The 135,854-nt window shown below is 37.0% G+C and overlaps 21 protein-coding genes and 1 pseudogene across 51 annotated transcripts in view; 12 read left to right on the top strand and 10 right to left on the bottom strand.

Annotated features, from left to right (window-relative positions):
• Positions 1–10,449, bottom strand: part of LOC124406084 (dynein axonemal heavy chain 3-like) — a 13,703-nt gene extending 3,254 nt beyond the window's left edge. Inside the window, exons 1-9 of the mRNA XM_046881442.1 lie at positions 9,953–10,449; positions 9,657–9,886; positions 9,313–9,582; positions 8,870–9,232; positions 8,575–8,785; positions 8,025–8,252; positions 4,107–7,931; positions 3,719–4,024; positions 1–3,619 (exon numbers count right to left, since the gene is read on the bottom strand). The exon at positions 1–3,619 is cut by the window's left edge and continues 1,421 nt beyond it. Coding sequence (XP_046737398.1) covers positions 1–3,619; positions 3,719–4,024; positions 4,107–7,931; positions 8,025–8,252; positions 8,575–8,785; positions 8,870–9,232; positions 9,313–9,582; positions 9,657–9,886; positions 9,953–10,408 — 9,508 coding nt within the window. The 5' untranslated portion in view covers positions 10,409–10,449. The remainder of the gene's footprint in view (positions 3,620–3,718; positions 4,025–4,106; positions 7,932–8,024; positions 8,253–8,574; positions 8,786–8,869; positions 9,233–9,312; positions 9,583–9,656; positions 9,887–9,952) is intronic.
• A 1,033-nt stretch (positions 10,450–11,482) lies between these two features.
• On the bottom strand, positions 11,483–15,817 carry LOC124406085 (transmembrane channel-like protein 5). 2 transcript variants are annotated; one of them, XM_046881443.1, is made up of 10 exons: positions 15,328–15,817; positions 14,948–15,070; positions 14,517–14,851; positions 14,052–14,203; positions 13,898–13,982; positions 13,502–13,650; positions 12,952–13,342; positions 12,142–12,824; positions 11,921–12,054; positions 11,483–11,829 (listed from the first exon to the last, which is right to left on the bottom strand). In XM_046881443.1, the coding sequence occupies exons 1-10, from the start codon at positions 15,389–15,391 to the stop codon at positions 11,483–11,485; spliced, it is 2,463 nt and encodes an 820-aa protein (XP_046737399.1). In that variant the 5' UTR covers positions 15,392–15,817. The 2 variants fall into 2 exon arrangements, with proteins under 2 accessions (XP_046737399.1, XP_046737400.1); XM_046881444.1 differs by lacking the exon at positions 15,328–15,817 and adding an exon at positions 15,173–15,228.
• Positions 15,818–16,548: 731 nt separating this feature from the next.
• Positions 16,549–19,366, top strand: LOC124406086 (proteasome activator complex subunit 3). Of its 2 annotated transcripts, none has more exons than XM_046881446.1 (5): positions 16,549–16,672; positions 17,504–17,536; positions 17,666–17,992; positions 18,202–18,338; positions 18,422–19,366. In XM_046881446.1, the coding sequence occupies exons 1-5, from the start codon at positions 16,655–16,657 to the stop codon at positions 18,642–18,644; spliced, it is 738 nt and encodes a 245-aa protein (XP_046737402.1). In that variant the 5' UTR covers positions 16,549–16,654; the 3' UTR covers positions 18,645–19,366. The 2 variants fall into 2 exon arrangements, with proteins under 2 accessions (XP_046737402.1, XP_046737401.1); XM_046881445.1 differs by lacking the exon at positions 16,549–16,672 and adding an exon at positions 16,956–17,414.
• A 4,014-nt stretch (positions 19,367–23,380) lies between these two features.
• Positions 23,381–25,217, top strand: LOC124405793 (histone H3.3A). Of its 2 annotated transcripts, none has more exons than XM_046881000.1 (3): positions 23,381–23,532; positions 23,983–24,112; positions 24,235–25,217. In XM_046881000.1, exons 2-3 carry the CDS (start codon positions 23,985–23,987, stop codon positions 24,515–24,517), a joined length of 411 nt encoding a protein of 136 aa, XP_046736956.1. In that variant the 5' UTR covers positions 23,381–23,532; positions 23,983–23,984; the 3' UTR covers positions 24,518–25,217. The 2 variants fall into 2 exon arrangements, with proteins under 2 accessions (XP_046736956.1, XP_046736957.1); XM_046881001.1 differs by having other exon boundaries at positions 23,480–23,529; positions 23,984–24,112.
• Positions 25,218–25,734: 517 nt separating this feature from the next.
• Positions 25,735–27,863, top strand: LOC124405792 (histone H3.3A). The gene is made up of 3 exons (XM_046880999.1): positions 25,735–25,882; positions 26,587–26,723; positions 26,822–27,863. The coding sequence occupies exons 2-3, from the start codon at positions 26,596–26,598 to the stop codon at positions 27,102–27,104; spliced, it is 411 nt and encodes a 136-aa protein (XP_046736955.1). The 5' UTR covers positions 25,735–25,882; positions 26,587–26,595; the 3' UTR covers positions 27,105–27,863.
• Positions 27,864–28,923: 1,060 nt separating this feature from the next.
• On the bottom strand, positions 28,924–36,681 carry LOC124405783 (nuclear distribution protein nudE-like 1-B). 6 transcript variants are annotated; one of them, XR_006929138.1, is made up of 9 exons: positions 36,534–36,681; positions 35,679–35,895; positions 35,270–35,560; positions 34,662–34,798; positions 34,387–34,575; positions 33,059–33,180; positions 32,341–32,544; positions 31,827–31,897; positions 28,924–29,694 (listed from the first exon to the last, which is right to left on the bottom strand). XR_006929138.1 is itself a non-coding variant. In XM_046880984.1 (8 exons), exons 2-7 carry the CDS (start codon positions 35,762–35,764, stop codon positions 32,389–32,391), a joined length of 981 nt encoding a protein of 326 aa, XP_046736940.1. In that variant the 5' UTR covers positions 35,765–35,895; positions 36,534–36,681; the 3' UTR covers positions 28,924–31,897; positions 32,341–32,388. The 6 variants fall into 6 exon arrangements, 4 of the variants coding, with proteins under 4 accessions (XP_046736940.1, XP_046736942.1, XP_046736943.1 ...); XR_006929137.1 differs by lacking the exon at positions 28,924–29,694 and adding an exon at positions 30,060–30,129; XM_046880984.1 differs by having other exon boundaries at positions 28,924–31,897.
• Positions 36,682–37,497: 816 nt separating this feature from the next.
• LOC124405794 lies at positions 37,498–39,299 on the top strand (annotated as a pseudogene).
• Positions 39,300–39,595: 296 nt separating this feature from the next.
• On the bottom strand, positions 39,596–42,499 carry LOC124405791 (ras-related protein Rab-8A). Of its 2 annotated transcripts, XM_046880997.1 has the most exons (5): positions 41,946–42,499; positions 41,591–41,651; positions 41,039–41,384; positions 40,855–40,857; positions 39,596–40,572 (listed from the first exon to the last, which is right to left on the bottom strand). In XM_046880997.1, exons 1-5 carry the CDS (start codon positions 42,067–42,069, stop codon positions 40,474–40,476), a joined length of 633 nt encoding a protein of 210 aa, XP_046736953.1. In that variant the 5' UTR covers positions 42,070–42,499; the 3' UTR covers positions 39,596–40,473. The 2 variants fall into 2 exon arrangements, with proteins under 2 accessions (XP_046736953.1, XP_046736954.1); XM_046880998.1 differs by lacking the exon at positions 40,855–40,857 and having other exon boundaries at positions 41,946–42,498.
• Positions 42,500–42,781: 282 nt separating this feature from the next.
• LOC124405780 lies at positions 42,782–46,087 on the top strand. The gene is made up of 3 exons (XM_046880980.1): positions 42,782–42,956; positions 43,124–43,916; positions 44,583–46,087. The coding sequence occupies exons 1-3, from the start codon at positions 42,954–42,956 to the stop codon at positions 45,872–45,874; spliced, it is 2,088 nt and encodes a 695-aa protein (XP_046736936.1). The 5' UTR covers positions 42,782–42,953; the 3' UTR covers positions 45,875–46,087.
• LOC124405781 (protein CLP1 homolog) lies at positions 45,791–48,132 on the bottom strand. Its single transcript, XM_046880981.1, has 3 exons — positions 47,814–48,132; positions 46,397–47,454; positions 45,791–46,314 (listed from the first exon to the last, which is right to left on the bottom strand). Exons 1-3 carry the CDS (start codon positions 47,910–47,912, stop codon positions 46,203–46,205), a joined length of 1,269 nt encoding a protein of 422 aa, XP_046736937.1. The 5' UTR covers positions 47,913–48,132; the 3' UTR covers positions 45,791–46,202.
• Positions 48,133–48,457: 325 nt separating this feature from the next.
• LOC124405784 (nudC domain-containing protein 3) lies at positions 48,458–50,132 on the top strand. 2 transcript variants are annotated; one of them, XM_046880988.1, is made up of 4 exons: positions 48,458–48,667; positions 48,746–49,316; positions 49,474–49,662; positions 49,777–50,132. In XM_046880988.1, exons 1-4 carry the CDS (start codon positions 48,570–48,572, stop codon positions 49,867–49,869), a joined length of 951 nt encoding a protein of 316 aa, XP_046736944.1. In that variant the 5' UTR covers positions 48,458–48,569; the 3' UTR covers positions 49,870–50,132. The 2 variants fall into 2 exon arrangements, with proteins under 2 accessions (XP_046736944.1, XP_046736945.1); XM_046880989.1 differs by having other exon boundaries at positions 48,461–48,667; positions 48,761–49,316; positions 49,777–50,130.
• Positions 50,133–53,321: 3,189 nt separating this feature from the next.
• On the top strand, positions 53,322–73,358 carry LOC124405785. 2 transcript variants are annotated; one of them, XM_046880991.1, is made up of 7 exons: positions 53,322–53,540; positions 59,596–59,722; positions 67,397–67,507; positions 68,070–68,207; positions 68,328–68,425; positions 69,708–69,873; positions 73,155–73,358. In XM_046880991.1, the coding sequence occupies exons 1-7, from the start codon at positions 53,415–53,417 to the stop codon at positions 73,256–73,258; spliced, it is 870 nt and encodes a 289-aa protein (XP_046736947.1). In that variant the 5' UTR covers positions 53,322–53,414; the 3' UTR covers positions 73,259–73,358. The 2 variants fall into 2 exon arrangements, with proteins under 2 accessions (XP_046736947.1, XP_046736946.1); XM_046880990.1 differs by lacking the exon at positions 69,708–69,873 and adding an exon at positions 69,491–69,656.
• A 2,430-nt stretch (positions 73,359–75,788) lies between these two features.
• On the top strand, positions 75,789–78,156 carry LOC124405782 (glutaminyl-peptide cyclotransferase-like). Its single transcript, XM_046880982.1, has 6 exons — positions 75,789–75,975; positions 76,633–76,776; positions 76,922–77,191; positions 77,276–77,437; positions 77,564–77,789; positions 77,927–78,156. Exons 1-6 carry the CDS (start codon positions 75,886–75,888, stop codon positions 78,076–78,078), a joined length of 1,044 nt encoding a protein of 347 aa, XP_046736938.1. The 5' UTR covers positions 75,789–75,885; the 3' UTR covers positions 78,079–78,156.
• A 2,272-nt stretch (positions 78,157–80,428) lies between these two features.
• Positions 80,429–90,263, top strand: LOC124405778 (lethal(2) giant larvae protein homolog 1). Of its 8 annotated transcripts, none has more exons than XM_046880964.1 (17): positions 80,429–80,565; positions 80,866–80,953; positions 82,695–82,792; positions 83,148–83,238; positions 83,933–84,174; positions 84,342–84,480; positions 85,018–85,205; positions 85,328–85,616; positions 85,708–86,467; positions 86,566–86,722; positions 86,791–86,936; positions 87,022–87,538; positions 87,623–87,897; positions 88,290–88,422; positions 88,862–89,061; positions 89,329–89,411; positions 89,831–90,263. In XM_046880964.1, the coding sequence occupies exons 2-17, from the start codon at positions 80,870–80,872 to the stop codon at positions 89,930–89,932; spliced, it is 3,504 nt and encodes a 1,167-aa protein (XP_046736920.1). In that variant the 5' UTR covers positions 80,429–80,565; positions 80,866–80,869; the 3' UTR covers positions 89,933–90,263. The 8 variants fall into 8 exon arrangements, with proteins under 8 accessions (XP_046736920.1, XP_046736912.1, XP_046736915.1 ...); XM_046880956.1 differs by having other exon boundaries at positions 84,991–85,205; positions 88,844–89,061; XM_046880959.1 differs by having other exon boundaries at positions 80,455–80,565; positions 88,844–89,061.
• A 3,192-nt stretch (positions 90,264–93,455) lies between these two features.
• Positions 93,456–104,729, top strand: LOC124405779 (casein kinase I-like). Of its 13 annotated transcripts, none has more exons than XM_046880968.1 (9): positions 93,463–93,937; positions 94,176–94,286; positions 94,916–95,064; positions 96,276–96,472; positions 96,661–96,863; positions 97,026–97,287; positions 97,696–97,844; positions 102,787–102,877; positions 104,499–104,729. In XM_046880968.1, exons 1-9 carry the CDS (start codon positions 93,862–93,864, stop codon positions 104,632–104,634), a joined length of 1,374 nt encoding a protein of 457 aa, XP_046736924.1. In that variant the 5' UTR covers positions 93,463–93,861; the 3' UTR covers positions 104,635–104,729. The 13 variants fall into 13 exon arrangements, with proteins under 13 accessions (XP_046736921.1, XP_046736924.1, XP_046736923.1 ...); XM_046880967.1 differs by having other exon boundaries at positions 102,784–102,877; XM_046880970.1 differs by having other exon boundaries at positions 104,503–104,717.
• A 3,860-nt stretch (positions 104,730–108,589) lies between these two features.
• On the bottom strand, positions 108,590–110,455 carry LOC124405787 (L-xylulose reductase-like). Its single transcript, XM_046880992.1, has 4 exons — positions 110,112–110,455; positions 109,557–109,986; positions 109,010–109,158; positions 108,590–108,790 (listed from the first exon to the last, which is right to left on the bottom strand). Exons 1-4 carry the CDS (start codon positions 110,161–110,163, stop codon positions 108,687–108,689), a joined length of 735 nt encoding a protein of 244 aa, XP_046736948.1. The 5' UTR covers positions 110,164–110,455; the 3' UTR covers positions 108,590–108,686.
• Positions 110,456–113,625: 3,170 nt separating this feature from the next.
• Positions 113,626–115,102, bottom strand: LOC124405790 (L-xylulose reductase-like). Its single transcript, XM_046880996.1, has 4 exons — positions 115,051–115,102; positions 114,368–114,797; positions 113,969–114,117; positions 113,626–113,729 (listed from the first exon to the last, which is right to left on the bottom strand). The coding sequence occupies exons 1-4, from the start codon at positions 115,100–115,102 to the stop codon at positions 113,626–113,628; spliced, it is 735 nt and encodes a 244-aa protein (XP_046736952.1).
• Positions 115,103–116,808: 1,706 nt separating this feature from the next.
• Positions 116,809–118,007, bottom strand: LOC124405789 (L-xylulose reductase-like). The gene is made up of 4 exons (XM_046880994.1): positions 117,956–118,007; positions 117,465–117,894; positions 117,140–117,288; positions 116,809–117,020 (listed from the first exon to the last, which is right to left on the bottom strand). Exons 1-4 carry the CDS (start codon positions 118,005–118,007, stop codon positions 116,917–116,919), a joined length of 735 nt encoding a protein of 244 aa, XP_046736950.1. The 3' UTR covers positions 116,809–116,916.
• Positions 118,008–119,654: 1,647 nt separating this feature from the next.
• On the bottom strand, positions 119,655–121,292 carry LOC124405788 (L-xylulose reductase-like). The gene is made up of 4 exons (XM_046880993.1): positions 121,107–121,292; positions 120,425–120,854; positions 120,054–120,202; positions 119,655–119,852 (listed from the first exon to the last, which is right to left on the bottom strand). Exons 1-4 carry the CDS (start codon positions 121,156–121,158, stop codon positions 119,749–119,751), a joined length of 735 nt encoding a protein of 244 aa, XP_046736949.1. The 5' UTR covers positions 121,159–121,292; the 3' UTR covers positions 119,655–119,748.
• Positions 121,293–123,307: 2,015 nt separating this feature from the next.
• On the top strand, positions 123,308–124,660 carry LOC124405237. The gene is made up of 4 exons (XM_046879965.1): positions 123,308–123,543; positions 123,635–123,770; positions 123,948–124,016; positions 124,239–124,660. Coding segments are annotated over exons 1-4 (306 nt in total). The 5' UTR covers positions 123,308–123,541; the 3' UTR covers positions 124,338–124,660.
• Positions 124,661–125,340: 680 nt separating this feature from the next.
• Positions 125,341–128,089, top strand: LOC124405243 (UPF0764 protein C16orf89 homolog). The gene is made up of 7 exons (XM_046879977.1): positions 125,341–125,514; positions 125,589–125,687; positions 126,204–126,353; positions 126,464–126,762; positions 127,380–127,515; positions 127,671–127,773; positions 127,841–128,089. Exons 1-7 carry the CDS (start codon positions 125,370–125,372, stop codon positions 127,986–127,988), a joined length of 1,080 nt encoding a protein of 359 aa, XP_046735933.1. The 5' UTR covers positions 125,341–125,369; the 3' UTR covers positions 127,989–128,089.
• A 127-nt stretch (positions 128,090–128,216) lies between these two features.
• Positions 128,217–134,220, bottom strand: LOC124405987. The gene is made up of 5 exons (XM_046881269.1): positions 134,163–134,220; positions 130,291–130,363; positions 130,027–130,188; positions 128,885–129,038; positions 128,217–128,732 (listed from the first exon to the last, which is right to left on the bottom strand). Exons 2-5 carry the CDS (start codon positions 130,360–130,362, stop codon positions 128,617–128,619), a joined length of 504 nt encoding a protein of 167 aa, XP_046737225.1. The 5' UTR covers position 130,363; positions 134,163–134,220; the 3' UTR covers positions 128,217–128,616.
• Positions 134,221–135,854: the final 1,634 nt, after the last annotated feature.

Here is a 135,854-nt window from a genome sequence, read left to right as displayed (position 1 = left end):
CAATTTCTTTTAGAATCCGCTTATTATTAGCGCCTTCAATGATCAATTGATTCTTTTTTTCCTCCAGCACAGGTAGATCCTTGGCAACTACGATACCGAGCAGCTGATCTTGAAGTCCTTGTGGTGTTATCATAAAATTAAGAAGGCTCACTTTAACTGCTACTTCTGGCAAATAATGAGGATTACGAAGCCGGGTGGTTATGTAGAATCGAAAATCTGTATGATACTCGATAACGTTCTCTCCAAACTTCATGTACATTACTCCTTGTTGTTTGTAGATATTTCTCACTAGCACTGGCTCTAGAATGGCATCGATCTCTTCAAGTATATTTTCTAGTAATACTGGATTGCCATACTGAATAGCCAATTCCATAGTCCTAACGTAGTTTGGGTCTGTCAACTTGATAATGTTCAATTTATTCTGTTTTTCCATATTTTTTACCCACTTGTTAGCTTGACCTTGAGGATCAATCATGAGTGGCCACCGATTTGCGTTTTTTACAATAATAGCATTCTCTACAGAGAAGGTGTCTGCCGGTAAGCCATGGATCATCCAAGCCCTAATCTCCACTGGTTCACCGAGGATTTTAACCAGACCGAAATCTGAATCGCATGGAATTTGTAATTTGGAACAAGATTCATGCCATTGTTTGATTAAACTATTACGATACTCAATAGTAAAAGCTCCGAGGTAGGCAATTATTCCAGAAGCTAGTATGACATCGCCAATTACACTTCCAAGACTTTCACCAAGAGTAGCGGCTGTTTCACTCCATCTTGTTTTTTCCCCGCTAAGCCCACCTAACAGTTTTTCAGCTCTGTCTAATTTTTGCATACAATGGTCAATGAGGTCCTCTAACTTCTTCTTTTCCCGCATGCATTCGGCAAATTCATCGTTCAGGGATTGCAATTTGTCAGTCACTTCTTGCAGCAGTGCTCTCTTGGCATTCAAAGTTTCCAACTGTGCCAATAACTCTCCTTCGGCTTCAGCTAACATAGCTTTTTTTGGTGCTACCACCTTGATCACCCTGTCATACACTTCCATTGCTCGCACCCACTTGCATAATCCTTCACAAGCAGTGGAAGATTTTTTAATTACCTCCGGAACAAAAGCTCTGTCGTTCATGTATTTTTCTCGAATTTTCTTTATATTAGCTGGTGGTATATTGTCCTTATTAAACGTTTTCAAACTTTCAAGAAATTTCATGTCACCAAGCATTTTTATAGATGCTGCCCAGTAATCATCTACTATACCTCCAGTGGTTGGATCTTGCACCGGTATTGGTTTAACGCCCTTAAGCACACATACCGCTTCCATGACAAGCCTCACTCCAGCTGGCGGATTTTTCATAGACTTTACGATAACAATATCAGAAGGTTTTAATGTATTTAGGGCAGATAATGCTGCTTCCAGTGCTGGAGTCGCCTCTGCCAAATCACTTTCACAGTCATCTTTTATCGCTTGGGCAGCTGCTGCAGCTTCATTGGCCAAAGCTTCGTCAGCTGCGACTACTTCTTTCTTGGCTTCTACTGTGACAGTGTCTTGTTCAACTCTAATCATCAACTTATCACTGAGCTGTGATTGGGCTAAGAGTTTTGGTTGCAGAGCATGCAGTTCTTCCTGCATTACTCCAACTTGCGCAGCGGCGAAATCTAGCTTGTCCAAACCAACTTCGTACCTGTTTTGCTGCAACGTAATCTGTTCTATTTTTTGCCCATACAATTTGTAAATGGACTTGATAAGCTCGAGAAAACTAGTAGGAGTTACATAATTTTTTCTACGCTGGGTAACAAAGTAATCCTCGCTAGCAGTTTGCACACTAGTGTGAAACTGCTTACAAATGAGCACAGACTTTTCACGAAGCTCAGATGTGATATCAAGATCCTTAAGGAACATTTTAGCTACTTTTTCAAGAGCATCTTCAGGCCAAGCCGTGTACCAATCTATGGTACAGCAATTGATGAGCGACGGAAACATTCTCAACCTGTTTCGAAACGCATCTCCGATTGGTGACATGGTCAGAACGACGTGTAAATTATTTTTAACTCTTTCAATGAAGAAATTGTATAACGCCATTGGCGTGGTTTCCATTTTCTTACCAGTCCCTTCACGTGTTGTGTTCATCATTTTTTCAAGTATCTCAGCTTTTTCATCAGATGCGTACAAATTTGGGACATCACCCGTGTTGAGTATCATATTTATATCTTCTACGAAAGATTCATCTTTAATCTGGTTATCCCCAAAGAGAAAGACTGTCATTTTTCCATCACCTCCTGCGCTCAACAGAAGAGCTTTTAAATCATCCCTCCATTCGGATCGACCGTAAGTTCTGGTCATTTCAACTTGATAAAGTAAATATTCACACATAGATGTTGCTAGCCTGGCACATGAACTCCGACCAGAGCCACCAATGCCAACCAAAAGCGCGTGTCCATTATCTTGAAGCAATATACGAGATATTCTCGATATATGTTCAATAGCATATCTAAACAATACTAGAGACATTGGAGTTTTTGCCATGACATTGTACTCGGTCAAATAATATTCCATTTTCTCTTGCAAATCCTCTTCGCTTATAACTTCGTCATAAGTTTTTGAATCTACATCAGGCTCCATATAATTTCCGAAGAACAACTTGCGAATGTGTGAGTTTGTAATGATTTTTTCATCTCCTTCCAAGAAATGAGCAAGAACCTTATCGACTGGCTGTCGCAATTGCTGATAGCATGCATTTTTAACTAATTTGAATAATGTTTCACGGTCGTTGTCATCAATGAGCCGATCATAGAACACTCGGTAGGCTTCGTGGATCCATAGTCTCACCATCTTGTCTGGATCCTTCATTCGTGAGGATGGTACAAGCACAATCCCTCTGATCACTCGACTGAAGTCTCGCAAACTAAAAGTGTAATGACTCTTGGCTGGAGTTGGTAGAAAGTTCTCTATCGCATCATGAAAAAGATCGATTGTAGCAGCGACAACCATTTTGCCAAGTCTGGCAACATTCGAATCGAACCCCTTGGCAAGATGCCAGTCCAAAATTGAGGTAAATATCTTTGTCATTGTAGTATCATCGAATGAATCAATACCAATAATATGCATATGTCGAGTGAGACGTGAGGTAACTACATTAGATCCACCTCCTGGTGGAATCATAGCAGCTATCAGCAGAATATCAACTAAATAAAGTATGGTAGTGTCTTTCAGATCAAACCAATACCCATGATCAATCCATTGACGTAATAATTCTATAGGTGGTTGTGCACCATACACTTCCTTCTGCGGCATACTCAGATCATCCACAAATAAGACACACTGTTTGCCCATAGTTGGGCCGTACACTCCTTTTCTGCGTCTATCTAATTTGGACATAACTATTTCTTGAGTTTGAAATGCACTTGTTCTTGCGCTAAAGTTTATTGCATTTTGAATGAATTTTTCTTTGGCCAAAGATACCAGATAGTTTAACACTATTGCAGATTTTCCTGTTCCCGTAGGGCCAACAAATAAAAGCGGTATTTCTCGTGGAAGTAGGCATGATAAGAAAAAACGTTGCATACACATTTCGTTTGTTTGAATAATCAGTTCGCCAACCTTTGCATTTGGTGCCATTTGTACCTGTTCATTACAAGCAAGTATTATTATTATCAAATTATACAAATTGTTTGACAACATTAATATTCGATCACCAATTGAGTTGGGATAAATTTATGTTACCTGCGTCGTTGTATCCACCCACGAAATCCAAGTGCCATTATTTTTCTTATCATAGACCCAGTCAAAGACTGTTCCTTTATCCGGGAAAAGTTGCTGTTTTGTCAATTTGAAAGCTTTGGGTTTTGGATTCTCTTCGATACCACCATCCAGTAATTTACGTAAAAATGTATCAAACAGTTTACGACTGTCGTTGACAAGTGTGGGACACATACCCCATATCATGCTGAATAAAAGCGTGCATTGAAGCCACACTGTGCTAACTTGCCCCTCTCCTTCGAGCATTGTTGTTAGCATTCTTGTAAATGACTGAAATCCATACAATTTTCTATACACATTCAATTGTAACTCCCATGTAATAATATTGATGATAAACCAATGCAGTACTTACATGGAACATATGCAATTCTGATGTTTCAATAAATGTCTTACAGTTCAATCTCACGAAATCAAAGATTGACTGAGTCAACCATTCAACAAGTTCAACTAGCAAGCCGAATTGTTCAATCAGTAGTTTTTCCTTGAGGTGTTTTTTGTAGGATTCAAAAAATGGATGCCAACCAAGCTGGGAAGGCTCCATGTATATCATTCCACATCTACTGACTGTTGCTGGTGAGGCCTGTTCCAGGTCAGCTGGCTCAAATATCAAATTCATCCTATTAGACATTTGGATAATTTCGCCAGACATTAAACAAAGTTTCTTGTTGTCATCCAGTACAGTGTTCATATTTTCAATCCAGACAGCATCTACCGGTCCATCGAATAAAATCCATTTCCTTTCAATACTCAATGACTGAGCATATTCTCGAAACGTGTTAGCAAGAACACCGTCGCTCCACTCGTGTGATATGGGATCAAAACTGCCATACAATTGCCCCATTGTAATTGCCTTTGGGTTAATAATTCTGTATACAGTCCTAAACTCTCTCATTGTCGCTCGTCGCATTGTGGATAAATCACCCAACGAATCAGCTAGTGACTGATAACCCTGTGTTTTTCCACCCATAGGTTCCCCGACTATCATCAGACCGTGTCTTACAAGAATCATTTCATATATTTGAATAACTTTTTCAATAAACCAATCCGTTGCTTGTAGATTTCTTTTTTGACAATTGGCCTTTAGCAAGTCAATTAGTTCAACACGATCTGGCTGAGGTAAATCAATACCAGGAAACAAATCGGTGTAGATACCGTTGAACAGAGGCACATCCTGTGCAAGAAATTTTGGAAGATTCACATCTACAATAGCTCTTAATACTAATATGGATTCGTTTTGTGATGTGTACTTGAGTTTCAGATTTCCAGCAGCTAATAACACCGTTTTTACAGCACGCATTCCATAGTCATAATGACACTGCGAGCTTAACTGTTCTGAACATAACTTGTAAGTGTGAACTATCTTCTCAGCAAGACTTCTAGCATCAATAAATCCATATGAATACAAAGTGATTTCGCCAATCATACCATAGTCGGGTACCATCATGGCTACAGTACGGAAAAGAACTTTCAAGTTATCAGGAAGCTCTTGACGACCTGCATAGCCAGGATTCATGGTAATGAAAATGTTACACGTCGGATCCAGTTTTATTTCAGTGCCCTCGAAAATAAACTTCTCAAGATGCATACCAACTGCCATTTGAATTGTCAGAATTTGCTGCGCAATTACAGAGAGTACCTCAAGTTCAATTCGATTGAATTCATCAAAACAAGACCACGCACCAGACTGAGCAAGGCCTTTGAAGAATTTTCCCATTGCTTTGTAGTCAAGGCCATCTGAGCAATTGAACACGACGCATTGTTTAGCTACTGCTTTTGCAAGGTCTTTCGATGTCTCTGTCTTACCAGTACCGGCAGGACCTTCGGGCGCTCCCCCAAGATACAACTTGAGAGCACCCATCAAAGTACGGTAACATCTATCTGTCAAAGGTGTTATTACTAGGCGTGGTGAATTTCCTAGATACTCATATGCATAGGCTACTTCTGTTGTTATCATTGAAACAGTTATGCTATCGTCGATCCAGTAGTAGCGCAGCTGAGATATCCAATTGAAATCTGTTACAGAGGTGACCTGTTTCGCTACCAGCAATTTTACAACATCTCTGGCGTGAACATCAATGACAATCAAAGCATTTAGGGTAATTCTTGCACCAGGTTCTAATTTTCCACGAACCAAGGCTACAGTCTTATCAATTTGAGAACTGCATTGGGCAAGATATGCAGGAACGGAATTTGCCTCAAAGGATTCACAGACTTCACTCGTCCAGTGAACCTGGCTGCCGCATAGTACGATTTGTCCTGGCCAAGATAAGATCCAAACTTCTCTTACGGTATTAAAATAAGCAGCTATACTATCCTGGGAAACATCACGCAGAGATACTTTCATCAGTTTCTCTACTTGAGAAAGCCATTTTTCCACTAATCCCTTAGCATCGGCAGGAAAGATTTTTGTACTCATTGGAACGTACTCATCTTCGTCAGAAAGCATTCCAATGATCTCTTGCTCTTTTGTAAAGCGTAATTTAGAGATTCCTTCAAAGCATTTCTTCAAATGTGGTTGAACCCTTTGAGGGTCTTTCGTTTCTGATAAAATTTCAAGCAACTCGTCATTGGATAAGAAGAAGAATCTAGGGAAGAATAATCTCTTCTTTTCTAAGTAATCGTTTAAACGCTTCTGAATTTCGTCCAACAATGTGTTCCCCGACTTAAACTGCTTCAACATATCAGGCATGGATGTTGCTACAGTAACTTTTCTATTACTTGCAACATATGTCATTATTTGCCGCCATATTTTATCAACTACTCGGAAATTCTTTGCTTCCGTTGGCATTTGCCTCATTATATCCTCGCTGCTAAATATGGGTTCTAGGTACATCCATGTCGCTTGATAATACAACCATTGGTCGATGATATCCTGCATCGACATTAACTTTTCTTCCCAAGCTTGCATCGCATGTTCGAAGGCCTTGACATATGGAGAACCTCTCATTGTTTGAGCTTTGAGGATATGGTCGTCTAAAAGCATTTGTATATCATCAACGGCAGACAATATATGAACACCAGTTTCGCGATATGGAGTTAGGTCAAAGTAAACGTCAGACCACTCATCCTGCATCTTTTGCAAATTTTTTTCAAGCCCATACTCTTTTGTAGCAGACATAGATATTTCCTCTAAACGATTGATGTAAACAGGTAATCCGTAGTCTACCATTTCTCCGAGACTGCTTGATGCATTTGGAATTATTTTTATGTCCACAGCTTGGCTAATTTGCTCCCAGTGACGTTGTTGTAAGCCAGGATTACAAATTGTTTGCAGTAATGGAATAAATTGCTTAAATTTTTCCACCTTTCCTCTGACCATCTCGGCGATTCGTCTTGCCCCTGGTGTGTCGGTTAAAAGTCTCGACAATTTGTAGAGAGTGCGCCAAGAGTTTTCAGTTTCTTCTCGAACCTCTTCAGCATCAAGATCTTTAAATAGTCCATAGTACCATTTTTCATAATTTTTGTGGAAACTTGTAATGGTGTGCCATAATCTGTCAAAAACATCTACAGTAGAGCTCATTGTAGGAAGTATCATGTACGGACTGAGCTCCATATCGAGCAAGGCCTCTTCTCTGTTAATCTCTTCCACTTCTTTCCTAATCTCAGCCATCTGTTTTGAAATCTCCTCAATTTCTTCGGTTCCTGATTCCATTTCATCCATTGTCAACACAGGTGGGTCCTTTTTTTTAAACTGATCTATCGCGTTCTGGACATTGTGTATTCGTGTTTCAAAATTATCTCTTCGTATACGAAGGACACCTTCAACAAACTCCTTCCTAAGGTTCAATCTAGTGTTGGCTAATTCCATTACTGCTTCCATTTCCTTGGGCCACGTAAGAGTTCTTGTATTCAAAATAATTTCCTCATTTGTAGGAGGCTGATAGTCAATAAGAAATAATATTAACTCAACAGAATGGGCTGATTTGCTTCGGAGATTAAACATCGTACAGTCCCGACTCTCTGATAAGTAGTTAAATAAATCTATAACTTCTTGAGTAGTTTCAGGCATTTCTGAAACCTTGTCAGCTATTTCTTCAAAAACAGTACACAGTTCTTGATTGTTGGCACGTAATTCCGCATAAAAATGATTACATATTTTCGTTCGAAGACTGCGCAATACAGATCGAAGTGTTTCATTGAGTTCTGTACAATCGAGTTCTATGATATTTAATGGTATCTGAAAATGAGATTTCGATTGTAAACTTTAAGATTAATACTTAACTTGCATAATATTATTGAACATGTAATATGAACTGATTTTATAACTTACTTTATTCCTAAAAAAAAACACTTGTCGTATTAAATTATCGTAGCCTTCAATTCGGTGACCAAATTCGCGCAATGCCGGCAGTGGATCAAGAGCAAAGTAGCTCTCTAAGTCATGCTCTGCCTGACCATCAAGAATGTACAGAAAATTGTCGTACATTTTTAAATACTTGTGTGGCCCGTTTATATTTGCTTCGAAAGTATTTAAAGCTTCGTTAATTATTTCTTGTATCTAAAAATTTCAAGTAACTTATTTTCAGGCTCATCATAATGAGAACACACGGCCCGCGAAAACAAATAAATTCCAATACACAGGTGATGAGAGAAATTAATGTCAGTGTAGTCAGGGCGGCTTGGTGGTCTAGTGGAGTAATTCTACGGTAAAGCATCTCTAGATACCAGGTTTGATTCCTGGCTCCGTCGTTATTTTTCAAGTCACCAAAAAACTTTCAAATTTACATTTTTCCTACGTAATGAAAATGTGAATTTGAGCTAAAATCCATCGAATACATGATGCTCGTTAGTAATTTACAAATATCAATAAACACACTTACTGCTGGTTCTAAAAGATGAACAGGAGACATGAACGACTTAATGTGTATTTCAGGAAACAAAAGACCTTCAATCTTGGGAATAGCATCGCCGATCTTGATTATTCGCTCAAAGCAATAGTAGATGGATCGACATACCTCAGATGAATCGGGAATTACCTTTAATTCATCCGTACCCAATACAGGCTCGACGCGTACCGTCATACAAGGTTTCCTAGAACAAGGGTGAGCCTTATTCTTTGACTACCCACATAAGGAATAAAATGCCACGATCAGTCTGGGGCAATAATAAACATACCTAATAAATGTCATGTCCTGATATTCACCTGTGAAATCATTCCCTTCGCTGTATTCAACGAAAAAATCTTTGAGATGTATGAGCGTTTTTACAATCAAGTCACGCAAACTTTTCGATAGCAAGGTATTTACACATCGGAAGTAATTTTCAATGCCAACCGTCGACGCACCCGGTTTCATCGATAGATATGTTTTCCAAGCATGTTTCTTCTCTAAAAACATTTCAGCAACTTCTGACATCCATCCGTTCATTATTTTTTGATTAGCAGTTTCGCACAAAACATCTATTTTTGATCTAATTTCAGACGCTTGTACTGGAAAGACGCCGAAGTCAGAAGGTCTGACAATCAACAAGTGTCGATATCTGGATGAAGCAATTAGCTGTTATAAATATATCATTATAGTCCCAAAAATGAATGAGTCCATCACCAGTCGGACACTTACTTGATATACCACAAGTCACGAATGTCCTGTAGAATTTCATTTCCTATGAAGAAATTATATTCCATGAAATGTTCAGCGATGATTTTGGAAGAATGCCAAGGCACCGGAGCCCTCACATTGATAATGGGGTATTCTGCGGGTAAAGTGATTATCAGCAAACGTTTCCTTTCAACAGGATCTAACAGAGCATAAGCAACAATTGCTACTCTCAAACTTTCTTTATAATCCATAATGATCTCAGGCTCAAGCGACGCTAGTCTCTCATTGAAACTGAAAGAATAATACTCAATATTATTAGAAAGAATCTTACACGAATATATGTATAATATGAATTGTTCACGTACTCTCGGCGTTGGCGCAGCCTCCCTGTTATGCGAGCTCGAGCTTGTTCGATATTCCTATAGTCGTATGGTTCCAGATCTGAATCTTGAATACTGTAATGCCTCAGATAATGAATCCTACAAAAATCTTCAGGACGAACAAAAGCATTTTGTTCTTCATCGACTTGTGAATGCAACTCGTCTAGCTGATCTTCAATATCTCTAGGACATTCTGCTTGTTTTTGGGCCAGAATCTGAATTGGTTAAGAAAACTTAAGTAGCTTACTATCTCGTTTTTTCTGGGCTGTTAATAAACTTACCACAGATTCAGGAATTCTTTTAGCCCTGCGTTCTTGTCGTTTCTGCTGAATTTTTTTTTTGCGTGCCAAAATCTGAGCCTCAAATTTCTTCGCCTTCTGTCTCTCCCAAGTACCATCGGCTAAATCCTTCAAGTTTATTATGTTGTTTGGTGTAATCTTTAAACGTTTGGATTTCTTCAAATCAATATTTGCCACCTCTTCATAATGAGCTTTAACACAGTCTGCTGGTGGATATTTAAGCTTTCTATCAGGTCCAAAGGGATGCCACGGAGATACCAATTGGTTGGAAGTGACAGTTTTGATGCGAAATTTGCAGCTTGTTGGAGTAAAGAAACTACCCATACTCTCCATAGGCTTGACATATTCGTACCAATTCTTGTAAGGTTCTACAGAACTGTCTCCGGTACATGCACAATTACCAGGATTTCCTTCCGTCATATTTTTCAAATATTGCATGACATTGACCAAAGGATATTTTCTAGATGTTCATTATCCTGTAAAATCCCTTTAATTACACAACGTAACAGATATTACTAAGAGTACGGAAGAATACTTACGGAAGGATGCTAGGATCTGATAGTTTCAATCCTACATTTCGTAGGTGCCAATTATTGTTTTCTTGATACAAGTGGAAATACAAAAATTACGTCGTTACCCACAAAAGTTGTTATACTGAACGGAAGATACTGTTAGTACCGTGTCATAACCAAATTATTATCGATAGCACAAGTGTCATCACTGTTGTACGATGTTTATTTTCTTAACAACCGTTGTCAAGCCAGAACAAAGTAGGGCTACACATATGTATAACATGTATGTACGTGAATCATTATTCATTTCTGAAGGCATATTTGTGATTAAAACTAGAGATAAATTACAAAAATATCTAAAAATATCTTTTTACAATATAATATATTTATTTTTATGTATATATCTGTATATATATATATGTATTCAAGTCTATTATATTACCACTGAAATTGGCACATTGTCATTGCATTTGATTCTATTTTCAATGATAACAAATTTTTTGTTCAGTTCAACTTTATCACAAATTATTCCACTTACTATTTGGCATAGGCTTTCCATCCGTGGTACAATAATACAGGGTGTACATACTGAACCGATCTGCAAAACTTTATCGTTACTTAAAACTACACCTAATATTTGATTACGAATACCTCAGATGTCCTTCTTAATGTGAAAATTTTTATGAGAGAATTTGAAGCTCTCGTGAAATTTGTAATGCCTGTTATCGTGATTTCTATCATTTCCAAATATAGATTATTTGTCATATACATTGGTCCACTTTGTATCAAAGATACAAAATAATAATATGTAAATACCACAGCAAAACGGGTATGTGAAAATAATGTCATTAAAGCACAAAACCATCAAAGAACGATGCGTGAAAATGCTTGTATAGAAGTAATATTGTGCTACACCAGATAAAGAAAAATATTACTTGTAGTATTTGACTAAATTATCCATACTTGTTGAACAAACAAGCCTATACTGTAATCTTTTTGATTAAACGAAGTCGTATTGACGAGCAATGCCTTCATTTGCATCCTGACTTTTTATAGAATCATGAATACTACTAGTATCCGAAACAGTGCTTGACTTTTGAGTCAATTCCATGTACTGATCGTTTCTATTATCAATACTTTCATGATAAGAATCAGGAGACAGTGATTTGTACAATATACTATTTGATTCCTGATAATTTGTCGAGGATATACTTGGTTTTTGGGCATGATAGTTCAGTTTACTATAACGACGGTGACGAGCTGGACTTCCCAGAACATGCTCGTGCTGAGGATTGGTTAGCGAACTAGGTCGTTGTGTTAGAAGTGGATTCAGGTGATACAACCATTCTATGAAAAGTAAAATTTATAAATTAGAGAGATTATGCCTGTGTTGAAATGGAATACAGTGTTCAGTAAGGTAAATGCTCGAGATACTAACGTTCCTCTGTCACCTTAGATATTCCATTTAGAAGGAAATCCTTGTCCTGAGCTTCCAAAACCAACATGCCTCTTAAAATTTCAACCATCTCTTTTCTGGCATATGCCTTGGCACGCAAATAATAAACAGCAACGCTGAAATTTGTTGCATCAATATTATTTTTCAATATCTTAATGGTATATAGTTGAAGGTACACAATTATTAAAGTTCTAGCTACTCACCACATTGCAATTAGTATCGCAGCGCCAATACCAGGTTTTGCTAATCCAGTAACAACCACCCAGAATTGACTGTCATTTTTTAGCTGCAGCACGCCCAAAACAACCATTTGCCAGGTGTACTCGTAATCTTGAAACGGGCCACAATCCTGAGTTTCTATACTCGTCACGATGTATCCAAGAACTGTGAGTACACCAACCATTGACAGAAATGCTAGTGCCAAAAACAGAGTCTGCGTTTGCGCAGCTCTCCACGATCGTGATGGTGGTTCACAGTGATTCAAGACTCCGTATTTCTTGATATAAAAAGTCAGGATCAATTTTGCAAGAATAACGACTGACATTGGTGGACTAAAGTAGAAAGCTATCCAAAACAACGTTTGATTGTAAGTCAAATTCAAGGTGTTTCGAGCTATGTCAAATCTTGGTGCCCCAATTTTTTTCCATCCTACTATGTAAATCTTTGATCGTATCATTTGAGCCATGAATATCAGAACTATAGATATTATGAAGTCAAGAATAATTAGCCGATATATTTCCTGAGTAAATTCAGTCTGCCAACAACTTTTAGTTGAACGAAGCCAAAAGGCCAAGAGCACTCCAACAATCACAACTTCCATAATATAGGTTCTTATCATTGTCACGTAGAGAGTTGTGCGTTTACTCGCATAGCCTTCAAATTGAGCCTGCAAGTAATAATAACGACAATGATTAATGTGAGCAAACTTCGACAACTCATAAATGAACACCTACAATTTCCTCTTTCGACTTATAAAGCATGCATACCTATGTATTATTACATTGAGTACTAACCAGCCATGAGAAAAACGCTGGATACAGGTTCATGAAGATCGTAATACATAATGGTACAAGCAAAGTAAAGAAAGTTTGACTGTAGTCCAATGTGTACTCGGTCAATAATTTCCATAGTAATACTCCAGTGCTGGACATAATAGTAATTACTAATACCGTCACAGCTACTTGAATTAACAGCACATAAGTTTTTATGACACAGCCTTTGTGTGTTTTTTTCTGGTCTTCGCCCAATAACTCCTTCAGTTCTCCATAAATGGTAGCAGAGCGTAAGTTTGCTGCTTTGTAAGAAGCGATGCCAAAGTCCCAACCACAAAATATTTTGCTGGCATATAGGTTGGTTAAACCACCAGCAGTTTCAATAAAATTCTTACGATAAGAACGTGCAACTCTAGAACAACGAGTATTTGGATTTAACAACTTTGATTAATAAAGTATTAATAAGGTGCCAACAATGTTTACTTGTTTTTACTCCTTGTTTGAGTCAAACTGGAATAAAAAATTTGTTAAATGATAAGACTATGAACATCGTAAATAAATCCATACTAACTTGATTGAAAGAAGAAGAAAAGTGAAAATATAACAACATAACAACGTCATGAAATACGCTGATGGAATGCTGTATGTCAGACTAGATCCTTTTGAGACTGTTCCATTAGAATAAAATCCGTAATACATTATCGAATCCGTAAAAAAGCCCTATAATGTGAAATTGCTTGCATTATTAACTAACCAAAATTTTTTCGTTCAATGGAACTGGTTGTTGGCATCCATATTGATTCCATTCTTGTACTGAGATTCATGTTTGTGTTATGAAAATTACTGGTAAAAGTAACAGCTAAAGATATGCTTGATTTAGTCAACAACGTTGGATTAATTTCCTTACACCAGATCTTTCAAGTTTTCAATAAACTCTTATTACTCTTACATTAGTCAGCAGACTTACAGTTCCTGTTAAAAGATCCCATCCACTAAAAGCTGTATCTGAATATGCTTCCAGCAAAGACTGTGGTAGAACGATAAATCCCAAACTAAAAGTATAAATCTTGTTCAATCAAACTATGCGTTAGTATTATTTGTATAATTAAAGATACTAGTACCTTAAGACACAGCATATAGTGTTTGAAATGAATAACCAACGCAGGAATTTGAAATAAGTAGCTACCCCGCTTCCAAAATGACCCTCGATTGCCTTGATCGAATGATACCAAAGCTCCATAGTTGAAGCGACCTCACGCATTGCCATACCAATCTGTAATGAAAAGTGATTTTCAGGGGTCAGTATGTCTAATGAGTTGTTATCTATGAGTGACATTGCCTCTTATACCGAGAAATAGTGGCAGAATGTGTAATTCATTTTGAAATTCAACTATCTCCAGCTAAAAAGTTGCGGCCTCGCGAATTCTGACTTTGAAATAAATTATTCTTTAAAACATTTATACATGGTTCAGATAAAACTGTGTAACATGGTTGTCGGCAGAGCTTGAAAATATTTATTTTCAAGGTGCAAAATTTTCTTGAGTTAGTTTAAACAGTATGAAAAAATTCTTCATTTCAATTGTCACCTTGGTAAAACTCATACTGGTTTTGTATTTCAGTCGCTTCCAAAAGCTGATTGGTTTCCTTTTTTTTTTATTTTCGTTGACCGACGTTGTAAGCCTAGCCCTGATTGTCCTTTTCACAGTAAGACACTGTGGCATGTCTCGCAGTTTTTCTATCCTTAGAAGCTCTGATATCGGATCATCGTGCATTAATTCGTCGTCCAACTCCATGCGGCTCGCTATGTTCATTGCACGATCTTCTGTTGGTGAGACAGGCTCTCGATGAGCTCGCATGGTAGCATATAGAAGCGCAGTTGTCCGTCCATGCCGTTCGTGTTTTGCTTGCTCATCCAAACCAGCTGAAGTAATTGAAATATTTGAAAAACATAGGACAAGAAATGGATACTTTTTTTTTTATTGACAAACAAACGTGGAGGCTCGAAAATAATGTTCACCTAAGGTTCTGGACGGCATATAACGAGCATGCTGTGCATGTTTCCGTTGTATCGAGGGACGTCTCATGGTTAATCCCCAACGATTTTCTGCTCTTGATACATCTAATTCGCTGGATGAATTTGCTGTAACAATATATCAAGACTTCATTATGATGTTTTGAAAATGTATCGACAAATGTTAAATAAATGGATACGTTGAAGCAAGAGAAAGGTTTTATAGAATACCTTACACAATGCTATTTCTGTATTTTAACAGTGAACCAAAGTGACTCATTAGGTAGGTCCCGGTTAATGCTAGACAGAACGGATTTTCATGAGCTTGAAAATGATTGATTCTAAGGTACGACTGTACGTCTAGCAAGATATTGATAAACACTTACGAGGTATGCTTCCAAAATCATAAGGTGGATGATCATCTTTTGAGGTGCCAGCTTCGGTCGTCATCCTTAATTCAATCAAATCGGTTCTCAACGCTAACGCACTGTTATTTCCCGTCGCTAAAACGTGAATAGATCGTTATCTGAGGAAACGAATTATCTTATCAGCACGTATCCGTTCGACGAATGTCAAGTATATGCGGTCAGCCGTGAGATTGAAGTCAATAATTTCAGATTGTTTATCTTTGAGAGTTTATTCAGCGATTCGGATTCGGTTAGTCAGCTTCAAAGTATGCATTTGTTTATCATTCCTCGCACCTCTCAATTCTCATCTGTCACAATTCGAGGATTTTAAATCGAACCTAATAATCGAGGTGCTGTCGAGTGTCTTCGATTCTACCGGCGCGATTATACAAGAAAGGCGTATATCCGAAATTACACCTGATCGACGTTATACTGTATAATTGAGTCAATTTATCTTACCTAACTCAACGTTAATGAAGTTAAATATTTTTACCCCACCGCAATCTGCAACTTATTGATTGAAAAATTACAAACGCTTAAATAATATCCCCAATGCTACACTTTAAAAAGGATTAGCAATGCCGTGCGCCATACAAATTTTTCGTAATCATAGTTGAAAACCATGGCAGTGATTACATCTTCAACTCCACTGCGTGGATCGCTACAGATTTACAAATGTTGCTGACTTAATGTGTCAAAACAACTACGCATACCGTTTTGTATTATCAAGGCATAGTTGCTGCGTTTGGTTCGCAGCGTTTTTGTGAAATCGAAGATGAGTCAAATGACTTGCGGAATATCAGGATCAAATCGAGGTTTACCGTGTGAATGGAGAATATTTAACGTGCTTAGAATGATTTTAATATCACCTGAATAAGCCTAATAATTGAATGTTGACCGATTTTCAATGAATGAATGTGAATACAAATACGATTTTTGTTTGATGAAGACACTGAAATGGTTATTTGGTCATTGATTTGACTAGAGCATTCCAAAACTCATTGACAACTTCCTGTTTCAAGTACAGACCACTTATAGGTTTGAAGTTGCACGTTTCAACGAGGGAAAGAGTGTGGTTATATTTTATAAGTTATATTTTTTACTAAGTGATATAATGGCTGATTCAACGGTGCAGAAGGTAATTTCTATGTTAACAACACCCAAGCGATCCGTCTAACCGTTGCTGTGCAAAATTTTAGTCCCAAGTTCTCAGAAAGGTGAAATATAACTGGTTTTTAACTAGTGCCAACATCGACCGGTAGAGTTACAGGTTACAGCTCGGCTTAGTATTGTTTTGTGTTTCACGATGGCACCAACAAATGTGGTAATTGTCAAACTTTTCTTGCTCATCATCGATCATAGCAGGCGATCCTAAATTTTGTAAAATCATCATTCACGATTCACTTTCTACAACGCCGCTTAAACATCGCCGTTTACTCTGCTATTAACTTAACCTAACCTTAAACCGTGCACATTGCGGCGTAACGTAAAATATAAATTGGAAAGTTTGCCCCGCGTACTTTCCTGTTCTAGAAATATTTTACGTTTTTTTTCAAAGTATATTGTTTTTTATTGGTACATTCATAAGCCGTACTTGCGTTTTAGTTGCGGAAACTTTTCGCACTTTCTTCTGATTATGACGCGTATATATTTCAGCCATGATCTGCAGTCATAAAGCGTCGCTGACTTACGAAAAATAGTTTGTTATTTCTTAGAAATTCTCGTCATATATCACACAAGGTGGGAGATACAATTTTGTCTACATGTCCTTCTAATGATATACTACATACCTGCACGTATGAGATGTTGATAAAATTGAATTTTAACATATTCATTTGTTTGACGACAAAAAATTTTCAATAACCTGCCAAAATTCGTAAGTTATGTCACTGTTGGTAAAAAATGACAAATTAATTAAACACATACTGTATCCAGGCGTAGAAGTAGTGTAAAAAATTTATCGACATAAAAATCCCTTTAAATTAGCAGCAATGTTGCCATTATTTTTTCGCCCTGTTCCAAGCAATGAATCAAAAGGTTCAAAAGATGCTTTTACTGAAACTGAGGTACTTGATAATAAGTTGAGTAGAACACGCATGAAGGTAAAACTGCAACTGTATTTATACAAAATGTTAATTATTAGTTCTTCTTACAGGTCCAGGAATACAAAGATTCACTTAAAACGAAGGTAATCAATATCCACTTATGTCAAAACAGCAGTTAATGAGTTTAATAGCAATGTCGAATCTATTCTGATCGCTACATAGATCCCTTAATCATTAGCGATTAAGATGTTTTTTTTTCTTGCAAACATCAGGCGGAACAATTGATCATAAAAGGCTTCCCTGAGAAGATAATGAAGCTTAATGAGCTTTTGGAAACACCGAGCTTCTGCAACCGTGAACTCTCCGATGTACATCAGGATTTGAATGTCCCTATCCCAGATCCAATTTCACTTAATCATTCCGACGATGGACCAGCAACGAAAAAAGCGAAGCTGGAGAACAATTTGAACGATATTGAAACCAGCGGTACCAAAGTTATGGTTCTTCCCAGCGGTCCTGTACCATGTAACAAACCACTTTGTGAACTGATTCACATTGCCAAGCCGTACATCAGGCAACTTGTGGAAGATTCCAACCTTGTAAGTATATAATTGAGGGAATAGCTATAAAACAGCGATGCATGAAAAGAAAACTCTTGAGATAATTGAGAAAAAACATAGAATGTTGATTTAAAAATCTATATTTTATGTAATGCTAGTTTCCCCATATATGTTTAATCATTTATTATCTTCGTCGAGAAATATAGCTCCGTTTTGTTTATGTAATTTCCTTCGCATTGTTTTTACAGCTGAAAATGTGGATCTCGTTTATGATTCCAAAAATTGAAGACGGAAACAATTTTGGTGTCTCAATCCAGGAAGATACTTTAGCTGAAATCCAATCAGTTGAAAGCGAAGCTGCGGCATTCTTTGATCAAATTTCGAGGTAAGAAATATTACACACGTCTCGTTCTACGCGGAATAATTGAAACTGATAACGTCTAACAATAACGGAGTGCTTTTTTCTAGGTACTTCATATCAAGAGGTAAAATTGTAAGTAAAGTAGCAAAATATCCACACATCATTGACTACAGGCGCTCGGTTCAGGAATTGGACGAAAAGGAATATCTCAGCTTATGGCTGGTGATGTGTGAAGTTCGTAATCGTTACTGTTCGTTACACGACATAGTTATAAAAAATCTTGAGAAGATAAAGCGGCCTCGATCGACAAACGCCGAGTCCTTGTATTAATCGAAAATCAGCATCGCCCTCATATATGAGTGCAAACTTTATTCTAATTTGAACCTCAGAGAGTATGATGTGGTAAAAGATGATGAATGATAAACGAAGAAATCTAGCTTTTCGATAAAATCAGAATTACGTTACAAACATCTTACTGTTACCGCCGCTACTTGAACCTTTCCATTATTATAATGTGTTCTAAATCTAAAAAAAAAAAAAAAAAAAAAAAAAAAAAACTGTTCTCCATCTACCGGTTGTAGGATCTGAACATGTTTGAACTTGAATTAGGTTCCATGCACTGTTTGCAAAGATAAGTATATGAAACACACTTTTTGCTTACTTGTAAGAGATTACAGGTTGTTTTCTTTTAAACAAATAATTTCTGTTTATTGCGAAATCTATCTCTTCTTTTCTTCAATTATGGAAAAGGTTATCAAATGTCGTTTAACTTATCATTCCTATCGGGTTTGATATAAATTCGATATTTATGCTTTCTGCGTGTATGTGCATGCTATTAGCAATCGAAAATCCGCAAATGACTTTTCTAGAATGATTAGTACATAATGATCATCAACTTAATTTATACGAACTTTAGATTAATTAGACTCTCAAGAATAGACAGATTCCATTGAATAGTAATTATAAAATTACACCACAAATCATCATTAACAATCTTACTAAACTCCGGAAGAAAACTTCTTCAGCTCTAAAAAATATATCTATAATTCAAAATATCTTGATTTGAAGTACGTAATTTTTTACAACATACCCAAAAGACATAATATTTGTATTTATTAATATGGTGTGCTCTTGATGGAGATTTGGCAATTGAAGAAGACCTGGAGAAGATTTACAAAGTGATTATTCCTTCGATGTTCAGATTGATATATTTCTTGACAATTTACGGATCAGACATACTTTATTTATTTGCAACGTGAATTCAACCGTGTTAAAAGTAATAAAAGTACAGGGCGTAGAATAATTTTTGCCCTCTACTTTCATTTCATACTTTTTACCGTCAGTATTCAGTCTACAATTTTTTTTATATTCTGTCTAAAATCACGCAGCAAAAATATACCTAAATTTCTTTCTTTCGTTATATCGGTATGTATAACGATCGTAGATCTGGAAGGTGTTGTGATTGGTTTCCGTCATGGCTGATTATTTGGCTATAAATATATTATACCTATAGCATACATATAACTTTTGATTTACCCTTGTATTTTGAAACGTCAAACGAATAAATGAAAATAGAACAATGTAACAATAAACGTGGTGCTGATAGCTATAGTATTATAAACATCTGACTTCACAAACTCAGAGGTCAATTTTTGTTTTGGTTTTGTTTTACGAGCAATTTTTCATACGAAATTTAGCTGTCACAGTACAAACATCGCACTTCAGCCAAAAAAAAAATAGAAAAAAATGGTTTTATGAGTGAAAAGAAGAAAATTTTTATAGTTCAGTTGATACAGATATAATGGATTACAAAAGTGAAGCATCGTATTTGGACCGACTGCAACACGAGGTGAGTGATTCACAGTCTTCATTACAAAATAATTCGTTAAAACGAAAGTCTGGATTTTCTAACTTTTCCGATAAAAATTTTTAATGTTTATCTGAGTATAAATGCGGTAGAATGTGGCAACGTCTTTTTCAAAGAAAAGTATTTTTCCTGTAGGCTCTTACGTGTTTGAATGGATTTCCTAACAAAGTTAAAGCCTTAAATGATATCATTGCTGCTTATGCACCGGAAGTTGATGTTAAGAGAAATCCGGAAAATAAAGAAGCTCAAGTTCGCGTGCCTTGCATTTCGACTAATACATACGTTCCGAAGGAAACCAGTTTGGAAAATAACCATGTGAATTGTAAGAAAACAAAAAGATATACGTACATTTTTAATTACCCCCGTATAGATAATGTTGTTAATTATTCATTCATCTATCGTGCATATATTTTTTTCACGCAATATTCGGTAAACAATAGTGTTTGACTATGTAATGATAATTCAGCAGATGCATTATGCTCCGAATCAAACTCAAGCCGATCTATTCCACGTCATGGATTATCAAAGAGAAATCATCACCGTTCGCGAAGATCACATCAAATAAATTTTCGACGTCGTCCAGGACCTCTGGCACATATCCTGGCTTTTCTGTCGAGCAGTCTTGCAGCTTGTACAAAAACTACAGTAATCAGACCGACTAGATACATCGCAAATCACGCTCTCACCATGCTAAGGGATTAGTAAGACGCGGTATTTTGTCGAACTGCGAATTTTACATCCTGAACAACCGAATTAAGTTACCTTCTTAATTGCATATCTGTTCACATAGCTTGATGCAACGGGGAGATCTGGTAAGCGCTAAATGTGGTCTTTCGATAATTTGGTCGCTACCGGAAAGTAGAGCGTCAATGAAAATGCAGACTGATCTCGGTTCAACCCTCGACAATTGTATGAGAATAATGAAACCAGTCGTGGCTCAGCTTATTGCGGATACGACAAAAGTAATTTCAACAGTTTTTCTACCGTTTTTATTAAATCCAACATTGGAACAATATTATGTTCTATGTAATGTCACAGTTGAAGCGCTGGCTACAAGCACTTGCTCTGAATTTTGCGCCTCCGACGCCAACCTTGATCCATGCTATACAAGAAACCGAGGCCATTGACGGCTGGGCTTACGAGCTTTTCTTCCATTTGAAGTATCTTCAGGAAAATCATATCCACAATGTCGAAAAAGTATTTGAATCTGTCATTTCATTTTCTTCTGCTTTCACAACTTGACTCATAATATTGTTAATGACAATGTGAAGATCAATTTTCCTATCTGAATTGATACCTAATTTTAATTTGACCAAATTACTTTTAAGAATGCTGTCCCGAGATTGAAAATATGTGACAACTTGAGAAACGTGAATCTTTGGCATCGGCTGGTGCGGCTGCGAGATAATTACGTCTACCTTTACGAAAGTCTATTCAGCAATAGTCAATTTCATAAGTTATCCAGGAATTCGAAAGAAATGCTGGAGTGATTAGCCACAGTAGCCTTGAGTTATACTCATTTATGGTATACCTATATACTCAAGGCATTTACGTATGTCAGTCAATATCAAGATCGCTTGGCTTCCATGTTATTTGCAAAAGTTTGTGTACGATATACTGTAAGCGATCATGTCAAAACATTGTTAATAAAATATATACACTGGGTGTCAAATCGATGTCCTAATTTACAATCATAATGCATACTTATGTTGTTTATCAATTGATGTTATTCGATGATTGTTTTTAATGCGGGTCATCTCAAAATTGTTTTTACTATCGACTATCGAAGGTTTTCCGCTGATGGAGTTTGAATACACGCGCAGTTTATTAGCTTACAAATTATGGGTATTCCATACTGAATAGAAAACCCATTGACAAACACTCAAAATTGGTAAACTGAATGTGCAAAGGCCAAATACTAAATGAAGTATTGGTATTCATTCCATCGGAAGACAATACAGTAATTGTCAAAAATGAAGAAAGGAAAAACAAGAACCAGATTCGCGACAAGACTAAGGATCTGTAGAATTTTGCAGTCGAATTCAAAGGGACTCAGACGGGGTATCGATAAAATGGATCATCTGAAACTCAGATGAAACTCCGCCCATATAATTACGCATTTACCAACAATGTGCAAACAGAAAACTGAAACGGAGGGCAACACTTAAAGATACATACAAGTTCGTCAAAAGTATAATTTTATACAATATAGCAGAAGCGTCGTTGCATGAAATCATCTTATACAGTATTTACGGTTTATTATAATTTCTGTATTTCATCGTTCTTTGGCCTACCCGTTTGTGGTCGCGTTTTCATTTCCGAATGTAAATTTGGTAGCAATATACTCATCAAATTATGCGATACGGACTGAACAGAGCAATCTGGATTTTGGTGCGCAAAAGTGCGCAGCTCCCTGCATGCGTTAGGACCCACAAAGTTGTCGTGCCACAAGGTACCTGACAGCGAATGATGCCGGCCGGCACCTTCGACGTTCACTCGCAGATCCCGACCAGACGTGACGGGTCGCTCACTGTATTAGACTACCGAATTGCCGCCGCTCTCTGCGTCAGGCGTTGAATTTGAATGTAAACCACCTACCCGACAAAAACTGGTCACGAAAATTCTATCAGGGGTACTCGTCTTCACATTCTTTCCATGTACGGAATCAGTCAACCTACACATTAAAATAAATTTCAAATAAAAACTAACCGCAAATTCAGTTTTTCAAACGATGTTCATTATTTAAAAATGTAATGTGTATGGGTATACTCCAAAGGCTGTAAGGTATCCGTAGAACCGTGAACTGAACATAATAAACATACGAAGAAGTTCAGGTTAATATTTCGTCCGGCTGAGTCGGTCCGATCAGTACGTTTGGCAATAATCCTATTGCTCTACATTACCGACCTACCTTATCGGATTGACATGCCTATCGTAATTTCACGAAAAAAAGCGCATAAAGTTAGCAGTCTTTAAACATCCGCAGTCAACAGTATAATCAGAGGGGTATAACAACGAAATTTATTCCGAGCACGTAGGTCTCAGATAAGTCCGAGAGCACATGTAGGTTTATCTTTCGGTGCCTCTAGCGGTGAAAGATGGCGAACAGCGACCTGCCCCCCCCCCCCCCCCCCCCAGCGCCCATCGCCGCATCACCGGAACGGAAATCAGCACTTCACTATTGTCAGCAGACTCCTGCCCCACCACGCAGCTGAACTCTGGATTAAGTTCGTGTGCTGGCTGCTTCATTCTGTGGTGAATTGATGATCAGTTGCTTCGGTTGCTTTGAATTCGTCTCTGTGTAAGGACTGTGGGAAAACGTTACCGCTACACCTTTATAACAATTCTAAGGTAAAAATCTCAATACATACGAAATTTCTTTTTCTAAAATTGCATAGTGCCACTTGAAAGTGCTGACAAACTCTGTGCCCATTTTGTCAAGTACCACCAGGTAAGACTTGGATTGCAATTTATCCCAAACGCGTCGTTACACTGGCAACAACCGTTGCACACCTACCGCCATTTTGTCTGTGAAAGATTTTGGAGGGAAACTATTGACACATTTATCTTGGACACTGCAATGATTTTTTCTGTATTTAATTCGAGTAAAGTACGAATGTAAGAACGGATATTGTTCAGATTACGCCTTGAATTTCATTTTGATGCTTTTTATCGTACGTACATCATTGTACTGTATGGTATAAATTCAATTCTCAACTGTCACGTACACACGGGAATGTTCTCGCGTGACACTCACACTCGTCACAACTAACTTACCTAGAATATTCTGTCTCTCCTTAGAAATGGCTCGTACCAAACAAACTGCCCGTAAATCGACGGGAGGAAAAGCTCCTCGTAAACAGCTAGCCACAAAAGCAGCCCGCAAGAGTGCACCTTCGACTGGAGGAGTGAAAAAACCCCATCGTTACAGGTATGTACAAAATTTGATATAGAATTTGTCAGGAGATCAATTAATTGTGGCGAAATTTAGTAACGATTGCCCCTGGAAATTTGAGAGGCTAATGAGTAAATTTACTAATTTTCGCATCTTAGGCCGGGAACTGTGGCTCTGCGTGAGATCAGGAGATACCAGAAATCTACAGAATTACTGATCAGGAAACTACCCTTCCAGCGTCTTGTGCGTGAAATTGCCCAAGACTTCAAGACTGATCTTCGTTTCCAAAGTGCGGCAATTGGAGCTCTGCAAGAAGCATCTGAAGCTTACCTAGTTGGTCTTTTTGAAGACACCAACTTGTGCGCCATTCACGCTAAGCGGGTTACTATTATGCCCAAAGATATACAGTTGGCCCGACGAATTAGAGGCGAACGTGCTTAAGCATTGGTCGATTAAACGGCTGATATTGTAAACGTTATCACTCCATTCGTTTCCATTTTTTTTTTTTTTTTTTTTCAAAGTATTAACAATGCAGCTAAGTATGTCATGGTAATAGCAATCCCTTGTTACATTCATCGTATAATCGTCACTGCCAAACATGTACTGGGCACTAATACAATTATCCACAGGTGATAACCAATAGGTTACAGTAACTTGAAGCGTTTATGAGTATGTAGATTTGGTTGTTCAGAATTTGTCTTTCAAAAGTGGGTGACAGCAGAAACAACGGATCGGTTTTGTTAACACTCATTATTTTACTAAATATCACTTCTCATAAACATATATTAGAAAACGTAAGTGTATTAGTTTTTAGTTGAAAATGAAGTCTAAGTATAAGAGTGCTCTGCGATATTCTTTCATTATTTTGTAACAGGCAATTAACTTTTAATTGAAATATGAAAGAAAACTAATAAATCTTTTAGATCTCGTTCAGTTCAGGTTCGGTTTTGTCAAAATAAAAATAATTCACATCAATAGTCTGAAAGCGATGTGGACTATTTTTCTATAATGATATTCCTCCATCTTGCTAATTGTCCGTACATACAATATAAGCATATGAAACTTCCAGGCACTCGTAATCTGAAAACAATTACTAAGCTATGTAGAATAATTTGAAATATACATATAATTATTACGTAAATCTTGTTTATTACTCATTTTGTAAAACCCAACATTAATTTCAAAAACCTCCCATTCTCGGAGGAACAGCCGACCACGCAATTTCCAATATGATGCAATAGCATACATTTCAGCAACTCAATGAGGAACGGGAAAATCTCGCGGAGAGGTGGGGGGTTCAGGGAAATGCAGCATATCATTTGAACAAGTACTTGAAGTGACGTCTCATTAAATATAAACAGGATTTATAAGGAAGTGAGTGATGAGTCATTCTTTGACGCAACGTGAGAAAAATGAGTACTCCCACAGATTTCACCGGAATAAAGCATTGCGTGTGGTTTTACGCTGGGCACCTGGAAGTCGTGCAGGACAGAGCAATACACATATCAAGCATCATTGCTATTATTATTATTGTGTTGTTGTTATTATTATCATTGTGAAAATTCATCACATACTCCTGCTCTTGACACAGCGGATTCCTCCAATAAGGAAACGGGTAACACGCGAAGTTGTAAGGAAAACCGCGATTGGTCCCCTAAGACCCGCGTATAAGTTCTGAGCCATTCGCGATGCAGCTTCCAGAGTAGGGGGAAAACTCGGAGAGAGTACGAGAGTACTCACTGCCATCGAAGTAGAAGGAGTTAAAACTCAAGCTCTATATTTTCTAGCAAATTTCGTGCGTCAAAGGTGAGTTATCTTGACAGATTTTTGAAATTCTTACGCGACCTAACTTACTACTCGCGTTGGAGGATATCGGTATGAGAATTTTTATAATATTCACCAAAAAAAATCATTGTTTCCGTTCGACTTCACATCACGATATTAGCGTCGTCGCCATTTTATCGCGTTTCTGTTTTGTGGGCCGAGCCGATTTCAAGTATTGACATTTTTAGAGCACGCTGTTTCCGAGGTTGTTGAACTAGCGCAACTTCAATTTATTGTATTTCTGCGGACAATTTTATTCCTAAATATTTTACTATGTGTTATTATACCTAACAGAGTTCACATGACAAACTTAGTTCTGTCAAATCTCTAATTTTGATAACAGTGTTTAGATTGCTTCTGGAAATAATAGCTAAGCTCATGGTATAATATAGAACTTTGGCGTACCTGTTAACGGAACATCTCGAATTTTTCATCAAATTTTATACCAAATTCAATTCAGTTCAGTTACCATTGTTGTTAATTTTTAGTTTCCTAAGATATTAATGTATTTATTAAATTATTGCAGAGTCCTTTTTTTCTTTTACATTAGTCAATAAAATTGGCTGCCCGAGTATGTGATGTCATTCAGTAATGAGCTCAGCTAAAATATTGTTTACCGTGACGTCACCCCTATTTTTCCTCTGTTACACACTCACCTTACTTATTGTACATACTTTAAATTTCAGTTATAAGCCATGGCTCGTACTAAGCAAACAGCCCGTAAATCAACGGGTGGAAAAGCTCCCCGTAAACAGTTGGCTACTAAAGCAGCCCGTAAAAGTGCTCCCTCAACTGGGGGTGTAAAGAAACCTCATCGTTACAGGTAAATATCGGCAAAAAGTTTTGAACACAAAATTTGATGCAATTTTTTACCAAAAACTTTCAGTATTATAATACTGATTAAACTATTGAAATTTTCAGGCCGGGTACCGTAGCTCTTCGTGAAATCAGAAGATACCAGAAGTCGACTGAGTTGCTGATCCGGAAATTGCCATTCCAACGTTTGGTGCGTGAAATAGCGCAAGACTTCAAGACTGATCTGCGTTTCCAGAGTGCAGCCATCGGCGCCCTGCAAGAAGCTTCTGAAGCTTATCTGGTCGGTCTGTTTGAAGACACTAACCTCTGCGCTATTCACGCCAAACGCGTCACCATCATGCCTAAGGATATACAATTGGCTCGACGAATCCGAGGAGAGCGTGCTTGAAGTGGGGCGGTTGAATTTCATGCATACCAATTAATATTATTATTAATATTCATTATAATTGATGAAATCAGATGTTCATTGATATCTATATTGTCTCTTGTATTTTGCCTTGTATCGAATGTTTTAGACGTAATTAACACACGTACACACACACTCACACGCTCATTCGTACATACGCACTTGTATCCGATACATAAAGTTTGACTAATAACGGTTTTACTAACATTATTATTATGATTATTGTTACTACTATTAATTGTTCAAGCATATTCACACAGAGCAGCTGTACATATTCGAATACCACCATTCTATTGTCTCTCCTTTATTTTCACTGTAACGTTTAATAACATTTATCCAATGGCTCGTTAAGAGTTGATTTTGAAAATGTCAACTTTAATTGAATTCTTTCGATATTGCATTTAGATGTCATTGTTATTTTCATTATATTGTCGAACAAGATTAAATATTTCATACTTTTTTTCTGAATTAGCACTAAATTCAATATATTCCCACCCCAAAGTGAAGTAACTGAAGTGGTTGGGCAGTGTCATTAAACCCTATCATCATCACACAACATTATACAACAAGAGTATAAGTGTACTTTAGAATTTAAGTGTCTGTTTGTTTAGTACTAGATCAATTGTACTGGTCTCAGATTTGGTTATGTTTACGAATAAGTTACGTAATTGATTTTAATTTACTTGTGTGTTCAATTTTCTGTGCAGAATACATATTTCGTAAATAAATTCTCTAAATTCAGCTACCGTAATTGTTAACTTATACGTCATACCTCCTCACATTTTTTACAATATAAAATACAATAAACGGTTTTAGTTTGTCAATCACCACTTTTATTTCACAGAATAATATCATCAAAAATTGGTTTGCGACTCTGTTCAAGATATTCACACATATTCTAGCAACGTATTACTAGCGTTAAATTTTAATCCCTTGCGTGGATCTAATAATAACTACTCATTATCAATAACAGAACTTTATTTATATTATAAAGAATGAAATTAACATAATTTGTTTCATCAGTGAAATATGTTTTGATTATTGGATGCGATATTTGTAACGAAATAATTAATACTTGATTCGAGTGACAGAATTTGTATCTTGAACAGAGTATACACTATACACTATTCTATAGTTTTATTTAACAATCAAGATTATTCTATCAATATAATGCGGAATTATTAATTAAGTTGCCAATACATTTATACAATGGTGTTTGAAAAGGCATTACATTATTCTAGTTAAGTTTGTTAAAACTTGTTCACATGAAGATACTGGAGCCAGACGAATTGATACACTGGCAACAAGTTATTGCATAAAAAATCCATACATTACACATAACGTTACAGCTATTGCATAGTAATAACTCTTTTATTTCTTGGAAAATTTTGTGAGAGCGCATATGATAGGACGATATCCAATAAAAAAATAATAAGTAATTTAAACCTTTTCAAACAGTGCAGATTTTCAATAATAACCAAAGTAAATATGTAGTAATGGAACTGTCCCGTTCATAGTCGAATATTATAATTATATATACAGTTTCTCAATGAGTTATCAAATACATAATTTAACCAGGTTACCAAACAATCGAGGCTCCAATTTTAATACATATAAATTAATATATTAGAGGAGAACTAAGTCACAGGTATTTAGAAATAAAGAATCCTTGGGCAAAATGGATGAAACATTTCTTGTCAAGGGTCAGAATCGAATTTTGGTCACATAATTTACGTATCATTTAGTAGCATTACTACACTATTTATTGTAGCCAACTAGTAGTAAATGTGTTAATTAGTTCTACACAACACTGAGAAATATAATTATAATAAACATTTAATAAAAAGGCACCTAACTCACGTATACTGTACAATTTGTTGGTTGAAATGGAAAACTAATGAAGATTTACAAACAAAAATTACAAGTGTATCTTTACGTACAAACTTAACAGCATTGAATAGACATTTCATCGACCACTGTAGGCATTAAATACTGTCAGGCTACTCATACAAATTCCAATACTGCTCCTGACATGAGGTCAAGGTATTTTAAGCTGGATGAGACGCAATATACCTGCTCTGACTTGCACGTAGGGCTGCTTTTGCAGGTATATTCGTAAACAAATATTTTCTCAAATGAAGTTTTCGAATCAAAAATTAGATTTGTATTCGGAACAATATCATAAATTCTAACAAGGAGTATAACAAGTAATGTCTTTCTTCAAATGAGCATTAAATTTTGATGTGAGTAAGACATAACAAAACAATTACTATATCATATCGGTCTACCACATCCAATATATGATTTCTTCATTGAAAGATTATGTAAACTGTGAGGTAATGATAATAAATTGTTTATTAAACTCTTTCTTTCATAAATATCTACATTCTTGCTATAATTGAGAGACTAAGACAATGTATATTACAAATCGCAACATATCTATAAATAAATTGTATTTACAAATGGGTAACGGTCCTTTCCTGGTGATGAAGTTAAAAATTCAACCATAAGTTCCACATCATGCGTTCCTTCCAATGCTTCTTGTCAAATATAATGATAGACCATTAATTTGCTGTGAATATTTAAATGAATATCACTAAATCATAAACTAGAAAAGCTATATCGACATTATCATGGGTTAGCTGTATTTAGGCCATGAGAATTATTCAGATATTCTTACGATTCTTAATAACTGTGCACGTGATCAATATCACTTTCTTTATCACTTCAAATTAAATATAAAGACGTCGAATATACGTATACATTGTCTAGTACAATGTTGCCCTTCCAGTGCCGTATGTTAATTCATGATCTAATATCAATAGCTGCATTGAACAATTTTCTTCACATCATAACAAGAATTGTAATTGTGAAAAAAATTTAATATAAGCCATTGGAAAGAAGCATGGTGATGTCGTTAGTAGTACGGATGTAAACTCTACTGAGTGCTTATAAGCGAATGTGGTTGTTGTTTCCAGAGGCCGGGCCTCGCACCTGCCGTCTAGTCCTGGGTAAACATACGCAAGAACTGTTCGTTACTATCCATGATTAACGGATAGCTTAAACACATCAATTACTACAGTATGTAGTAATTAAATGGTATGATAGTTTGCACTTTAAATTTATGTGCACTTTTTTCAACAAAAGTATGCAGACAGAATATTAGACTCTTCTAAACATTTACCGCACGGCCAATTTTCTCATTAGACAACGGTTAGGATTAGAGAGCAAAATAGTTAACTTAAACTCTGGCTCGGATAACGATTTGGCTGAACAAATCTAGCAGAGTATTTCATAATTCAATTCTTACATGCACTAAGAGATGCACGAAAATTCGGGACGTCAAAAAACTGAGAAAACTGGCGTAACCAATCAATTACAGTTATATACATCACGGGTAAATACAAATATGGAAAATTAAAATTCTATTGAAAACATCTATATTACAATTTAGTCTAACTATATTTGTATTCATGGTTCACCTTTCGATAAAAGATAATCAGAATCATAGACGAATTTTGATTTTATATGCGTTTTGATTCAAATATTCCTGGCTACATTGTTAGTAGCTTATCATGTTCACTGGCCAAAAAGTACGAAATTGTCACACACATAAACAAATTGGTCAAACTAATGAAGAACATATAACGTACATGAAATATTCATGAAAATGATTTAAAGGACGGACGTTCAAATTCACCATAAAATAATATATCCTATAAATTTTATGTATCTACACTAAACATTGATTTTAGTTTGAACATAAATAAATTTTCTTAATTTCCGACATTAATGATAACAATAACAGTAATAAAAGTAAAATTAATAATAATAATAATGATAATAATAACAATCACGAATGCTATTCTATTCAAGATATTCACTGAGTATTAGTTTCAATACATAAGTAACTACGTATTAAAAACATCGAGATAAGGAAGAGAATGACTGCGTGAAGTGACTTGAGAATAATCAGAGCAGAAAACTGTTTATAGCTGCATGTTATCGTTGCATTTGGCGATGTTGTTATTTTGGAGTTAATTGAGGCGTTCATCAATCGAAGTAGAAACTGATACCATATAGTACGAATTTGTTTCAATTGTTTAAAAATATCTCAAATTTTATATAACACACAAGTGTGGCTTATATTCATGTGAAGAATTTTAGCTAATTTTTAATAGCAAGCTAATAATAATCCAGCAAAATTACAAATTTGAGCAGTGAACCTATACATATATTATGCAGTTTAAATTCTAGAATCAGGTTTGTACTATGCTAAATTCTGTCAAACATTATCATTGGAAGTTTAAATTGATCATACGGCTACAGTGGTATGATGATAAACCAAATATTAAACGCGATATGAGAGATGTGAAAATGTTTATGTAGATGGAGGAATTGAAGCTTAAAATAAAATCGTTATATTAAAAAAGCACAACCAGCGTGTTTAGAGTAAGTACAAATTACAGTTGGTATCATATACTCCATCAGATTCCAACAATTGTTGTCTAGTTTTAAACTCATATTTTCATTGGGATTGAACACTTTGTAGATAAATGCAAATATTTATAGCTTAGTTTAATTTGAATTATCTTTAAGCAATCGGAATGCGAATGGAGTATGTGGTGCTCTCCCGCAAGTACAAATATCCTATATTGCAAAAAGGAACAACATAATCCTATAGATTGGATTAGTTAGCATTACCTGTAGTGATCCCGCACTGCCTGATCCTCTCGAGTTGAATTGCGGCATGTGTTTAGCTTACTCTCCAGGGCCTGTGATAACAAAAACAAATTGTTACAATCCTGAAGGTTTTGGAGATTTATAACATGTCTTGAAACAGATTTAATTATCCTATGCTGTTTTATTGCTTGAGTTAATGAAATAGTACCATGCAGAATGTATGTATTACCTCTTAGTCAATGTGTAACTTATTCTAGGATAAAGAATGTGAATTTATTCTAGGATAAAGAAATACCTTCATAAAATCTTTGTTTGGCCTTTTGTTTCAAATCGAACAACTTTTCTAGCTTTAAATTACAATCGATTGTTTTGTATCGGTAACTTTGTGTCTTGACATTCCATCATACGACATGTGGGAGCACACGGATTGCCGAGACACAAAGTAGTAGTAGAGCTTTAGTGTGGAAGAATCGATTGTTGTTAAAACTAAAAGCAGATAAGCATGCAAACGTAAAGAAAAAAACCAAATAAGGACCTGCAGCATATGGAGGTATGTGGTAGTAAAGTGGGGGAGTATCAGGCATCAGCATTTGGCGGGCCTGGGCTGCTGCTGGATACATTGAGTAGGTGTCTGAACTTGAATTGATGGTTTACCAGCGGATGGAGTAGAATTGGTCTTTTTTCCACCAGGGCATGAGCACTTTATCCTTCTACAGTCCATGCAGACCCACCTGTCAAGCTACCAACACACCAACTAACTACCAGCTACCAAAGTATCTATTTGTAATGGAATTTTAATAGGTATCTCGTAACATCTAAACGAAATATCATATATAAAAATATATGTGATAAACCAGCCCCTGTAATCTCCTCGTTTCTAGTGGATACGATTTCATTTAGTACTATGCCCTGGTATGTCCTGCTCGTAATGAAATTTTGTACACTGTTTTGGTACTAATGGTTGTACGTGAGTGGACAAAAGGATCATGGATTGTAGTTCAAATAAACAGAAATGTTACAAAGAATTTTCTTTGATTTCTCAAGATTTTCAATACGACAGATTCAAGAATTATAATTGAAACAAAAATTCGGAATTCTCAGAGAGACACTGTACAAAAGCCATGCTGCTAGCTACTATGACATTATAGAGTACATGAATATACTGGGAAAAAAATTACATACAAATGTACATATACAACAAAGCTTTACACACCATGCAGAATGTAGGATATTTCATCCTCGGTGAAACTTACCCCAACTTTTCGCATCAGATCCCCAATCATGTTCATTGCCAGTATCCTTGTACAGGGTGCCAGTGGTGGATTCATGTTATTATTGTTGTTACCAATCATACCTCCAATTACTCCATTTCCAACTATTTGTGAAGAAAGATAAAAACATGTTACAATTTGTTTTCCAAGGTAAAACTGTAACTTTCTATCTTGTGGCTGCTTGGTTTCGAAATGAACTACTAATATTCGTATCCCTAATCTGATTATAAAATAATATCTGAATTACAGGCCAAATTCTCCCATTAGTCGTGTAACAAATAAATGCAAAATACCACAACCTCCACATTGGTGAGACAAGCACACTATAGGATTTTAATACCAGTAAAAAATTTCACTGGATGGAAATAAAACAAATTTGAAATAAAAACGACGTTTTATTAAAATCATAATGTATGTATATGTATGCATAATATTAAAGGCATGCAATAATGTGAAAGTATAATGGAATAAAGAGTATATAAAATACATATCGTAATTGCATATAAAAATTCTCAGAGATAGGTATAATGGCAGTGTTAAATTTCGAAGCTATTATTTTTCGCACTATTGGCCTGAGAGACATTCTATTTGGAGTTTACTTACATCTCGCATTTTCAGCAAGTATCACAGTTGTTGATAAAGAACATTGTGAAGGTTGTAATTTTTTTCTAAGTTATGACCTTGATATTTTCAATAATGTACAAGTATCGTTGATACAAAATTTTTCTGTACCAGATATTAGAATTCTTACAAATAAATTTTTCAAACAATGATTTATCTGCTATGTAAAACTGCGTGTCAAGTCGCAAATGTAAAATAGTACAGCAATAAGCATAAAATTATTTACAGAACACAGAAAGTCTTAACTTGTTTCCAATAATCTTTAAAAAAGAAAGAAAGGAAAGTCCTATACATTTTACAAGTTTAGAACATATATGTTATTTTTGATTTTCTGCTGAAATTTGGTACGCCATGTAAACCAAAAAATATATATGTCAGAGAAGGGGGAATGGTGTTAAAAGTAGCCGATGGTTTTCAACAAAATCGTCGAACCAAGATTATCACACAGAGTACAGGTGGATATTAGGCGTATAAAAATTAAACAATTATAAACGATATCAGTACATGGATAGAGTAATCCATCTAAATTCTAAGCTCAAAATTTATCCTTCTATGAAGTTTTCGGGTAACTTTTGGGGATGAAGATCTCTTGGCTTTTATAGGGGATTTTTTACCAGAGGATAACAATTCAGTTATAGTCATAAAACTAGATATTGTCTTCGTTGTATGAACAGCACTATGCATCTTACTCTTTAATGGTGGAGCTGTTGTATGCGTTGTAGGAGGTATCGTTTGGGGTGTGGAAGGACTGCTGGACGGTGTGAGTGTCTCCAGTTCCACCTGAAGCTTGTTGCTATCCACAATACTACGTACTCTGTCCACAGATTTGTCATTATCCGGTTGGTGTCGTTCCTGTACTTGAATTTCTTGCTTCAAGTCTGTAAATCGATCGTGACTAGTTACAAAATATTTCTATGAAAAGAAGGAATAATTGGTTACACCAGGTTTCGTACATGCCACTCACCTCTAATTTCATCCATAAGTCGCTGTACCATTACCTTCAAGCCTTCCTTCTCATCCAACTCAGATTCGAGTAATGCATTTCGTTCGATGGCTAAATTACACTTTGCTTCCATTTCTTCTTCCGTCACCATATTAACTCTACGATAAAAAAAATTAATTTTTTCTTTCATTAAATTAAAACCTTATCTAGAGATAAGTCTATCTAATCATTCAACAGGACAGTGCACTCTCAATACTCTTTTGTTACATTGGAAACAGTCCTAGTCTGCATCCTGCTGTGTCACGTTGGACATACGTTATTCATGGGGGGTTCAAAGATAACTGATATATTAGTATTGATTACGAAGTGTGTATAGAATATTACAAATGGAATCACGTGAATTCAAACAGTGATATCGCTAATTTTTTATTTCAGAGGAAGATATGTCTGAATCAAAATAATTAAAATGGAGTCATGAATTGGAGTTTTTTAATTTTGAACCTCCACTAGGATTTCTTGAGAATTCTGTATCAATTTGAGGTTTGACCATTTAATTATTCTGTCTTAAGGGTTCTGAGAACAAGAAATAGATGCTTATATTAATTTTTGCAATTAATTTTCACAAGTACCTTTGCGCCCTTTCCAGATCATCATTCTTCTGTTCTAGTTCTCGTATATATTTAACCAATTGATCTTGTCTAGATTGAAGATCGTGTGCTTTTGCCTGAAATGCAGCACAATCAATTGATTGCTGATCTAACCGAGCCCTGAGCTGTTCAACTTCCGTAGCAAGCCGTGTATTTCTTTGTCGGAGTTCTCTATTTGCCTTTTCAGACTGTTCAAGCGAAGTTTCTAGTTCTTTTTCTAACATTTGTGAATTTTCTTGGAATTCTTCCAACTCACGTTCCGTGTCCTCTTTCCTGTGGTACAATTATTATTTATTTTTTTAGTTATAGTTACTGAATAGCTGAGAAACAGGGGAGGGCACAATCATAGAACAGGTAGCGGAAAGTTTGAAATTGCATTGAGTGATAATACCGTTGATGTAGCTGATGCGCCAGCTCCATCCAGTATTGAATTTCTTCATCCTTATTCGAAAAATGAGGCAGATCGATCTCCATCATTCTGCCAGTTTGCGATTTTTCTTGTATCCAAATATTCTATCTTTTTAATAGGTTTTACGTGAGTCCGTTATTAGCTGTTCGTTGTTGTGCGTAAAATACACAGTAGGTAATATTATACAGAAGGGCACATTCTGTAAGTAAATGATACCACAAGGTTAGGATTAAATTCTAAAAATTTTAACATTACTGATTGATAGTTCACAAATTGGAGGTAAAACTTACTGCAATATTTTAAACACAGGTATCACTAAGAGGTGAAATTGTTAAAAACTTGTAACCTTTATATACGATAAACTTGTCAATGTGTATAAAACTATTGAAAAAAGTCAACTTTGTATTAAGTATGTAATGGTGGTACCTCGAATATCGCAATACGTTTGACATTTGGCAACGAAATAATTCTAATATAACCAAACGTATACGTATAATTAATCGCTAGCTCTTCAGGATATGTCATCAATTTCTTCGTGGCAAAATTAACTCGGCAAAGAGCGTTGAGAAGCGCGAAGGTCGCGAGCGCTGTTAGTTATAATAACTTGATAAAAACAAATAATCGCTCATTGGCGATGTTGAATGAAAAGTGGAAGCATTTGCATGTGACATAAATGTCATTGCTAATTAATGAGTCACTCAATGTCCTGCCCGATACGGAAACATCGTGCCTTCCGTTTATATATTGCCAACGCGGCTCGACATCGACAAAATTTCGAAACAGACAGTAAGCTTCAAGCGGCAATCTGTCGCTCAATATTCATGAAATTGTACTCACATTTATCTAAAATTATCAACACGATACGCCGAGTAGATGTTTACTGATCGCAAAATGGCAGCACGCGAAAACCACTCATCTCGAACGAACAACAGTTCGAGATGGCATTCGAGGGAACAGGTTGCTCGTGTACACGACCTAACCTCACCTTACCCGATTTCTCTCATCAAGCATTGGGTATACAGACACTAGACTTACCTGAGATTTTACTTTTTCCATACTACGGATCGTAAGGGACTCTACCGATCCCTTGGTATATTTACGTTGGCGTACCTGATCACTCCGGACTGATTCGTTGACTTCTTCGTCTTTTTTTTCTTTTTCCGTTTGACTATTCCCCCGAAGAGGATGTACAAGATCCGTTGACTGAAGACTGTTAAAGACGATTACCCTAGTAGGGTTTTTGTGTGGATTTCCTGGATTTTCAAGAATTGTGTCTGAAGTGGCTTCCGCCGATAAAGAAGGTACCGGACCGCTAACAGGGATTCTAATGACCATAGACCCACCCAAGCTCGCTTATCTGTCTTGAAATTCTTCCGACCACGACCGGTCGATCGGAATTATCGTTTACTCGTTCTCCTTAGAACAGAATCGACTCTATTTTTCACATCGCTAATGGGCAAAATATGTATGCGAAATACTTAGATATTTCATGGAAGTCTAGAAAGAAATTGCTTCAATCGAAGTCTGTATCGCTTCGTATGCAAAGATGGCCCCTCGAACTGCGTAATTTGAGTCAACATAATTTGTGTATTTTGCCGTTTACCGTATCCGTTGACTGAAGATATTTATATAAGCTTACCCCGATAAAATATAGATCAATCAAATGTCCTGCAATTTCATACCATTTATTCACTTCAATTCATGCAAAAACACTGATGTTAATAGAAAAACTGTAATTTAACAGTTACCGACTGTTCGAAATTTTTTCAAACGGGAAAGACGCAGTTTGGGAAGAGTAGAATCAGGGTCTTACTATGCCGGCTCAGAGATATTTTTAAATTGTGACAATGGATCAATTCTAGAATATGTGTAAATACAACAGTACTACGCGTTATGCCGTCGAAGATGACGTCGCATGTTCTTGAACGATGAATCATAATTAGCTTGCAGGTACATACATACAGTACGTAAGTCAGGAGAATTGCAGCTATGTATTCTTTTATGGAATGATCTTGTTGCGTTCTTTGACCGTCGTGATGACCTCATGTACGATTATAGCGGCCTGCTTTTGGCAATTAAGTGGCTAATCCAAGTTAATAAAGCCGCCAAATGGTCGAAAGGAAAGCTGTTCAAGGCCAAACTTCGTAGCATTCCTTTTATAGGCACTTCAATATACTGAAATACAACTACGGAACACCTACACACGAACTTATTTTCAAAAAATCGTGAATAATTATGGAAAATACCCAGGATGCGATCCTGGTCGAATTGGCCAAGATGGAACATCTTTTACGTGATAAGTTGATCGAATTACAAATGAAAACGGTAATTGGTTAAAAAATTTCAATTTCATTTTTTATCACGGTACTATCCAGAACTTGAAACATTGCACTGATTATAAAAGGAATTATAAAAACTGATCAAATGATTTATTCTTCGACATGATCAAAGAATAACGTGGAGGAGATGCAACGAGAGCTTGCACAAGCTCGCCAATCTTTGTATGAAATGGAACGACAAGCCGAGGAGGAAAGACGACAGTCTGAGCTGATGCGAGCTCAGTTAGACTTTGCTATGGCAGCAACTAGGCGTTGGGAAGAGGAAAAAACTGTTAGCAGGTGTCAACAAGTTCAGTCGACAATGTATTCAGAAACTATAATAAGAGAACGAGATTCTCTGCTTCATCAGACTAAAAATCTACAGTTAGAAAATATGATGCTAAAACAGAAAATTCAAGAAATCGAAACCATCAATGCCAACAGAGGATCAATTGAGGAGAATTTCACAGAGATGAAAAATAAAGTATCACTCGTCATCAAAACTGCTACTAGGTGATGTTCAAACTTTCGGAACGCTGTAGATAATGAATTAGGCTGATATCAGGGCTGTGATTTAAATCGTTATTCGTAATCATTTTGATTGTTCATCATTCAAGTCACATCTGATTTATGCTCGTTTGATATCAGTTGCCTGATTATCTAGTCAAGTGTACAAGGGAATGTTCTAGTACTCTGAACATTTAGCTTCATTCAAATGTGAACGATTAAACATTGATTTTAGCGAAATTGAAAAACTACACCAGGATCTTGAAAATCTACAGATTTCTGTAAATGCAGCGAATAAACTTAATGGGCGACTCCAAGCTGCGGGTATGTGTAAGCACGCAATAGAGGAGAAGTACAAAGCAAAAATTCGTGAATTAGAAATTAAACTGAACCCAACGAGTCAGTTTGGTCAATGAATCTTGACATGGAGTGTCGCACAGGTGTCTATTTTTAATAATAATAGAAACAATAATAATAACTTTTATGTATTAAAATTCTACTAATGTATAATGTTATTAGAATATAAAGTAATTTGTAAATGATGTAATTTGGATGGGCAATATTTAATTTACCACCGGACTATTAAAAATTAAATTAGATTAACAAAATTGAGGAACAAGTTACTTTAAACTTTGAATTTGAACGACAATAACAGGATAGTGGCAAAAGGCAGGGCTTCTTCAACGAACATACACACACGCACACAGAGATATGTAGGATTAATATAAAATGTATTATTGTTTGTATATTCGGAACTGAATTGAACTGGATCGAAAGATAAAAATCCGAATATCGTTAAGAAAATGTAAAAAGCTGTGACAACAACCAGCAATTAATAATGAAATTCCCTATAGTTACTCTGTACATAAATCCCTACCAGCATGTATACAGCAGAAAAATTTCCGCGGATCTCGTCATCTGCCAATATCTACTAGGTGAAAACTTTTATGAATTACACATACCAATTCATCACCTTTAAAATCTACTACTATAACTTTTAGATTGAGTAATTGTTTTTAAAAATCGATAATATCGCATGATGCAGGAATTGCATTTCATTGTTTCTTTTTTTTGAAATTTATTTATATATTTCTTACGAGTATAGTTATTGAACTAAGAATTAATGCGGCTACGTAGTAGTATCATGTTATGTGAATTTGTTATTATTAATTCGGTGTAAAAGCTATTTCGTTTATAACGATCACGATCTCTGTTTGTATCGCACGGACACAGGTAATTATTGAAGTGCTTTCTTCTATCAATAATTAAGTCGTTTTTGTTTTACATTAATATATTGCGGAGACACACACTGTTTCAGTTTGAACGTGAAATAGCGCGTTACATCGCCATGATATGCAAGTTCCTATTTAGTTACAAATGAAACAGCCTGTATTTGTGTTTCGTACATGGTTTTTCGAAGTTCCATAGTATTACGTGGTTTAATGTTGACGCATCGCCACTGTACACCAATCGAAGGAAATCGAGGACGATCAATGAGAGTAGCTTCAGTGTCGAATAAAAATTTAATCATGGCATAATGAACTCTCAACAAATGCTAAACAAGTTTAAAAATGTGGGAAAAAAAAAAACTAACGACACATTTAAGCAGCAATCACAGCCCGGGCACAAACATAAGACTAATGACACATCTCATGCTTTTGAACGTATTAATTCGAATGTGTCGGGAAAGGCAACAGAAACCTAGCTTGGTCATTTTTTCCCCTAATCCTTCGATCAGTGGAAAGGATTTATAATGAATAATTTATAAAAAAAAAAAAAAAACACCACCAGATGATGAAACAAATTTGCTGTCAAAGAATAAAATGTTGGAGTACGATATCGAGCAAGCGTGTAGCCTCGTTAAACGTTAATTTTGTTCGACAAAAAGAACGCAAATTTAAAATAGAAGTACATGAATGAGCCTCGATAAAGTATGTATCTGGCTTGGCGGGTCAGAGTATGGAACAACGGGCTAGCCATACTGGTGGCTTTCTCGATATCTCCGGAGCTCTCAACGCATGACCACCAGACTTCGTTGGATTTGATGCTTCCTGTATAACAAAATATTTATACAATGTTAAAATTGTCATGTTTTGGTACTCGAGTATCCCAAGTCAAGCATTGATACGCATGTTATAATGTTATTCTACCATGTTAAGTCAGTTTGTGAATCAAGAAGATCTAGAATATAGTTGACATTACATTTAAATACACAAATACATATCTATACAGTAAAAGTGGCTGAATGTGTGAGGCTGATTCGAAGCATTGAGTATATGTATAGGAAATTGTTAGTGATTAATAAGTTGGAGAGAAAATAGTGCTTAAGTTACCTTCTGCCAATATAGACCCGCACCGTACAGAGAGAAAGAGACATGGGAAACAGAGAAATGACAATTATTAACAGTACAGATACACGAATAAGGCAGTGTAAAAGCAACAACTCAGTGACGACTGACCAGTGTTTAATTACCATTTAAAATGAATGTAAAAAATGATTACACTTCCGTGACTTACCAATTTCTTTTCCGTTTTGGCTTTAATATCACGGGCGAGGGTGTAAAAAGCTTCTTCAACGTTAATACTGGCCTTGGCGGAAGTTTCCATGAATTTTATACCATACTCAACTGCCAATTGCTCTCCTCTCTGCTTTGAAACCTGCCTCCTATCTGCGAGATCACATTTGTTACCCAATAGCATTTTTTCAACATCTGCTGATGCATTTTCTTCGATGTTGCGAATCCAGTTTTTTATATTCTCAAAACTCCTTTCGTTGTTCACATCATACACGAGCATTATACCCATCGCACCACGATAATACGCTGTCGTTATTGTCCTGAACCTCTCCTGTCCTGCTGTGTCCCTGCAAATAAATTAACCGGTCTCAAGAATCGCAAAAAATTATAACGTGCGTAGAGTTCAAGAAAAAATTGTCAAAATAGTTGGATTAGCATTTCATATTTTTTTTTGTACAAGTGGCTTCACTATCGGGAACAGACTCGTATGGTACATAACGGCAAATAGATCACTAACGGAAAAAAATAAACATTTAGTATTATCAGAACCTACCATATTTGTAATTTGACCTTCTTGTTGTCCAAGTCGATGGTTCGAATCTTAAAGTCGATTCCTGAAATAATGAATACATGGGATGAGAGATGCAGTGACGGTTATGTCTGTTGATATCTGGATAATTAGTGGTAAGATAATTGGAGGCACAATGTACCTCTTTGTTAGGAATAAAAAACCTCTCATGTACACCAAGGCTAAGCAGGGCAGAGTCTGAGACACCACACCCTTGGTGAGTGATAAATAATAGAGACTAGATTGTCAAATGTAATATCGGCAGGAAGATACGTGAGATAAGACAAATTTCGGGAATAGAAATGGTGTAACTAGTGTAGAGACATGTACGTGTACTTACCAATAGTGGAGATGAAGGTCGTGTTGAATGCATCTTCGGAAAATCTGAACAATACACAAGTTTTGCCTACGCCCGAGTCCCCGATTAGTAGCAACTTAAATAAATAGTCATAGGTCTTTGCCATTTTAAGAAATACAATATTATCGAATCACCAACTATCTACACTAAATTTGCTTCGCCGTGCCCGGATGTTTCGTCGTCGTTGTCGCCGTCGTCGTTGGTCGTCGTCGTGTGGTGGTGGTGGTGGTGGTGGTGGTGTGGTGGTGGTGTGGTGGTGACGGTGACGGTGGTGGTGGTGAAGACAGCTGGTTATACAGTCTACTTGGGTCCTTCCCGGAAATCTACCCGCCGTAGATGCCACGCATTTATCGATGGTATAATCACTCGGATTCCCGTACCCAACTATCAGTCACAGCAACAGATAATTACCTATCTATCCGCCAAGCACAGAAGTTATTTCCGCGCCAATTAACAAAGGAAATTAATCACATCAAACATCTGTCACAGAGAAGCAGCGATGACAGCCACTCAACAGCACAAGTTTGTCACGTCATGTTGTCGAACCTGTTTCAAGACAGGGTTACAAAGTTTAGTTTCTTCCGCCGTCAATGTTGGTAAAAGTGTTTGGTGATTTTTACAGAATTGGACAACTGTTTTCGTCTCATTAAGTTCCCGTCACTCTTCTCATGTTTTTGCATAGCTCATGTTGGAAATGGTCGGTTTCGTGAGATGCGTGACCATGCGTGACTAACATTTCTATTCTAGGGTGACAAGGACCATAGTTTAACCATCCCAGGCAGATAACCATGGGAATCCCCAAGTTAACAAACTTCTCAGGTTTTTCTGTCTTACACTGTGCTCTCGATATTCATTAGTCTTCGCTTTGTAAATTGTTGTATACGTTGCCGTTGGATTATTGTAATAGCGATCGATTTGTGCGTTAATGATCAATTTCTTGACGTCTTACTCCCTTACTGCCTTCAACCAAACCTTCAACCATCAACCATCATGGTAAAGAATTTTTATTACACTAATTCCGAGTATATTTAAAGCGGCAGCGATACTTTGACTATATCTCACTGATCTGTATTCGCATACGACATATTTGGCATATTATTTTCTTAATTGGTTTTGCATATTTTCTAAAACTTGGACTTGTTTTACCTCGTATTTTACAGAACATCAGTCAACTCAGTTTGTCAGTTTACCCAGAACAGGTTCAACATTCTTTGAATGAAGCTATTGCATTCCAACAGAATTTATATGAGCTATCAAGCGATTGGTTATACTACGAAAACGATCAACATGAGTTTTTGAAAAAAAATATACGGTATTCGCTTTTCGGTGCACCGGAGACGGATGCCCCATCAACGGATATAGTTTGTTGTACAGGAGATCCAATTCAAACAGAGCTGTTGCCTGAGCAAGAGAAGTTAATTGATATGATATATAGTCGGATACTTGAAGTGAATAGATGCAAGAACTCTCTTCACGTTGGCGTAATATTTAACGTCTTGTGCAATCTTGAGAAAAAAGAAAAACCGTATGTGGCTCCAGTGCCAGTATTTAAGGTAAAGAGATGTATGGAACGAGAGGAAAACCTGAAAATTGGGCCATATGCTCCAGGTTCAGCCAATAAAATTGGTAGAACAGCTCTCTACCATTACTGCGTTAATTATATCGACTCAGAGGGGCGGATTTATAAAAACTGGACAGATTATGTAACCAACAATACACTTCCTAAATGTATGATGGTACTTCCAATGGGTGGATTCTATCAAGCAAATCCACTTGAAAATAATACAACTGATATAACTCATGTTTGGGTTGAAATTGGCCCAGCTCCAGGGGCTGCTAAGATTTTATCCTGCCTTGATGTCGCAAGCACTGTCTTAGGGATTGGAGCACTCGGCATTACTGCGGCAACTCTGGCAGCACCCGCTATCATTGCTGCTCCTGTGGTTGTAGCAGGTTTGTCAATTTTTCGTTGAAAAAGAAATGCAACTACTTTCAAACACAATGAACAGGACTATTGGGTAACTAATTAATGTATTGATCTAGAATTTCTATAATAATTATTTACTAATATTTATTTTCACTTACTGGGGATTTCAATTACAGAATTGAATTACAAAAAAAACTTTTTGAAGATTTGACCATAGTCAAACTTCTTAGGAATACAACAAATCAGCACATGGACGAGCTTCACAGAAAGATTTCATGTAGAATCTGGAATTTGACTAGAATATTGAAATTGTTATGCATAATATCTCAAATTCATTCATGTCATGATCTACGCATGGTTTGTTTCCCTAATACAAGAACAACATTGAAATATAAATTCATCATTTCGTTACGTTTTTATTTTATAATTTTATATCACGTTTCTAAATGGGCTTATTAAGGTATAGTTAATTGCATATCATTAACAATGGTAACTGAAATAATGAAAATGGTCGTTCTTTAAAAGTCAATAAAATTTTTGTTGTAAAACATTGTAAAAATATTAACTAAATTTTCGAAAGACGTCTAGTCATGTGATAGCACAAAGTTGGTAGCATCACTAAATTCCATTGAAAATTAAATTTTTTTCAAGTACCTTTGAACAAATTGAATCGTAAACTGTTCCAACCATAGGTTCTGTTTGCGGTGCTGTAAGTGGGGTCTACGCAACGGTCAGATCTGGCCAGCAATTGGCAGACCGTCGTCAACACCAACAGTCTATTTCTGTGCTTGATGAAACAGCACGATCCGCTTGGCTGGGTATTGTAGGTGGTGTAGCAGGAGGTTTAGCAAGTGGGTCTACAATGATTTTGAATAAGGCAGCACGGGCAGGTTTGACAATAGGCAAACTAGGCCAGACTACTTATAATGTAATCTCTGTTGGTAATATAATTATAAATGGTATGGGAATTGGTAATGGAATCTACAATATATATATGAAGTATCAGAACAGAAAAGAAGTTTCTGTACTTGATGTAACCCAAGTAATGGCGCATGTATTGTTCTTTGGTAATGCTGTGATGAATTTTCAAACGGCTAAGACTATAATCAATAATACACAGCAACAAGTGCTTCAAGATTATGAACAATCACTAAGAAGTAACAGACACAAAAAAGCTTTCAGACGAATCAGACGTAATACTCAGGCATCTAGCAGCGACCAAATCACCGGAGACTCTGAAATCATTCGTGGGATCCAATCGATTCAAAATAAGGATGATTTCTTTGCGGGAGTTGTTAAAAACAGAAAAGTATTTAGCTCGTCGAACGCTGAAGTCACGTTCAAAGATGGTCATGCTATGATCAATAACCATGTAAAATTTGATCCAATTGAATTGTCTCAGCAACCACAGCAAGTAAGAGTCAATACTGTGAGAGCTGCAGAGCCTTTTCGTGTATCACAGAGTACCATACCATCTCCGACAAGAATGCCAGAGTCAAACTATATAAGGCAACTTAACTTGATCAGAGAAAGTCTTGAACCTTTCAAGGACTGTTCACTATCTTCAATACCTTTTCAAACTATACATATTGGAAAGCTTATAATTGATATGCAGAACTTTAGTGAGAATGAATGTACCAATTTAATCACAAAACTAGCAAACATTGCACAATATATTCTTAGAGAAATCAGAGATTTTATAATGGAGTCAATGGATAAATTAATGTACCATATTTGGACTGTGTATGTAAGACCAAAAGTTGAGCGTTTGTTTGCCGATTTAGAAATAGATGCTAGCCACATGGTTCGGTGCGATCATCTAGCACAGTTTTTCTTCGATACTGCACGTGCGATAATTGACGACATATATGACGGAATAGGTAATTTCTTGGAGGAAATAAAAGTGAGCTTTTCAAGAAGCTCTGAGTTGCAATCAGAGGCTGCTGTCTGTAGTATTTGCTCGGGGTATATCCTGAGCGATTAATACTCACTTGCTTGAGTTTTCACCCAAAGATTGAGCATGGTGCCTTAAAAATACCGAATGCAACTGATTAATATGAATCAATCACTGCTCACGATTAGTAGCATCACTAAATAGCGATTATTTAGTTCTGATCATGTTCATCCATAAACCAAGTTGTATTATCCTAATGATTTTAGGACTGAGGTAAACAATATAATCATTTGCATAACATAAGTTTCAAACATCTTAAAATTTATTTGTATTGTCACCTAAAAAAATATACATATTTTTATATGGAAAAAGTGTTGAGTTGCGTTTACGCATGTGTAAAATTCCCTTAATCTAAAAGCTAATGGCTATCCATAAATTGGATATCCGACAGAAGGAGGACGGTGTTTGGTAGAGGCCTTGGTTGTGGACTTAAGACCATAAAAGTTTGCCTCTCGACATCGACGTTAGTTCTGAAACATTTGATCATTTATTAAACATCATTAGACACACGCCACCTTCTACTTAGATCAAAAGGTACAAATGAATACGCACACGCATACAAAGCCTGCCACATTGGTCTGTACAACGTCATCTTCAGGGGAATCAGCAAACGAGACTGAGAGTAAGTGATGGAGCAAACTTGGGCCTGGGGTAACAGCTACAAGTTTTGTCAAATTATCTTCCGCTTTCATTCCTAGAGGCATACATGACGCTGGCAGCATCGGAGCTCCCACCTTGTAGAGCCTCGCTTCGCTCCATTTGACTTCAAAGCTGTGAGGGTAGAGTGGAGTTCTAAAGCCGTAGAAATACTCGCGAACTCTTTTATCCCGTGATTCGGTCCTTAAAGATTTACTCCTCTCAACAACGCCACCGCTTTTTGGGAGGAAAACGACCTTCACAAAGTCTGGCATATCTCTGACTAGTTCATTATAGAGACGCTCTTGATCGAGCACTAAAATCGCGTCAACTTCAAAAGCCTGCGCAGCATGAGTCAGTAGTTTATAACCGGCACCCTTGATCCAGCCGCAAGTGTTTATAACGATTCCTGAGGCCTTAGCTTTCTTATTGGCTTGAAGTCTATCTGAACAGACTTCAGCCAATCGTGAAACTAAGAGATTGTACAGTGCAGTGTTTGCGCTCGGACTGGAGTGGCCAAAGTGAAAGACAAGCGGGGCTTGTTGACTGAATCCTTCGACAATGTTCGCCGGTCTTTCTACTAATAAAGCTCCAACTGTTCCAGGTATTGCTATGTCTCCTTGACCGACATCAAGATCAACAAAAACTGGTCTTCGCCCCATTCGAACTGCATAATTTAGCAACAGTCTGCAGAAAGTGGATTTCCCCACATCTCCGGGCCCTACAACCATTGTTATAGGTCCAACTGTATCTTCTTTTTCTGCTGTTTCACGCATTCGCTCCATCGCCGCATGGCAGTTGAGGTAAACGCCCATTGGCGTCTCTTTGGCTACATATATCACATCTGTCTTTCCCACCAGTTCTAAAACGCATCCTTGCCATGTGAACACTGCGAGCTTTGCACCAGCAGTGAATTCGTATTTTTTTCCTTTAACTAGTTCTGTGCCAAACACTTCGGCAAGACCGCTCTTCAGCTGAAATCGTTATAAGAATTTTATAGCTCGATGTTCAGTGGTCAGAGGATAGATTATAAAAAGGTTTAAAATGTGAATATAGACTTTTTTTCTAAATTAGAACGACGTTGAAGAACGATTTGTGAGTGATTCAGTTTTGATTCTCACAATCAAACGGTACGGTGGGAGTCCCGATCCACAGTTCAATTTCTCTCTATCTTATTCTTCCCTCTCGTTGCATAAGGTCGAGCCCTATCGTCTATTCTATCTCTAACCACCGTACCGTTTGAGGGTCAGGAACAAAAGCCCAAGTCGAGAACAACAACCAGAAATCAGTGTTAAGTGAACGCAAATAAACCTTTGATACACAGTTTTCTAACCTCTAAAGTAACTTTTTCATTCTTTTGTTCAAGTTCGAACCGTAGCTCACAGTCAGGTTCGAGCTTGTATTCTTGCGTCGGAGCTTTCTCTTCCGTCATTGTTGTTCCAAGTACGGTTGTCAATCAAAAAGGTTCAAAACGTAAGACTACTGTAAAACATTCCGTCACTTCAAGTTCACACCGATTTGTATCGCACTTCATTCACACAGGTGACGTCAAAAAAAATCTCATCCAATTCTTTCCTTCATGGAAATTCGCTCGCTGATAAAATGAAATGGATGAAACGGAACGAATGATGCGAATTTCTGTATCGTCTATGATTACTACACTGACGTTTGTGAACGCAATATCGTGATACCTAATAGTGTTCTCTAAAAAAGATGTCGTCATTTCGACCAAAATTTCGTCAAAGAATTGAGACGAATTTTTTCAGTGACTTTTAAATTTATGGCAGTGATTTTTTGAAATATAGTTAATTTGAATTGAAGAGTTGAATTATTTTTTTCCGTTTTAGCAACATGTATTAAACAATACGTTGAAACAATATGCGTTGACTGCATTGATTTATGGTGTTCAAAATACGTGCAATATCTTTACATCCAGTTAGTGCTGCTGTTGGCGGTATTCGAGAGAACTAAGTACGATTAAAGCCCGCATTTCTGCTTGAGTATACCCACGTGCTAGCTAAATATATTTCGGGCGATAGTTTGTGGTTTATCTGCAAGGAAACGTCAACTGTCAAATCGCGTTTGTGTCATGGAGTCGAAACACGACGAATTACTTTTACAAATTTTGAAGGATGAACTGAACATAACCAATTTTTTGAACACATTCTTCGGTTTTATGTACAGATGGTAATATGCCAGAATTGAACGTCTAAGGACTTGGATTAGGAACGGTATTCATAATTCATAATGATTCAAGACTGTTACTTTCATTATTTTCAGCACTGACTTTTACGTTGAATCGACACAAGACCAGAAGTTGGGTTTTCTCCCAGGAGTTGCTGAAGATTTAGTCTTAAAAATCTATCGAAAGTGGAAAAGTAAATATGAAACCGACCATATGTCCAGATCGGAGGCCCAGGCTCAAATTTCAGAATTGGTGGAAACCACTGAAGTAGTAGAAGTAGAAGTCGAAACCAGTTGTAGCCAAGTAGACGACGAACCAATGAAGACTTACAAAACGCCAGTACAGCCGTCTGATAGCTACAACGGAGCTGTTAGAGAGAATTACACTTGGTCCCAGACGATAAGCGACGTTGATGCACTTGTGAACATTCCGTCAAATATTGAAACAGCGAAAGACTTGAAGGTTGATATAACAGCCCAGAGAATAAGTATAGCTGTGAAAACGGAACGCCTTAGAGAAAATAATACTTTGGACAAGTATTCTGATAATGCAACAGACTCTGAATGGATCGTCATCTTCGACGAAGAAGTCAGCTTTAAAACGCAGAGAGAGGAATCTATGTGGTGCATTATACCTGGGTATTACGTCCATGTAAGCTTTCAATTTTATTTGATATGATTTGCAGATTTTATTCAAATTTAGCAGCGGCTCTTCTGTTAATAGAAAATGGTAGTGAAAGAAATCCGAGATATTCATTTTTCAATTAAGATATGACAGCATTCTATTGATACCTAATAAAATTGTACAGATCCACTTGGAAAAAGCAACCGAAAGATGGTGGGAGGCTCTGACTAAGGGTGAGCCACACATTGATTTGACTAAAATTGATTGCTCCCGTCCAATTGAGGACCTGGGAGCGAATGAACAGATGAAAGTTCAGGAACTTATGTGGAATCACCAGCAAAAACTTCTTGGAAAGCCGACGTCTGAGCAATGTGTGAGTACGATGATGGAACGATTTGTGTTGAGACGGAGTCGACTTTTTTATGCAGCTGAATTTTGTAAAAACATATAGCACTGATCGCTCGTTTCTTTCAATTTTTTGTTACAGAATTTAGAAAAAGTTTTAAAAAAAGCGTGGAATGCTGAGGGATCTCCATTTAAGGGCACCGAATATGATCCAAGCGTGCTTCAGTATAACTAAAAATTTGACTTGCCAGGAAAGTAAAGTCAAAACTGAGGTTCAAAGGCCAAAACCACTGAAAACAAAATAGGTACATTGATTATTTGAATATTTAGAACACATTTATGTTAATCGTTTTTGCATTTTAACATTTTACTGTCATCAACGGGTCCGTATTTGAAAACGTGTTTTTCTCCCCCCTGGCTCTTTTATTTTGCGCGAAACGACAAACGAAATGAATGATAACATTTTGTATTGTACAAGATACTATCGTGTATAAAAAAAAGTACAAATACATACTATATTTACTTATTGTCGTAATCGTAGTCAATATCTGGCAATTATTGTAAGTCTCAACTATTCGGGTAAAACAATATGATATGTATGACGCGTTATTTAACGAAGAGACTTAATTAGTCCCTTATAATATAAATGCTGTAAAAGACGACTGAATCCCCAAAAATTGACACCAGACAATGGAATACCGGAGTCAGAATTAGTCGTGCTGACGCTCTGGTGACCTACTTATGCATATACGGCCACAGAAATGCTCAACCAATGTAGAGCAAATGCAGCGTTAGCTGTAAAACCCGTTAACTTATTGGGTAAATGTGGCAATTTTAATTTTACTTTGACCAAAAATTCGGCTGCCGCACGCCTTGGCGGGCATTCCGTCGCGCCTAAGCATGTTTATATAACGGTGCCCTGGTATCACACACGTCGTTTAATCTGGTCTAATTCCGAAAACCAGGTACATTCGTATCTATTGCCTATGGCAAAAAAGAAAGAAAGAAAAGAAAACTAGCAATAATGATTAAAACGAAAAACGCATGAAAATGGAAAAAGTTGCGAACACGGTGCAACAAGAAGAGAAAAGATGCCGTTGAAACAAATATCTCTTTGTCTTTTTTATATTGTTGAGAACGGGCACAGTATGCGTGTTTTTTTTTTGTATCTCGGATCATGGAGATATACGAACAAACTGAGAAGAAAGTGCGGGTTCTGCTTGCGGAGTAGGTACTGTTAATTGTTACATTCCATACTTGGAGTATAAAGGAAATATATTTTCCTTTCGTATGTATATGCTAAATCACGATGTTATATACATATTTTCTTTCCCATAGATCGCATCTGTGTGTACCATAGCTGTTACACTTACACAGCTAACTTTTGCAGTCTTCTTTTTTTCAGTATTTCTCGTGCAAATTAGCCAGCCGACATGAATATATATACGAGTATATATACAGGACTAGCCATTATAACTATAGACAGTATGTATGCACTAGAGGATGTGTGAAACAGCGAGCTGCTGTTTCATTATTCTTCATAATATCTATATACCCAACTGCAGGTATTTTATACACCGGTGACAATGTTTCTCTGAAAATCATTGAGCAATTTTCAAACATTCTGATCTAAAGAGATGGAACTCCTCAGAGAATATGATACTGGAATCATTGTTTTCTCGTAGGCATGTATTTTTCGGAAACTCTCTGCACACAGGCTTGGACATTTCAGAACAAAATACGGTAAATTTTGAAGATCGGATATAACTTTGAACAATGTTATCCGCCCTTCTTTATATCAGGGAGAAATACGAGACAAGGAAGAACTTTGGCAATTATCGCAACAGAAGACATTGTCGGGTGGAAAATCAACCGCGATTTGCAATTGAACCGTAGATTTTTTTTTTTTCAACAATAACGGGCCCCCCCCCCCCAACTGTAAGCGATGGGGAATTTGCGTCACGAATAGAGAAATTCTCCGTGGTGTTTGGCTACGTTGTGCTTCCTGTATACATGTACGACCTTGTAAAATGTATGGCTAAATCGTGTGTACAGAATAATAATTAATTATATATCCATACTGCAATTTGATTAACGGGAAGTCGGAATACTGTTTTAAATTTAATCAATAACACGAAAGCGTACTCGTATAGTACGTCATTGTTGTCTGATATGTTTTACTTCGAGAAAATCATGGAGTCATCATCGTGTTACTTGATTTAACCGAAGACTTTGCGCACGCTTACTCATTCCTCTCACAATCATGCAAACTATTCTATCCAGGATCTGACACCCCCGTCGAGAGGCTGATTCGACGACTGAATTCAACCGGAGTTGAACAGGTATTTTGTAAGTGGCCTGGAAATTTTGGGATCTATTTGAATTGAAGGCAAGGGTGCGCGCGGACAGGTATAAGCAGTGGCAGGTATCGGGAAATAATATGCTGAATAAACGGAGCTGCAGGTACAACGGGGGTCTGAAATGTCATAAACAAGTTATGCGGCGACACGTCGATGCATTGAAGAGACTCGAGAAACAAGGAACGGATCGTCAAACCGGATCAAATAATTCCAGGCGGTCAGCTGCGTGCTCCGCAGCCACGTTATGGTTGAAAGTTTTTTACAGGTTTGGTATTATAACGCCCAGCGGCAAGGTGTGCGATCATCCGAGGCAATTTCGTTTAGAAAGACGATCCGGTTCTCGAAACTCTACCTGATCTGCAATTATACGAAGAATATAATCATACCGCGAATTCCGAGATAATTATTCATTTCTATCACACATATATTCGCCTTTACTAATTATCATGATAATCTCGCTCCGCGCGAGTTTAATTACTGTAGGACAGGATCCGCAGATCAGGGATAGAGTGAAAGAGAAAGAAAGAGAGAAAGAGACCGGATGGAAATCGGCGGTAATAATGCGGCCGAACCTGTTTCCCTGCACTTTATGCATAGATCGCTCGCTCCTAAAGCCTAGTCGGAAAAGGATCGAGACGGGCGAAGATCTAAGAGCTGGCGATTGAGAACCCCGGCGCACTTATGCCTTCGCTCCATTCGGATCCCCCGGATACCAACTAATACTATACCTGTAGAATATACAGATAGATGCATACCTGTTGCCGCAGGCGATTCGCCCCCACCTTGGGCCCTACCTACGGACCGAGCTGGGCCAGCCAGCTAGCCAGGCAGGCAGGCAGGCACACCTCTGCATCGCCGAACGAGGAGCGAACGGACCTCTCGGTTTTCTCCATCGCGGTTGTTACTCGTTAGTGCGAGCTGCAGGCACTACGGAAGGCAGAGAGCGAGTCGCGCAGTGAGTGGTTGGTTACTGGTTACTGGTTACTGGTTACTGGTTAGTGCTGTCGAGGGAATAGAACGCTATGCTACGCGAAGACTGCAGCGCACGGACCTTCTTCTTGTACAAAGGCTGACTAGTGTTAATTAATTTATAAAGAAAGGGCGGAAAGGAAGTAAGTAGGAGATTGTCAGTAAAACGGATAGGGAAGAGAATCGACGACGCGAGGACAGATGAGGGATAAATTCTCACGACGACGAGATTGTAAGAACCGCGAATATCGGTGTGAATTGATAATAACGATAACAAGTAACGTCAAGTATCAGGATTGTCATTGAGGATCGTTGCACCGTGAGAAGGAATTCTACGCCTTTTATCCGTGCTCTTTATGCTCGGCGCTCTTGTATACTGTGAAGTGAATAAAATTGTTACACTTGGTTTCGTCTCTTCGTTCGAAAAGAAAGTAAACAAGCAAAACTAAAAATGCCTTGTTCCGCGGTGACTCTTTCTCTGGCCACCATCACCGGTATCATCGCCACCGCTCTTCTGGCGATCGCCTTTTCTACGGACAACTGGCTCTACACCGAGGTCAAGCGAGCCCAAATACAGGTTTGTTGGAATTTTTTAATTTTTCCCTCGGGAATTAAGAGGAAAAAGGGCGACCGTTTTTCACTCGCTTATTCGACACGCTTCGAAGCCAGCTGTTGGGGTGAAAAAAAAAAAATCTACTCGCTCAAAGCGAGAGGGAATCTGCATTCCATTTGCAATTGCTGATTTATAATTTACGACTGTATTATCATACCTCATACCCATATACTATGTACGTTTCACGGTGAGGTCACGCGGCGGGATATTCGCACTTTCAACGTCTCGACGATCAGGCCTCGTGTCGGTGTCTCTACGCGTATGAAGTATATAAAAACTTGCCTGATCGATCGCACACGCGCAGATTGTGCAGTGTGTACAGTTGCCGATGACGAAGAATGGCTGTTGCTTACACTCGCATCGGCACCGATTCACCTCTGCCGATTTATTCATCCTCCGTCTGAAGAGTTGAGTACATATAAGAATGATGTTAAATTCAGTGGAATGTGTCTATCGACTATCTAATATAAGATTGAAAGACACCGACGAGGCAGGACTGCATTAACCGATCTCGTCCGGCAGTGATCAGATATATACGGATGTTCGCCGAAACTGTTTTCTCACATTTTCTCACATCTTTGTCACAGGTGTGTAGGTGAAGTAAGACACATTCCAGCTCAGCCGCACCCATGTAACACGCTTTCATACTTACGCGTCTCTGCGATGCACAGCGATGTAGGTGTAATAACGTCGTACACGTATCGTACCTACACCTGGCGTGCGTGCACCGCGACATGGGTATGAAGATTAAGTGAGCGAGGGTGTAGAACTAAATGAAAAATTCTGTTTTCTTACCATTTTAAACCCATGTAAATATACCATATCTGTGCACGGCTGTAGTTTCATGAGCACGCCCTGGTGAAAGTGATTTCTCTACGATTATCTACGAATTTTTAGAGAAATTTAAACATTTCGTAAAATAATTTTTTTGTACGAAAAATTGTAAATACGCGTAGTTTCTCATAAAAAGTTGTTAGTTTTTATGAAATTTTTTTTACGAAAAACTAGTCATTCAATTTTCGTCAAAATTTTTAGTAGTAGACATTTTTACCAGGATATTTAAGGACGTTCGTAAAGGACATTTGAAATCAAAGATGAAATGGCGTTGTTGTTGTTGTTGTTTGGTGAATTTCGCCGTGATGCCAATCGTATAATGCGAGACTACGTTATTACAATGGAATCCACGACGCCACGGACTGCAAACTCAACAAGGCAAACCCGTTTTTTAATAGCTTGTGTCTCTGAGCCTGAGCTAAGCACCACTCGTCGAGTTGAGCAGAGCCGTAACGACGATCCTTTGCTTGTACAGCGGGAAATTCGTGGGAAAGGAGAAACTTTTTATACTTATCCAGGAAAATATCGTCGGCAGAATTTTTGCAGTTTGAAAGTATATAAGAAGGTCGAGGAGATGTATATTAAGTATATGTATATAAGAATTCGATTTTGTAAAAATTAAGGATGCATCGTAAACTATATATAGGTATACCTACTATATTTACGAATATTTAATGATCACGGAATTTTTGTACCGTTTTAATTTATTGTTAGTCCAGTTCATACTTCTGTGACCGAATAATGTTCAATTATCACTTTGATAATGCTTTGAGTTCTTAATAATACCTCCACGCCGTTGCGCACACGAGCTGTTTCCGAGTTCTCGAGCATCACGAAAACCCGCAAGTTCCGGTTAAATACGGTCATCGAGTGACGTGGATCGCTGGTATTTCGCACTAAGAACGAATCTTTACACCCTGGAATTTGCATGAGTCAGAAACGTAAGAAGAAAGTACAAATCGTTTCCTCTGCAATAAATACTATCTGATCCATTATCTGCATTATTATTGCGTTGGGAAAATAGAGAGAAAATTCGAAAATCAGGATAAAGTAAACACGAGAAAGCTAAAAGATAAATAAATCCATGACCTTCGGGAGTGCAGACCGAACGCCTTGGTATTTTCTGCATCGTTCCCTGCCGCCGATTTTGGCTCGTGTAGGTATTTGCAATGCCCAGAGTACAGTTATTTCCACTCTATACCTACGTGTATGAGCGAAGCAAACAAGTCGGTGTGCTTCAGAGAGTGTGAGAATAACCGCAGGTACCTGCCGCACACACACACACGCACACACACACATACATATCTGCAGGAAGTGCGACGGATTCTGATGTCCTTTATCGCTGGTTTTGCAATAGGAAAAATGCAGCTGGAAGAACTAGAATCTGTTTTGCATTTCCGGTCTTATCTTAACGATTATAAGGATGTGTGGCACGCACAGTCCGCAGGTCAAGACTGCGTATCACTGAAGTTAAATGTGTATTTAAGTTACATTTCGAAAACTGTAAAAGTCACAAGCTTATCATTTGTAAATAGTAATGGTTGTTGCGCACATCAGGTTTATTTAACTAACTGACACGCAGAAGAAACATACTACCTTTCATATATTTATAGTTGAAAGTCGGTGTGTTAAATTTTTTTATTATAATTTATAGGTTTTCTTTTTTTTAATTAATGAGAAATTTAATTCGATCAGCTTTGGTTGCGCACTTTTTAATGAAATATTTGTTTTCTCTTCTTTTTGTCGCGATAAATTTTTGACCTGACTGTACGTTCCATAGACGCTTATTCTAACTGTGAATCAAACGACGGCGAGTATAAATGTCGTTGGAAATGTCATCAGCGGTCGATTTTACGTAATCAGCTGATGTTGGAGATGAAACAATGCGAAATACTGTTGGTTGCATCGCAAGACTGCATTGGAGTACGGCAAGCATATGACGGACACGAAACTGGACGGCAGAATTCGCATTTGAAAAGTTATTTTGAGCCGGTGCACCAAAAGTCGAAAATTCCTAAACGTCTGACGTTTGAGAGCAGCATAGAATTAAGGGGATAGTTCAAAGTGTTGCAGAAATAATGTAAACCAATTTCTTGCCAGAGAAAAAAAAGTAAAAAATACTTCAATGATCGTCGTAGGGTTCAAAAATGCTGCTGGTTTACGTAAATTTAAGCCTATGAAGATTGAAATTTCTTGTAAAATCATAAATAGATAATAGTATAGTCGAAACTATAAGTATTTTATTTCTCGTGTCAAATGTACACATTCACTTTCGTTATTTATATATACGACATGGATAGCACTGTAATTACATTTCAGTTTTATTACCTGCGTGTTAGGGATATAATATTACTACACGTCACAGCTAAAAGAGATTTGGTTCTTCTTTCAAGCGCATAAAGTATACAGAAATTAATAAATATCCTGCAGGAAATGAAACCTCCGTTTCTCTACGGGTGAAAAAAAATAAAAATAAAAATAATAAAACAATAAATTGCTTACTTTTGAGGAGAAATAGTCGAGTAAAATTTGTAAAATTAGGTAGCGTCAAAAATTTGTTCGGAAAATAATGGAGAAAATGTAAATTCAGCAATCGATTAATTCATGTTTCGAATAATCTGCTTCTGCCTGTCTTACCGTGTACATATTTGTGGAGCAAGGCAAGGATGAATATCATCATTTTGTGTGTCAAAGAAATCGGTCACCCTGCGCATTGAGCGAGGCAATAGTGAGGAGGAGAAAAGTTCGCTGCTGCAGCAGGTTTCCGACGTCGTCATCGTCGTCGTCGTCGTCGTCGTCGTCGTCGGCGTCGTCTTACCTTCCGCTAGTCGAGCGCCAGCTCCTCATCGCGGTGAAACTAAACTGTGAAAGCAGCAGTGACGGAAACACGAGACTCTCTTTTTCAAAGAGCCGCTTGTACCGGGCAGCTGGGTGTTCGACGTTTACTCTAGAGCGCCTGATATTAACGATGCCTCACATTATATATCCACGATCATTTCAGAAATGACCTTATTTCAGCTTGATTTCCCATATTCACATCATATGATGAGCCTAAAACATATATATGTTACAGTCATTTTGGTTTTGAGCAATATTTTACGTCTTCTTGGTTCTCATACTTTCACAAAATTCACAAAATTTTCAACAGATTTAAATTTCAGTCGGTGGATGGTTGGTTTTACATCAGTTGCAGGTTTTCACACGAACATTATTAACTCATTGTGAGTCGTGTTCGTTCCTTAAAATGAAAACACTTGCGTTTTGGCAACGTTCATAATCCTCAAATTTCAATAATTAAAAAGTTACCGTATACAGAATTTTTTACCGAATTGATCATTTTGATCTAGAATTCTCTCAATCACTTGACACCCTGCTTGTTGTGCTATATCTTACGTGTTTCGATCAGAGACGAATATAAACGAATTTTGAAGAGAGTGACGGAGTTGCGCGCGCAAGCGGAAGCTGAGGGTCGTCCACGGTCCTTGGAGAACGGAAATCTCCGGTGCATGTCGGCACCCCGGATATTCCGGATGTTTACGTTTCATTATACCGACGATGACGGGTCAGCGGGTCAGTAACCGGCCGGCTGAACAAGCATTGTGACTCGGCCATTCATTAGTCGCGTGACCAAGTCGCGTTTCTTCTATTACCTACAATTGAGCAGCATTCAATCTACCGGATGATAAGATTTCTAAATCGCCAATTTCACGTGCTGGGAGAATTTCCTGAAGATTTATTTATCGTTATCGCGAATTTGATATATTTTTATACATGGATTTCGAAAGTGCGACAGTTTTGAAGTATCTTACCTTTTACCTATAATACCTGTAATAAAAAGGAAAAAAGATGGTGAAGAATTACACAATTGAGCGTAAGAAGAGTATATAAAATAGTAGTCAACGTCGATTCATAGAAGGAATAAAGGAGGAACGAAATTTCTGCCGTTATCTACTTTCGCAGTTCATGCGCGAATGACATCAACGTTTTATAATCCCATGGGCACGAATCGGACTGACTAATGATGGCTGAAGCCTGAGTCATTTGCCAAGAATTACGTGACTGCATAAACGTAACCGCAGATCAAAGTCGCTCCGATATAGGTAGTTTCAAAAATGAGAACACGGCCCGTGAGCTCGCTGAAATAACGTTTTTAAAATTACAGGCTCAGGAATTTCTTGAGCACAATTATTTTCCTTCTATTCACATGTTTTATCACGCGGAATTACCGGAGGTAAAGTTCTACAGATGATTATACGTCTTGGTATGCGACAAGTGGGGGAAAATTTTGCTATTCATGTAACGTTTGCTGGACTATGATGAGTGAGTAAACGTTCTAGCCAGGCAAGAGAATGAACGATGGTGCTAGGCGACTGATCGTGAAACCCATTTGTTACACCTACACCGATAGAATTTCAAACTGTCGTGTGACAGGTATTGGATAACGCGAGTGACGTGAATGCGCATCGCAAATTTCTTTCCACCCAACAAAGGGATCCAGGGTTTCCCAACAGTTCGAACGAAACATGCCTGATGAAAGATTTTATGTGCAGGTTGAAGTTATAGTAACGTTACAGTAACGATGCATGTTAAAAAAAAAAAATATTTTTAAAAACCCAACTTCTTGAATGTCATTATAAAATTGCAAAGTAATGAATTTTTTCTCATGTTTCCTGACGTTAACGTTACTGATTATTACTTCAACCTCGCAACATTTCGAGTCTCGTTATTGGCTCTTAACCCTTGTTCTATAATATTCGTATGTATTACCAACGACGTAATGCTTCAGCGACTTCCAACGGGACTTTTAACAAGGAAGAAATTATACCTTCGACCTGCAGATGGAGGAACATTCCGGCTTAACTGTGTAGAGAAATGTGAGATTATAAGGAGGATGAAAAACTATACGTCGATCCTGCAGGTTATATTATATTTGCTTTTCATTCCAGTTTCTCGATACTTTCTATTTTTCCTAGCACTTTTTGACATATTTCGACGTAGAATCGGGTGCAAAGCTGTAATATATAAGCTTCTGATTGTAAGTAAGACAGAGCACTATCGCATCGGTTCGATTTGCGAGTCCGATTGTGAGTAGAAAAGCCAGTTTTTTTCTTGGAGAGTGCAATGGCTACAATTACGGCTACAAAATCATGCGGCTGCAGTAATCAACGTAAAATTTTTGTTCCAGCAATATGCCGCGAAGAATCGAGAGCAGAGTATGCAGCTAGTCGACCAGATGAACTCCAAGTTTTACTACTACACCAGGACCCAAGGACTCTTCAGGATATGTTATCCGAAAGAGAGACCACCGACTGGTAAGATTATCAAAAAATAAATTTGGAGTGTATAGCCGTATAGCAGTTGGTTTCAGTTATCGAGAAATTGTCAATTTATAATTTTGGAAAATAAAACGGTTTATAATTGGGCCTAAACGTCTTAGTAACTGGTACAATTAATTTAGTAGAAACTGCAGCAAACTTCGTGTTACATGCAATTACACACTGTAGCAAACCTGTCATTTGTAACGGACTTTCTTTTGACGATGCGACGCGGAGAAAGAGAAAAAACCGCAGCCGAGGGATGCAAACGCGAATAGATTTTCCGCCGATCACCGATTTTCCGGTTCGCGATTCATGCCTATAAGTATCGAATTACGCCGTCCATGGTCAGTTGGACGGAGAAATCCACCGTTTCGTGAAATTACAAGCCGTTCACGTGTGGGTACAACGACTGCCGTCATTGAGGCGGTAATTGCACCATGCGTATCGTTGTACGGTACGAGAAATGCTCGACACCATTATATGCCTGTATCTATAGCTTAGGATTGGTCTGCACGACATTGTTTCATTGTCAGATTTCGCAAACTTTATTGTCGAGACACTTACGACTGTCGCCATTCAAGAGGAACGTTTACAGCGCTTTATTGTTATCTGCAGCGTAGAATTGGGTACCAAAATGTCCGACGTATCGTTAAGAGCGGGCTAATTAAATAACGACAGTTGTCGTATAGGTAACTATTTTATTAATGTCGTAGAAAGAATTGTTGACGGCGTTTGACTGAAAACCAGGCGACGAATGACGGAATTGTTGTTTCAGTTTGAGCACTCATTTGGGAATTAAGCGTGCGAAACAAGTTCAACGCCTCGATTTACAATCGCATATTTTTTTGGATCAGGATTCCGTGTGGATTCTTAAGATTGTAATGTTTTACAAATTATACGAATATACGGTTCGCATTCGTAAATAAATTTACTCCGGCTTTGAACGTCCACTAAAAATTTACGACGATGCAATGTGCCGTGATTGCACCCTCGGATTATAAGGAGGTTCATGTATGACGTGTTTCACATACTGAATTAATTTTTACACCGTGCGGTAATTAGTGCGTGTGTAATTAGGCAGTGAAAACGGTTACAAGCACGAATAAGACTCAGGGTGGTCTGTACTTGACAGATTTACTGCCGATGGTGTAACGAGCATCTAATATTGCATCGCATCCTCACTTTACCGACTTCATATATGAGTTCTTAGTTTTATTTGCAAAGCTGTTCTACCGAATTTCGAATGTTGAAAATATGCAAAGATACATCCTGAAAGTATAAGGTCCTAAAACATTTTTGGGCTGGGTTGAAGTTCCGTGTTTTTCGGTGGCGAAATCTGAAATAAAGAAATCAAACTTTGACGAAACATCAAAGCTCCGAAAGTGCGAAAATAAGAAAATTTAAAAATCTGAAACATCGGAATTCCAAATGGTCGAAGACTTTCAGTTCTGTGAATTTGTGGCTTGATGAAATTTCCTCATCTTGATCTTTCTTTGTTTTCAATTTTTAATATTTTTAATTGCGGAATTTTGGTTATTTTTATTTTCGGTTTCTCTCATTTTTTACACTCACTCGTTGAGTAAACTACGCTGTATGAGTGTATTTTTCGGAATTTTACTCTACCGAAAGTTTATTTTTCGGAACTATGAGCCGTCGGGTTTCCGACCTTTTGAAATTTCATTGCTTCGTAAAAGTTTGATTTCTTTTCATTAAGTTTCATCACCAAATAAGGCGGAATCAGATGCTTTCGAAACTTTGCAAATTCAGAACTAACTCTGCCCCTTAACGGCAGGAATTCGGCAAGCACGATATTGTTAAATTTTAAGTTCGTGAATCGATTTGCGTGATCAATATAAAAATGTTGAACAAAATGACAAAAAAGTAGAATCTTGAATCGGGCGAAATCCTACATAGAGTTTAGCTTTCGTATAATTTCACGAACGAGTTAATCGGCCAAAATTTGTCGAAGCCAAGTAAAGAATCTCTCTCTCTCTCTCTCTCTCTCTCTCTCTCTCTCTCTCTCTCTCTCTCTCTTTCCAGTTCTGTATCACGCGTGTTTAATTCTCGGGAAAAAAGATTATTTCAGCCAGCTTTCGACTGTAACCTAAAAACTGAAACACTTTCGCACTTTGAGTTTATTACTGCACAGACCGTAATGGTTTCTACAAAACGAGTTTTTCGGGTCGTTTCGGTCTAATCGCGCAGTTGTATCGGCGCTTTGCAAGGTCCGGCATCGAGACGCATCCGTTAGATTAATTAATTGGTTCCCCAATTTAATCGGTACAATTACTTGATCGTTGTCGGTGTGTAACCACGAATCCAATGGCGAAATATTTCGCTTATTTCTTTCGCGACTGTCGACTGAAAGACGAGGTCAATATTCTCTCTCTGTTCCTCCTCGACTTCGGCGTTATTTTTTCAAGGCAACATCACAGCTCCGCCTTACAACTCATGCCGAGTGATAAAGACGACGTCGTCGACTTTCTATTATACCTTCCTGAAAAGTGTCTATTTCAAGTAATGGGTTAATGGGCAAGGTGCAAAGACGAGGTCGAATTGCCGTATTAATACGGTACCTACGCGGTGTCTGGGAATTAGAAAATAGTGAATTTGAACAAACGGAAAGAGAAGTTTTTGCATATTATTATCACACGACGAAATCTTGTTGAAAATTGTTATTCGTGAGAGAATAAAGTTGGGCAAAAATGGGTCACAGAAAAAGTGACGCATGAAAACTACTACTGAGAGAGACGTTCGGACGGCATCTCCGATTGTTATCAACACAATGCCTCGTCATTAATTTCGTAAAGTGAAGTTAAACGGTCGTTCTTCCCTGCAGGAAATAGATCAATACTCAGATACATATCCGGCCTCGACACACTTCGCACAGCGTTTATACACAGGTGTGTACGTGTTATTAGGCAAGGTATTCATTCGTCTTGACAACAATGAGACAAGCAAGTTGTTTCGGAAGGCTTGAAAGCACATTATGCTTAGCAAGTTTCTCGTCTGCCAGCTGCGTGGTGCCTGACAATTCGGGAGTGTTGCTTTGACGATTCTTATATCCAGAGGTTGTAGGATTCGGAAACCGGTACTTCCGCATGCTTGCCAACTCGAATAATAACTCCTCTGCATCGTAACTGTTGTAGAGCGCAACTTGAACAGTTTAATTGTCGTCGTGCACGCAGTTGAGCTATTATAGACTCAGAACGGGACTTTGTATATTCGTTGTACGTGTCTAACGACAAGTCTTGCTTGATAACGAATCGAGAAAAAAGTCGTCGAGTTTCTTCTTCAACTGTATTAAAAAATCAAGAATGCAACTTGTCATTCAAATTTCAGACAATTTCCAGCGGTCCTGAAAACCATCCTTCAATTTTTATTGTGTCCTAGAAATATCCTATTTATAATGTCCTTGAACTTGTTACGGATTTTTTGGTGAGGGTCAAATATTTCGAATGTTTGACATATAAATATTGTTCGGAATCTTTATTTTCAAACAATTTATCTTTCGTCATATTATATTTTCGCATGTTTCAAATTCCTGTACATCGATCATTCGATATATCGACCCTCCCAACTTTTAACTCCCACTCGGATTTTACTAAACACCATGAGAAGATCATTCAGGCGTTGAATCGGGCATAAAACGTGTATAATTTTGCCCGATTTATTCACTTATTCAACCAGGCTTCGCATTCTTGCGGTTTAACCGCAAAAACTCTTCTCTTATGTCAACGTATACAGTATAAATATCGCATACACGAACAGAAAACTGAATTTATCGAGTATTCTATTCGAAAATGGGAACGAAAGGCGGCAGATTCAGGATGGATGGCGGATGGATGGGCATGCCACGTTTATATAGGTATATAGCTTATTGCGATAGTTTACTCGAAGTCTCATAGATCGAAGCTCCGTTGCTCAACACTCTTGCTGCAGTGGGATAAAACGTGTCTTCGACGTCACCTTCTGTTATACTACCTTTTACCTACACCTTCGATTTATACACGGATGTAGCTTTGCCGTGCAGCTTACCGATCGCTGAACTGATGAAAGACAGTAGTATCAAGTGTTACGTCGAACAGAGCTGCTATAAGGCATGTCTAGATTGATTGCAGTGTGAGAAATGAGAAACGTTTAGACAGACGTGTTCTAATTTTTGAACAACCGTGTGAGACGTGAAACCGAAAGCCGTATATGTAACGAGAAAACAATTAGATATATACAATATGTATGTGTAGAAGTATGGGAGTTGTATGGACAGATGGTCGATATCTTTTGTTCATATGGTAAAAGTTTCTGTTTGTAGAAGTCAGATTATTATATTCATATACACGGAGAAAAGGAATGGAGCAGATTTTACTAAAAACCTGCAGAATAAGAGAGACACGTCAGGATTTTTTGTCAAAAATATCCATGTCACTATATTTTTTACTACATAACTGTAACAGATTTTACTTTTCACACAGTGGTTTTCACTGATTTTGCAATAAATTTTATGAAGTATCTTTTACGAAAAAAAACCTGATGTGTACTTTGTTTCCTGTAGTTCGCAGGATGCATTGTGATGCATATAATTAGGAAGGCATTAAATGTTTTTACGATCGTAGACACATTTACTGACAAAGTGTTTATGAGGTTGAGCGGTATAAACAATATGGTAATTTTTGTATACAGGAAAAATCTAAGGAGTCCATTAGTGCTGGTTCATTGCAATTACAATTTCCGTTCAATCCTTGTCGAGACAGAGAGATAGAGAGAGAGATCGTTTAACAACGACACGGGAATTGATCTGTGAGTTCGGCTAGTAGAGGATGGCGACTACAATCGCTCGGTTCCGAAGTGTCCCGTCAACAATAATAAATTGATATTCAATGCAAAATAGACGGGTACCGTTTCCTAACCGAACGCACCTTATAGGTTTCTGAAGAGCCTCCTTACTTCCGGCAGGAGTTTCCGGCCGATTGCGTTATACTGTTACTCGCAAACGTGAGCCCGCGAATAGCTGAGTAATTTATTGATACGACGTGTGCAGTATAATATACCTACTCGGTGCATGATGACCTACATATTCTACACCCAAAAAAGAAAGTACCTACATATTTCGTTTATTCGCACGCGTCACAGACATGAGAACGTATACATATGTTGTCTGTTACGCGTGTATGTCGTTTGGTACACGATTTGGCCAAGAACCTCGTTTACAGGGAACGTGTATGTATGCAATATACACTCGACGTTAAAATCAAACAGTTTCTTAATTAATTCACGTAAGGCCTAATTAACCTTACCTAAAACACAATCGCTTCCGGACGCCTGCGGCAGTTGATTCAAGTATGAATTGTAATAGACATTCGATGCAATATCGCATTTTTCAAAAAGCGAAAACTTGATTCGTAGAATTTAGAAACGTCGAAAGTAGAGGATGGAAAATTAAGGAATAGAAAGGTCCGAACGCAGAATACCGATGTGTAGAATCTTTAGAATTCCTATCGATAATCTAGAATCGTATACAGATTCTCGATTTTGTCGTTCTATGTTTTGACCTTTCTACAGATTTCGTCATTCTCTATTTCTACTTTCTATATTTACAATATTCTACACTTGGACATTACACATTTTTTAATTTTATCGATAAAATTTTTGGGTCGATATTCCGGTCCTTCCGTCAACCGAGAATTCCGGTCTTTTTTACTCTTATCCAAGAAAACGAGTGAAATCCCAATTCCTGAAAAGAAGGCGGCGATTCATTACTTATTGTTCGACTTGAATACCTTATACTATGGTGAACTGAACGTGTCCGTCTGTAAAGAAACGGCTGCACAAGAGCATTGACTCGTAACTGTATCCTCTACAGTGGCCTGGCAGTCCACACTAGAGCAGAAGCTGATAGAAAGGAAGGCAAAAAGCTGAGATGACGGAATAGCGATTATGCTATCGACTCCTATGGGGGTCCTCGCGTTATACATAGAAAAGTGGCGAGGAACTGCAGGTGTAATAACAAGAAATATTATTCCAGCTGGTTCTGAGCCATGCGAACGTATTTTTCTCTATACAAATTTATCGAAGTTCTACTTCGATTCGATACCTACTTTAAATTAAAAAACGTCATGAAACGACGAGCGTAGTAAAGTATAATAAAAGTTTCGATAAAAAACGTTTTCTTCAATCCGCAGCGAGGACTTTGAAATGAAACTGTAAGAATAAGTGACAATGCAGATGCCAGTGTCCTTACCCCCATTAGTAGCAGGGTGAAATCGTGTCCTTCTACGAGGAAAAAAAACGCGTGTCCATACATTTTCGCGTTTTTCCCGCCGCACGCATTCACGTTGTGCGACGTTTACAACATATTATCTTCGAGCGACAAAAAGATTGTAGACGACCATGAAGGAGGCACGTGGGTAATTACTTCTAATGGTTACTACAATACTCGAGTGCGAGGAAAACATCGTAAAGTATACATATAGAGAATGCACTCTATGTAAGCACGATGCGCACGTGGCTTCAGCAACAGGAAGTTTCATCACAATCGAAATTCAAATTTAATTGTATGCAATGCGTATATACGTAGGCAGATACCGTTCATATTTGTAAACATGTGCGCCTTGGTTGCTTCGTGGCAACGACGTCTTCCACCCACTTTAATTACCGGTCAATCAATACTCGATTATAATATAGTCAAGTGATCTGTCAGTTATAGTCAGGAGCTAAAAACTTCGCCTGCAGACTTCCAAATCTGTATTATACGAATGCTTGTGGTCTGTTCGTGAAAAAATTATTGCTGATAACTCCAGCTGCAATTAACTTACGCAATATATTTCGTTCATTCTACTTTTATGCCGTATATCGTCTTGACTCCAACGTTATTTTCAGGCACATTGGCTTGATTATATGTGGAACTCGAAAATGTCTTCGTCCTACTTTTCACACAATCGAGGCCTGTGGAGTATACATAAAATCTTGATGGATTCACCGCTGTGCTAGAATTCAGGACTTTCGTTTGATCCTGAAGTGGACGCGAATTTCTGTCCTCTAGACACGGTTATACACTTTGATCGTTATTTCGAGAACCGTTTTGCTCCGAATCATGGCATTGAACTCTGAATACGCACGTGGGTGTATAGATCTATTATAGGTACAACGATTCGGGGTAAGCAACGATCATCGTGATCAACGGCGACGACACGTAGCGATAATGGGATATGATATCGTACCTTAACAATGGAATGCGTAAATCCCACTCCGAGTGATCACTATTTTCGAGAAACGACTACGCCATTTCACATTATATAACAACTCGTGGAAAACGATTTACACGCATGAAAATACAGCAAGATCATTGCGTTATACGAGTATATTTTCGTCGTCCATGAGAGCTGATTGTCACACTTATCGTTATAGCTATGTTCCATTTGAAGGGACAAAATTGAGCGCACGTGTCGTCGAACCTGTTTTTCTCTTAGGAAAAAGTAAAGTGTAATAATGTGTTATACCGCTATCAAATTTATGACACATGTATTACGAAGCTGAAGGAATAAGAATCCAGGGATCAGAATGCCGTTTCTTCTGGCCATATTGCACACAGCATATTGACGATAAGAACAATATCACATAATAGCCATGACGAGGAGCTCGTTTCAACTGTGCCCTTTTATCATTTTCCAGTCGAGACTTACCTCAGCCCGGTGGAAACGCACTGTATGAATATCGACTACTTCATCCCGGACGAGGAGAATCAGACGAGGGGTTTCTCGGACGACGCTATAGCTCGCCTTCGTAAGTACCATATGCCACCTTTCTTGATCCTTAGTTTGACTTCAATCCTTGTTTCTTTCTCTTTTTTCAATCCGAGACAATGCCTCGAGCCGAAAGGCAAACGGGTCTGTGCTTCGAGAACAAGGACGGCCATTATTGATCATTTCTTTCTAAACTATAAGACTCTAGATTTGATTTATTACGTGTGTACGTGTAACGCAATTTAAGAGTAACGCAATTTAAGAGTCTCGCAAAGAAACTTTATAGTCCATGAAGTGGTAGGCTTTGTAGTATTAGAAAGCAGGATAGAAAAAAAAATAGTCTATAGTCTGTTGTACGGTTGGCAGAGTAAACAAAGTCATAGCCGAGAAGAAAATGTGAAAAAAAAAAAAAAATTGTAAAGAAGTAAACGTGCTTAGCATAAGAGAGTAGAGACACGCGTTACTGGACTCGATAATCGATGAACGTCAATATCGTGCCGTTCTCCCAATAAGTGACTTTATACATGCTATTATTGGTGGGATTATTGTTAATGTTGTTCCAAGTTTTGTATGCCGGTTGTGGTTCGTCTTGAATTTTACAGATATGGGCAGATCGGTGATCGCCTTGTTCATGATTGGATTTTTGGCAATCTTTTCCGCATTCTGGACCGGAGTCGTTGGCTGCTGGCGAAGGTCTCCAGGAAACATAACAGCGACGGCGATTCTGATGCTCTTCGCCTGTGAGTATTGACGTTCGTTGATGACGTTAAAAATTAACGTCACCGAAGCAATTATTTTTCCTTTCTCGAATAACCCGAGCGTCAATTTTTCTCTTTCAATTTACTCGCAACACAACGAAGGTCTCTTGAGCGCTGGTGGTATGGGTCTTTGGCACGGGGTCGAATACTATGAGAAGGAAAAGGTCGTCGGAGAGGAGTATTATCAGCAATGGAGCAACGTGAGTAACGAGTCTTCAAACTACCTGTTCACGCGTGACGCATCCTTACAGGAACTTCCGGTTGACAGTTTACTAATTAATACGTTGCAGAAACAATTTTTGCCTTCATCTTGGCTCTTAGAGACAGATTAAAAAAAAGTTAGCGAGGTATAGAGTCCGTAACTATTATTTGGCAAGGTCAAACTGAGCGTAGGAGTCGCAGGAAGTACGGCCTAGTCAAATATTCCTGTATGTAACGTCGAAGGATTTTTTACGCGTGACGATACTTGAGGTACCTACACGGAAATTAGAGAGGAGAAATACGCGTTCAATGTTAAAGCATTTTCTCAGCTGCCTCAAAGCGAAGAAAAGAGGAGAAACTTCTGAAAGGTGCGACGCAATATACGTTTGCCTTTTTGCACGACAATTTTTTTTTTTTTTTACCTCAACGGAGGTGGTGATGAGAAAATTATTCTGTCTCTTTAATTTTCGGAATAAACAAGATTACGTGTAGACACCTTTTTGCTGTGCATAAAAAAAACAACGACGTAATCACCTTTCCGGTTCCTGTAACAGAAAATCTCAATTATCTATATGTATATAAAAAAAAAAAAATTTCTCAACGTAAAAGTGAAGAGGATCAATGACTGTAATTTAACGATTTTAATAAATGTTTACACCACCGATTTCCGGAGATGATGAGAGTGCATTAATTATACCGTGAGTTTTTCTAACAAACGGAACGGATCGCGCGAATCGCCTGAATCAGGCAACCGGAGTCGCAGCTTATGCTCAAGTTGAGAACCGTATACCAACCATCCCAAACGTCGTCAAAACAATTGAATTAATGTTCGTGATAGCCGCGGAGGAATACGGTGCTCAACCTGACCACACACTGTAACTCCGGCTGCCTGAATCAGGCGCACGGATCGTTCCGATGTCGAAAAAAACTGACGATATACTTAATTTCTACTCTAATCCGATGTATGTATACAAAAAATACGTGCACACAATTGATGCGGGAAAATTGAAAATCCCCGCAACGCTCAGAACGCATGCAGTGTGAATTAAAATGATGATCAACAGGTGCTGAAGGATAACGTAGGGCAGTGGTACGACTGGTCATTCTACTTGGCGTGGCTAGGAGTGGCGACATGTTTGGGTGCCATGACACTTTTCCTAATTGCAGCATCCTGCCTGCGGAAGGAGCGAGCGCGAGAGCAGGCGCAGAATGTCCAGTACATAATGCCAGGTGGGAATAACTGACGCGAACGATAATCCATCCTTGAATTAACCATTCTAGGTATTGAAGGACAACTCGATAGTGTCGTACGATTGGTCGTACGTCGTCGCTTGGGTCGGCGTCGGTTGGTCTCTGGTCAGCGCAATCCTGTTTAGCGCAGCGGCCATTTGCTTGCGGGGCGAACGGTTGCGAGAGGAGGCTATGAACATGCAGTACCTCATGCCTGGTATAACAATTTGCTTTTACTAACTTTATTACCTACCTATCTACCTATCTACCTACCTATCTATCTACGACGATCATAATAATAATAATGATAGTGATAATCACAACAACAACAACAATAATAATGTTTATGTATAATAATTACGATAATGTATGATCGCATGATTTTTTAAAACTTAAACGCGATTTTCACTTTTACTAAACAATTTCGTTAGCAGTATATAATTAATTATAAAGATGTTGAGAAACTTTCGTAATAGAATCGTACAAACGTTTCTACTTATAATATATACGGAGAATAAAAGTTTTTCCCATGTTCTTTCCGTAAAAAAACTTCAATCACGATACGGACTGTCTTAGAGTTGAGGTAAAAATTTGAAAAAATTAGGCAATTGTTTTTGAAATATTTGAAGTTGATTTGGGGTATGGGGCAGAAAAAATACGTCAACACCCTAAATAAGGACCACCATGATGTACATATAATTTTGCGAATTTGATTCTACCTACCATGAGAAAAAAAAAATTTTCACTCATTTCTTATGGTGTAGTATAACTTTTTCTTTTTAAACGGAAGGATAGCGCGCAGTAACGTTCGATCAATTCGGTCAGGCGATGAATATAAGCCAAATCTTTTTCGCGGCTTCAGATGGGATGAAATTAGATGGGAAATCCAGCTGCCTGTGCATAGATACCGATGTACACACACAGCTGATATGCCACCCTATACTGAAAGGCGTATTGATTGTACGTCGAGCGACGACGTAGTGGAACAGACAGCCGAATTTCTGAGGCTAAAATCTTTTGGCGGAAAACTTTATATACTTGTATCTGTACATATATGGTATATGTATGGTTTATGAAGTTGAGTTTTGGGTGTAAAGAATATCGCTAGGAAGAACTTGCGTCAATTACGTTATTTTACAACTCTCGTAGAGTGGAATTAACTGTTTTATGGAAAAGTAATCTTTGTATATAAATTTTTTGTGTACATGGGATGTGAGAATAAAAACTTTTGCGAGGTGATTCATTATATTGATTACATTAACAATTGCAATCAGCTGATTCAATTCCTGAAAAGATTGAAATTTGTTCTTATTCGTCAAGTCGAGGTCTTCTTCCATCGTTTGTAAACAGGCGGGAAAATTTAATAAAAATTAAAATTATCTTTAAAATAGCGTAGTTGATTGAGAGAAAAATAATTCGGTTCCGGATTATACAGTATATATACATAGTTTATACCTTGCGAAACTGGGTTATGTGAAAAACAGATTCTCGTTCCTTTAACTTACCGTGACCACCGGTATTATAGCCTATGGTCGATTGGTTTTCATATAAATTTCACTAAGCTTGAACCTCCATTGATCCAAATGATTTCTCTCCTTTGCAGACTTTAGTTTGCAGCAGCAATGAAGTTTTTCCTGATTGCGAGTAAAATAGTGAGCAACATAAATGCGAACTTTTACGAATATTGCATATACATATAGGTATTTCTGGATAAATTGACTAATTAGTTGAGTTCTTTGAGCACCCTGAAGATCGTAAAATATATCTAGTCGTCCGGGCTTGCTAAATAAAGCCAACGCGAAATTGTGAATCTCGGAGAAGTGATTGGAGCACCACGTCTTACATTGAAATACATGATTAGAATCTTGAATTCAATTGCGTCAGTGTTTTGACGCGGGTTGCGAAATATTTAGATAATCCGAACTCCAATTATCGCGAGCTCTTGCAGCACAGAGTGTTGTAGAAGACGTGGATCATGCAATTAGGTCTCGATCATGAATTCGGCGAATCATACAGGTTCGTTTAATTATGGAAATTCCCTACCCTAATAGGCATCATGGTTCTTAATTCGCTAATTTCTGCTTCTTTAACAATAAATATAAATACATATATACATCCATGTAATTAAAACATCGTGATCATCATCATTATATCACGGCTGTACAAAGAACTGACTTTTACATGTTACACAATGTTGTATTATACTTATATTGGGTAGTAATTTTCTGTACATACATATATTGCATCAAATACGTCACATGTCACATTGCACATTTAATATAAACAAAATAACATATATCTAAAGGCATAAGCAAAGCTTATTGTTAATACGCATAATGATAACGATATAATAATTTCCTAAAATGCAATTTATACCATATTTTCGTGCATGCGGTATAAATTGATACGGCGCGAATGCGATTCTAAATTTTCTCGAGCTATTTGGCAAGTGTGTACAATTCGCCTACTGGGATAATTACTTGTGAGATCTTTTTTCATCCCACGGTCTGCTTCTTTCAAATGACTATTGAAGCAGCGGAGTCACGCTCTGTATAGAATACTTTCTATATCATTTTACGTCCGACGATCGCATCTCGACTTTATATACCTGCGCAGAGCGTTAACTGCGTTTTATATTATACCAATGTATATATATATATGTATATACATATGTCTGCTAGAAAGATTTTCCGTAGTTTTCTATTCCGAAAGCGTTGTAATAATACTGTGTCGTATAATAGTTGATGACTTGAATTTCTTCTCTTATATTATACGTATATCAGAATCGTCGAGGAACGTAGATTTTACGTTTCATGTATATATTCTACATACTTAGATTTTTCTATATTATACATACTAATGATAATAATTCGCAAAAGAGAATAAATTCGTTCTCACTCGGAGATGAATAGTAGACTGAAAATATTACAACAGAAAAGAATTTCAACTCGTTGGTTTTTTCGATTTTATTATTCTTCTTTCAATTTCCTAATTCAATTTCGCGTGCAGAGTGCGAGTTAAATTGCTTCTCCGACGATGAATCAACACTTGTAAATTAAAGCGTTAATAACAAATGTTTCATTAGAAAGGAAGAAACGCCTTTCCATTTATTATTGTTCTCCCAAGATTCGACTTGATACTTTATCGCGCCAAATAAAGCTACGCAAAAATTCATACGAGTATAGATACTGCAGTAACAAATATCATGAGAATCGTACAAAACATTCGAAACGATTTCCCGAAAATATTAGGTAAAAATTAATGATTATACAAAATTTGAAAAATGGAGAGACGCTAGTATTTTTTATTTATTTATTTTTTCATTCTCTTATTCTTATTTGAAAAATTTTCTCCACACTTTTGGATTCCGTGATGTAAAGTATTACAAATGATTGCTGTGATCGATTGAATGATCGCAATTATAATAATAAAAAAAAAAAAAGAATAAATTTTCAAATAATATAATCGTCACTAATTACACGTTGATTATGTTCACAGTTTATCCCCAAAAGCAACAATACGCATACGCCGGTTATCCCCCGCCAGCCGCCTATCCAGGGCCGTATTATCACGGTTCCCAATACGGTCCGTACAACTACTGATATCGTCAAGGAGTGAGAAGATGAGAGAGTGGAAAACGGAATTCGAGAAAATGGTTAAAAATTAAAATTTCTACAAGGAATTTAACGCAGCGACGATAAATCACCTTCTCTAATAACGGACGTGTTACAAGAATTAATAATAAAACGCGACGGTATAGGTGTAACAGTTCAACGATGAGAAAGAAAACATAAAATAGAAGAAAAAAAAACGTAAGAGCCAATTCATTCGTATGAATTCTAGAAATAGAATTTGTATTGCAATAATATTATTTGTTATCTATATTTAGTTATCATACATTATAGTATGTGCGAGTTATATGCAGTACTGCCGACCTATGCATATCATGTGCATATATAAAATACCCGAACTAGGCCCAGAATAGTCTATTTATAAAAGATTATTATAATCCGATCACAGGCTATCATAAACATGGGCTCTCTTTTTATATATTAGGACTTACGAGTTTTTCACGATAGGTAATTATTGCGCAAATAGATATGTTAGTTCACCTCAATCGAATGGACTGAATTGAAATCAGATTCCGCTATCCATTATAACGGGCCTAATTGTTTGGGTTTATGGTGTTATTTTTTTTTTCGTTTTTTTTTTCGTATCATTCATTTTTACTATTTTTATTATCATATGTTTTTTTTTTTTTTTTTCATCAATATTATTAATTTTTAACTATCATAATTTATATATGTATACATATAGAACGAATGATTATAAATACTTGTTGTTATCATAAACATCGAATTAATTAACCACGCGAAGGTTGCTCAAATTCTATAATAAATGGTATCTAAGTATATAGTAGTATACAATTTACTGTTTGGTATTTTATTCACTATCATATACGAGGTTTGTTACACGCATTTGCATGTTACACAATCAATACTGCATACAGTGGTAATGACAATTAACGAAATAGATTGATTAATTATTATTTTACCACAAACGTATAATAAAGTAAAGGATATACGTAATTACCTACTTCATCCCCCACCCCTCCTAACCACCATTTTTCACATCATTTTAGAGTTTGTTTTATAATTAGCAAACTCCAACGAATCATGCCTGGTTCATGACACTTTTGTAAAACGATTTGTATTTACTTATATTAATATTTAAAATTATTTGTAATATTGTTATTACAAAAAGTAATAGAAAAAATGTGTAAATTGTAAATTTATAACGATTTAGTAATAATAATAGTTATACACTATCATCAATATTATTAAATTGGAATAAAATGATTTTTCATCGGCGTATAATATGTACCTACGATAATTTACCTGCTGTTGCGCATAATTCAAATTATATCGTCACCTATATTAATGTTTAAAATTACTTCACCGCGCTCTATAGCTCAAAAGAAAATGATCTGAGGGAAAAAAACGTGCCTCGATTTGTCAGTTTTCATATCACTATTCTATGTATAACTGCAGTCTCATGTCAGTTTATTATATTCTGGAAAACAGTTTTAACGAGTTGGTGTTAATTTTTTTATATCCTGTACCGCTGCCAATTGAAAAGAAATCTAGATTGAAAGCGATATAATTGTGTAATGCCATGTGCCAGTAATTCATAAATAATTCTAGTACGGAATAACGAACGAGCTTGAAGTTAGTAGAGTTACTTTAACGATGAACGTTTAAGAAAAATCCTTAGGATTGTCTGAAATTCGGTGAGTGAATCGTAACAAAAAAAAAAAAAAAAGACGAAAAAAAAAGAGTTCATATTTCGAAAAGCTAAATCCTTGAAAATCGTTCTAAAATTGTAGAAAACATTGTGACGTTACTAACTTCAGCCTTGTAAAAACTAAATGGCAAACAAGCGATTTTCACCAATTGTTACAATATTTTTTTACTGATATACCTAACGCCATTTTATTTCGTTTCAATGGTATTCGATTTTTCTTCATCAACATTTTCAACACAGAAATAATTTTTATAGCGAATACTGACAAGTCATATATTATTATATTTATCAATGATATAGGCATGCGCAATGTGCTTGTAGAAAAATTTCGTGTTTAACGTTGTAACTACGTTTCAGAATATTTTTAATTGTGAATTAAAACACGTGCTAAGCAAAATGTACGTGAAATTAATTAAGATTGTATTAAATATATTAATAACGCCGCATCTCAATGACTTCCGCAGAGGATGCTGTACAATTTCTCTGTTCAATGGAATACTCAATTTATTATTCACATTATTGGCTAACTTTCACCAGCAAACCGCTTTTAATAATACCATTAATAAGAGCAATAATACTAGCTAATAATCGTTAATCATTGCATAGCTTCACTATATAAATTGTTGGTGAAAGTTGCCAAGATTATTTTACGGCGTGTAAGAGATGTGCTGCAGCAAATTCGATAAATATTTTTTTTCTTAAAGTAACGACAAAAACTTCGCATAATATCCGCAAATTCTCTGCAGTAGTATTCCACGTCGACGCTCGTTCTCGCAAAAATCGTTCTCTAAACCCCGGGGAGAAACAAGGCTTGGCTACGACCTTGATAATATGGCCGCGAGCTCGCCGCTGCATGTGGATTGTGGCATGACTTTTCAGTGATAATCAGTTTCAGTTTGGCCGCGGCTTCGGAGAAGGTACGACCATGTCGAAGTTACCGCTGAACGTGATTAAGATTTTACTGTTCGCTGGCTACGCAGCAGCTATCAGGAAATCGCTTCTGACGAACCAGAAGGTGAGTAAGAAAATTGTTTGCAACACGCAGACGTCATAGAGGCAGGATCGAAATACGATTGCAAGTCTGCCACACACCAGCAAAACGAGCTTAGCGAGTGAAAGGCGTGTTTAATAATCGCTACCGCTATTCGAGGGTACTCAACGAAGTCGTACGAAAATTATTTCACTCGATAATTAACAATTGCTGGTCAACATTTAAAGAATACTTTTTGACTATGGCTGACGATAGACTTTTCTTTAATAACAACTACACCGATAAACTATAGGGTCGAATTTGAGCGACGCGCGTTTACATGAAATTAGAACTTGCGTGAGGTGAAACTTCAAATTTTAAAGCTCCCGGCAATTGTATAGGTATACTAATTACGGCAGCTATGCGTCGTTTGTTTTATTTGACCAGAATGAAGTTAGTAACGTACTACGTTATCGTAATAACGAATGATTGGGAAAAATGTCACTATTTTCGTAATTTTACTTAAGATTTTTAAGGAACTGAGACATCGAAATATGAGTATGTTTTGTTTTATTACGGCTTAACGAGTTTTAGACAATTCCAAAATCGCGAAATAACAATTTTTTCTCAGCAGGTATATCGCGACGCGATAACGTTACTAACTTCAATACGATCATATTTGAAAGTTGATCCATTTCACAGCTTCACCATGCTCCGAAATACTACAATGATGAGAATTTGCTCAGGCTTGCCGACATGTCGGACGTCGATCACATCAACGAAATATTGGATAATATATGTATAAAGAGAGTCGTCTCCACTCGGGGTCATCAGAAAGTGAAAAACGTGAGTGTGAATCCCCGCTTAATTAATCATAGGTTCAAGACGTCGAGCGCGTTTGGCGCTCGATTCAAACGATATCAAATTAATGATCGTTTCAAGGTTTACTGCTGATTGCAAAACTAATTGTTCCTCTCTTCGTTTGTTTCAGTACATAATAAAATCGATGGAAGATCTTGGATGGTCAGTGGAAACCGACAAGTTTTTAGACAAGACGCCGAATTTTGGGAAATTGGAATTTGAAAATGTAATATCAAGACTGAACCCAAATGCCAGCAGGTACTTGGCACTCGCTTGCCATTTTGATTCAAAGTACACAAGAGAGGGGGATTTTGTCGGAGCTACGGACAGCGCTGTGCCGTGTGCACAGATGATCAATTTGGCTAATGTGATGAAGCCTTACTTGGATGATATAAAAAAGGTAAATACAGCCGCTTGGCGTTTTTCTTTCAACAAAAAAATCTTGCAATAGTGTCGGTATGATGTATCCTCATTATATTTTTAGCAAGATATCAGTCTGATGTTTATATTTTTTGACGGCGAAGAGGCTTTCAAGTCTTGGGGACCCACTGACTCCATTTACGGTGCTAGACATCTGGCTAAAAAATGGCAGAAGACGCTCTACCCCCCTGGTAACACTGAGGGAATTACGGAACTCGATAGAATTGTAAGAATGAGATGAGTAACTGCGAACAAGTTGCAGTAATATTTCTTTTCGACCATTCGAAGATTGTTCGTGTATGTATCAATATTGGCAATCCTTTGCTAAGTCGATTGTATTTAATCATTTTAGGACGTTTTGGTACTTCTGGACTTGATAGGAGCTCCAGACCCGACGTTTTACAACTATTTTGAGAATACGGAGAAATGGTATGGAATGCTGATCAACGCGGAGAGAAAATTGGCAGCCATGAGAAGACTGGAAAAATATTCGTACGAGAATCCAGAGCAGACATATTTCCAGCCGTATTCAGTTCGGGCGAATATCGAAGATGATCATGTTCCATTTTTAAAAAGAGGTGAGGAAAAAAATATATATTTTGATTTGATCAAGCTTCCAAAGAATGTTTTTTTTTTTCCAAGGCAATCAAACTAAGAACGATGTTAGTGACACTCAAAAAAATTTGTGTCATGTTTTACATTGAAAAATTTTTAGGTGTGCCGATACTCCATTTAATTCCATCACCTTTCCCATCTTTCTGGCATCAATCGGGGGATAACAGAGGTAACATAGATATGGCTGCGACAGAGAACATCAATAAGATTCTGAGGATATTTGTCGCGTCGTACCTCGGGATGGATGTTTAATACTGCGGCAACGAATGGCACCAGTACTCGAAATCACTCAACTGCTCAATGTGTAGTCAATTAGATACACAAGAAGAAGAAAAAAAAATCAAACTCAAACTCAATGTGAACTGCTCGCCGACTTTATAAAGTATACTTGATATCAATTTTAGGATAAATATGTTGCAAATGTCAACAAACTTGTGCATACTGCAGCAAAACATGTGTATTAGTTATATATATTTATTGAAAATTTTTCTAATTATGTGACAATATTTTATTTTTTTACCTTGTGGTAAACGAACGATAGTTTGATTCGTGTTGATTCGTCGAAGTATATAAAGTTTACCGCAGTATAACCTACATGGAATTGAATTTCTAAGAGGAGCATAATAATTATTATACTATAGCAGAATACGAGACGTGAAGATACGTAGATGTAAATGCAGAATTCCGTGGAACGTGTGTAACTTTCTGTTTTTTCTTTTTTTTTTACGTTCTAAACGGATCTTCGATGGTTGAGCTCAAAACAATTTGTAACAGGGATTGTAGACATATCATTACAGGGCTACTTAAGAGTGGCAATTTTATATTTAACAATTTTTCGAATGATTATAAGTTGGTCTATCGATCAGTAGCTTTTGCATAAGGGTATGAAATTCATTTTGTCGATGAATCTGACAGCATAATTGTACGCTACCGAAATTTTTGAACGCCTGTTTATTGTTATTATAAATAAATTAATTTGAAAATGTGCATATATCGAAAGATATTGTAAAATTGTCCGTTGACAAATATATCATATTTTGATGCAGAGTAGCTGATATGGCTGTTCATTACTCAGCGTCGGTTATATATTTACGTTATCGTGTAAAATTCAGATAGCAGACTTGTGAGAATCCCTATTATCATTTACTGTAAAAAAGCCGCTTAGTTTGATAATCTTGACGAAGGCTTGATGAAAAAGGTACTAATTACGAGTTAACTAATTTGACAATAACTAAAACGATAAGCTTAAGAATGGAAATGAACCTGCAGATGTTGACCTGTAGAAATCTAACTATTCTACCTGGGAGACAAGACCAAACTAAAATCGTTGCAGACCATTCCTCAAGACCTATCTTGACTTCCCGTTGCGTGATGGTAATCGGTAATGACAAGGCGTTTCGATCCTTCATGATCGTTCGAACGCAGCGCGGGACAACTATTTGAAAATTCTTGTACATCCGGTATCGGTATGCTGCACGTGCAGCCGCTTCTTTCTTTCGTAGAATATTTCTCTTCATTCCTCGACGAACGTTTCCTGATCTCTTATCCCGATCTTCGAATCATATTGTAGCGATTTTAATTATATTGTAACTGATGTCGACGATTAAAACGTGTAGAATCGCTGAAGTACAAATTGCCGAACAAATGCTGCCGAGCACGTACAGAACTAACGGAAAGCGCGGGACTCCATTCTTCTCAGAATAACAATATAAAAAAAGTCCACACCTATACTAGAAAGATCTTAAATTTCCTAGAATCGATGTACCTATTATAGTTAACTAAGGATTCTTTTCGAGATCCCGGATTTGAAAGTGTTTGACAATAAGTCTCCATATGTTTTGAATTTAATTCTGACAGCAAAGTAGATAATGCATGCGTTCACCTGACGCATCGTAATTTTGAAAATTCGTTCGATTTGGCTAGGACGCGGATGTTGAATGAACCTGATTAGAGATGGCAGCAGCGACAAGATCGATAAAAAGAGAGAGAAGAAGAAACAGGATTGAATCGTATCTTGTAAGACCCGCCAATTACGTGCTCCGAACGCGCAGTTTGTCGGATCACGTCTCATTTACGAAAGAATGATGCTTTGGGCACGTAAACTGACACATGCATATCGCATGCAAGCGAAAACGCGTTTGCCTATGAAATACATATCCCGTTACTCTGACAATCTGACCGGAATAAAAGGCGTGCATCGTTTCGTGCACGTATATATAGTTGTCATTTGTTAATTGATTTGCTATGCTCGAATGTCCACGCATTGTCCGCGATGGAATTGCTTTATAGGTTTGTGTGTGTACACCGCATACATACAATACGCCTCGCGGTATATTATCGTACAACCACAGTTTGTAGCGTTCGTGGAATATAGGTATATTGTACGTATTGTATGTATGTACACAACACACAAAACGAGCTGAGCCACACGCTGAGTACACACGCTACAGGTTTCAAATGTTCGAGGTCATTGTTCGAGTGAATTCGGCCACAGGTCCGAACTCTGCCGATGTTGGGCGTTGAGCATAGACGTTGCGGTCTCGTGACGTCACGCCGACCGAGCCGAGAAGAGCCGACCGTTTGGCGATTGGACGACGCGACCCACGAAGTGACGAACACCGAACACGGACGACGCGATCGAGAGTCGTGGAATGACTTACCGCCCCGCTTCGTCGAGATTTTACGTGCTTTTACGTGAATTTCTCTGGTGAAATTAGCGAAAATCTCTGATAGAAAAAGGTAAGAGTGGCTCGCGAGTGTTTTCGCTCAATTTTTTCACCCATGGTACGATATTTTTCGGTATATACGGTGCAGGCCAGTGACACACGGCGACATAGGCGTGTGTAGGACGTGGGAGCCGAACACACTGACAATAAACAGGCATTGAGCAGTTGCACTAGCCTCGTTCGGCGTTCATTCAAGAATGTTTTAATTGAGCTAATAGTGAGATATCGTAAATCGTAACATTGTGATCGTTATAGCGTAAATGTGAATTGTTGTGTACGTTTTCTTTTTCTTTTTTTCATTATCATCTCGCAGAAATATGTTGAAGTTTATCAGAGGGAAGGGTCAGCAACCCACAGCTGAGCGTCAGAAGTTGCAAAAGGACCTTTTCGCTTTCAGGAAGGTGAGTAGAATATAAACATTAATTAATAACTATTCATCCGATCAACAATATCGGAAGCATTCGATTCGCTCAACGGATATCGTGGAATTTATATATCTCGAACTAATTAATCCCGTCAAATTCACGTGCTTTAAACCTCGTTGGGAGTTTAAATTATAAAATAATGGAAATTTCATTTGTACCGCAAATACCGCCTGGTGACAATTGGCTATAGCTTTTATTATTTGTTTATGAACCCTTATATCAGCAAATTTTCGTATTCAAATATAATATGGTAATGAAAAAATTATGGAATTAACTTGATATGTTATTCTACTTTTTACTCTTATCCATGCCTAATGTGGTTATTTGCAGTATGCGATTAGTTACAGTTTTGATTTCAAGATAAGTGCTAGATGTGCGTCAACCATCATTTGGCCTAGAGATAACAAACGCTAGTTTTTAATTCCGTATCTGCTTCCCTTCTGCAACGTTCTAAGTTAATGCAATTCATTTATTATAATGGTAACTAGCCAGATTTAATGGAATAAAAAATAGTTCATTTGTACCTATCGGCAGTTGGCTAAGATCTATCTTATCATAAAACTCTGTTTAAACACGGTGATAAGAGGTGCCCTGCCCTTAAAACTAATATTTACTCATATACATGTGTATTTGTATCTAGTGTCTGTGTATACAGCTCTGCTATACATATAAGGAAGTAAATCCCTTGTTTTATTATCTTTTTCGAACCATTGCCTACAGCTAGTTTGATTCATTTATATTTTAATTGATAATGCATTCATACGATTCTGGAAGAACAATGAATAATCTTTTCTTTTTCTTACAATTTTAGATGTAAAAATTGATGAAGGAGCAAGATTTTTCAAAATACATTTTAACAGTGATATATTTGATACACGAGATATTGCTGAACTGATATCTTAATTTGTGCTCCGATTTCTTATCTCTTGTATACACTTCGATACATGACTCACGAAATCTATTATCTATAACATATAAATTGATCACTTGTATTTTCTTGGGCTGCAGAAAACTGCTGATATTGTACATACAATGCATTTTCGTATGCATACACTGATATAACAATTAACAATCCGTATAGATATTTTATTTACTTTATGTTAATGAAAACGAGTTCAGGAAACAGTTTCATCTGTATCAATTTGCAGCGTAATTTGTAACATTCTTTGCAATTTGAGACTGATTGGAGTGATGTAAGGAGGAGTAGTTTTATGTTGTGGAATGTCACTTGTAAAAATAGAACCATTTATTATTCCATTTGTCTCCAATATTTAATCAGAGCCACTTAAAAGTAATTAAGCTCGTTAGACCGGGTCGTTTTTCAAATTGTGTGTGATAAGTCTGTTCATAGTATTACTCTGATATGTTCAGACCAACGTGATTAATGTATTCAGCATAGCAAATGAGTTGAGAAGAAATGTGTTTGTTTGTTTTTTTTTTTTCTTATTGACAAACAGCATATGAGAAATAGCGTAAAAGAGAGAGGAAGAGAAAAAGTAAGACCGAGATATATAAACAAGTCTAGCGGTATTTAGGTTGTCAAAAGATGAGTCATCCTATCCTCAGATTACTCATAGGAAGAGGTGCACATGTTAATCAAAAAATGTTGTTTTTTTTTCTCCGAATTAATCACGCCATTCGATAATGATTAAACTTTTCAGCCTAACGGAAAACCGAATTCTGATTTTTGTTGTCATGATATTCATTCTTCTTGCAGACAATACAGCATGGCTTTCCTAATAAGCCCACTGCGTTCGCTTGGGACCACACTTTACGACTAATGATTATTGGCACAGCTTCTGGAGCCATCAAAGTGTATCCTTTTCTATTGAAGGATGAGAGAAATTCAGTTACTCGCAACTCCCATTACTCCCTGTGCTGATAGTGTGTTACGAAAAGGTTTAAATAGGAAAAACATACCAGGTGCTGAAACAGGGGTAAATGTGTTTCCATTCCAAAATACCAAACGGCCTCACATCGTTTAAGGTACCTGTGCCAGTATCATTACGATCAGGCATTATGAAACCAACACTCCAATGTGTTCACCTTTCTGGGAAATACTTTATCAGCTGTGCTAAAAAATTCGTTGGTATCATTTAATGTGAATACAACTTATATTAGGTAGAAGTTGATATTTTCTTTAACCAATACCTGTGATATAAAATCACAGTTTTGGAAGACCCGGTGTGGAATTTTATGGGCAACACACAACGGAAAGCGGTGAAAATGCAGTCACCAAGATCATTGCTGTGCCAAACGAGGTGAGCTCAATGCTATTCCTTCATAGTTTTGTGAATAAAATTTTTTTTCACACTTTGATAAACCAAACTATCAAAAATGGAGAAAATAAAAAACCGCCAGTGACACTACTATAAATTAAGTCATTCAAGAGACTAAAAATAGACTTTAATTTTTGCTGACGACTATACAGAGGAGTAAGAGCGTGAAGCTGTGAAGTGTTGTTATAAAAGTCATACACGTGCACTGAGGTAATCTGACACCTTCTTGCGCTCACGATCACCACAAAATGTTGCATAAGCCGTTGATGTAGAGGGGTGGCTTACATATGCGCTATTCATTTTATTCATGTACCGTACCATCTGGACAAATTTTTCTTATAACTTATAACTTTACTTGTAATAATTGATTGTTTGCAAGCTATGCGCTTGAACAATTGATGATTACTGCAAGCATGTTGAAGTTACTAACGTTACTGCAACGATTCATCTTGAGGAAGAACTGTTATTTCGCGACTTTAGAATTGTTTGAAATACAGCAAATCATCATAAAACATACACCCCCATATTTGGAAATCTAAGTTTGTTTAAAGCGATTGAAAATTGTAAAATAATAGTGAATATCTTTTCAATGTTTCGTTATGATAACGTTACCAACTGCAACCTTGTTGATTGGCTACTATAGCAGGAATGAAAAAGGCTGGAAATTATTTTTTAGGGACGTGTTGTGTCGCTTTGCGACGACAACTCTCTACACTTGTGGGAGATCAATGAGAGTTCTTTGGTTGAAACAAAATCACTTTCCCTTGAAGGAAAGTTGAAAAAAATCTCTGCAATGTGTCTGGAATCCAACGGGGATCATCTATTATTAGGGACAGAAGGAGGAAATATTTATCTATTGAATCTAAAGTCATTTACAGTTTCTGATAATATCATTTATCAGGATGTTGTGATGCAAAAGTGAGTAGTACATCTAGTAGTAATTACTATAGGTGATAAGAAGTTACCGAAGTTTGAAGAGTTGACACAAATGTCTTGTACTTACAAAGTAGATTATAGTCACGATCCGAATATTTCCGTTTGATTGACATATACACTGGAATAAAAATTATGTAAAATTCACACAGTGTCCCGGAGGATTACAAAATAAATCCTGGAGCAGTGGAGGCCATAGCTGAGCAGCCTGGACATCCAGATAATATTTTAATTGGATACAATCGTGGGCTCATGGTTTTATGGAACAAAGCTACACCCGGAGCCCAACAGGTGAGTTGAAAGTATTATCAAAATCAAGTAATACACCCCATTGTTAATCTATTAACTATTTGTTGCATCGAGCTTTCTTATTTCGATTGAATAACAATTGTTTGCCATAATCAAAATTCTTATATCAAGAAATAAAAGTAGTTTTTTTTTTAATTTCATTTGTTGCTCGTATTCTGTAGTTCTATAAATATAATGGAATATCTATGTGCGAAAACTCGCGTTTAACTGTAAACCATGAAGTATGCATTGGTGAGGAAAAAAAATTTTATGTGTCGTACCAGCATTCCCTCAAATTTAATTTTCACAATTGTCACTACATTGAGACCTTGGAGCTAAAATATGGATCTGTAATGACTGTTGAGAGTTGAATATTATGCAGTGTATGCGTGGAGTAGATGGCTGAGGATTAGCTACGTAAATCGATTGTGCAAAGTTAGTCTTCATTTAGTGCTGGCGACGCATTTTCTGACTGTTGTTTGTGTCTTTCGTGGTTTCGGTGAACGTGTGCAGCTGATGGGTTTGTTTTCGCGTGCGCAGACATTCGTCTCCACGCAACAGCTGGAATCTATCTACTGGGTTTCCGAGACTCGTTTTGTATCTTCGCACAATGATGGTTCGTACGCATTTTGGGGAGCTGGTAACGACACTGTGCCAGAATCCACCACCCTCTATGGACCGTTTCCGTGTAAGGCTGTCTCCAAAATTCTGGCCCATCCGATAAGCGAGTAAGTGTAGCGACAAGTGAAGAATAAGACAATGAAACTAGGTGTACATTTTTTTTTTCACATGGTTCGAGTACAAATAGTTAGTTTCGTATTAACAGTCAACAATAAATTTATCTTTTCAGGGAAGAAGAAATTATTTTATTCTCCGGAGGGATGCCAAGAGCCAGCTATGGCGATCGACATACCATCACGGCTATGACTAAAGAAAAACACGTAGTTTTTGACTTTACATCAAAAGTTATCGACTTTTTCACTGTCGTGCCAAAAGAGGAAGAAGATGGTAAAAGTGCTCTGCAAACACCGGAGGCCTTAATTGTTTTAGCTGAAGAAGAACTTGTTGCTATAGATCTGACAAATCCGGACTGGAAAATGATGGCATTACCATACTTGGTATCTTTACATGCGAGCGCGGTAAAAAAATATTCTCTCTTCGTTGAAATATTCTGTATCAATGAACAATAATTTTCAGCTTTAAAATCAATAACACTTTTGTACTATCCAGGTGACATGTTCTCAACATATTCCAAACGTTCCCCAAGATTTGTGGGAGTCAATCACTGCAGCTGGTAAAGCCCAAACTGAGCATTTATATTCTGATAAATTATGGCCCATCGACGGTGGTCTTATATTGTCTGCAAAGCCAGCGAATCCAAGTACACCAGTTAACAACGAGCTTCTGTTGACTGGACATGAAGATGGGACCGTAAGATTTTGGAACGCATCAGATGTTGCCCTAACCCCACTGTACAAATACAATTCATCCGTTTTATTCACTGGAGAGCATCTTGATGTACTGGAACAGCCACCAGAGGATGAGGAAGACGAGTGGCCGCCATTTAGAAAAGTTGGAACATTTGATCCATATTCGGATGATCCTCGTTTAGCAGTGAAAAAAGTATTGCTCTGTCCACTCTCTTCAACGCTAGTCGTCGCTGGTACTGCAGGGCACGTTATTACTGCCGTCATATCGTCAGAACCTGTCAACAAAGAAATTAAAGCCGTCACGATGAACATAGTCAATGATAGAGATGGCTTTGTTTGGAAGGGACACGATCAGCTTCCTGCCAGATCGACCAGCATATCATTTGGTGTTGGTTTTCAACCACAAAGTCTACTGCAACTTCATCCACCCGCAGCTATTACTGCACTCGCTTTACACAGTGAGTGGGGTCTCCTGGCTGCTGGAACTGCTCATGGCTTAGCTGTGTTTGATTATACAAGAGCGAAAACGGTCAGCGTTAAGTGCACCTTGAATCCAAATGGTATGTTGGTAGTTTCGAGCCGTACATGCTACAATATTTTGGCAATGGCAATATGACATAGGTAGAAATTGTTGTACAATACTAAATTTTGAACACAGATTTGTCTGGAGCTGGAGATACACCAATTTCACGGCGGAAATCGTTCAAAAAATCGCTTAGAGAGTCGTTCAGAAGACTGAGGAAAGGAAGATCCCAACGGCGCACTAATGCCAGTAGTCCAACGAGAAGTACTGTACCGGAGAAAAAAAAAGACCCGTAAGTTTTGCAGTAATTGAAGCTGTTTCTAAACATGGAATAACGTCATTTTTTTCTTGTTCATCCAGGCCAAGTCAGGCATCCACTCCAGCTGGAGACCTTTCTCCGATTGAAGCTAAACCCGTTGAGAGACAAGTGGAAGCAAGACCAACAGATGACTCCCTGGGCTCGATGGTGCGTTGCTTGTATTTTGCACGCAGCTACATAATTAGTAGTAAGTATTTTTTAATTTTATAAATCGTCGATTTCATTGTTTTCCATTGGTGGTTCGTGGTGCAATTTTCTTGAAAATTTTTCAGTGCAAAATACGACTCCGACTCTTTGGGCTGGTACAAACAATGGAACAGTGTACGTTTTTACACTAGCCATTCCTGCGGGCGTAAGACGAACCGAAGAGGATATCAATTGTACACTTGGCAAAGAAATACAGCTGAAACATCGAGCACCTGTCATTGCAATAACTATTCTTGACGGCTCTAGCGTCCCATTACCCGAACCTTTGGAAGCAGAAAAAGGAGTGGCTCCTGGTCCTGATATGTCGTCCCCGCACAGAGTAGTGATTGCAAGCGAAGAACAATTCAAAATCTTCAATTTACCATCCCTGAAACCGTTCTGCAAGTACAAATTAACTGCACATGAAGGGTCTAGGGTTCGGAAAACGGGATTCGCCAAGTTTACCTGCTCGATAGAACCTGCAGGCATTCATGAAGAAACTTGTTTGCTTTGTCTCACAAATCTAGGAGACTGCCTTTTACTTAGTGTCCCAGAACTCCGAAGACAGTTGAATGCGGCCGCGATCAAGAGAGAAGACATCAAGTACGTTATGGTATCATAACTTATATATAATTCTTCTTGAAGTGCATCTACGTTTTTGAGTGAAAATGATTAATTTGTTTCTAGTGGTATTTCTTCACTGACATTCACGAAGGCCGGACAGGCACTGTATCTTCACTCCAGCTCGGAACTGCAGCGAATTTCATTGTCTGCAACTCGAGTAACGAAAGCTCAGTGTGTTTTGAATTTACCTCCGAACGCTAGAGCTACTGATGAGCCATCAGGTGAAGCTCGGGAAGAAGGAAGGATAGAGGGAACTGCGGAAAACGAAGGAGAATCGCAAGGTAGTCAACCTGTACCAGCACCTCGAACCATGTCAGAAAATGGTACTTTGGTAACCAGTAAGTACGCAGTTTTAATGTGATTGTATTACAGAGGCTCGGAATATTGCCCCAAGAAGTGTTGTATCTAATACTCGAGACGCGACATAAATATTTTATATAAATATAATATGAACTTATTGTGATAGATTTAGGATAAATAACGCAATACTTGCCCAGCATGAAACTGCATACTTGTTGTATATTTGTGCTTTTCTGTGTGTCATCATGTTTCAACTAATTCTGTGGTTCAATTCTGAAATTTTTTCATAACAATACTCATTGATTCTTCATAACGATTGATCTGATTAACAAAACATCATGTCATTGATCTGCGTTTTTTACGCTAATTACCTATCTACGTCTGCTCCCAATTTGTGCCCCTGTTCCGAATTGTTTCGCATATATTTTAGCTGGAACAGAGTCTCCGAAAGAACCATCTCTTCGACCGGCTGCCAGCTCTACTGAGGTCAATGGAGATGATGATCGCAACGATTTAAGTTCAATTGGAGATATAACAATTGACAGTGTCAAGGACCATTTGCTGTAAGTCTTTTCTTGTGAGTAATATACACCTTTTGTGTAGACAATTCAGATGCTGCATTAGAGATTGAGAGTTCAATCTTATATATTTCCAACGTTCTAGCATTGGACCAGAGTAATGCGCTTTTTATATAGGAAAAATAAATTCCAGCTGCTTATTCGGTTCCGTTTTTTTTCTTCTTCATGTTTCATTATTTTGAATATTTCTGCTCCAATTACCTATACAATATTGATATTTCAAAAATATTATAATTCGGATATTCACCAAAAATAAAATTTAAGCGGCACATAGTAACTTGGTGAATTCCATACACAAAGTACAGTTAGGTTTATTTATTATTATTATTATTCCTTTATTACCGCAAATTTTCTTTGGTTGCAAAGCTAATCGTTATGCTTTTGTTTGCTTGCCATCTTCTGGCAGTAACAGTTCCCTTTTCAGAAATGCAACATCTTCGGAAGAACTGCATAGCAGATTAGCTGGCTTAAAAATGGAAGTTACTTCTCGCACTTCGGAAATATCGACTCAGAATCAGTCGTTAGTGGTTAAAACTACTACAGTCATTACTCAAGCTCCTAGCAATGGAACTAGTAATGGCGATATCGAAACAAGTCCAACAAATGATATGCAACAGCTTAACAGTGAGTTATGAAGAATTGTTGATTTATTCATATATTTACATAGTTAAATTTTTTTTCGTCATTTTTTGGCTCTTTCCATCGACAATTTTATTTGGATACCATTGATTTAATTTTTTTTCTTTTTGTCTATTGGTTATTGTTTTTCAGGTGACAACAACTTTGGAATATAATTTATATAATTTTATTGTAACGTTTATTGGTTTTAAACGCTTTTGCTGTTTTTTTATGTTCTGTATTGTTTATTGTTTTCGTCCTAATGTTACTTAGGCACCACAGTAGAGAGAGAAATTGCAAGCGGGACTGAGACTACTACAACACATGCAACGATTACACTTCCCCCAAATGTCGAGGTCAGCAATAAAACAAAGTTTGGAAAAAATAGAATGAATCGTTCAATGAAATTTTCTCTATTCTAACACATTTGTTTTAATATGTTATGTTATGTTATTCTGCTTTATTCCTTTATTCTTCTATTAATATTACTAACACCCAAAATGCTCAATAATAGAGAGAACTCATATTATGGATGACAAATTCTTGAGTTGGGTCATAAATGTAAACACCCATCAGATATTACCCAATTGCTTGAACGTCTAAAAAGATCTTTTAAAATTATTATAATTATTTTTTACTCCATTTCGCAAAACATATCTAATCGGTGTCGGTGTATAACTGAAGGTAGATTACTACTTACAGTAGTTGATTTTGGGACAATTTTATATGTATCTTAAACAACACCTTTTTCAGAGCACAATGTTTTCCTTTACAGATTAGCGCAGCAGATTTGGCTAATCTTGAAGTAACCACGACAACAGTTACAACTGAAAATTCCAAGGCACCTCTTGCAAGACCCGAAGAAGTAGGATCTTAGGGCTTATAACTTTGCCCTAGATGATGAAAGATTGGAGTACACAGAAAAGCGATTAATAGTTTGATGTGCTAATCGATGAATCATAATCTTGTACACAGCAGCTAGTTTAAATTCATACATATACATATTATACAATTATCGGAGATTTTTTAACCGTTAGAAGGTCGACCTGGCTCCTTTTAGAGCTAGCAAGTAACTCGGAAACTCCACCGAACGTGTTGACTATTTATATGCATAAATCATACCTCTAAAAAGTATCGAATTTCAAGGGAAAAATTCCGGCCCTCTAAAGGTTAGAAATCTAGGCTATATTCAACATTGACGTTATTTTTTGAAATTTTTTGAAATTTTTTGAAATTTTCTTTAAGGTAAAGTATGTTTCGAAAGATTTATCTGTATAACAGTAGTGTACAGCTTTGGGGACTGTAGTCTATAAATATTTTAGTAGGTATACATTATCTTCCCATTATCATTTTCATTTTCGCCACAATATTACAGCCCAAATGTGCAACAACGGATTGTGCTCCTTAGTTCGAGTTTGTATAAAACGTAAGTCTAAACTTATGTTTATTAGGCATATATGCTTTTTTTGGGAATTGCCTATTGGAAAACGTAAGAAAGACACAAACGAAGGCATTTTTCACCAGTTGTCTCCTTTCTATTATGCTGTTGTTGTACTTAATACTAGAATACAACTGCTATCCAATTATTTGAACTGATTTGTAACGTATTAATGGTTGATTGGGAAAAGTAATTTGTTGCGTTTAGTCGGTCTATTTCAAACGTTATCTCATCAATCACAAGCAAAACAAAAAAGTCGCGGGTTGTATTTTTTTTTTTATCTTGAATGAAGCGTTGCGGTAAAGGCATTTTATAATTTATAATTCAGTGTTCAAGAATTTTATTGTGCATTGGGTTCGGCACGAAATAAACTAATCGCACCGCTCGGCCTAAGCAAATATTGAATTATCGATAAATTTTAGTAATTCATCACCTCCTTTTGATTTATTCAATTATCACAACACCTAGTAATAAAATAGATTTAATGACGTGATCATTTCAAGTCACAGTGATTAGTGACTAGAAGTAAAGCAAGATTTTCTTATGAGAACTTAAGAACTTTGTGTTTCTTAATAATTGAATAGTAAATGTAGTGCGAAATGAACTGAATAATAGAAAGCAGAAATGTAAAAACACAGTGTTTTAATTGTATTTGAATTTTCAAAACACTAAACGATAGAATGAAGATACATCACAGATTGTGAGAATGGCAGCCATATCGTAGAATAAATAAGATTAATAATAATAATAATATTAATAAGAATGATTACATTTTTTCTGGAGTGACAATGCGACTTAAACCGTCTGCAGTATTCTAAATGTTTCAACTGTATTTTAAGCTTTGATGTTTTAAAGTAAAAAAAATTACTTCTGGAATTGATAATATAAATAAAAGGTAGCGACTTAATAGTAAAATATATATATATATGTGTATATATTTATATATATTTTATATATATTTTTATATATATTATATATATATATATATATATATGTACACACACACACACAAATATATATTTTTTCCCATCATGAACCTGAGGGATATTGACCTCTAACACGAGCAGCAACATACACATTAAAAATATATTTTTTATCGATGTTGTTTAATCTTTAAGTTTTCACCCTAGTTCACGAAAGTAAATTTTTGTGATTGGCATATGAACACTTTTCCTTTTTTTTTATAGCTCTAGGTATATAGACACATTATATATAATACAGATTATGTGTTTACATGCCAATCCTTCTTTCAGTTTGTCAATGTTGAAATTAACCATCTTCTGAATTTGTGTTCATATTAAGTAGAAAACCAGAGTTTTGACTTTGTTGTTATCAAGCTAAGTGAGCAAGAAATTGTTGTTATTATTATTATTTTTAATAAGAATCCAGTTTATCTTTATACTAATGTTTTGGTATAATTATATTCTATATTTGGTGGAGGACACAGCATATTAACTTGTAACTTTTAATTTCGAATATTATATTTAATAGACGCTCACTGAATCATACCTAAAACTAACTCTCTGTTTGCTATTCATTCAGTTGTTATTCTCAATTCTCAAAACGGCACATAAGATTTTCTGGGCAGATGAAATTTCTTTCATTTATTGATTTCAGTATACCTTGTCCGGTATCGCTTATACTGTGAATAAAATAAATTTCTAGAAGACAAGAACGTTCGTTTGAGAATGAGAGTATGGGATCATTCTACAAGAGGCAAAATTAAGAGTAATTATTTATGAAAAATTAATTCCCCCCTTGCTTTATAAGAATACAGATAAGTATGTTGCCAATTATTCGTGCGTTGGACTTGACAAATTTTCTACCCCTCTGTTTCTAAATTTGACATAAAGTAATGCTAATTATAAGTACCATGTTTTTGATAATACAAAGAATTTACGTGGGGCCTTTGTAGATAGATTTTAATTATGTATCTAATTATCTTAAACTGTATACTTAATAATTAAGCAACTGATTCATAATTACTGTTATCGTACATACTGCAATTATTGGTAAAAGAGGAGAAAATATTCTGTATTACCAATTTTAATAGGAATTTCATAACTATTCAAAAAGTGTTACTCGACAGTTTATTCGCATTTTAAAATATATATCATAGCAGTTTCGCTTAATTATGTATACCAGTGATTGTTAATCGTAGTTAGCAATGTACATTTAAATTTTCTAACTAAATCCGAGTTCCGGAAATTAACATTCAAATCGCATTTTCGACCATAATTCATCATTCGATGTCACAAAACTCAGTCAGTTCTATTCAGGCTGATTCAAAGCTTGTGTGAACAAAGAAATTAACATGACACTGCCTAAAGGCTGCCTAAGTTATCATCAACGTTTTAGGACGAGGGACAACAAACAATAACTGTACAATTTTCAACTATAACTACTCCCAAATTAGTTTCACTGCAGTGAAAATCAACAAATTTTTATTGAATTTTTCTACAGCTTAGGTATCTTTTACTGTCTATAACATCACTTATATTTGTATAACAATAAATGCCTTTTCAAAAAAAAAAAAAAAAAAATTTCAGTGCATTTCATTTCAATACATCTTTATGGATCCCAAAAAAAAAACAGAGTTGCGGCAACATTCGGAAGCACAAAATCTGCGACCTTGCGACGAATTTTCAAATTGTGATGATTATGCAAAATTGAGTTGCATTTATAAACGTGCAATAAATTGAGTCATGGATGGTTGTTTGGCTCGCTAATTTACAATAATGTTCTGCAACAATTATGTGGAAATTTTGTCCAGTGTTTTGAAAAAAGTTGAAAGGATGTGGAATTTGTTGAAGCGGCGAAGTGTGCAGATTTTCATTTGCATTTTGCAACGGCGTATGCAGCTGCACCGCACACAAATACTAGATGCGAACCTATGCGGCAATTCATCGTACTAGGCGAGGCAAGTGGAAGAGAGCGAGAGCTCGATGCCCGATCCATGTACTCATGTAGTGTTACGTATCTTGGTGTTGACTGTTGAGTCGTGTCTGTGGCGGGTCCGTGTGTCACCGTTAGCGGATGCGTTGAGACGGGCCATGAAAAATCCATTTAATCCGCGCTTCACGCCAAGAATTAAGATTTTCTGACGCGCGTATCGTATTCCTCAAATCCCGATATTTCATTTGCGTGCTCAATTGATGTGCAATAGTGACGACTGATGCCCGCAAGGCGGGGCGAGAATTCCTCTTTGTGTCGAAGAAGTAGTCCCCCGTCCAGGCAGGCTAATAGCGGAAAGATGCCCCGTCCACAAATATCAAACATGGAGGCTCCGACAATGTAACGAAAATTCTTTTAAACCGCGTTGTGTTTCGTGAGTTTTGAGTATTCGTTACCCCTCGGTCAAAACAAAAATGGAGCTACGCGTAGGGAACAAGTATAGGCTCGGGCGGAAAATCGGGAGCGGTTCTTTCGGTGATATTTATCTAGGTAACTATGAACAAAACAATTTCACAATTGTACCAAGGATCGTCGTCCGATGTTCTAGGCACAAACAAAATATATTCCCGGCCAAACTGGCCATCAATGTTAAGCTTTAGAGTATCTCCAACCTGAGAGTTGAACTTTGGATCTTTCACCGCTCATTTTTACGCCGAGTTTAATTATCCGCAAAAGTGGCATACGATCATTCGTTTTGATTTTCACCCAATCGTCCTTCTTTTAACAGGGACGAACATTTCCACGGGTGAGGAAGTCGCCATAAAGCTAGAATGCATAAAAACAAGGCATCCCCAGCTCCATATAGAGTCGAAATTTTACAAAATGATGCAGGGTGGTGGTGAGTATGGATTTATCTACCCAATTCTTCGTTCTTCAACACGTTAACAAACATTTTTTCTTAAGCAACAAATCCTCAGGCTGTCAAAGTGCTTTGTTTGTATGCTTCACCACAGCTGGTCCTTCGGGCACTGCCCCTTCTCCTCGATACAATGCCACAAATATATATCCTGCATTTTCATGCACATTTTATTTATAGAATCTAACCAGAGGAATTCATTTTTCATTAAAAACAATTATTTGTACCTTCTATTTGATTCGGTTTAGAATTCATTTCAAATCTTCATCATTGTATCGCTTTCATATTCAATTTTCAACAAAAGAGGGTAGCGAGACGAAAAATGAAACAAACTACTACCCACGATTCCGGAAATTATATATAGCCTAACTAACGCTAAACTCGAATCTGAAATACCTTACTTAATTATAACTTTCACTGGAAATTGGTTACCCAGGGTTTGTGAATCGTTCTTTACTCAGATTATATTTACACTTATTTTTTATTCAACTAGAGTTATGACTTGGTCTGATTTTTCAACCGTATTGCATTCTTATTTTCACACTGGTTTCTTCCGTCATTTCGTATTCTTTCCAGTACTGCGTCGATGTACAAGCATTTTTTACTTTCAGTTGGAATCCCCACAATAAAATGGTGCGGTTCGGAAGGTGACTATAATGTTATGGTGATGGAACTACTCGGCCCATCGCTAGAAGATCTTTTCAATTTTTGTTCTCGAAAATTTTCGTTAAAAACTGTTCTACTACTCGCTGATCAATTGGTGAGTCTAAAAAAAAATAACTATTTTTCTCTAACAACATTGAAAATTTAGTCTTAGTCTATTGAACAAGAAACGTTTTTCGTCCTGTTGAAACAGCAAAAAATGAAATTCAGAAGCCATTTTCTTAATCATTCTAAACCAATTTTCTCAACGTTCTCCTTCAAAACGATATCATGTCTATCATCCAACTCACTATCTTGGAACACTTGAATTGAAACATGCTTTCACTGACATTAGACTTCACTTAGTGTTACGCTCTACTTACCTGGCGCTCTAACTGGGTCATTGTGAGACTGGCTAATGTTACAAATAATCGTAAACTCTATGCTTTTGTCATTCTATATTAAAAGTTTGACTCTTTCAAGCATGTTGCACAATGAGTCATGAGTTGGTTGAGGAGTGCGTTGAGTCTTTCGTCAAACAGCCAACTGTGTCGCTTGTACAATGTGACTATCTCTGGATATCCATTGCATTTTCATCGCAATTCAGCAGGCTTCGCGACGACTGTTCAAAGTCCAAGTGTAAATAATGTGTAGAAATTAACTGTGTTTATAAATTATGTATTCATATCTTTTTCAACGCAAAGGCTGTTGAACTTTAAACATAAACGCTGAAATTACATTTTCACTGATTCCGCGATGAGCTTAGGAGAATATTTCAGAATATCAAATTTGGAAGAGCTCCGTTGCGTCAGAAATGAGGTTTGATCTAATATCTTCATTGATCAAGTGCAACGGTAAATGATTGAAAGCATTTTGCATGCAATATAATTTACATAAGATGATTTAGGGTTGGGTCAGAATACCAAGCAGGAAATCATGGTTCACTGAGTTTTATGATAGCAAACAGTACTTCAAATAATTAACTAAGGCAGCGACCCCAAAAGCATGTGTTATAGACCATGTCTGCGTATACATTTAATTTTATTATTCAACAAGCGTTTTTAGTTAGTATAAATATGTATAACTATAAGTACCTTTTCTTATTATGAGTCTCAGTTGCCATTTTAAATCCCTTGCAGACAATTAATCATTCACTTGACCTTTTTCTCTTATACGATAATTACGACCTTTTGATGATCTCTGGAATGTGTTGCAGCAAAAAAGGATTTCTTATTGTACCTTCCTAGGGCACTATATAATATACTTTTATTTTACAATCCGATGGTTGCATCCTTTTAGTGATCGACACTGTTTTTTCTTTGAATATAGATAAGCAGAACGGATTACATTCATAGTCGAAATTTCATTCACCGGGATATCAAACCTGACAATTTTCTTATGGGCTTGGGAAAGAAAGGAAATCTTGTATATATTATAGATTTCGGTTTGGCCAAAAAGTATCGAGATGGTCGGACGCACATGCACATACCTTATCGAGAAAATAAAAACCTCACAGGAACTGCCAGGTTAGTATTTATAAACTCCTTTATTTTTAGCCATGATAACGCGATGCTTGAATTTTTTAATCTTCACCATTTTCACTCTGGACACTGTAAAGTTAACCTTTAACTACCAAGAATATATTCCATGTTAAAACTGCAGGATAAATTACCAACTTCGCTGTAAACAGTAACAATGTGTGTTTCTATTTCAGATACGCAAGTATAAATACACATTTGGGAATTGAACAATCACGGAGAGATGATCTTGAGTCGTTAGGTTATGTTCTGATGTATTTTAATCGGGGAAGCCTCCCTTGGCAGGGGCTGAAGGCAGCTACGAAGAGGCAAAAGTATGAACGCATCTCGGAAAAAAAAATGTCTACTCCTACAGACGAACTTTGCAAGGGTTATCCCGGTAGGTGTTTAAGGATAAAGAATCCTATCGCTCAAATCCACATCATTTTTTTTTTTTCGTTTTTATTTGTTACAAGCTCAATTTCGTTATGTCAGTTACGTTATCATTAACTAGGATTACAGATCCGTTCATCAATTCTAATATCGATTGACTTGTCCTCAGCCGAATTCTCAACGTATTTGAGGTACTGTAGGCAGCTGCGTTTCGAAGAGCGACCAGATTATTCATACCTGCGTCAGTTATTTCGCACATTGTTTCATAGTCAGGGATTTACTTACGACTATGTTTTCGACTGGAACATGTTAAAGTTTGGTAACGCCCGGCAACCCGCACTGCCCTCGGCACAACAGCCCCCTAGCCACTCACAGCCCACTAATGCGGCACCTCCTAGTGGGACCAACAATGATCAGGAACATCGCTCAAGGTTCGTGTATATGCTTGCTCTAAAAAATATTTTTGGGCTACGAAGGTTATTCAATTGTTGAATTAGGAGTTTCCTTTTTGTATCTAAAATCGGTTCACTTGTTGTTTCTTGGTTTTACTTTTCTCCGTTTTTATGTGAATTTGCTATAGAAAATCTTATGTAATTGATTTTCAATCAATTTTCTGCACCCGAGCAGCTTCTAAGTATACAGAGATATATAGAGATTAATGTCTTTCGTAATGTAATTCTGAGTAAATGGCCATCCTGTATTTCCAGATTTAAGTAGTGATGAAGATTGTGACATACTATAACTTTGACATGTAGATTGGTTATTTACATAATTCACTTAGGACACTTAATACTATAATTTACAAAACACTGTTGAAAGATGTTTCCTCTTCTCCAAAGTTCCAGGCCTTACACTCGACAATGTCTGGCAAATGCATTGGGTCTCGGTCCTGCGGGTCCGACGGTTGGTACTTCTAGTCGTCGCCAGAAACATGAGACGATGGACGCACGTGGTGATCAGGACAATCAGGACAAGAGCGACCTCCAAGGTAAAATACAATTCTACCAACAATTCTACACGAATCAACAAAGTGGCGAGAGAAAAATTTCTAAAGACTTACACACGGATCGCCCTAGTAACTTAGATTTATCAAATGCAGCTTCTAGTAAACATCCTAGGAAAGATTCCTATCAGTTTAGTACTTTCAAGTCATCTCCGGACACTAATTTACGCAAAGGGATTGACGACTTACATGTCACATCTTTAGACCTAGTGAACTTGAGCTCTGGACATCACGAAATGAGTCGTAATAGATCTGAAGTTAAGACTGGGGCATCAGGCTTTTATCACCCAACAGCTTCTGTCCAAGACAGGAGCCCCAATGTTAAGTCTAGGCATTTAGATAAACAGAGTTATTTTTTTCATGGGCATAAAACTGAGAAAGTTGTAGCAGAGATACGGGGTGAGAATATTGAGCATGGCAATGTAGGTTTATTCCGTGACCAAGCTCAATTGCAAAAACGTTTTGACAATGAACGAAACAAAGTATGGGATCCAAGTCTTGCCATGAGCATGGAATTGAGCATGGAGGGAGTCTTTTCACAGGCCAAAGTTTCTGATTCCGCTCAGGAAACCTTAAGATATGTGAACCTTGATCACAATGTTTTAGAAAACGTTGATGAGAACCTTGATACCCTCGGGAATGTTGTATTCTCTGTAAAAGAACCAGTGATCAGGGAAAAATGTTCGAAAATTGTGCCAGATAATGGCTGTGTTGGAATAGAAAGCAATTTTTCTCATCGACGTAAGGATAAAACTTATAAGAGCTTAGAGTCTTTGGAAAAAAATCCAGATCACTTTGGAGCAGATGCGAAAAGTCTTGATTTCGTATCAGGGATACCGACAAGAACATTTTTTCATAAGAAACAACACAGCCTAGATTCGTGCACACAAAAGTCAAAACAATCTAATGATTCTCTTACCAAAATGCACAAGCGCCCTGGTTTTTTTCAACGAGTCGGTCGAAGTTTGCATTTTTTACCCAAAGGAAAAGAGAAAACTCCTGTGTTTTTGAGAGAAGATAAAAAAACCGAATTCCTGCAATCGAAGCAAGAGAAATGTGAATATTTTCTACAGAGACACGAACAGGGTTTGAATTTTTTTGATAGAAATTTAGATTTGTCCGGTAAAAGTGAGGGAAAAGTGAAAGACGATTCGGATTTTTTCCACGATCGTGACAAAGATGTCGATAATTTAGGGATAGCTGGAAAGGAATCAAAATACCGATTTTTTCCAAGTGTTCGTAAAGATGTTGAATCAACTCGTCGAGGTATCATAACTTCTGTCGATGAACTGCTAAACCAAAAATTAGTGTTGAATAGTCAAGTAAGCCAAACTTGCAATGATTTATTTCGCCACGAGGACGCGAATAATGAAGATTTAGGCAATGTTTTTAATACTGATAACAAGGAAACTGGAGTGGCAAACACCACTTCTGAAATTCAATTCATGGATCGGGGTGCAAGCATCATGACTCATGAGACTACAAGTGGTAACAAAGATAGCTTGGAAATTGGTTATTCTATAAGTCAGCATGGCAGATTTTACTTGCAGAATTTACAAAATACTAATTCCGAGGGTTTGAAGTTCAATGAAATCACTGACGCGGAAAAAAGACAACGTTACGTGGAATGGCTTGCTCAAAAAGATTTAGATGCATTGAGCCGAGGAACAAATTCGAGTGATTCATTAGGTAATAATAAACCGCAGCGTAACATGGATATTTTGAAAGGGATTCTCATGGATTTGTTTGTTTGCATTTGCATTTAATTTACTTGAGTTGCTCCCACCATATTAAGTATATATCCTGTCGTTTTAGGATTGTTAGGAATGTTCGAAGTTTTAAATCCATTTATAAATTTGAATATATCACGCGACACAGGCCACAGGAACTTACATATTTCTTGCGATTTACTGAATTGATGAAGTTGCTGTTTGAAAAAAAATTTTTATTAGACATTGCAGCTTCTTTGTTTGTAGTGGAAATCGTGTTGTTTGCATTTTGAAGGATAAAGAAATGGTTGTATTCTCCCTATTCAATTTTTGTTTAAACCTTGCTTCAACTTGAGATTTGTTTATTATTATTATTATGTAGTTACGAATATCAAAGGATTTTGACAACTGATAAAAGAATTGCATCATGTTCAATCAATTGGTTTAAGGATATATAGTGACAATTTTATTGATTTTTAGACAGCTGTCTTTATGTACACCATGTAATAGATATTATTATATAAAGACTGGTTTGTGATGTCCCTGTTAGGTTTTAGTTATAAGTTTTTATAGTGACGTTTCATCATTTCATCCCGTTGACTTCTAAGAAAATGATTATTATACTGTTGTGTTCGTACATCATCGAACTAGTGCAGTACATAATTATGAGAAATCATCTCCATGTATGATATACGAAATATATAGATATAAAATTTTATATGAATAACAATTTGCTACTCTGCACGAAAAACATCATTTTGCACTGTGATCGGACAATTTTGCTGTTCAGGGTCCTGTCGAAAATTGGTAAACGTATTCCAAAAGCTGAGGACTCAAGACACGTAGGATTCATCAGCATTAGTTAAAACTAAATCTTAAAAACAAAAGACTAAAAATTTCCGCACCAATCATTATTCGATTTCATTGTTTTAATTATATTTAGACTGACCAAAAATATAGACTGACGTGCATAGAGAATAGCTGAAATAAAAATACAAGTTGACAACAAAAAACGTAATTATCGCATTGGAGCAAAACTTTTGAATAGCTCTCAAAGGTGTGTAACTGATCAGTTAATTATATGTAGTATTGAAAGAACCATCCAAAACTTACTCTGCATTCTCAGCTGCATTTTGGCAATTATTATTGAAAAATAATATTCGAAATAGTTTTTCTCTCTTAAGTTTCATCCAATTTAATATTATTATTTCTACTTACGTTTTTTTTTTTTGTAAATTGTACAAAGTCTTTTAGCACACGCGGGATGATACGAAACTGAAATTTTATTCCCTATGATTATACACATGACTGATTTTTGTAAAATCCCTTAACATTTGTGCAATTGTTGAGTCATTTTTGTGTGAGTGATATCATTATGCAACTAATAATAGCTCTGGAGAAAATAACTTTGAATGTAAAAATGTTAACTTTCATCTCTAAACACTGGCAGCGGAAAATAAGATGGTTTATGAATTTTTAATTGAATTTAATTGAAGAAAATTACTTTTCCTTGTTGCCTTTTGTCAAGAGGCAACTCTGTTAGGAAATCTTTTAACATACGCTAAACACAAAAAATCAGTGTTCATTTTTATAAAATAATTTTACTCTTTTGAGTTTATTATAATTTTTATCATTATTATTACTATTATTGTTATTATTATTACTTATTATTATTACTAATATTAATTATTATTAATTACTATCGATTGATTTATGTAATTATCGCATTAGTTTCTTTGTTTTTATAGTATAGAAAGGCATTTGTTAATTCTTCTGTCGATTGGTACCAGATTAGTTTGACCAGATATGAATGCAACAATCAGTCATCCTAGGACCATGCTTGGATTCAAACATCATAACACCACTCATCTTCGATTAGTTGTTTCTTTTTTCTTAAATTAATTTATTATTTCTGCAATGATCAAAAGCTAAGGTTATACAGGAAAACAAATTTTTGGATAGCAGGAGGAGTTTCGAGGATGGGAAAAGTAAAACTATTTAAACCATTCTATTCACAGTATAGAAATTTAGATAACTTGCCTGAGTTGCGCAATTGAAAGTTTTATTTTGCAATATTTTCGTTAACGCTTGGAACATATATTACAGATATGTAGGGTCCAAAAGCTATACTTTGTTTCAGCTCGAATGATTTTCATGAGAAACAACTACGATTAATGGGCTATTTGGGTTGTCTAATGGTTGGATGCCCGGACAGCGCTTTTTTGCTTTTTGTTGAAAAATCGGAAATTTTGCCCCCAAACTTTCAAGAGTTTCTTGGCCTTAAATTCTCACTGCTATCCAGTTTTGCTGTTCCTACTGTATATCCTTAGATATTACATTTTAATTTAACCATTTTCATCACCCACTGTAATCTGCTTATTTTTTACGATGAAAAGTAGAAATAAATGTTTTTCCATTCAAGGACTGGTTTTTTATTTATTTCTTACCATCAAATTTCGGATCCTAATCAGCATATTTTCAAAATTTTTCTCACTTGGCTTGAATGGAAAAACTCCGAGGCCTGAATTCTGAAATGAATTTATTAATTTTCGCATTCGGTTCTAATTTGAATTCATCACTTTATTCACAAGGCTGTAAAACAAAAAATTATTCACAGATTTTTTTCTGGCAAACTAATAGCACATTTTTTGTAATTCATATCTTTTGACAATTAATACTCAAGAATATTTTAACTTTCTAAATTCTATCATCCACCTTGTGACATTGTCGCATTTTATACATTTTTAATATTGGTCTCACATTTTGTTTTTACTGAGGCTTTTGATTTTTCCATTTCAATTGCCAAGCGTGAAATGTTCTTCAGAGAGTTCCTTAATCTTCTCATTTATGTAATCAATCACTTGAGGAATCAGCTGTGTACAATATTTTAAGGTAAACTCAGTTTAGACTTTGAATTTACATTCGTTCTTTGCCTCTTCGTCCCACTATAACTCGCTAGAGAAATTTATAAAAACGAAGCATTTACTATACTTTTAAATATTTCATCAAATTTCGCACGATTCTCACATTAATTACAAAGATCAGCATACATTCACGCGTACAGTTTAATTTTTGATTAATCAAAAACGAGACTAAAGAAAAAACACATAGCTGTGAAATAATGGAATGGTGGCTGAGAATTTGCGCACTCCGACTTATGAAGTAACACAATGCATGCAGAGACGTAAGGATTATTTAGTTGTGGTGTCTTTCAGCAGCTGGTGCTGGTGGCCAAGAGCGAAGGGTCAGTATGCGGCTTCACCGAAGTAACGCTGCTGCAGCTGCCGGAGAAATGCAGCCCAAATCCAAGTGAGTTGCTTAACATTTTTTTAAATCGTGATCTATTATCTAATTACAGGGATGACTGAGATTGGAATAACAATATGGTGGTCAAATAGATGATAACTAATTTCATTCTAGTCTAACAGCACTATTTTAAAAAGAAAAAAGACAAACGAAATATTTACAGAAAAGATTCTTCCTATCCGCGGTAAAATTAATGCATGTTACGTCATTTTGACTGCCATCTCAAGTAAATTACACTTTTAAAGAATTTCTTTTTGGATATTCTTCTAATATAGATCGTAGGTACTTGGATAACATGGTAATTTGATGCCGTGGCATGGTTCCCACTTGTGGTTTGGGTAGTCGAGAAATGTTAATAGTATCTTACCTCAACAAAGAAACCCCTTGTATTTAGATTGTGGAAGGTTGGGACCCCCATTTAGTAACGGGAGTTGGTTTTGGTTTTGAAACGGTCTATGGTCTGTGTACTATACAAAAGCATGTTTCTCACTGGCTAAATCTATTCAGGCCTTTGAAATTTTTCAATGTTTTCATATAAGTCTTTCCGATATACAAGGTGGTTCATTACAATAATTGATGATTCTAGATGATCGGTGCTAGATATATTTTAGTAGCATTCTCATTTATTCAAATCTTTCAAAACTAATTAGCAATGAAATATTCTCTGCTTAACTGTCAGCTATAGTTTTCCAAATACCAATTTAAAATTAAAGTAAATCTATCAAACATCAATCAATGCTTACTCCAAGATCAAATTGACAATCTAAGCTTCGTGGTAATTTGGAAATTCCACTTTTCATTGTATCTGTCACTATTTCTAGTGCTATCAAATTCAGAGCAATAACTTGACTGAAAGTAAGTGTAACTTTGCTTTCAGTGTGAATTAGTACAATTTTGTAGTTTGTCAAATTCAAGTAACTAATTTTATTCAGATATATTCATCTGTATCTGTTGGTCATTGCTATATTTTACTTCAGCTTGAAACTAATCGGTGGAAACATTAAGTATTGAAACTCATAACACAAATTGTACAATTAATCACCTTGTATGTATTGAAGAATATAATTACTTAGTGATAACTATATACAATTACTTTTTGGCATCAAAATTCTAAAATTCGTTTTTATTTTTCTCCGTTGATTTCCAGGTAACCGAAACTAAGTCTCGCAATAAGTGATCGAACAGGATATGCAATGAAATGAAATAATAAGTGAAATGTTAATGTGATTGGAAGCGGGAACCATGTTCCCGTAACAGTAGGAGATACTGTGATTCAGTTACTGGTATAAACGCCTATGCTACCAATATTTGTATCATCAATTGCTATCTTGGCTTGATTACCGGAGTGACTTAACGAATTAAAGAAATTCACACTTAGCTTTGAAAAGATTTGACATAAATATAAATTCACAACATGTACGTATATTGCTAAATGTTGGTAGCGTACCGGCTATAACAATAAACGATAATGATAATAATAATAATAATAAATAAACAATAATAATAATAACGATAACATTGATAAAGGTAAAGAAAAGGGGTTTTAGGAAATGATGGGATAAGTGATCAAAGTCAAATCGAACGGTGACGCGCTAATGTCGCTGTTTGTGTGTCTTTTGTTTTGGAAGCGCCAATGCGACGGCAATGGTACCGCCCATTCTGGTGGCCAGGCGGGCAAGCGTTCAGCACAACAAGTGAGCGCCAACCATGCTTCCAATCAGCACTCATCTTTGCCTGGCAGTCGTCAGAGTCGGAAGTAAAGTTTTGAATAAAGAATTCTGCTGCACTAGGCCAGCAATATCCCTGCCTTTTTTATACCATACACGACACGACCCAACACACACACACACACACCCAGCCACACCTACAGACTCATACACATCCCCAATTCTGAAGAGAGAGTGTGAGAGAGAGAGAGAGAGAGAGAGATTGAATTAAAGTTTTGTCGATTGAAAAAAAGAAAAACAACAAGCAAGACAAAAGTATAATAATAAATTGAAAGAAAAAAAAATTGTAAAAGAATAGATTGAAATATTTCGAAATATAGTGTGTATTATAATATTAATTCACGATTAATAAAAAATAAATTTGAGACAGTCCAATCTCAGATACGAACGAATTAAGTGATGTTCAGAAAGTGTAGCCGTTGTTAATGTGTGATTTTTGTTTAAATGAACAATTGAATATGTGAAAAATTTCATCGTATAGTAGGGGTACCAGGCTCCTCCTTTTCTAAGTTGCTTTATTATGGCTGGTATTAAGTGAATGGCCTGCGTTTTCTTGTATAAATTATAGTAATTAACAATGATTCTATTCCAAGATAATATGAGAAAACGGAGAAAAAGAAAAAAATAAACAGTAAGCAGGATACTAAAACGGTGATAAGAAAGTTTTATATAAATGTATCAATACACTAACGTATTTTTTTTTTTTTTTATTTTTTTTTTTTTTTACTACAGAATTTTTTTGTTTTAAATAGCATCAAACTGCAGAAGGGTATTGACAGACTGAGAATATTTGAAATAGTTAAGGAATTGTCGGTCAAGAAATGTCGAGCGAACACTGTAAAATGATTTCTGATTTTGTTCGAGCTAAGGTTATCTGAATATCTTAAACTCTGCTTGAAAAAATCAGACAAAATCAAATATTTGGTGTGTATAAGCTGGGGGAATCAAATTTCAGATAATTTGTCGCCACTCTGCTTATGAAAAATTATTCGAAATTTGAGTCGGGTGTGCTGCATATTTTTTTTTTTTTTCTACTCCCTTTACGGAAAGTTATGTACAGTTTTAATTTTTAAATGACCGGATTCTACTATTTGCCAATATTTGAGTAATGGATAGTCGCTTCTACATTCTTGATTGAATATAAAACAGTTGGAAAATACAAGTGATTTGAGTCTGATAATTAAATGTGGAGATATGATAATAGATGCATAGGTTTTTTGAATGTGGCAATCTTAGGATGCTTTTTGTTACGACGGTGTTCTGTGAGAGAGCAGAGAGAAGCCTGGTTGACCTTTGATTAAAATTTAAACGAGAAAGAAAGGAAAATATGTCATTAATTTTTTTTGTAATGTTTAACGACAATTATTGACGAACTCAAAGTTCTAGAATTCGTATTGAACTACGATCGTTGGTAAATAATGAAGAAAAGAATGTGTTTAAGTGTATAACCCACTGTATCAAATTGATCAGTTTGTATATATATATACATCCATTATAATCAATTAAGGAATTATGTAATAAAAAATGTACCACGAAACAGCCACAGATTGTAACTTTTTGTGTACTAAAAATTAAGCTAATCAATGGCTTCACGGATGAAGCATAGGTTTTTAATAGAATTTAAAACTATAAACGTTTTTAAGCATAATCAAGAATCTATCTAGCAAATATTTCATTTTATTTCAGACAAGCTTGCAGCTTTGTGTTATAAAATATTTATATATTCGTATGTATAGTAAGTATGTATATATATTATATATGCATATATACTGTATTATGATATATATTACATGCACGTATATATATACACATATGTATGTGTGTGTATGTATATCTTATATTAAAATACAATATACATAAACTATTGGAGTATAGGGGAAGGAAGAGTGCTGGGTAAGCAGGAGTGTGTAATGTGAAGAAAAACTAATTGAATGTCTGCATTTATATATTGTCAGGGATTTTTATTCGTGCAATTTTAAGGCTGTTACTTTTTTAAAGAAAAAGTATATTGATATGTAGATTATCTACATCTTAGATCTTATGTCAAATTCAAGGTTGTTATTTTTGCAATTTTTTTTTTCTTCAGAACCCCCATTTGTTGAAATTGAATTTGAAATAAAACTGAGTATACTTAATTTGTACAATTGATTATAGGTTTCTTATTACGATATCTATTCATGTTTGATATTCATGTTTATCACAGAATAATCAATTTCTGTGCTCAACTCTTGCCAATTTATCATGAATGTTCGGGCAGGTATGGTGAAAATTATAGATTGCAAACTGCAATAACGAATTTCACCAAATTTGTAACCACAGGCGTACAAAATATTATTTACATTATTTTCAGTCACTAATTCACTTAATCATACTCTAGAATTTATCTAATCCTGCTGAACGATGAATTCAACTTACTGCACTGTATGCCGTTTTTCTGGTTCTTATGTAATTGTAAGAGGAATGTTAGTGAATTAGAGAAATAAACATTGCGCACCTAGGCGTAGTAAGTTGAATTCAAAAAAATTTTGAAAATATACATTTTTCTTATCTAATCTTTTTCCCAGGCACAGAGGAGCTATCATGAATTTCTCCATGAACAAGCAAGCACTAAGAAGAGGAGGGTAGGATGCGTGCACCACCAATTCGATTCATCTTTATTACGTGTGTAGGTCATGACCAGAAGTATTAACGGTGCAAGCTGTAAGGTGCGCTTCTCAGCCATTTCCGAGAAATTAATTCAATGAATTATCAATTGATTAATAACTAAAATTAAAATTGATAATCAAAATTTCAGTGCGTTCATGTGGATTCTATGTTATCATCAGGCTACTAAGCGCGTGGTGCAGTGGCAAGAGCCCCACTTTGATTATCAATTTTAATTTTGATTTCTGATCAGTACTTGTACCTGTTATACTTCTGGTCATGAACTACATATCGGTGATGCACGCATTTTACCCTCCCCTTCTAAGCTTGACTTATTGAAAATTGGAAAGAAAGAGCAAAAGAGTAGTGTAACTAGTAGCAATCTTTCCCTAAACTTCAAAGTCTAAAATATAATCACGCGCATTCAAAAAACTGCAGCTTTCTTTTTCTCTATGTTTGTATGTTTTAGTAATAGAAGAAAAAATTTTATTAATGAAAAAATAGGCAAAGGTTGTTTGAGAGTATTAATTCGATGTTGCGGCTGTTGGCCCACTTTTTATCATTAAATTTTCTATGATACATCATCATCACCATTATCATCCAATCATTTCTTACCTCATATCAGTAAAATGTCCGATTGGCTGCCGAAAGTGGGCTTGTTTTTATGTAACTGATATTTGTAAGTGTTTTAAATGCTAGATTAGTATGTCCTTGCTATTTCTACCAATTATAGTTATAAATATGAATTTTCAATAGTATCATACTACTAATGTGGATTCGTTTTTTTTCTCACTATTTAACATTGATACGTACTTTTTTTTTTTTAAGTATCTCATCATTCAGAGCATTGCCTTATTGCCTGTATTTGCAAGGATACTGTTGAACTTTTGCTCTTGGCATACCTTGATACTATTTACTTTTTTCAATTTTTCGAAAATCAATCAGATCGAACACGACCCAGGCAGTCTCAGGCAATGCCCACAATTTATCATTCATATTTCGTACGAATTATGATTAGACATTTTTATTAATTTCTCCTTGATATTATGTGTGAGAAAATGCGAATTTATTGTACTTTCATGTATATAAGGATTATCAAAACATATTGCATAAGATGAATTTGATTGAAGATAATTATACAAGGGAAAATAAGTCGAACAACAATTTGTTAAACCTCTTTTTTCCTTACAATATTTTTGTATTACGTAATGTTGGTGTCTGGTGTTATTCCAAGATAAGTTAAAAAAAAACAGGACTTATCTTTCACGTCAACTACCATCGCTGTACGTTATGTACACTATTCCCCTTTTTTTCTACTACAAAATAACAGTACCTACTTGTTTCCCATTTTCTACTATTGTAATTTATTGTAATTATCAAGCCGTACAATGTCAACAAAGTATTTGTATATAAACACGTAAAACGTTTCTTAGAGAAGCTATCTATGTAGCCAAAAATCCTCCATCGATCGGTAATGTCACACCATTGACCATTGAGCTACGATTGCTCAGCAGATAGACTACTGCATCCACAACTTCGTCAACCTCTGGAATTCAGAAAAGAAACGTTCAAATTACTACTGACGTTTTGTAATCAAATCATCAAAATTCACTAATTTTGTTCAGCATTAAACACTGCATATTCCTGGCTCCCTATTACTCATTCGCTACATATTTAGTTTTACTGTTTCCTATTTGATTTTGACGTCTGGAATAGTTTATATAAGCATTGGTATTAAGTTACCTCACGGGAAACAGCTAATTACCTGCGAAACGACCAAGTGGAATTTTGCTCGTCATGCTGGCAGCCTTCTCTGGGTCATTCCATCCAACACGACCCATATCGGTCATTACAACGGTGGGATTTACTGCATTCACTCTAATATTGTGCGGGCCCAACTCCAATGCCATTACTCTGAGAAACAAATCAGCTAGTTATAAATTTGTAAGATCACAATTATTAAAATATTGAAATATGTAATAGATTTAAAACACAGTTTGGAGCAACAATTCTTACTGCCAGAATGATCAAGTTCATATCAACCCACATATGTATGTATGTATGTACATACATGTGATACCTGAGTGATATATTTGATGCTAGATATTCAAAAAAATCGGCATTTTCGCGCGTAAATTCAAATGATAAGAATTGTTCAGATCATAGTCATACGGTATATATCGCTATACTATCAATTTCTGGTTATCTGCTATAATAACAGTTTGAGCATGAGTCGAACTAAAGTAGCTAATTATAAAAAATTATACTCGACCATCTATAGTTAGGTTTCTCGTTGATTTTTGTACGTATACCTTGTAAGCTGATCCAGAGCTGCTTTTGTTGCGCAGTAAACTGTATGATCTTTTAAAGCGGCTTGGCTAGCCTGAGAAGAGATATTAACTATACTTCCACCATTCCCTGTGGCTATCATACTTTTAGCCGCGACTTGAGATACATTGATAACCGACTTTAAATTAACGTTAAAAAGCGCGTCGACGTCGTCAGGCTTTACATCCAAAAAACGGTCTAGCTTGGCCGCTGCCGCGTTGTTTACGAGAAGATCTATCCGCCCTGCGCCCTCTATTGCAGCCCTTGTCGATTCCCAATCGGCGAGATCCGCTGTGATGATATCAATTTTTGGATCTTCCTGGAAAAGAGTGTCCAAGTGTTTCTGGGTGCGCGATACCGCGATCACTTTACCGCCGAACTTTGACAGTCTCAGGGCAAGAGCTCGGCCGATGCCTGCCAAATGTAATTAGAAGGAATTACAGAAGATGTCAGATTACAATTATGTACAATTAGGTATAATTGATGAACAACTTGTGCGTAGGTAAAGAAAAGTTATTAGATTTTTATATGATTTTTACCCTGTCCAGCTCCTGTCACCACAATCCGCTTTCCTTCGAAAGAAATGTTCATTTTACTATCCTGGCTCAGAACCAAATGAGACTGGCTAGCGAAACTTTCGTACTTGGCCTTTACAACTTTAGTGCGATAAAGAATTGATAATGAAAATTATGAGGCAATGCAAAATCAGCCGTAAAGATAATAACGAAACCATATGCTGCTGACGCTTGGTCAAGGTCGAATTACAGATCAAATCATTTGTGAAAACTGTACTTGAGATATCCAATCTTTAATGTAAATGGTAATCACAAGCACAATATCTCACGAATCCTACATTGAGTCCTGAGTTAATTCTCATAAACAAACTGCTTATACAATTTTTTCTTGACGTGAGAACTAGCGGCCTCTAAAACAAAATAGATTTTTGGAACTAATTTTGAAACACAAAACTCTGTAACCGATGAATGCTTACTTTACTTACCAACAGTAGATAAGACCATTGATGCACGATATGACGTTTGTGGATATGTTACTGACATGCCTTCGTGACCGAAAATTAGTTACAAAAACCTGCTCAGAGGGCGCTAGTGCTCCAGAGATACGGATTACTAGGAGATACGAAAAGCATTTGCAATCGGGTGTTCCCTTACTTGGAATAAATAATACCTGTAAGGAGCCGACCCTACCTCTTCCCATAGCCGTTGACTGATTGAAAATCGTAGGTCATTTTGTTAAATACAGATGCTGCTATGCACATCAATTTGCCAATCTCGCTTCTCGGAGGGTCATATTTTGCCGCCAAGCGTCGCTGTTGCAGCGCTACCTTCAGAGCACTCACGGAATTCTGGGACACTCAACGATTCGAACGTGTGAGGATTGCGTCCTGCGTTCTGAATTTGAACGAATTTATGTTCAAATTACTTCATTGTGAAACTGGTCATGATAAATGATCGTAGAATAAACAGTGCAAACTAAGGCAGAGGTTTGTTTTTTCACAGTATTTCTGCTATTGGTATTTTACATCGCAGAACAAATGGCGATCACAATTCGACCGTTACCTTCTTCCACGAGAGAGTAAGTTTGTAAACATTTTCTGTTATTCTCCAGAGAAATCATGTGTTAAGCGTGTTATTCACTTTAGAACGTTCCATTTTCATTTTGTTGCCATTATTTCGGGTATCAGAAGTGACATACGTTGCACGATTGTACACTCAATGTTCAATTGTGGTTTTGCATAGTTCTTGACAGAGTTCGGTTGAAGTCGTTCCTGGTATGATTTCCGTGCGGATTTTGCGATAGAAACAACGAATATAAATCCTTCAACACTGTATAACTGTTACACCTAATTTTCAACAGTTGTGTATACGGTCTCGAGTGCTGAACACTAGGTCTCTACGACACCAAAGGTCATCCTTAACGAAGCTTGCATCTTGAGGTCGATCAGGAGAGCTGAATCGACTGATCGTACATTTTAGAAGCATCGAACGATCGGTAAGTCCCACATTTTATCTGTAAAAGTATTGAGACACCGCAACCTTTGCTTGTGTTTTGTTTTTTTTTGTGAAAAATTTTCGCAGTTGCTATTTCGCGGTGCAGCGTTGCAAGCTTCTATTTCTCACGCTCAAATGCATTATTAAATGCATTTATGCATTTATTAAATAATTATGCTCGACGTAAAATCTAACTCCGTGTATATTGTGTAAGTAATATTCTGTCGTTTTAATTACAGTGCATAGAGTGCGTCATCTAGTTATTCAACCGGACAGATACTACGAAAACTACTACATTTCAAGTACGGAGCAACCCGAAGGATGTAAGTATACTTATTTCAATAATTATTTGACTACGGGGGCTACACATTTAAAAAATAGTTTCGTTACACAGTATTTGAACAAAAACTGCCAAGCTTCTACGGTTATTAGCTTTAGTTACAGGCATATTTCCAGCATAAGGCCCCCCCCCCCGAAAATCACCAGTTTACATATTGGCATTGTTTGTTTTGCTAAATTAATTCCGGTTTCCATTTTTCTTTTTTTCCAGAGTTAAGCAGAGACTTCCGAATAATTTCTCCATTACTCGGCAACGTTGGTGAGTTTGAGTTTATTTTTATGGATGCTCGTTTCCTTGGTACTATACTCTATCACGTGGCGTAGCGATAACAATAATTGTTATGCAGATCTTTGATCTCTCAGCTGCATTGATATTGGATAAGCTAATTAGCGATTGCAAGGGTGCTTGATTTTTAGTCGAATCATTAATTGCAATTACTTTTACCGTAGATTACGTAAAGTTGGAAATTTCGCATGTTGCTAAAAGTATAGATTGAGCATCGCCACAGGTAAAAATCGCTTGCTCGGCATTTTCAATAATGAATTGTGTAGTATAATAATCTGCTTGAATTTACTAATGCTGCCGTTCGAGCGGTGGATTCCCCTGAGGTTTAATTATATTCACACGATTGCCTAATTGTTGAAATTTCATAGTCACAATTTTTTCTTGTCAGTTGGCAAGTACCAATCAGTTGCTGATTCAGTTTTCTCAGATAAATGCTGATAAGCAAACAGGATAAGTCTAACAATAAACCGTTTTAAAAAAAGTTGATGTAGCAATAGTTCTCCAGCATCATTGAAATGCATTTTTAGGCCGAAGATAAAAAAATTGCCTTGTCGAAATTCATTGAACATTATTCCTCCGTTAGTGGACCCATTTTGCCCACCTCTCTTCCACACGTGAAAAGCATTTTATCGAAATCCGCATCCAACATTACTTCTGAAATAGGTCCTTATAACGTTTTGAATGTCACTCATTTACGAAATCATCGTGTAGCAGCTGGCTAATTATGGTACAAAAACATTTAGCTTCATATACCGGTGATCAATGAAAAGAATGATGTCTGTTGGAAAGAATGGAAGATCGTTTAGATCGAATATGCAGGGTCACCGTGTGGATAGGTGGTCGTTTTCGAGTACGTCGCAGTGTTTATGCATGCGCGTGTGAGTGTTTCTCTTTTTAATGTTTCCGTTGACTGGTTTTGCTAGGAATCAAGGGAGGGTAGGTGGGTCATGAGGTACCGCGATGTTACTAACTTTTGTAATCCATAGCGTAAAACGATACAGAAATATTTATTTCACCGTTCGTCTCGTTTGTTTTTACTCCAGAGCGATAAACCAATTTTTTCACAGCCACACTCAGAAATATATAGAGTGGTTAGTCGATCAAAATCTAGACTTTAATAATAATCTATGGCAGAAGATTGACGATGATCAAAAAGATGTATAATCTTTTCTGTCAATATACAGAATCGATTCAGAAATTGAATTGGAGGGTATCTAATATCGGGCTCGTTTTTTTTATCAGTATATGTCGTACTTTTGTCATAATGTTAATCATATTTTTTATTTGTTTTAGCCAGTCAATTTTTTTCTAGCTCAGCTAATCAGAATTATTTCATATCTCAAATTAAGTTTGAAACCTGAGTATTGATCTACTCAACCTATTGATGGTACTACAAAAAGTTACTGGAGAATATCCTGATCAAGTAGCCAAGGAACCTTCGTCAACCGGTAGCGTCACACCGTTGATCATTGAGCTCCGATCGCTGAGCAAGTAGATTATCGCGTCAACAACTTCGTCGACCTCTGAAAAGATGAAAGCGAAAATCATGGTTTGACTCTAAAGAGACGATTCTATAGGTAGGCGTAATAGTATAATAAAATAAGGTATAAGTCACTTTTGCTCAGCATCAAAGGACGAATGACAGAAGATATTTGTAATTGTCGGTTGTGATAAGCCAAGTTCGCAAATATCAAAAAATTTCGGACGACGGTTAAATCTATGATATTTATAGATTCATAATGGTTATTTCATTTATAACTACCAGCAAAACGGCCAAGCGGAATCTTGCTCTTCAATGCGGCAGACTTCTCTGGATCGCTGTATGCTTGGCGATTACAATCGGTCATTACAAGACCAGGATTGACTGCATTCACTCTGATGTTGTGGGGACCCAATTCCAAGGCCATTACTCTAGAAAATAATGACTATCTATTGTTCAAGTTTAACCCTTCTTCATACAACAAGTTAATTGGCAATTTCACACGACACTTGATGATATTTTGATGGTTAGTTTGGTCAATTCGGGAGATAGAAACTATCTCAGTGCCAAGTTCATTATTGAATACTAGTAGTTGGTTACGTAACGCACCGGCATGCGTATTGTGCGTACCGTGAAATAAATTTTCCATCCATCTCGCGTAATAATGAAATCTGTACAAACCTCGTAAGCTGGTCAACGGCTGCCTTAGTGCAGCAGTAAGCAGTCTGATCATGAGCAGCGACCCGGCTGAGTCGAGATGAAACATTCACTATACTTCCGGCTTTTCCTCTAGCTATCAAATCCTTAGCTACAATTTGAGAAACGTTAATAGCAGCTTTGAAATTTACGCTAAATGACGCGTCGACGTCTTTAGCCAGTACATCCAGGAAGGCGCGTGTTATAAGGATTCCCGCATTACTAACAAGATGATCCACAGGTGTCACACTCTGCAGAGCATCCTTCGTCGCGTTCCAATCCGCCAAATCCAACTTAACTATCTCGATTTTAGGATCCTCCTTCGAAAGAGTATCGAAACTCTTGTCGGGAAGGGATACGGCGATCACGTTGGCCCCAAACTTTGACAGCCTGAGGGCAACGGCTCGACCGATACCTGAAAGTTGCCCGAACTGTGTGAAACTTGTGAAATTCGAGCGAAAGATTTGAAAAGCAAAACGTCGCAGTTACGTTTCCATCTTGAGGATTTTCCAAAGATCCGCAGTGTTTTTTTCCTGTTTTTAAAAGTTACACAACGCTTTAAGCTAATGCAAAAATATCTACACTGAATTTTTTCCCATTAGTATCAATCGCTAGAATTTTACAAGTTATATAATATATTTCTCGGAGTTAGGAATTTTGATTTTTACCTAATCCAGCCCCCGTCACCAGAACGCGTTTACCCTCGAAGGGGACGTTCATTTTACTGTTAACGGTAAAAAGCTGATGACACTGCCGAGATGAACAAGATTTTGCCTTTATATTTCACCGTGATAAGGAATTGATAAAAAGGATCAACGTACATAAGACAGGTGACATTGAGAGGTGGTACCACAGTATATACAGCATTGTAAAGCACGAAGTACATCAGTAAGAAAAATATCTATTTATTCCCCATGTTCACTCGAATTATTCATTAGCCAGAGGACAACTGGAACGATATCGGCCGATCCCTTCCAATCGTCTGCTCTCTCAATTTTGCAAAATGCAGTGGGTAAAGCACCATAGTGACGCGTAATTGGCGGGATATTGTAATTTATTATTCTGCGTGATTGAATTACATTATATAACATGAGTGATTTGAAAGCCCAAGATTTACGATTTGCCTCCATTAAAATAAAAAACTCGAGGGCTACTCGAAATGAGGGGTACATGCGGCAAAGGGGGGTGGGGGGGGGGGGGGGAGGTCTCGGGAGATATCACTTATATTTTTTGGTGCAATTTTTCTAAAAATATCGAGTATATTTGGAGATTTTTTCTCGTTTCAATGCAGTTTTAAATCACTAGCGCGAGTAATCTATTATTAACGTCAAACCTATTTATCGTTCATAAGAAAATAGAATATATTACATAGATTGTATGGAAAATTATTTCGTTCTTAAAATAAAATCTTTAACGTTACCAATTACAATATCAATAATCATCTGATTCACACTCACCGAATACATCATTATCATCATTGCTATTGGTGAGAAAAATCACGTGATAACGAGAAGAGAGGGGAGGGGGGGGGGGGGGGTTTCACCAAAACCTTATTTATTTTGACAGCATCGTGGGGCGCAGCGGGGCTAGAATTAATGATAAAGACATCACGTGTTCAATGGATGCCCTCTATTACGAATATACAATATTCAAAAGCCAAGATATTTATCCTTCAACTTGCAGTTCCAAGATGTGTATTAGAGCACGTAGAAAAATAACATAAATTTATTATAAATGCTCTACCTGGACCGTTACAATATCAGAGTGTGAAGATTGCTTGCAACTATTCAATTTCGAATATATTCGTACGGAAAATTGGTAACAATCTACACTTTTTATACTCCCGGTACATATTTTTATGCGAAGTTTTATCGAAGCACAAATTCTCTGTAAAAACTGGTGATCAGTTGGAGCTCGTACGTGGTGTCACTCACGCTTGACTTGACGCATTGTCATTTTTATGATTAACAACAAAAAATTACGTTCTTCAAACGAAAAAGTTGGTGAGTCCAGAAGTTTTAAAAGTAGAATAATACAGGTGTAGAAACAGGATTTAGAAAGAACCTTAAAAGGCAATATTGCATGGGAAATCGTAAAGATTTATTTCTGTTTTATTCAAACTATTGATGACACGAGAAAATACTACTTTATTGTAATTTTTGATATATAATTCTTACCAAGAAATTATGAATTTTATTATTGCATGGAATGGTCAACTGACTAATCAACTATAATTTTTTAACCTTACCACTGGTCTCTACATGAATTGGCATGTGTGTTTGACGTACCTGTTTTGTATTTGCAAACGGTTGCATTATTCAAAATTTGTGCACAAAGCGGATGCTTAGGATAGAATTTGAATCACGACTGACATTCCTATCCAGGTCGTTATAACTTTATTTATTGTAAAATTGGGGTTTGAAGCGGAATATCAAGTGTTTCGTGCTTCAGTTTTCTACTGTACATATCGTCGGAGGCAGGAAATCTGAGTATTGATCTAGTGCTACAAATCGTTAGTGCAGAAAACATCCTGATCAGGTAGCCAGGAAACCTCCGTCAACCGGCAGCGTAACACCGTTGATCATTGAGCTGCGATCACTGAGTAAATAGATTATCGCGTCAACGACTTCGTCAATCTCTGAAAAAGTGAAAAGAAACTCAACAAGTTCGAATCAACGATTTGGTGAATAGGTTCGTAGTCAGACTTCCTATTTTTACTTGAAATTCAATTGCTTAAATAATATTCCATATAATTACCAGCGAAACGATCGAGTGGAATTTTCTTTCGCATTTCCGCAATCTTTTCTGGATCGTTCCATGCCTGGTGGCCCATATTTGTCCATACGACGGTAGGGTTAATTGTATTTACTCTGATGTTGTGAGGCCCCAATTCTAAAGCCATCACTCTATAGAAACAGATAATAATTTTTATATACCTCAAGAGACTGACTTTTGAGACTGATTTTGTCAGAGAATTTTCGAGAGTGAAAAACTGGGACGAAAGTAACTTTTAACAAATTCTTTCGTGTGTGTGTTTTCCTTCAATTTGAAGATTCGTCGAATTCTTACAACCGCGACGCACCTCGTTAGCTGATCCAGGGCTCCCTTGGTAGCGCAGTAAACGGCGTGATCCTTCAACGCGACTTTGCTCGCTTGAGAGGATACGTTAACGATACTTCCGCCTTTACCTCCAGCTATCATACTTTTAACCGCAACTTGGGATACGTTTACGACCGACTTCAAGTTCGTATTAAAAAGCGTGTCAACGTCTTCTGGCCTTACGTCCAGAAACGCGTCCAGCTTTGTCACTGCGGCGTTGTTAACGAGCAGATCTATTCTCCCCACACCTTCCATCGCATCCCTCGTCGTTTTCCAATCGGCGACATCCCCTCGGATTATTTCGATGCTTGGATCTTCTTGGGCAAGAGTGTCTAAGTGCTTTTGGGTGCGCGATACGGCAATCACTTTTCCACCGAATTTAGACAATCTCAGGGCAAGTTCTCGACCGATACCTATAAAAGTAAAATTTGAAGAACACGCAGCTCGTTTACATAGAGTGACCATCAGTTTTACCCTGTCCAGCTCCTGTCACTACAATCCGCTTTCCCTCGAACGAAATATTCATTTTATTATCCCAGTGTTCAGTAAACTAATTGAGACTGGCACGAGAAACATTCCGACTTGGTTTTTATAACTTTACAGTGATAAAGAAATGATAAAGAATATTCTCATGCAATTAAAGTCAACCAGAAGCCATGATAAACTGTCGAGATAACACAGAAAGTCTTCTTCTTCTCTCCATATTTTAACAGACTTAAACTCATTGTACAGTGATAGATACACAACGTATGCACTGAAGCATACGCAGCGTCTGAAAAAAGTATTCGTGGAGTTAATTGTGTGTACACTAGACTGTATCAAAAAAATTGACAAATTTTTTTTTTTTAATGCTATACTGAAAATATTGTTCAAGATGACGAAAAAGAAATACCATAAAAATTTCAGATTTTAATATTGATATTTAGATGTGCCTCATCGCGATTTTCTACTTTCCATAAGAATAACATGGAAAAAATGGTACTTGCTCCTTGCGATTTTTATAACTAGATAACGACGCGTCGTACAGAAAATTCATAAACATGTTTTTGTAGGAAATTGAACGTTCTACAAAAAAGGTCTCTTGTCATTTTACGATAAATCTATTCTTTCAAAAGTTATTTAAGGTCAAACATCAACAAAGGACCTCAAATAACTTTTGAAGGAGTAGATTTATCGTAAAATGACAAGAGACCTTTTTTGTAGAACGTTCAATTTCATACAAAAACATGTTCATGAATTTTCTGTACGACGCGTCGTTATCTAGTTATAAAAATCGCAAGGAGCCAGAACCATTTTTGCCATGTTATTCTTATGGAAAATAGAAAATCGCGATGAGGCACCTCTAAATATCAATATTAAAATCTGAAATTTTTATGGTATTTCTTTTTCGTCATCTTGAACAATATTTTCAGTATACCATTAAAAAAAAAAAATAGTCAACATTTTTGATTCAGTCTAGTGTACACAGTTCACTTTGTGTTGGTTTTGAACTTACTTTAAGTATATTGCAAACCATGATATCCTTATCGTCTAGCGCCATTATGAAGAATGTCTTTCACTATACGTTTCACTGTACAAAAAAACACTCTGCATCCTACACGTTTCCGTCATTTCAGACGCTTGAAAGTTTCGATATTCCTTATCGGGAGGTATCGAAGATGTTGGAGCTGACGGTCCCATAGCTCATTAAATAACGAAGGCATTATTTATAATCTTTACATAGCATTGATATTATTGATCTTAAAATGGTTGTTGGAATATTTCTGAAGACTTTTACAACCGTATCAGTGTTATTGGGTGGGGAACGTATGTTAGGTATAGGATTTAAGCGCTCGCAGGTATCTAGTATTTGCAAAGTTGTGTCAAGAAACTTAACCATGAGTTACAGCATGACTATAGGTACTCTTCTGGTGCTGCTAATTGTAAATTAAGGTACCTTAATGAAATTTCAGAAGCTGAATTTTTTTATTAACAGAAAGTTTAATTCTAATCTCAATTTTTATATTCCTTTCCTAATTTTCAACATGACACCAAATTAGCACTTGGCGAGTATTTGATTATGCTATATCTCATGATCGGTTTTCATAACATGACTCTACTAACATTATACACGTGATTGTAACTGAGGAATAAGTTTTGTTGTATTGTATAATCCAATGATTACTTTATTTGAATTTCACACAGTAATAGGCCAGTATAGTGATTAGGAATTTATTGAAGTTCACGCACTGTAACCATACGAGCGGTTATTGAATAATAGTTCCCGTCTACGTAGCCAGGAAACCTCCGTCAACCGGTAGCGTCACACCGTTGATCATTGAGCTCCGATCGCTGAGCAAGTAGGTTATTGCATCAACGACCTCTTCCACCTCTGAAAGAAAGAAGCGAAGAGAAAATTATTTTCTGATGCTGAAGACGGGTTTGTAAATAGACGTGATCAAATACGGTATAAGTTACTTCAACTCAGCGTTGAAGAACTGACTTTGCAAGTTTGCAAATTTTATTAACATTCGGACGACGGTTAGATATATGAGATTCAAAATTTCGAAATTGATATATGAAGTATAACTACCAGCAAAACGGCCAAGCGGAATCTTGCTCTTCATTTCGGCAGATTTTTTTGGCTCGCTCCATGCTTCGCGACCCAAATCAGTCATTACAACAGTTGGATTGACTGCATTCACTCTGATGTTGTGGGGACCCAATTCTAAGGCCATTACTCTAGAAAATAATGACAATTTATTGTTCAACTCTCATGCTTCTTTATACAACAAGTTAATTCGCGTTTTCACACAACAATTGATAACTAGTTAGTTAGAGATAGACTGGGAGTTGGTTATGTAAGCACTAACACGTGTATCGTGTGTACCGTGGAATGTGTCACCCGATGAGAGTTAGATAACGTTTCATCTATCTGGCGTAATAACGAAATCAGGAACAAACCTCGTAAGCTGGTCAATGGCTCCTTTGGAGCAGCAGTAAACCGTGTGATCGTGAAAAGCAGCTTGGCTAGCTTGAGATGAAATATTCACGATACTCCCGGCTTTTCCTCTGGCTATCAAATCCTTAGCTACGATTTGAGAAACGTTAACGGCAGCTTTGAAATTTATGTTAAATGTCTCGTCGATGTCTTCAGCCTTTACGTCCAGGAAAGCATGCCCTCTAAATATTCCGGCATTGTTAACGAGATGATCCACAGGTGTCACACTCTGCAAAGCATCCTTCGTCGCGTTCCAATCCGTCAGATCTACCTTGACGATCTCGATTTTAGGATCCTCCTTCGAAAGAGTATCGAAACTCTTGTCGGGAAGGGATACGGCGATCACGGTGGCCCCGAGCTTTGACAGCCTGAGGGCAACGGCTCGACCGATACCTGAAAGTTGCCCGAATTGTGTGAAACTTGTGAAATTCGAGCGAAAGATTTGAAAAGCAAAACGTCGCAGTTACGTTTCCATCTTGAGGATTTTCCAAAGATCCGCAGTGTTTTTTTCCTGTTTTTAAAAGTTACACAACGCTTTAAGCTAATGCGAAAATATCTACACTGAATTTTTTCCCATTAGTATCAATCGCTAGAATTTTACAAGTTATATAATATATTTCTCGGAGTTAAGAATTTTGATTTTACCCGATCCAGCCCCCGTCACCAGAATACGTTTACCCTCGAAGGAGACGTTCATTTTACTGTTAACGTTAAGAAGCTGATGAAACTGCCGAGATAAACTAAGATTTAGCCTTTGTATCCCACCGTGATAAGGAATCGATAAAGAATGTTCTCAGGTAACGGACAGGTATATAGTAAGTATTAGGAGGAGAGTAACATAGCATATAAGCATACAGCATAGCACAGCTGGCACAGCTGGCAAAGCTGGCAAAGCAAAGCATCTTTGCGATGCGACACGCCAAGGTCGGCACCACAGGCAGAGTAGCAAGTCACCTCCTCGCCTCGGTCGGTAACACAATCGCAGTCGTCACCGTCGTGTGGAACTGTCAAAGTCGTTATTGACGTTGACGGTGAAGGCGTATATATATAATGTGTTGTGACGGAATAAACAAACAGTTCATACAAATTTCGTAGAGCTGCTCGTACGATTGGCCAAGGTAATTATATTTTCTAAAATTTGCGCACCTGATCTAACTCGGAATGCCTGGCAGTTTATAACTGACTATCGAGGTTATGTTGCTGCGTATTGTTCTGTCCTATCGACGGTTTCATTGTTCCTAAACTCAGGCTGTTCTGTTCGTATGTACATACAAGATGCGGAAGATGTCGGCAGAAGTCTTTTTCGGCAGCGGCGGAATTCTCCACAAGGCTCTCATGTTCATGATGAAGTTGGGATGGAAGTCCAGATTTCGATTACCCGTTCTCATTGTCGTCGCCTTTCTCGCCCTCGACGAAAGGGTCGAACTTGAGATACATTTTGTTTAAATATTCTTACACGATTGGCTTAATTTTTTTTCTAAAACTTAATAAACGTGATTCATAGCTAATATTAATGCATAAGCACAGCAACGACATTCTTGCTGACGATATTGTAGCTGATCATAATGAAGAAAAATGTAATAGACAATTTATATTAAGCATTGTTCTTACGTATGTCCGTATGTTACATCGTTATATACCTAATTATAGCAAAGTTGGGAAGAAAAATTCCTACTTGGGTTTAATCTGGATTTAAATTTGACATAGTAGATATATACTTATCGATTGTTATCAATTGTTATGATATTATGGATAATCGAATTTAATAACATTACTATGTGATTTTTTTACTCCTGCACATGGCCTTGACAATGTTCAATAATGTCGTAATAGAGAAAACATGTGTAAAGTAGTAAATAGAATCTCGATTATCCGAACCTTCATTACTCGAACTACAGCATGAATTTGCACCTTAACGAGGGTCCGAAATTTAAGTAAAACGAATACATAAGTACGCTGTTAATAAAAATATATCCACGGAAAATTGCGTTAAAATTATTAATATTTCAATCAACTTTGATCGTGAAGGGAGGTAAAATAATGTGACAAGTGTCAAAGCCACAGATTATACGTGCAAACGTAATCGTAACGTAATAATTAATATGCATTCGTGATATTCCGTTACATTATCCGAATCCTCGTTAATCAGAAGTACTCCCGTTCCCAATTAACGGGATATCGAAGGATGTAACGAAGTTGATTAATGAAGGTTCTACTGTAGGTATAGCATATTCAGGAAGCATCTGTTTGACAGAAATATTGTATACCTCATACGAATCTTTAATCGGTTCTCTGACAATCGAATGGACTATCGTTACTGATTAGGTACTTGTGATTAACTTAATACAATTCTGTACTCTTCGATCGTCTTGATTGATAGTAATAAATTAATCATTGTTATGTACTTCAGTAAATATATAATATGATACACATTATATATACATGTGTTTTGATTTAAATGAGCTCGTAATTGTGATCATGACAATGATCTGAACATCCTCGAAACGACAGTTAATTGTAATTGTCGATGAAAAATCTTTAAGAATTTATATTTCAAATTCATCTTGAATATTTCGATGTTTTTTTTTTTTTGTCATTTTGTTTTCTCTTGTCGAAAGTTTTTCACAATCGAGCATTTGTGACGTTTTAGTGTGAACTTGTCGTTTCTATCAACTTCCAAAATTTGCTTCTGGGCAAGTATCCAAAGTTGAAATAATCAATTCACGTACGTGACCAACCACGAATATAAATAATCGTACGATCAATCGATCATACGGAAGTACGGTACAATGAGAAAAATAATTGCACATTCTACAGCTACGCTTTGAATTGCTAGAATCCGTACAAGACTAACTGATAGGGGAAAAAGTTAATTTTCTCGACGTTTCCTCGATTTCTGTGAAATCGCAGGAAAAGTTCACGGCAAGAGAGCAATCATTGCTTGCGAGAAACCCTGTTCCATTAGAAGACCTTCGCGGGGCTTCCCATCGGGTATAAATATCATTGTTCCTATCCTTTCAGCATCAGTTATTCTCTCTTCCGTCAAGCGAAGTGAGCGGTGGACAAAAATTTTCAGAATCATGTAAGTATTTCAATATTACAACGTCGAGTATCTGACAAATGCTTCCAGTTGTTTACTATCCAAAAAACTTTAACCTTTTTTTCCGTTCTAGGAACCCCGCGATTCTCTGTCTTGCTATGGGGCTTGCACTTCTCTCATCGAATATTCGTACAGCTTCTGCAGGCATCGCCGAGCTTCTCAACGGCGTCGACAACGCTGACTTAGTGCCTCCGGCACACATCGCTGTGGTACATGAATTTTTAAAAAGCTCTCGTTAGAGAGATCTAAATTTTTTTTATACAGAAAAAGTCAGGGAATTTTATTCGAACGAAATCGTCGCCACCCCGATGCAGTATCGTATAAAAAAAAAAAAAATTCCCTAATTAAATCTTTCATGTGTATTTAATTCGGGAATAATTTTGCAGTCGAATTCGCTGAGGGAGGCTCTGGAGGACAACAACGTCGGCGATTCTTGTCAAGTAGAATATCAAGTGGTGAGTGAATATAAGCGAAGCACTCGAGGTGCGCTCGCTGCGCGTTGGTGTGCGTTGCAAATTGCGCTGCACCGCATGCGGCACGTAGATATCAAGAAAGAAAGAGGTTCGATAAGTGTAATTTATGGCCGCAAGACGTGCGAGCAGCAGCTACTACTGGTATCGAATATAAATCGAAGTTTGGTTCGGAAGTTTTTCGACGTTTTTGTTTTTATGTTACAGACTAAGCGTGCGGTGGGTCGCTGCGTTAAGTTAGGCCGCGACATCCGAGCCTGCGTTTCCGGTACATATCTGGACCCCTTTCATCCGGAATGTATGTAATTCGCAACACGCTCACTGAAGCGGAAGTTGAAGGAGAAGACCTTTGGCACATACTGCAAGAATCTCTGAGATCTCACACAATGTTTGCTTATTACTGATTAAATCAAGGTTTATTATTATTCTGGATCGTTTATTTCTGAGAAAGGGTATGTGATAAATATTCTAACGAATTTTTCGTTGCCTCCATTTATCATCTGGAATTTGTATTTTATTATGCTTCAATTGAATGTTACTTTGTATAATTCTGACATGTATATACTTTCATTTAAATAACATACACAAATTTTTATCAATAAAGAACATACTCGAACCTTTGCTATAAATCGCTGATCGCCAGCCTTCGTCACGCTTACTTATAGATTAGAGGGTGCCTAGCTGTCAGGGAAATCTGGAAAAACGGGAATTGTCAGAAAATTTACGTTCGTCTGGAAAAACCGGGAGATGTCAGGGAATTCGGGCATGTGTCCTGAAATTTTTGTATTTTCTTCCTCACTAGTGTACAATTTTTCGAAAGTAAGAAAATTACTCTATGTGAGATAATTAAAAGGAGGGGGAGGAGGGGGGGGGGGTTAGGGGAAAAGGGTACAAGTGACGAAAAATATGGTTTTTGAAGGAATTTTAAGAGTTGCTAAATTGATGCTGAGCACTGTGTAAAATTGTGTTGAATTTAAAATTGAATTTAATTACCGCTCCGCTTTAGGCGACCAGCTTACTTTTTCTGGTAAGAATCGTTCTGATACAAAAGAAAACACAAGAGCTAAGGGAGGGGAAAAAAAAAATAGCCTGACTTACCTCGCGTTTGATGAATAAAAATTTAATTTCGACGTGTCCCGCGGCGAAAAACCCACAAGTATTTCGATTCTTGAGATCAAGTTTACGACTGCCTTAGCTTGCCGTGATTTTTCTGCGTTACGAGATTTAATTTATGTTTACCACCGAGCCTCGAAGTGAGCTGGCAGGCTTCTAGAATTGGACCTGCAACCCATGGTGACGTGACGCGTCGACTATGGAGGGGATCGTATATAGGCGACGATGCCAGGTGCTCACCTTATCAGAACCCATAGTATCGTCGTCATGAAACTTCGGATGCTGTTACACAGCATCTCGGCGCTTATCAGCGTCGTTATTCTTTCCGCGAGGGATACTCATTCCGACAATGCAATTGACGACAAATTGGGTAAGCATTAGTCAGCTGATCATTACGCATCGACTATACTGATCCAATTGCGCAATTGATCCGATTTTTTCCAGAACGAAGAATCATTGCACTTTACAGGGTACTCGATTTCATGGCGCAGAGACCTCGCCAGATGAACGTCGATGCGATCTTCGGACTCACCATAACTGAAGGCACGTACGTTAGGGTGATCGTTGAATGGAAGATCATGTTGATTGGTCATATAGATCGTTTCGAAATGTAGAAAAAATTGCTCTGTAATTTTTTCAGATCTTTATTTCTCATCGCTTAGTCTTCCTGTAGACCGTATATTCGACACAAGTTTTAATTTAGCATATTATTTTTTCTTCAATCTTCGTTGAATTTCGAATCGTCGTTATTTTCAACTGTAGAGAAAGAATATATGTCAGGAATTCCATTGGAGTGCTCAAGAATTAAGTACAAAAAAAAGAAACAACAAACCAGCCGGGAGACTCAGGTCTCGAAATAAAAATCTGAAAAAATTGTACATTTTTTTATCTGTTTTATATTTAAAGCCGATCTACGACGATCCAACATTGAAATTCCAAAAAAGAAAAAAAAAACAAACAGCATTTAACCACCACTCCAACGTACATACATACTCGTTAAGAGAATAGCGTTCGCCAGGAAGTTCTCTGCCTTAAATCTGAATAAATTTTCCTTAACAGCCCACGTTGCGAGCACCGTGAACCACGAGAAACTGAAGTTTTTCGACCCTCGTTTTCGAGACGCCCTCATCGACGTCCTGGAACTCTGCAGGCGCGCTTATCGACAAGCCGTGACAGTAGTTTCAACGAAGACTAAGGAAACCGCGATATGTAAGCCATATGTACGTTAACGGAAAGTCTTTAGAAGACTTTGGAAAGGGGCAAAAGTGAGTTGAGAAGACTGTGCAAATGTTCTGATTTTTTTTCACCCTTTGTTTTAGTAAACCAAGTACTGAATCAGCCGGAGATTTGGCGCTGGCCTATAGAATGGAGCTTCGGGTTATTGGGCCCGAGACCTCCGCCGAGTGAGAATAACACGGAATCTTCCGTTCTTCAATACTTCTACAAGGGAACGCCGAATGAGATCGAAAGCGATCGGTGTCTCTCTCAGCTTGCTCAAGAGTACGGGGGACCCGTTTGTCAGGTGTCGGAGCTCTGCGCCAAAATGTTGATAAGAAATGACGGGCCCAGAGGGTATCCGCTTGCGCACAGGCTGCTCTACGTCGTCACAGCTGTCGTCGTGAGTTTATCTTAATTTCGCCTGGGGGTCAAAACTTGGATGGATCGATATTTCGAATGAATGATATATCGGAATTTTAAAAATGCGAAGATGAAAGAACGAAAAGTGAATTGTGCGAAATATTAATTTTCGAAAGTGTCACTGATTAGAATGTACGACTACTATTAAATTGTGACACTTAGAAAAATCAAGATTTCGAACAATTCATCTTTCGTTATTTTATCATCGCATCCATCCAAGTTTTGACCCCTACGACTCTATCTTTGATTCAAATCAGTGCATGATTAGCAATCTGGAATGCTGATCTCTAGGGCTCGGGGGTAAATATGTATTGAAAATTATAAAATATACACACAGGTATAATATAGACTTGAAAAAATCAAATGTGGAAAATAGAAACTGCATTGTTTGACTCAAAACGTCATACTTTATGGGTGAATTTCACGCCAAACGTTATTCAAATTATCAATAAATTTTGGTTTTCTCTGGAAGATCTTTTTCTGCGATCCTTAAACATGACCTAAAATTTTTTTTACCTGTTATGGTTAAATAAAAAATATCCATTTAAATGTTAATCCGAGCTCTACTGATTTAATTCTGTTTTCTGTTCCTTTCAGCTCGGATGCAAGGAGCGCGAATCCACTCCGTTCGACAAACTGATACCTGCCTACTGCACAGCTATTTTACAGGATGCAGTCGATATGGAAGATGCTAACTTTCCAGCAATGTCAAGAGACATGATTTGCGAGCAAGGTGAGCACTTTATACCTTTGCGTCTAAGTTTCTCTACATGAAAATCGGTTAGCCATATAATCTCCGGCGTAACATTAAGGCTCCAAGATATTTCACGTATGGAATATGAATTTTGAAATCCATTTTCTCGTCTTTCTCTTCACCTTTCGATGCAGTTATTCTCTGCGGAATGGCAGGCTATATGGAATTTGCCAATGACCATTACGCAGCGTTGATACTGAGCTGGCCGAACGACGCGGGATGTTTTACCAGTTTAGGGTGAGTTTCGCGCTTCGTTTCAGCCCTTGACGTAGATAGTTGTTTACTTTAAAAATCAAATCCTTAGATTTGGAGAGGAAGTATTTCCGAAAAGATTCAAGCGGGAAAGTGAAAGGATGGATTACGGTTGTGAAAACCACGCGACGGCTTTGGGCGCAGCAAGTTTGTCTCTGCTGATCCGTCAGTTCGTTGAGACTTCGAATCTGACTGTATAACAGTGAGTAAAAAAATGAATGAACCGAATTTTTTTTTATCTAAAAGCCGGTCGCCTTTGGTGAAAAGTTAAATACTTACGAAATTTGACACGAGCTAATAAAAATGATACAATAATTTATTCAGTTTAAATAATAAAAACGTTAGAAAACAGTATATTAATGTTATGTGTATAATAAATTCATGTTCATTCATTCGATGATAAGTAAGTGTATAAAATTTGCGATATCGGGCTACGTTTGACGTGTAATAATGAGATAAAAATGAACGTATAAAAAATTTGGAACAAAACTTAAAGATAAGAAAGAAAAAGAAAAAAAAAAATTATTTATACCTCGCACTCTTTTACCTGAGTATTTATATTATACACAAACAAAATATCCTTACTTTGGTTACACTGAGTATGAGTGTTGAGAGTCATTTATACTTAAAATAGGGCACAATTACATTGGGATGAGAGTGAATGATTCGCACGATATATGTATATTTTGTCATGTGTGATGCTTTGGTGAAATTTCTTCGACGTAAAAAAATTTGTTCAAATAATGACTATTTTACAATTTGAACGAGATTCCTTTGCTCCACAATTAGATTTCTTCAACCTGTCGTTGTATGTAGTACGTGTGCAGTCTATGCCTTGCGGTAATTGTAGGGTCTTCCGTAAGGCCCAATTCTCACGTTGGCCTTCTCGAAACGCAATTGTTGGAAAAAGCTGTATACGACCAACCACATGTAGACGTAAACAACTGAAATGCAGACACAGTGTTTTATTGTTGGATGTAAAAATCTTACGAATAGTGGAATTTAATCAGTTTTCAATTTCAATCTTCGAGTCATTAGCAACTACATACTGCTTTTGAGTCTTTCAAAGTCTGTCAATTGCTCAACGTTTACTCACCAACGGATATCAGACCGAATACTATCCACAGAGAACCGTTGAGTACATCCTCGTTTATAAAGAGCATCACCGACGTGTATATTACGCTGATCAAAAGCGATACGGCCAGCATAATACCCAGCACGACCCAAGGCAGCATCAAAAATGTATTTCGCTGTAATTGAAAAATTGGCAAGATTAATTAAGTTGGGATTTGATTTCTACAGGTTAAACAAAAATTTCAACATTACTTCATTATGCTATTTGATTACACATTGGCTGTATTCGAATTTCAGAGCTACTTTGATATATAGAATATTCTTTCACGAAGATCATATTTTTTCCACGAATTCCCTCGGTTTTCCGAAAAATAAAAAGTCGTTGTTTAGATAAGCAATTTCAATGTTTTTTCTCTTCCATTTAAAAAGCAAAAATATTTCGAAAATTATTTCTCTATATACAATTTCATTGAAAATCTTTCTAATGGAAATATTTTACCAAGACCTATTGATGAAGTGGTGAAAAATTACTGCTGCGGATAAATAAGTAAATTTCGATGAACGCAAATGAATATTGATAAATTAATCACGAGAATAGATGAGTTGATGGTATTTAGGCAGAATAACGTGTGCTCGTGTAAAAAGTTGTTACGCTCGGCGATCATTTCGAGCGGTGGGCTAAACTGACATATTTAATCACGGTGAATCGAGCAGTTAACGAAGCGTCAAATCGCATTGAACAATTGTCGGTATCGTATACGAGAAAAAAAAATCTTACAACGGATTAAAGTCATCTTGCGATTATGTTCGGTTATTATTCTCAGAGAAATGCTGAGAAAAAACTGCGGTTAGATAAACAACAAACGTGCAGCAGCACACGAGCTCTATTTAAAAAGTATGTAATACCATTCACTTTGCGGTCGGTTCTTTAAATCATCCAGTTTACCAGACGCGAACGTCGATTGTTAACTTGTCGAAGTTAAAAATACAACAAAGTCTGACAATGAAGCGAATTTTCGGATCAGATTATATTCTCTTCGGGAGAATCTTAGTATCCTTGCTTTACTGTACGTCTTTAAATTCTTATTAGTCACGTAATTCTTTGATGCTGTCGACGACGATCCACATCCAGGGTCGTTGCCAAGCCCTCAAATTATATCTTACCTTGAACACTCCGATGATCAACAGCGTTGAGATCAGGATCGTCATGCACAAATTTATCGCCAATATAATTTTGACTACCGACTGTGGCAGAAAGTCAATCACGATAGTTTTCCACTCGACTTCCGTTGTCAGCATGATTATTATGGCGATTACAGCAAGAACCTGCGGCAGAATATCGCAAGTAGATTAACAATTATCGACTTTTTTTTTCACTTTTTCGTCGACGTGAACAAAACGGAAATAAAATTTTCTAGTTTCACTTACTATTCCACATATTCCGCTGATTATGGTCCCAGTCCTGAGTGAAAAGCATCGGCAGCACGTTGTCAGCTGCATCCTGGAGGAAGTTCAAGGCTCGTTTGTTACTCTGGCAAAATGCGACGCGTACATTTGTACACAAATGGGGTTAAAATAATATCCCGACCACGTGACTACAAGTACAATTACGTCTCCATATAGGTATATATATATGCATAACGACGTATTACAGGCACGTCACACGTATATTTCTGCAAACAATATACATTGCGATGTCATGTCTGGATTGGGATGGACTTTAGCGCTGACACAAGTTGTAAAGAATTCGTTTAAAATAGCGCGGTCGACTCGATCATCGTTTCGCATTCGTTCTCTTTCTCACTCTGGCTAGAATCGTTCGTTGGAAAACCGCAGTTCTTCTAATTATTTTCCTCCTCCCTCATTCCCTTAAATTGCTGCATTTATAATTCTTCTCCAAATTCTTCTTCTTTATCAACCCCCAAATGACATGACCGCAAGTATCGTATCAACCTTGGCACAGTTTCACTCTATCTTGGCCAGTGGTTATATATTTCTATGCCGACTTTGTACTCCGCATCAGGAATTGTGTCAGACTTTGAAATAGAGCTATGCATCATGACGAAGCGTTGCTAACGATTTTAATTAAGGCAGCGCTAATCGCTCGCCCGAATTCATTCTCCGGCTTTTACCGAGTTATGAATGTAGTGGAAAATGCGTGGATTGATATGACACGTCTATTCGTGAATGCTTTGTGAAAATAGGTCGCCTAGAATGACCTTCGCTATTTTCAACCTCTCACAGCCAGGCGCCTCCGCCTCTTGGCGACCTTTCTTTCCGCCTGCTATCCTATATGACAATGCTGGCATTTCCGGGCCAGATGCGAAAGGGCCGTCGTATTTTACTGTTTGTGTAATCAGTGGCAAAGCCGTGAATTTAAATGCCGCCCTAAACCTTTGGAATTTTTTACAATTAGTGCTTCTGCACCTCGGAGTCTGTCTATCATAGATCATCGCGCGGTGCAGCCGCATGGCAAGTGGAACGGAAATATTAAAGCGTTGCAGCACCAGCCCGTGGTGGTCATCATGTTTCAATTATTGTACAACGGAGCGGGAATTCTCGCTTCTTTTTAAAACAAACCCGGCTTACACATACGTTCACTCTGAAAGTGTGTTATCATATGTGTATACATAATAACGCATTTGAGTTTCGTAATCTTTGCATATTCTGCACCGAATCATGTATACAAATAATTGGAGGGGGGGAATGACGGAAGATTTGTTAAAACAAACGAAATTTGAGGCTTGAGGAATTTCAAAATAAAGATTTAATAACTCACGCCATTTCCAAAGTTTTATCCGATCAAGGTGCTTTATTTTATTACAATGAAATTCGATTCGATTAACTCGAGTTGCATGTATTAAACTTCCGTTTCGTAATTTCTTTGTTTCGACACATTTCCGACTTGCGGACACAACAGTTACAGAACGGTGTATCCGGATTCGTGGTGAGGAAACACGCGGTGAATTACAGCTTTAATGACGAATGGATTGATCAACGAGGATAAAGTTTGTTCCAGTAATTCGGAACATTTTTTACTCTGGTGACGCGTACTTTACTCTGACGAGTCTTAAAGAATCGAATTTATGGCATTGCATTAATCGATTTTTATTCGATTTTTCAAAGTTTCGATTATCACCGAATCGATTCATCAAGACTTGATGAGTCGTTAAAAACAACTTTCGATAAAAATTTAATGTTATATCTAGTTTGTATTTTGTATTGAGATGATAAAATATTTTAATGAATAACTACTGTTTCTTAGAATCCATAACGCAAAGTCGTTTACTATTCCTGTTATCTGATTACATGGAAAATGTAATGAAAAATTTTTAAATATCGCTTATTTGCTGCAACCAATAGTACACTAAATAATAGTACTAACGTTGTCGGTAATAAGTAGACTATTACTAAACCACGGCCAAAACCGTAAAAAAAAACAATGTTTATTAATTAGCTCATTTGTTTTAAAACTATTATGTCAATTATTCAGAATCGATGCTATTTTCATCCGATATACCGATTCTCAGAATCGGAGGAACAAATATAATCAATCAATTTTCAGAATCGATTCTTTATTTTCTCGCATCGCTACTTTACTCATAATCAATTGCAAAACTATGTTACGATATTTTAGGTATCGTAATTAAGAAGATTGTTGAAGTATGACTTGTTATTGCAATTACACAGTTTTCTGAAAGTAACTGTGGAATATAAAAATATTTTCTTTTCTATTCCGTTTATCTCTGTCAAACCAATGTGAGAACTGGTGACGATGAGCAGCTTGAGCAAACGTAATATGACGTACTGCGTGTCATAATTCAAATTAGGAAATATCCTGTGCTAACGTCCCGCGTCGTCTTGGAATTTCTCGGTGACGTTGAACAAGCTCAATAACTTCGTTCGTAAAAGAAAGGAAGCTGGCTCTCAGGGACGATTCGTGGTGGAGAGAACTGGTGTCACCGGTGTACATGACCGTGAACAACAAGTCGACACCGAGGCCCGATGACGCTCCTCATAAGGAGAGACTCACGGGCCTTGTTAGCCTCGTACATGAATATGGCGAAAAAGGTTAAATGACCAAGAGCTGACAAAAGACGTCGCGGACTCTTGAAGAAGACTCGAAGTAAAGGCGCGTGAAATTCAAGTCCTTACTTTCCAAACTTTTATAGAATCAAGTACTCGCCAGATCGGGGTGCTTCACACCCCAGCAACAAAAATTGTTATGAAAAATAAACTATTTCGAACATTGTTACTTGAATTTTTTTTTTTAGAAGATATTAAAAGTTTACTTCCAAAGGTTATATCATAATTTTTTTATTTCTCAATATTAAGGACTTTAATTTTAGCTGAGCCGTTCAAGTACTTAAAATTGAGAAGCACCCCTAAGTGGCAAGTGAGGGTTAGGTATCATCGTAACTTACGGACTCCGCGTCCAGTGCCGATACGAATTTGTTGCCGCATTTTTTAAGAAGCTTTTATTTATAGAAGGTGAGTAACCACATGGTAAACATATGCGGTTAAAAATAATCCGAAACCACTTGACCGGTGCAGAGATCGAGTGCATGGCGAAAGCCCATTAGGTACTCGAAAATTTTTTTTACCCTCAAGTGCAAGCTGCTGCTAGTGTTAGAGACTCGTAGAGACGGGCGGTCTTCTTACCGTGAAACCGATGTAATATTTTACCGGATGCAGGGAGTCCTGCAGAGATAGATTTCGTCGGTATCTATCTCACGGTTCGCTTGTTCTATGGATGATAATAAGGATTTGCCAGTTCTCACGAAACTTTCGCAACGTTATATGAGTCAAAAGTAGCGCGGTGGACCGTCTTGGTTACTCAATTCACTGTCCTTTTTTATCTTTTTTTTTTTTTTAATCACGCTATTAGCGCGTCGAGGAGAGCATTTCCGCGCATAACGCGCCAAGACAATTAAGTTTTGAAAACCGTGCTTGAAAGGCGTGGACAGCCGTCCGGTGAACCGCGATACCTTTTTTGACAAAAAATCCTGGGAGTTGGTTATAGGTTGATAGCACTCCCAGGCACGGAAACGGAGTTACGTCAAGCTGCGTCGAACCGCGTCGAAACATCTTTGATGCCGTTTTGCACCGATCGAATCTCCGATAAGAAATCGAACGTCTGTCTGAAGAGAACGCCGATGTGATCGAGTGATGGCGGTTTTAAAAAGAAGACGTAAAAAACAGGAGGATCAAAGCAACTTTTCAACATCGCGAATGACGGTGCGTGGATCGGCTAAAAATACTTCCTGATAGCAGTATCAACACGAAGGATGTATACTCACGTGTTTTCCTTATTCGTTCCTTTTATATAAAAAAAAAAATATATATTTATCCCCACACTGATATCGCGAAATTTCTTCCTATGTACGGAATAAAAAAATGAGAAACCACCGAACGGATCCCGATTTAAAATTGCGCGCAGATCGTTCGCGTGTAGTCCGATCCGAAGAGAGGATGGCAAGAAACTGTGCCAAGACCACGACTCCGCGCCAAATGCGTGACTGTGACCAATACCACCTTGGTCTCGACCGTGTGGAAACCTATACGCTATACGTGGGCACTCGGGCAACCTACATCACCGTGTGCCTTAACATCATCCATCGGCATTTCGACGTGTGTGCGTTACGTTTATTGCATATACGAAAGACGGACGCACACACAACGGAGTAACGCAGACTCCGTTTTAGCGTTGCGCACATGGGCGGGTACCAGTTCACAGGTGCGTTACGTCACCTTTACGATTAGCAAGGAACACTGTATGATGTTGACAACACTATAACCGAGGAAGGTCGCCGGCTATAAGATTCCAGAGAATATCGTAGAGACGCCTAGTATGCAGATATGAACTTATGAGTGATTTGGACGAAGGTGAAGGCAAGAATAAGAAGTATGGATGGGTATTATACCCATCAGGTATACAGAAGCCGGAAATAGGAAGAGTAGAACTTATTAAGATTCTGAAATGCATCAATAATAATGGTAAGGCGGTATGAAAGATTTGTCGTTCTTTTATTTTCCAATACTTGACATCTACCTCGTGTCATTCGTCTCATAGCATCTTTCATGCATTTTTCATGCCATCTTTCGAAGACTTGAGAAAAGAGTGCGCGTATTTTTTATTCCAAAATCGTGATTTACTACGACTTACGCGACTACGGTACGGCAGTCGATAAGATAATATGTCTGACCTCCCACCCACTGAACCCGCCACACAATCAGCCTTACTTAACGCAATGCAAACATGTTTTATAACCTTCTGTATAAACACACATGTGCTTACGTGCACTGTCATCACCATGCAGTGTGTGACATATGCACCGTTTGCTTGTTCTCCGTTATCGCAACTGAACTCGTTACTATGAAACTATGAACTCATCCAAGTGCAAGGTCGGTTGGTTTTGATTGTCGTATCCACGTCGTCACTGCGAAGTCAATGAGTATGATTATTTTACTGTTATAGTTATTATACTCGCAAAATCGAGCATTTATTTACACATTATACGTAATTTATTGACGAATTTCGCTGATGATTAACCGGGTATATAGGTAGATTCTGATGTAACACCCGACGTTCGACCTTTCTCCTCGTCAATTTACGTTGAAACGATGTGCCTAGGCGCCGTTCCGATCCTTCTCTAACAAACAGCGACTATGATATCAGTTACCTATCCAATAACGAAGTTTGCAGGGTCAGGCACACCTTAGCGGTAAAAGGGCGATCGATCGATCGATTCGTGAATAAACTGTGGTTCACCTGCAGGCAGAAATCGACACTGTATTAAGTAAACCAGCTGTCTGTTTAGGTGATATTGAGATTTCTAGGTCGGAAGAGATAGAATAGATGTCGATCGGGTTAATTCCAGCGTCTTATCTCATCCAGCAACTGGTTTTTCTCATTTGCCAAATGGACGTGATGTGGATTCGAGGAAAACGGTGAAATTGGCAGGGAATATTATTTGGTAAAGAGAGATTAA

This window comes from Diprion similis, chromosome 4 (assembly GCF_021155765.1).
Source record: "Diprion similis isolate iyDipSimi1 chromosome 4, iyDipSimi1.1, whole genome shotgun sequence".
In the NCBI taxonomy this organism is placed as follows: Eukaryota; Metazoa; Arthropoda; class Insecta; order Hymenoptera; family Diprionidae; genus Diprion; species Diprion similis.
This window is presented reverse-complemented; position numbering and strand designations above follow the sequence as displayed.

What these genes read in the sequence shown, in the direction of transcription:
- LOC124405237 (XM_046879965.1), top strand. An exon ending in CTCCGGCACACATCGCTGTG is followed by an intron (nt 123,771 to 123,947) that starts GTACATGAATTT and finishes ATAATTTTGCAG; the next exon opens with TCGAATTCGCTGAGGGAGGC. An exon ending in GTCAAGTAGAATATCAAGTG is followed by an intron (nt 124,017 to 124,238) that starts GTGAGTGAATAT and finishes TTTATGTTACAG; the next exon opens with ACTAAGCGTGCGGTGGGTCG.
- LOC124405787 (XM_046880992.1), bottom strand. Translation starts at nt 110,163, where the DNA reads ATGAACATTTCTTTCGAAGGAAAGCGGATTGTGGTGACAGGAGCTGGA. An exon ending in GGTGACAGGAGCTGGACAGG is followed by an intron (nt 109,987 to 110,111) that starts GTAAAAATCATA and finishes TACATTTGGCAG; the next exon opens with GCATCGGCCGAGCTCTTGCC. An exon ending in TCCACTTGGTCGTTTCGCAG is followed by an intron (nt 108,791 to 109,009) that starts GTAATTAGCTGT and finishes TCTGAATTCCAG; the next exon opens with AGGTTGACGAAGTTGTGGAT.
- LOC124405779 (XM_046880965.1), top strand. Translation starts at nt 93,862, where the DNA reads ATGGAGCTACGCGTAGGGAACAAGTATAGGCTCGGGCGGAAAATCGGG. An exon ending in AACCTCACAGGAACTGCCAG is followed by an intron (nt 96,473 to 96,660) that starts GTTAGTATTTAT and finishes TTTCTATTTCAG; the next exon opens with ATACGCAAGTATAAATACAC. An exon ending in GATCAGGAACATCGCTCAAG is followed by an intron (nt 97,288 to 97,695) that starts GTTCGTGTATAT and finishes TCTTCTCCAAAG; the next exon opens with TTCCAGGCCTTACACTCGAC.
- LOC124405987 (XM_046881269.1), bottom strand. Translation starts at nt 130,362, where the DNA reads ATGCAGCTGACAACGTGCTGCCGATGCTTTTCACTCAGGACTGGGACC. An exon ending in TCAGCGGAATATGTGGAATA is followed by an intron (nt 130,189 to 130,290) that starts GTAAGTGAAACT and finishes ATTCTGCCGCAG; the next exon opens with GTTCTTGCTGTAATCGCCAT. An exon ending in TGATCATCGGAGTGTTCAAG is followed by an intron (nt 129,039 to 130,026) that starts GTAAGATATAAT and finishes TTTCAATTACAG; the next exon opens with CGAAATACATTTTTGATGCT.
- LOC124405778 (XM_046880956.1), top strand. Translation starts at nt 80,870, where the DNA reads ATGTTGAAGTTTATCAGAGGGAAGGGTCAGCAACCCACAGCTGAGCGT. An exon ending in ATCAAGAGAGAAGACATCAA is followed by an intron (nt 87,539 to 87,622) that starts GTACGTTATGGT and finishes ATTTGTTTCTAG; the next exon opens with TGGTATTTCTTCACTGACAT. An exon ending in TGATATGCAACAGCTTAACA is followed by an intron (nt 89,062 to 89,328) that starts GTGAGTTATGAA and finishes AATGTTACTTAG; the next exon opens with GCACCACAGTAGAGAGAGAA.
- LOC124405785 (XM_046880991.1), top strand. Translation starts at nt 53,415, where the DNA reads ATGCCTTGTTCCGCGGTGACTCTTTCTCTGGCCACCATCACCGGTATC. An exon ending in GAAAGAGAGACCACCGACTG is followed by an intron (nt 59,723 to 67,396) that starts GTAAGATTATCA and finishes ATCATTTTCCAG; the next exon opens with TCGAGACTTACCTCAGCCCG. An exon ending in ATTATCAGCAATGGAGCAAC is followed by an intron (nt 68,426 to 69,707) that starts GTGAGTAACGAG and finishes TAACCATTCTAG; the next exon opens with GTATTGAAGGACAACTCGAT.
- LOC124406086 (XM_046881445.1), top strand. Translation starts at nt 17,340, where the DNA reads ATGTTGCCATTATTTTTTCGCCCTGTTCCAAGCAATGAATCAAAAGGT. An exon ending in AAGATTCACTTAAAACGAAG is followed by an intron (nt 17,537 to 17,665) that starts GTAATCAATATC and finishes TGCAAACATCAG; the next exon opens with GCGGAACAATTGATCATAAA. An exon ending in TTCTTTGATCAAATTTCGAG is followed by an intron (nt 18,339 to 18,421) that starts GTAAGAAATATT and finishes GCTTTTTTCTAG; the next exon opens with GTACTTCATATCAAGAGGTA.
- LOC124405782 (XM_046880982.1), top strand. Translation starts at nt 75,886, where the DNA reads ATGTCGAAGTTACCGCTGAACGTGATTAAGATTTTACTGTTCGCTGGC. An exon ending in CGCTTCTGACGAACCAGAAG is followed by an intron (nt 75,976 to 76,632) that starts GTGAGTAAGAAA and finishes TCCATTTCACAG; the next exon opens with CTTCACCATGCTCCGAAATA. An exon ending in TGTTCCATTTTTAAAAAGAG is followed by an intron (nt 77,790 to 77,926) that starts GTGAGGAAAAAA and finishes AAAAATTTTTAG; the next exon opens with GTGTGCCGATACTCCATTTA.
- LOC124405788 (XM_046880993.1), bottom strand. Translation starts at nt 121,158, where the DNA reads ATGAACGTCTCCTTCGAGGGTAAACGTATTCTGGTGACGGGGGCTGGA. An exon ending in GGTGACGGGGGCTGGATCGG is followed by an intron (nt 120,855 to 121,106) that starts GTAAAATCAAAA and finishes GGCAACTTTCAG; the next exon opens with GTATCGGTCGAGCCGTTGCC. An exon ending in TCCGCTTGGCCGTTTTGCTG is followed by an intron (nt 119,853 to 120,053) that starts GTAGTTATACTT and finishes TCTTTCTTTCAG; the next exon opens with AGGTGGAAGAGGTCGTTGAT.
- LOC124405781 (XM_046880981.1), bottom strand. Translation starts at nt 47,912, where the DNA reads ATGACGGAAGAGAAAGCTCCGACGCAAGAATACAAGCTCGAACCTGAC. An exon ending in ATGAAAAAGTTACTTTAGAG is followed by an intron (nt 47,455 to 47,813) that starts GTTAGAAAACTG and finishes TAACGATTTCAG; the next exon opens with CTGAAGAGCGGTCTTGCCGA. An exon ending in GTGGCAGGCTTTGTATGCGT is followed by an intron (nt 46,315 to 46,396) that starts GTGCGTATTCAT and finishes CAAATGTTTCAG; the next exon opens with AACTAACGTCGATGTCGAGA.
- LOC124405790 (XM_046880996.1), bottom strand. Translation starts at nt 115,102, where the DNA reads ATGAACGTCCCCTTCGAGGGTAAACGCGTTCTGGTGACGGGGGCTGGA. An exon ending in GGTGACGGGGGCTGGATTAG is followed by an intron (nt 114,798 to 115,050) that starts GTAAAAATCAAA and finishes GGCAACTTTCAG; the next exon opens with GTATCGGTCGAGCCGTTGCC. An exon ending in TCCGCTTGGCCGTTTTGCTG is followed by an intron (nt 113,730 to 113,968) that starts GTAGTTATAAAT and finishes TCATCTTTTCAG; the next exon opens with AGGTCGACGAAGTTGTTGAC.
- LOC124405789 (XM_046880994.1), bottom strand. Translation starts at nt 118,007, where the DNA reads ATGAATATTTCGTTCGAGGGAAAGCGGATTGTAGTGACAGGAGCTGGA. An exon ending in AGTGACAGGAGCTGGACAGG is followed by an intron (nt 117,895 to 117,955) that starts GTAAAACTGATG and finishes TTACTTTTATAG; the next exon opens with GTATCGGTCGAGAACTTGCC. An exon ending in TCCACTCGATCGTTTCGCTG is followed by an intron (nt 117,021 to 117,139) that starts GTAATTATATGG and finishes TCACTTTTTCAG; the next exon opens with AGATTGACGAAGTCGTTGAC.
- LOC124406085 (XM_046881443.1), bottom strand. Translation starts at nt 15,391, where the DNA reads ATGACGACCGAAGCTGGCACCTCAAAAGATGATCATCCACCTTATGAT. An exon ending in TTTCTTCTTCTTTCAATCAA is followed by an intron (nt 13,343 to 13,501) that starts GTTAGTATGGAT and finishes TCGTTGTTCTAG; the next exon opens with AGTTGCACGTTCTTATCGTA. An exon ending in CAGCGTTTTTCTCATGGCTG is followed by an intron (nt 12,825 to 12,951) that starts GTTAGTACTCAA and finishes TATTACTTGCAG; the next exon opens with GCTCAATTTGAAGGCTATGC.
- LOC124405791 (XM_046880997.1), bottom strand. Translation starts at nt 42,069, where the DNA reads ATGGCAAAGACCTATGACTATTTATTTAAGTTGCTACTAATCGGGGAC. An exon ending in GACCTTCATCTCCACTATTG is followed by an intron (nt 41,652 to 41,945) that starts GTAAGTACACGT and finishes TCATTATTTCAG; the next exon opens with GAATCGACTTTAAGATTCGA. An exon ending in AAGGTCAAATTACAAATATG is followed by an intron (nt 41,385 to 41,590) that starts GTAGGTTCTGAT and finishes ATTTATTTGCAG; the next exon opens with GGACACAGCAGGACAGGAGA.
- LOC124405780 (XM_046880980.1), top strand. An exon ending in TGCTCCTGTGGTTGTAGCAG is followed by an intron (nt 43,917 to 44,582) that starts GTTTGTCAATTT and finishes TTCCAACCATAG; the next exon opens with GTTCTGTTTGCGGTGCTGTA.
- LOC124405793 (XM_046881000.1), top strand. Translation starts at nt 23,985, where the DNA reads ATGGCTCGTACCAAACAAACTGCCCGTAAATCGACGGGAGGAAAAGCT. An exon ending in AAAAAACCCCATCGTTACAG is followed by an intron (nt 24,113 to 24,234) that starts GTATGTACAAAA and finishes TTCGCATCTTAG; the next exon opens with GCCGGGAACTGTGGCTCTGC.
- LOC124405243 (XM_046879977.1), top strand. Translation starts at nt 125,370, where the DNA reads ATGCCAGGTGCTCACCTTATCAGAACCCATAGTATCGTCGTCATGAAA. An exon ending in TGCAATTGACGACAAATTGG is followed by an intron (nt 125,515 to 125,588) that starts GTAAGCATTAGT and finishes GATTTTTTCCAG; the next exon opens with AACGAAGAATCATTGCACTT. An exon ending in CGGACTCACCATAACTGAAG is followed by an intron (nt 125,688 to 126,203) that starts GCACGTACGTTA and finishes TTTCCTTAACAG; the next exon opens with CCCACGTTGCGAGCACCGTG.
- LOC124405792 (XM_046880999.1), top strand. Translation starts at nt 26,596, where the DNA reads ATGGCTCGTACTAAGCAAACAGCCCGTAAATCAACGGGTGGAAAAGCT. An exon ending in AAGAAACCTCATCGTTACAG is followed by an intron (nt 26,724 to 26,821) that starts GTAAATATCGGC and finishes TGAAATTTTCAG; the next exon opens with GCCGGGTACCGTAGCTCTTC.
- LOC124405783 (XM_046880984.1), bottom strand. Translation starts at nt 35,764, where the DNA reads ATGATGGAGATCGATCTGCCTCATTTTTCGAATAAGGATGAAGAAATT. An exon ending in ACTTATGGATGAAATTAGAG is followed by an intron (nt 34,576 to 34,661) that starts GTGAGTGGCATG and finishes ATCGATTTACAG; the next exon opens with ACTTGAAGCAAGAAATTCAA. An exon ending in ATCTGATGCGAAAAGTTGGG is followed by an intron (nt 32,545 to 33,058) that starts GTAAGTTTCACC and finishes GTGTGTTGGTAG; the next exon opens with CTTGACAGGTGGGTCTGCAT.
- LOC124405784 (XM_046880988.1), top strand. Translation starts at nt 48,570, where the DNA reads ATGGAGTCGAAACACGACGAATTACTTTTACAAATTTTGAAGGATGAA. An exon ending in TACCTGGGTATTACGTCCAT is followed by an intron (nt 49,317 to 49,473) that starts GTAAGCTTTCAA and finishes AAAATTGTACAG; the next exon opens with ATCCACTTGGAAAAAGCAAC. An exon ending in AGCCGACGTCTGAGCAATGT is followed by an intron (nt 49,663 to 49,776) that starts GTGAGTACGATG and finishes TTTTTGTTACAG; the next exon opens with AATTTAGAAAAAGTTTTAAA.